The sequence below is a fragment of the Larus michahellis genome, chromosome 7 (genome assembly GCF_964199755.1).
Source record: "Larus michahellis chromosome 7, bLarMic1.1, whole genome shotgun sequence".
NCBI lineage: Eukaryota > Metazoa > Chordata > Aves > Charadriiformes > Laridae > Larus > Larus michahellis.
The window spans coordinates 24,220,342-24,333,910 of NC_133902.1; the positions used below are offsets into that span (position 1 = coordinate 24,220,342).

The 113,569-nt window shown below is 41.0% G+C and overlaps 2 protein-coding genes across 4 annotated transcripts; one reads left to right on the plus strand and one right to left on the minus strand.

Moving 5' to 3' along the window:
- Positions 1–15,220: 15,220 nt before the first annotated feature.
- GLS (glutaminase) lies at positions 15,221–83,688 on the plus strand. 2 transcript variants are annotated; one of them, XM_074596215.1, is made up of 18 exons: positions 15,221–15,619; positions 23,890–23,986; positions 24,487–24,608; positions 30,683–30,812; positions 31,552–31,631; positions 33,597–33,760; positions 40,469–40,527; positions 48,190–48,222; positions 48,493–48,551; positions 49,854–49,920; positions 50,482–50,532; positions 52,991–53,167; positions 54,294–54,425; positions 56,193–56,285; positions 78,539–78,600; positions 79,651–79,727; positions 79,943–80,006; positions 80,364–83,688. In XM_074596215.1, exons 1-18 carry the CDS (start codon positions 15,282–15,284, stop codon positions 80,518–80,520), a joined length of 1,962 nt encoding a protein of 653 aa, XP_074452316.1. In that variant the 5' UTR covers positions 15,221–15,281; the 3' UTR covers positions 80,521–83,688. The 2 variants fall into 2 exon arrangements, with proteins under 2 accessions (XP_074452316.1, XP_074452317.1); XM_074596216.1 differs by lacking the exons at positions 78,539–78,600; positions 79,651–79,727; positions 79,943–80,006; positions 80,364–83,688 and adding an exon at positions 57,110–60,382.
- A 692-nt stretch (positions 83,689–84,380) lies between these two features.
- On the minus strand, positions 84,381–112,491 carry STAT1 (signal transducer and activator of transcription 1). Of its 2 annotated transcripts, none has more exons than XM_074596211.1 (24): positions 112,396–112,491; positions 109,553–109,681; positions 108,763–108,907; positions 107,340–107,438; positions 105,334–105,429; positions 104,534–104,612; positions 103,294–103,385; positions 102,512–102,663; positions 102,082–102,240; positions 100,240–100,332; positions 99,735–99,794; positions 98,479–98,508; positions 98,299–98,392; positions 97,340–97,381; positions 96,792–96,875; positions 96,171–96,269; positions 95,544–95,679; positions 93,723–93,778; positions 92,547–92,641; positions 90,182–90,321; positions 88,697–88,882; positions 88,008–88,083; positions 87,467–87,569; positions 84,381–86,489 (listed from the first exon to the last, which is right to left on the minus strand). In XM_074596211.1, exons 2-24 carry the CDS (start codon positions 109,678–109,680, stop codon positions 86,466–86,468), a joined length of 2,268 nt encoding a protein of 755 aa, XP_074452312.1. In that variant the 5' UTR covers position 109,681; positions 112,396–112,491; the 3' UTR covers positions 84,381–86,465. The 2 variants fall into 2 exon arrangements, with proteins under 2 accessions (XP_074452312.1, XP_074452314.1); XM_074596213.1 differs by lacking the exon at positions 112,396–112,491 and adding an exon at positions 111,671–111,770.
- Positions 112,492–113,569: the final 1,078 nt, after the last annotated feature.

Here is a 113,569-nt window from a genome sequence, read left to right on the forward strand (position 1 = left end):
TCTTATCTCCATCAGTACTTAGTACAGAATCACAGAATGACAGGGGTTGGAAGGGACCTCTGGAGATCATCTAGTCCAACCCCCTGCCAGAGCAGGGTCACCTAGAGCAGGTGGCACAGGAACGCGTCCAGGAGGGTTTTGAATATCTCCAGAGACGGAGACTCCACCACCTCTCTGGGCAGCCTGTGCCAGTGCTCTGCCACCCTCAAAGTAAAGAAGTTCCTCCTCATGTTTAGGTGGAACTTCCTATGCTCCAGTTTGTGCCCATTACCTCTTGTCCTGTCCCCGGGCACCACTGAAAAGAGCCTGGCCCCAACAGCACCAGTACGGTGTCCTTTCTCCCAGTGGGACTGCTTCACTATGTGCCAGAATTTGACCTCCCACATGGGAGCAAACCACACTGGAACCTGTCAGATCTAGAAACACGATGAGGTACCTGTCCCTCAGGAACGTTAAGCCTGTACACTTCCATCTCAGGCTGCAGTTAATAATTGATGTTCCTCAGATGTAAGCTACATGCTTCTGAGAAAATAAAAACAAACATACATTCCTGCCGCGAATGTCCCCGTGTCTGAATGTGAACTGCTAATGAGTAACTTTAGCACATAGTTTGGGAAACAGCGTATAAGCTCTTTTGTATGAGGCTTGCTTAAAACCCTCAGTTTTGCTGCTTGAAAGTTCTTGCTTCAGGGCAATCCCAAGCACAAATACAGGCTGGGTGGAGAATGGATTTGAGAGCAGCTCTGAGGAGAAGAACTTGGGGATGTTGGTTGAGAAGCTCAACATGAGTCGGCAATGCGCACTCTCAGCCCAGAAGGCCAACCTGGGCTGCATCAAAAGAAGTGTGGCCAGCCCGTTGAGGGAGGTGATTCTCCCCCTCTACTCTGCTCTTGTGAGACCCCACCTGGAGTACTGCATCCAGCTCTGGGGCCCCCAACATAAGAAGGCCACAGACCTGTTGGAGCGAGTCCAGAGGAGGGCCACAAATATGATCAGGGGGCTGGAGCACCTCTGCTATAAAGACAGGCTGAAAGAGTTGGGGTTGTTCAGCCTGGAGAAGAGAATGGTCTGGGAAGATCTTATAGCAGCCTTTCAGTACTTAAAGGGGGGCAACAGGAAAGATGGGGAGGGACTCTTGATCAGGGAGTGTAGCGACAGGATGAAGGGTAACAGTTTTAAACTGAAAGAGGGGAGATTTAGATTAGATATTAGGGAGAAATTCTTTACTGTGAGGGTGGTGAGACACTGGAACAGGTTGCCCAGGGAAGTTGTCGATGCCCCATCCCTGGAAGTGTTCAAGGCCAGGCTGGATGAGGCTTTGAGCAGCCTGGTCTCGTGGGAGGTGTCCCTGCCCATGGCAGGGGGGTTGGAACTAGATGGTCTTCAAGGTCCCTTCCAGCTCAAGCCATTCTATGATTCTAAATATTACAGCGGTGAGAAGAGTATTCTTGAGCATCTTTTTTCTAACCTGTGATTTTGTGTGTGCTCTTCCTAGCCACTCTTCTTCACCTGGTGTCTTTTCCTAAATGCATAATGTAGCTTTTTGGAGTGCACATAGTCATACAGATGTCTTGTTCTAGGTGTACAGTATGACTTGGCTTTGACTCATGGGCTTGTCTGGGCTGATTTTCCACTCAAATTGTGCTCTTCCAAACAGCAGTGACTGCTGGGGTGATGGTGGCAATCGCTTGTGCTGTCATCTGAAGCATCATGGCTGTGTGGGCTGGGATCTGCTACCTGCATTGCTGGCGAAAAACAGACGATGTGCCTCTGGCATCCACCAGAAATACTAAATGTCTCAGGCTGTGAGCTCCTCGATGTGGTGGTCTCTAAATGCTTGGAAAGCACTTAGCAGGTAGCACTGCTGCTGCTTGCAGCACTAACCTGATAGTGAGGATGGTCAAAAGTAGCTGCTGAGGTCTTGCTGGTACCACTGGTCCCGCAACAGGCCTCAAAACTGACCAGAGTCAGCGCAGCACGTCCTGGGCACTACATCCAGTAACCTCATGGCTGAGCATCTCTCTTGGCTCAGCACAGCCTTCGTAGGCACGTGTGACCTCTGCAATGGCACGGGACAGCCTTGGCATTTTGCAGCACTTTATCGAGCATTATGGGATGATGGTTTTTAGCTAAAGTTGAAACGTATGATGTATCTTCTTTCACTGCAGAAGATAAATCCCAGCTATTCTTGAGCTGGTGGTCATCAGAACCTGATGCTGTGGAAAACCAACACTTTACCCTGGCACAAAAAAAATGTAAGACTATCACTTGCTCTGCTCTTCATGAAAAAATTGTTTTTTGAGCACTCACCTTAAACGTCTGTCTGTATGGTCAACAGACTGCTCAACCACCGTGGCTATTCCTTTTTGCATCTAGAAGGATGTACTGTGCATGATCTGTGTCACTGTATTCTCATTATAGCTACCTGCCTATTAACATAATCTTTTAATTGTCATTACATTGATAAATTACATGCTGGGTGCTGTTGCACAGTCCAGCGAAGCAGTTTTCCTTTCAGACGTGGCATCTGTTCCTCCAGGTTAACTGGCAGTGCCTGTCTGGAAGGGATGGAGTCACGCCTGGCAAGCTGGGGGGACTCCTATCTCACCTCACTTCTGCTTCTTTCATCTGTCAGTTCCATGACCTTGTTCTTGAAACAGCATGTCTTCCCTCTGGTGTATGCATTTTTTTCATGTTTAAGTTTAGTCAAAATCCAGGGGGCTCAGGCCTGACTTTAGTCTAAGGACTATAATTTTCACATGTACTCGCATGGTTTCTTTTTTGTTGTTTTCTTCTTCCCTTGCTCATGAACCTCCTCTGCTCCATCTCCTGCCAGAAGATTTACTGCATCCGAGCTTACTGCCTGCCTTTCGCTGGGAGTAATGTACCCCATCACTTCTATGCGCGTCTTCAGCGCCCGCTTTCCCAGCTGACTCCAGCCAGCTGCTGCAGGCTGTGCCTTTAGCTCCTCTACCTGCCAGCCTGAGCGAAATGGTGGTTTTGCAGAAGAATGGTGGCTTTGACCAGGCACCCATCTGATGGAGTGATGCTCGGCAATATCCTAGCGCTGTCAGGGTGCCAGTCATGTCTCCAGTGCTTTGACTGCCTGGTTGGGGAATAGATTCAGAGGGTGTAATGGTGCAGGCCGTGAATGAAAGCTGCATTACCTAATGGGCCTGACTCCACAGTGCTGTGTAGACCATGCATCTGTCCTAGTGTTTTGTGAGTGTCTGTTGTTTAAGTCTGGCTAAGATCTGTACACGTTCTGCTATTTAAGCAGGGACTTCAGAGAATATAGGTCAGCTAGTTTACCTGGGCTGTAAACCTTTATTTTTGGTGTAGCTAGGTGTATTTTGGCTGTGTTGATACATACTTCTCCATCTAGACAACTTTGCAAGTAACGTTTGTGGTATAAATCTTGTCTGGAGATGACAACTAACAAGATGGTCAAGTTGCCGTATGTATGTCTTCTGGTGGCTTCACTGTCTTGTATGTTCTGTAGGGCAACATTGACTCTGGGCAGCAAGAAAGGAGAAGGAACCTCCTTTGATGCTGCCAAACCACATGAGTTATGCCGGACACAGGCAGTATCAGGGGATGACTCACAGGATGATATGTCAGCTATGTGACCTTCTGAGCTGGGGCTCAGAGCCAGTTGGAGAGCATGGCCGAGCTTGCTCAAGACAACTCGTGCTTTCATTGTTATTGTCGTGCAGCCTTTTCAATGCCGTGGCTGATGTCGCCTGCATGTCCCAAAGCAGCTGATGAGGCTACTTGACCCCTGTTAGTCCTCTCAGTAGGGCTTGAGTATTGAAATAAACACGTGGCGGGGGACACGTTCACCTCCAGATGAACAAAAAAGGATCTCTTTCACTTGCCCTGTGTGAGAGCTGTTGGGATGATTTAGCATATCCAAAAATGCAAGTGGTTAGTAACGCCACCCATATTATTGCAAATGCTTTCCAGACACAAGACGTTGCATTTGTGTTGCTACAGCTATAGTAGCGTAGCCTCTTTTATCGTGCATCTTTACCGGGGCAGGGAAACCTTGCTTTGTGCAGTTGCAGCATTATCAGATTGCTGAAAGCCCCCACTTCATTTATTTTCAGCTCCTCGGAAGTGCTGACGGCCGTTGGCCAGGCTGCTGAAGATGGCTGTGAGGTGAGAGAGATCGCAGCACTCTTCTCTGGCAGCGGCGAGGAAGGATGTTTTTGTGGTGAGGAGGAGCCAGGCACAGGTATGTGGACTCTGGCTGTGCTCACCTGAGAAAGCAGAGGGGAAGCCTCGCATGGGTCTGTTTTAATCCTTGGGGTTTAGAGTCAAATAGCTGCATGGATTTGCAGCGAGCATGTCGGTCCTGTATGCAGGAAGGCTGCCCAGAAGCATGGAAAAGTGCCAGTAACTCTTATTTCAAGCTCTGCGATAGGTCATGTCCGTGGTGTAACTGACTGAGCCACGCTCCCACTCGCTGGCGTATCCTCCCTGCGTCCAGCCGAGCTCCGCCGTGGGCATCCAGGAAATCCTTTCCACTGAGTCAGGGAAAGGACCCTGTTGTGTAACACGGAGTTTGCACCCTATTGTGGCTTCCACACGGGATTAGGACAGCATCTGCGCTTTCCCTGAACTAATGTTCAAGTATGCTAGCAGCCAGCCTTCCTGGGGTGTCCCCTGAAAACTGTAAAATGAATTAAAGGGACACTGAAGCCCCGCTTTGCAGGGACGAGCAAGAGCTGCCGGACTTGCCAGGGAGAGCCAGCGGGCTCCAGCTTACAGCTGCTTCCAATCACTTCCATTTCCTGGATAATAGTGTTCATTTCCTTCCAGATTTTACTTGCCTGGGAACACAGTAACATCTGCTCCTCCAGGTTTCATGAAAGATGAACTTCCGTATGGCAGAAAGGGCTTTATCTTTTTGCTTTGTCTTTTTCTCAGAACAGCTGCTTTAAGCGAGGTTTAGACCTGAAAGACAATTATAAAAATTATAAGCTTGCCTCTGTGTTTGGCTATTTGCTAAACAATTTCTCCTCCTGCTTGCTCGCAACGCCAGCCCCAGCTCTGGAAGGCCGTTTTTCCCCGATGTTTGGGGCCGCACGCAGGGCACCGACGGGCTGTGTCTCCCGAGCGCTGCCTCATGTCGCACAAAAGCTGAACAGATTGGCGGTGCCGCTAAAATGTGCCTGTGTTGTAGCCAATTCTACTGGGGATGCATAAAACGCTACGGAAGTAAACCTTTCCCATGCAAAGATACGTTCAGTCAGCTGCACTAATGTGAGTAAAAACTGAAAAGGTTCACAACAGTGAGAGTAAACAGATTATTTGTTTAGTGAAAAATACCTCTTTAAATGCTCACTCTTTTGTGTAAGCTTGCACTTAGAGAATTCAGAATTTATTTTTTTTAGTAGAATATGACATAGTTCATCTCTATAGGATCACTTATGGAACATAGATCACAGGTTTTTTGCATAAAACTAAAAGTAATTAGCTTTGTTAAAAATGCTATGTACCTCATGGTTACCAGTAACATCATTCCTCATCGCTTGTCTCTTCTCTTCACTCTATTGTTATATGGTAAAAAAGTAAGTAACTCTTTAGGGAGGAAGAGTCAAGTAGTTAAGAACAGTTTTATTCTCGTGCAGCCCAATTCTAAGATTTCAACCCATAGCTCTCCTACTGTCTTCAGCGGAAGCCTAGCATCTCCTACAGCCTCTTGAAGGCGGCATTTATGCAAAGGACCTGTCTTTCTGGGCATCACACGGTCTTTTAACAGACCTTTGCACACATGCAAGCCACGACGCGGTGGACTGACTGTTTCCTAGAACATCCCTTTCCGCTCGAGACAGTGCGCCCCGACGTCCCTCTGCCTCGAGATAATGTGTAACAGGCTGCCAGACTGTTTGGAAATAATCTTCTCCATCCATTTGCAGCTCTGATCTGAAAGCCTCTGAGAGTTGAAGGTTAAGCAGTTCGAGTTCCAGCCGGAATAAGCAGCCTGACTTTATATGTGAACTCTGAAACACGCATTCAAAGGTTGCACCTGTAACTTCCAGGGCACAGCTGCCTATTACCCATGTCCTTGAACTGAGAAGACCAGTAGGTAACGGAGGTGCAGAGAAACTAGCTTTGTCCTGCTACGGACGAGCCGAAGCCAGTCTGCTCTCCTGCTGCTCTTTTTGGAGCACTAAATTCCCAGCGTTGAGTTTCAGCAGTACTCGGCAGGCTCACGACCGTCTGTCTGGGTGACAGCCATCCGGTGACTACGCTGCTTCTACCCTTCATCTCATGCGTGCAATGCTCTTCCAATTTTTAAGATGTAAGTCCAGCCTCCCAATAACTGTCACCTAAACATTAGAACTTTACAGGGGACAGAAATAAGCAGGCAAGAAAGCACAGGTGTAGCACTATTAAAAGGTGCTCATTCTTTTTCTCTTCCCTGCAATGTTTCAAAGACGGCATTGGAACCATTTGTGTGCAATCTATTCAGGGATGCAAAAAAAATGCTAGCAATCTTTTTTTAGAACTACTACGTGGGAAGAGCACTGTTCCTCATGGTTTTTCCAAACAATCGCTTAAGCTGCTGGTAATCCTGAGCAGAGCTGAATGCCATTCAGCTGGGCTGCACCGGGCATACAGAACTGGGCCAGATCCTTGGGAAACGATCAGCAGCGTTCCACCACACACATCCCTCAGCTTTCCCTAAAGTACAGGGTCATTGTACAGAGCTGGTGGATGTATCAGTTCATTAACTTATGAAGTCAATGGTTCTCGATATACAAATTACTATTGAGATGCAAATTAACCTTTTGCCTGTTAGCTGTTAAAATAAAGGGTATAATCTCTATGTTCAGGATGTTTGTAAAAGATTATTACTCACTAGCATGTGGATTTTGATTGATTCTTTCCAGTTCTAGTAATCATTAACAACTACTGGTAGTTTAAGAATTACTTTTTATTTCAAAGGGTAGACTTTATTTGGCTTTACACCAAGGTAGATTAAGTAAGCCACACTGAGCAGTTATTACCTTTCTCTTCAATCATACTGCTGCATAAAGAGGCAATACATTCTACTGCTTGTGCGTTTTCAACTCTGCATTTCACCTTTAGTATTAATAAAATATGTTGACATATCAAACAATGTAACTAATAGGTAAAGCAAAACAAGAATGAGTCACTATTTAAACTATTTTTTTTAGATCATGCTTTGTCCATTAAAGTATATCAATCGAAAGACAAAGAGATACAACTTAGAAGGCAGATAACCAGACGAAAAACTTACAGAAATGTAGAAGGTGAGATAAACTGAATAAATAAAAGAACAGCATCAGAATACACATGATGAAAGTCCAAGAAATAAAACAGATGTAGCTTCTTGATTAAACACAATGGATAGGAAGACACGTGCCTGATCTTCAGTTTGTAATTCTGCTGTAGATACGATGCAGTAAGTCAAAGCTGAGGAGGAAACAGAAAGGTGGCTGGCTGATGTTTTCTTAACCATCGATATGTAAATAACTACATGTGTCTGTTCTGCATGCGTTCTGGCCCAAAATACTCGACATGAGTTCATTTTTCATTTTTTCTATTTAAGTCCTTTTAGCACAAAATATCCTCCCTACCGCAGCTTGGTTCTGGTCTTGTTGCTCAGAGCCAATCCTCAGGTGTCTAATGGGAGTTTAGTCTAATGCAGCACATATAGCAAAGAGCCTGAAGACAAAAAAATAATAATCATATCAAATGGACTACTGGTAGGGTCTATTAGATTTGTTCTCAAATTAGGCCCATGATGTCCTGAGTGATTGCTGTAGGGTATTAGAAGGTTACTTTGTGTGCAATAATGTGACAGAATAAGGGATTTTCTAGTAATTCCAGAATTGCTTGTATTTCCTCCTAAAATCAATATAACCATATCATCCAGACAGACAACTGGTTTGGCTTCATGCTCTGTTATAAGGATATCTAATTGTCTGAAGTCCTGTTTGTTGACCAAGCAACCAGGAGAAATTTTATCTAAATATTCAAAATATCCAGGCCACTTGGTCATCGTTTAAAAATTGCCTGTGACAGGAAGACTGTGAAGTCTGTTGTCCAACAACATCCCTTTCCTGTGGTACAAGGCCAAGCATACAGAGAGAAACAAAATTATCAGAATTTCTTGGCCACCGCTCTTCCTTTGAGCCACCCTATGGCAGGTGTAAATCAAGCTCCTCGAGACCTGTTTCACAGATTTATTATGTGAGACTCCTCTTTCTCAGAAAGGAGAATTATCACTCATCGATTTTTAACCCAGGTTGTTTTGCTCACGCATTTTACAGCGTGACCCAATTCAATAATTGTCTCAGAACAACTGAGGCGGTGACAAGCCACGGCATGTGCGTGGGAATGGGTGACTTTGCCCCCAGATGTAATGTTAGAAACATTCCAAATTTCAACAGCACAAGCCAGTCAGTCAAGGCAGAAGCCCACATAATTTGGTCTAATACTGCTATGGAAACTATGCTGCAGGCTAAAAATACTATTTAAAAAGTAGAGATTCTGTTCTTCTGTGTTTTTTCTGTCAACTCCTTGCTTCAGTGAGAGGGTTTCAATCCCTGCCTGAAAAGATGGACCATTACGGAGCAGTTAAAGATGGTGTGAAGGTGTTCTGTGATGGCAGTTAACACTAAAAAACACAAATTTTGTGCTTTCACAAGTGTTTCAAATGCACTAAAAATACCTTACAAGAATGTTGAATGTTTGTCTTCTTGGAAGTTAGGATGAACATACACACATTTAAGCACTAAACTAGTTATTAGCAAAAAATACCTGCTTAATCCAGGCTAATTTACAACCTGGATTGCTCCATTCTCTTAAATCTTTCAATTCGGTTTTGTGAATCTTGAGTCCCCACTGGCCTACTGTGGTGGAACTGTTCAAAAGTCCTTGTCTAAATATTAAATACCCTTGGAGTGTGATGGTACAGTGTGTGCTACTGGAAGCGCTGCTGGTAACGTGTCCGCAGTCAGCAGCAACACGTCAGCTCGCCCACTGGTACCAAGAGTTTCTGCGTTGCTATGCTTCCTTGCCTCCTTCCTTTCACCTCCTTAAGAAGGTTAGGTGTTTATAAAGAGAGAATTACATGGCGGGGGGGGAGAGATATCTTCCTTCAAGGTTACATTCTTCAAGAATTAAAAAACATTGGATGTTTTCTCATTAGTCTTTATGGGACTGGTTGTTTTTAAGTCAACAGAAGACTTAAACAGTCTTGCAACTTGCAAGGAGACTCGCAGCTCCTGGTGGTTGCAAAGGAAGGCTGAGCCCTAAATTGCCTGAAGTGTCCATTCCTCTCCCCTCAGTGGGGCAACAGAAATGAGAAGGTGCCAAAAATATCAGGGCAGAAAGAAACATGTGGGTTTTGCTGATGAGTTTGCCATTTCAGAAGTGCTGGGGTTTTGTTGGTGCTAGCATTGTTCTCTGCACTCACGGTGGTTTTTATGTGCTGCAGAGGAGCCGTCTGGAGGTTGGAAACTTTTAAACTATTTGGATTACCACTTATGATGAGACAGTTTCCATTACAGACTGATTGCTTGTTTTGCTTGCTTGCTTTTAACTTGTTTTGTTTTGTTTTCCTCCAGGATGAGTAGCCCTGCTCCTAAGCCTGGGTGTCCTTGTAGGCTTAAGCTTCTACATGGCTACAAGTAATTTTAACCTCAATTTGTGAAAGGGCAAAACAAGCTGCGTGAGAGAGGGTTTTTCTACATGAGAATGTGAAATGGGATGCACTTGTGGTTTTGCCTGAAAGACTGCATCTCTCCAAGTGCCTTTTTGTAAAGTGCTAGAATTCAGAGCTGAAAGCAACCAACTCGGGACAAGGTGTGGCTACAGCGCACCATCACCTCCATCGCTTCAGGGATGGGGTGGCACGTACAGATGTTACTGGTCAGCCAGCGACCGCCCGGCACTGCACAGCTTCGTATGTGCCAAGCCAGCTTGTGGTCAGCCTAAGTGCTCTGACCTTTGCTTAAAGGCAGGCGGCAATTTTACATGTCTGTTCTCAAAAGCGTCTAGGTGTGAGTTTATGGACCCACCCGAGCAGCCTGTTCTGCTCCTGGGGTCTCTCCTGCAGGCTCAGTGCAGACATCTGGGATACAATGGAGCAGCCAGGTGATATTGTCCCTTGTTTCTATTTGCTGCTAGCACAAGGTTACCAAGGCTAATATTTGAGGATCAGGAACGCAAAGAGAAGATCCAAGTTTGCATCCACTTCCTGGGCTGCTGTGGTATGAAGACCTGGACTGCAGTTCGGCAGGTGTCATCAGAATTAAGCACTGAATATGATCGTGTGTGGAACACATGGGTTTTGTAACGCAATGATTTAAGTATGTTGTAGCACAAATAATATGCAGTGTGCTGGATGCAGCAGGGGATATTTCTCTGGTAGGTCAGCTGTTGGCTTTTGGAGGTGAACGTTCTGATGAGGAAAGGATTTTGCATCTGAAGAGTGCTGTAACTGATAACGTGCAGGAGGAACAATGGTTCTGTCTCGCTGGCGAAGATGACAGGAAATGGGTTAACAAATAATGAGAAAAAATTGTGCCAGACTTTGCCGACCATCCTCAATTAAGCTACTTCTATTATTTGCTTGCTCTTGTGTATATTTGTCATGTACAGTAGAAAACACAATATATTGTCTCTTAATCACGCTAGGAGTCTCTCAGGCCCTTGTGTCTCTTCATGTCAGTCTCGGCAAATCCTCCAAATATTTTTGTTGCTTTCTTTTGAATGAATTCCTCGCTGCCCCTGTTTGCCTGGAATGAGAGTGACGAGAAACGAGCTATGGGCTCATTGATGCACTACATGGGGGAGATGACTTTGAATTTTTGCTATTGCTTGTCACTTGAAGTCACTCCCTCAACTATTGCCTTCCAGGTAAATTATTCCTCTGAATATTTTCCTCCTTGTTGGATTTCTAAGCTATTACGCCTAAACATTTTAAATTTAATTTTCTTACATTAAATCCTAACTTTATCTACTCCTTATGCTTCTATGCTCAGAGGAAGCTGTTCCGTATCCTCTGTACAATCCAACAGGGAACATTTCTTGTGACTGAGCACCTTTCATTTGAATGTGTATCAAAATGTCACCCAAATGTGCAGCAAGTTAGCCTCACAAAAGAGAAAAATATTAATTTTAGGAACTGCTGTTAGAATCGGTAGGAGTACTGGAGTGTCTGGTCCTCAGTTCTCTTTTAGAAAGCATTACCCAGCAACACATGAAATGAAGCCAACATAACCATTTAAAATAGCAAAGTAAACAGTTCATGTCGTAGTCAAGATAATCCTTCATTTCTGCTGCTTATCTGAGATCTGCCCTGCCGATCTGATGGGAGGATTTAACCTTCCTGAAAGCTGGTATCAGTGCATGTGCTTGAACTGGGAAGACCTCTTTCCACCTGCTTTTCAGAGCCCTTTCTCCTAGAAGATTAACGCCGCTATGCCCCTTTTAGAAAGAAAACCCGCTGAAATACGGATTATTTTTAGAGGCATATACTGGGAATATTTTGCTACAGTACAGCTTAAGGGAAATACTTGAAAAATAACGCCTATTTTAAAAACTTGCTTTTTTTTCCTTTTCTTTACAGAAAAACCCTGTTGTCTTAAATTCGCATCATTTTTGTCTTACAAAAGTACGCGTATAGCTGCGGAAATTAAAAAGAGAACCATTGGTTTATGGTTACCGCCGGTTATGTAACCAACTCAAAATAAGAGCCATAGGGAATTTCAATTTCAAATTTCTTTGCACTATGTTGGAAACCATTTTTTTTGTAATTTTCTGTTTCTCTTGGGATACTGTGTGAAGCACAGAATGGCAGAGCAGATGGCCTGTCTTCTATTGCCAGAGAGACGAGTAATAGCGCTCTGTTCAAGAGGCAAGGCTAAAGGGGGTTTCTTTGAGATGTGGGAAAGCCCAGTCCAACACCTGCATCAAAGAAAAAATCAGAGTCGGTTTAACACTTTTCACAAGCAAATGGATGTATTTCTGATGTTATCTTTACTCCATTTTTTATGGCTTATTTTAAAAGTAAAAAAAAAAAAAAATCCATCTTTTAATTAAGATTCTCTAGTATACCTGCACCTTTGGGAGAGGAAAGAATCACTGGGTGAAACTTCTTAGGCTTAGTCATAGTAGGAGTGAGGAATGATGTCCTGAACTATGTAGCAAAAGTTCTCAGAATAGGGAATGAGTCACTGTTGCCCTTGAACTTTGTGAATCTGAAACTATATTTATCATTTTGCATTGTTCCCAAGCTGTGTATTTGTAGTTCCACACACAGAGCAACTTGCCTTTTCTGCCCTGAGGAGCTAAAACACACACAAGGGAAATTCCAGGGAGAGAAACTGAGGATTAATTTCTTGAAGTGAGTGTTAAGAATATTTGTGTTGGGAGATTACAGGGTGATGCTAAAAGGTTAAACAAAGGAATAAGGCAATAGCATACAAAGTAAAAAAAAAAAAAAAAAAAAAAAAAGAAAAAAAAGGAAATGAGTAACATTAAAGAGTTCACGTAGGGTCAAGAATGTGAGAATGTGTAACATGGGGTACCGTCATGAGATGCAAGTATTTTTGTTAATGTAGTATTTTTTCTTTTCCTTCCCACAACCTTATTTGCAACACTCAGAACAGAAACCAGAGCACTAAAAGGAAAGACGTGGCTCGTTAAATTTTGCATTCTTCTTCTCCCCCCCCACTACAGTGTAAGAGGTGAATTAGACAAGTTTTTGAACCAGGTCAGTTGCTAAACAGCTGGCTTGTGAAAGAGTGCAGCTGTCACGCCGAAAATATCACCTCGGCACTAAAAATCAGTGGGGAATCTTGTAAGTGCCTGCAGAGCTGTGTGTTCAATTAGTGACCAAACGCACACGCTGGGAGCGTGCTTGCTCTCCGGCACACAGCAGCAGCCCCTGTAGAGAGAATGGAAGAGGTGTTCGAGAGACCTCTATCTTTAGAGCATTTTACATAATGGAATTTAAAAAATGAGAAATATTATTATTGGGTGGCAGGATAAAAGAGGCAGTTATTGGCTTGCCAAAAAGACTTAGCAAATGGAAATCCAGAAGCAGTTCCAGGGTAATGTAATAAGTATGTGAGAACTGTAGGTACTTTGCATTTTTGTATGTGATGTAACTGTAGGCCAGGATTACACGTCCCACACTGATATTTCAAGTTTCCTTGTTCAGTGAGAAGGAAAACCACTGGTGCGCTGAGACTCATTTTATAGGCATAGGTTATCAGCTATCTTTAAATCTGCTTCCAAAAACTCTCATGGCTGTTTTGACAATTTATTCGCAGAAGAAACTCCTGTGGGCATTTGCGCTCCGGTGTAAATATAAGCAAAGGCTATTCTCAATGCCTATTCATAGTGATTATCTCAAACTCGGAGTGCATGGAAAACAGGTAACAAAAACCCCTCTGTGTTTTACGTGGCTGGTTAAGAGCAATTTACTAAGCCTAGGCGGCTGAAACTTTCGATCTGGGGGGGGGGGTGGAAAATAAAATACCAGTATCTTCAGAGTTAAACATTTCCAATAAAGTGTGCAGGAGGATCATTTTAACTTAGAACTAACCTTCTCCACCCCCACCTCCCCCCAAACACAATAAACATACCAAAAGAAATAAACCTCAATGGACGGGGAAATCGTTCACAAGGAAATTTAGCAGTAATAGACTCGGAACTACAGAAGTATTTACGTTTTTGCTCAGAAAATTATGATTCCTGAAGTGAGAGAAAGCCTGTGGCAATTTAAACACTGGTTTCCATGTTGGCATTACTGATGAAGTAGGATGACAAGAGATCTCCTCTTCTACTGTTACCCATAATGGATACAATTGACTAATACAGATTTGTACTCATCTAGGACAAATTTAGCAATTGGTTATGCGAGCGAAGAGTTTCACCAAGTAACTGCAAAATCCGTGACTTCCAAGATGCTCTATACTGGCAAGTGGCACGTTGGGATGCCATGACAGAAGCTGAAGTATACGTCAGGAGTGACATTTATCCCTTGTGCTGCAGCCCTATATTTTTTTTCTGCTACTCTTCCCACTTCGGCTTTTGGCATTGCATTACTATGTGTCGGTGGCTCCCAAACTGAGAGCTGGAGGTGAGCAGTAGCAAAATTTTCACGCTGATGAAGTGTTTGACGGCGTGAACACGAAGAACGGCCGCACCCAATTCATCTAGACGTCCAGGTGTTTTACTTCTTACCTGTTTGTTGTTTCTTGTGGGTTTTTTTTGTAAAGTTGTACACTTTGGCCTCCACAGGGAGTGCTGGCACTGAGCTATGCAATTGAACTTTTCTTGCAAGTGCGTGGAAATCCATCAGCGGACCCGGGCAATAACAGAAATGTTCGCCCAAAGCCTCTGGGCTCCGCTCTTCCCGCTCAGGCTGTTTCCAACACCCCGTTGCTCCCCTAGCCCGTCCCCGCAGCGCCCGACGGGCAGGACGGGGCCGGCTGCCGCCGCAGGCCGTGCCGCCCGGACGGCTCCGCGGCGGGAGCATTCCGCTCCCGCCCCCACCTATATAAACGTAAAAATAAAAAATCGCCCGTATCCATGGCAACCCAAACCTGACACCGACGGAGCCCAGCCCCTTTCCTTACAGGCCGCCGGGGAGGGAAGCGCCGCCGGGGGCGGTTTCACGGGGCCCGCGGGGACCCCCGGGCGCTCCCGGCGCCGCCCTGCAGGTGCCGGCCTCGCCCCGCGCCCCTTCCCCGCCGCCGGGCCACGGCCCGGGCCCACCCGCGTGGGGGCGGAGGTTACTCAGACTTTCCCTCCCCTCAGGACCCGGGGCCGACAGAAAATGGAGGCGCGGGAAGGGCGGGGTGACTGCGGGTGCGGACGGCGGCCCCGGCCCGCTACGCGCCGCCGCCGCCCGGCCGCTCCCCTCAGCGCGCCGCCGCCCGGCCCTGCGGCCCATCCGCCGGCGGGGGGCGCTGCTCGGCGCCGCTCGGCCCCGCTCCGCCCGGGGGCCACGGCCTGTACCGGCCCCCACGTCCTTATCTGCCCCCGCCGCCCGCGGGCCTCCCCCCGCTCCGCTGCGCCCAGACCCCAGCGGCCCGCGGGCGGCTGGTCCCGCGGCGGGGGCGTGGCCCGGCCGGGAGCGGCGTCCCCCCTGGCCAATGAGCGCGCCGCCTGCCTGACAGTTAGGCAGCCGCCGCCAATGGGGGCGGGCGGGGGCGGGCGCGGCGGGGTGCGATCGGCGCGGCAGGCCGGCGGCCGGGGCAGTCGGCGGAGGGAAGTGGCGCAGCATGATGCGGCTGTGGCGCTCGGCGCTGCTGCGGGAGCTGCTGCTGCTCGGCCCGCCGGGAGCGGCCGGCGGCGGCGGGCCGGCTCCCGGCGCCGGCCCCAGGCGCCTCCCGCCGCCGCTGGCCGCCTTTGGCGTGAGCCCGCCCGCCTCCCGCTGCGGCCCGGGGCTGCCGCCGCCCTCGGCGCGGGGTCTGTGCACTCGCTCGGAGGGAGCCTTGGAGGAGCCGGGGAAGGGGGCGCAGGCGCCGCCGCCCACCCCCGGCGAGCCCCCCGCCGACAGCGGCCACAATAACCACGGCGGTGGCAAGGAGCTGGCCGGAGGCGGCGGCGGGGGGGAGAAGTGAGTGCGAGGGGGGCGGCGGGGCGTGCCGGGGCGCGGGCGGCGGGGCCGGGCCGGGCGGCGGGGGATGCGGAGGCGCCATGTGAGCGCCGCCTTCCCCTCGCACGCGTGGTGCCTGCGGAAGGGGGCCGGGCCAGGCCAGGCCAGGCCGGGCCGCCTTGGGTGGGGCGCGGGGGCCGCCGGGTTCTTTTCCCCGGCAGGTGTGAGGGCAGGGCGGCGGGGAGGGCGCCGCGAGGGGGCCCCGGTGGCGGGCTGGGGTCGATCAGGGCCGTGCCTGTGCGGTGCGGGCCCGGCTGCCGCCTGCCTCCGGGCGGGTGGTCGGGGCGCCCGGCCAGCGCCGCGGTGCGGGGCTGCGGGGTCCGGCGGGTCGTGAAGGGCGGGCTCGGAAGGGGGGGAAGGAAGGAGCCCCTCGGGGCTGCCCCGGCCGCTGCTAGGGGTCCCTCCCGCGTCAGGCTGGGGGTGCGGGGGGGGGTGTTTGTGCTTTGGCTCGGAGGAGGCAGCCTGCATCTGTGTGTCTTTTTCTAGCGCTGCTGCTTGCATAAAATATTTTCCAAGAGAAGTGGAAGCTGTGTCATCTTACATTAATTATTAAAGGCAGTGCACGGGGTGCGTAGTTCGGCCTTGGAAGTTTTGCAGCGCTTTCTTCTCCACGTCTACATCTAGTGCAGTCAGGGACAGATACTAACCGCCCACGAGTGATGTGTACACACGTTCATAGGTGCTGCACAACGTGGCCCTGTGCTGAGGCATCCTAATTTGTCCCTAAGTGGCAAAGGTACATGCAGGTAATAGAATGATAAGACTGTATGCGTTTATGAAGCTAATATTCCTGCACTTAGAACCTGAAATATTGTTAAAAAAATTGTTCAGGGACAGGCGTAGTAGATAGTAGCGGATACCCGGGATAGAGTATAATGATGAAGTAAATGGGCTGATGGTTCTTAGCACTCTCTTAGTCCTCAGCGTTTTGCAGATTTTGAAAAAGTCTTGTTCATTTCCCACCTCCCCGTCTGACAGTTCGCCCCTTGCTTGTTTGAACCTGCCGTTAAAGGAGAAGCTGCTGCCCAACACCTGGGTACAATTACTATCTCTGATAGCCTTTGACAAGAAGTTTGACAGCTTAACTGCAGGCCCTGTGAAGACCCATCTCCTTTCTGCGTGTTTGGAACATGCCACTTGGCTCTTCTGTAGGCAGCCCGTGTGTCATTTTTGCGCTGCTTGTGGGGTGGCATAATTAAAATCTAAAACCAAGCTGCTTTCCCAGGCTTTGGTGTGCTTATTACCTAGATGAAAAAAGCGAAAGACAGAGGAAATAAGGCCTTGTTTTGACACTGAGCAAAATCTTTCGTAGCCGAATGCTAAGAGGAAGTCTAGAAAAGATTCCACAAGGCCAGTTGGGAAGGCCTCAGCCCCTAGCTTTTTAATAGTTCTGCTTTTGAATTGTGGTTTTTGGTGTTTTGTTTTCTTTTTTTTTAGCATGAATTTGTAGTCCTTTGACATGGCAGCTATCTTCTTTTCCCCTTTCTCCCAACCAAATGTCTTGGCTGCTCAGCTTGGTTCCAGCTTTTTGTTCCAACAGGATATAGTCTTCTTTAAAGGCATCGTTTATTTCTGCTGTCAAATGCCTTAAAAATGCATGCATGTCAGGTTACTTAACCATATACAATATAATACACAATCACGTGTGTTATTATTATATTTATGCTATTGTTCAATGTGTATGAAGTCTCCTCTTTGAATTAGCTCTACGCGTAATGTTTTGAAACAAAATATTATTCAGCTGTGGCTCAAGTAGGTGTGGTTTATAAAGGTACTTCAGATTTCAATGAGAAATCCAGACAGTACCATTAAAAACTTGGGAAAAACCAGGATGCCAACTGTGAGGGGTTTTTTGAAGATGTTGAGAAGGTGATTTATTAAAGAGGTAATATTTTCTTAAACTGAGCTTTTGTAAGAGCTTCCTACAGCTAGCATCAGTTAGGGAAATCCTGTAATTTCTAATATGTCTGGTAAAGCTATGTAGTCACAAACCACTTAATACACTTTGAATCATTTTTGGCTTTTGACAAAAGGGTGCATTTGAAAGTCAGATGCCTGTTCTTTGAGCCTTACTGCAAAATGAACAAGGAACAATTTTATAAAACATACAGCATATAGTTATGAACAAGGAAAAAGCTGAAAACAATTTCTTTTCAGTTCAGGCTGTGCAGGAATTCCTGGTGGCACATTAGCCAGGCTGCTGGATACTTTCTTATTTTTCTTACTTCAGAATTATGAAAATCTTCCTTAAGCACTTGTAAATGATACATTACATGTGGAAATCTTTGCTATATTAAGACAGAGTGCAGGATTCATAGGAAAAGTGAACTTCTTCAAAAGACTGGTTTCTGGAATAAATTGGCAACTGGGCTAAGTCAGTGTAGTCTGTGTGTTCTGCCGATTCCTGCACTTTGCTGTCCATCAGTATATAACATTTGACTTGTGTTTGGCAGATGATTTGTGGACCCAACTGGGAAGACAATAGTTCTTTTCATGCTTTCTTTTTTTTGTTTGTTTTGGGGGATTATTTTTTTTCTATTCGGTTGTAAGGTCATCGTTCTAGGAGGCTGGAATAACCTACAGGGTCAAAAGACAGCACTAAGATTTTCTTGCTCATTTATTTTCTTAACATCCTCATCTGCAGAGAGCAGGAATTGCAAGTGAAAACCTCAAGTGTTTTGTGCAAAGACTGTACAGAAATTTAAACAATTTAATTCCTCGTAGAGGGAATAAATTATGAGGTCTGGTGGCTGATGAAATAACTAGTATTCCATTGCATAACCAGATCCCCTTGTGCATTTTTTTCCTAAACATCTTCCGCCACCTCCTTATCCCTGCTATCCAGCCTTCACTCTGTGTATCCACCTGAAACTTAATACATTTTGGAAAGGAAGAATATTTGAGCTTAAACTGAGAGTGGTTATAGACTGGTAATTTTGATTTATGAAGGCGGTGGATTAAGATGCAATCATATCTGTGTTCATGCTTAAATACTTAAAGCACAATAACCCAGTACAGTCCTAAATTATAAACTTGTATGGTATTTAATAGCGTTTACTTCTCTTTTTGATATAACTGTGCATCGTTCACTTTTACTTTCAATATAAGTGTACATTCTTGTTCTTACATCTTATGCTGGACAGTAGTAGGATCAAACATAGCTTATCTTAGTATAAGCTATTTCTAAATTACAAAGGCCTTGATTAAGGTGAGAGGAAGGAGCAACATGTGAGCAACCCTGATTTTTGAAGTCGAGCTAAATGGCATTACTGATGGATATTATATGGAATATAACAAAATGTTTAATTAAGGTATTTTATTAATTTTTTTTTCTTAAAATGACAAGGGAGTGGTAGTACTCCTTTTTAAGGACAGGGGTGAACTCTGGAGATACTTCTTAAAATTAATCTTGCTTTTGCACCTGGTCCAGATTCCAGAAGAATAACTGTATAGTAACCAGGCAGTGGTTTGTCTCACTGTTACTCCTGTTGGAGTGTGGATATAGTACTTGCAGCTACAGGTAACTGTTAGAAATGCCTTTTCCTTAGACCTTTCATAACTTCCTTCGAGGCTAAGGTTTTGAAGCAACAGTTCTTGTTTTTACCATAAATGCTTTGACATCTACCAAAACATGTCCGTCTTTGGTCTAAGTTTATAAATACGTAGTTTTGTCTGAATTTTGTAAGCTCTCATGTAAATGGTTATCCCCCACTGTTAATGGGATCAGCGTCTAAGCATGCAAGTGGACAGAAAGTGGTTATTTAGTGACTTGACAGGTGTTCGTGTCTTTTAGTTGGAGATCTGTTACCAGTAGTATGATGACAACTTCTTCAAGATGCCTGTTTTAGATAGAGTGGCTGCCAACTGTAGCCCTTGCAGCTTTCATAGAATCATAGTTTGGGTTGGAAGGGACCTTTACAGGTCATCTAGTCCAACTCCCCTGCAGTAAGCAGGGACATCTTCAACTAGATCAGGTTGCTCAGAGCCCCGTCCAGCCTGACCTTGAATGTTTCCAGGGATGGGGCGTCAACCACCTCTCTGGGCACCCTGTGCCAGTGTCTCACCACCCTCATAGTAAAGAATTTCTTCCTTATATCTACTCTAAATCTTCCCTCTTTTAGTTTAAAATCATTACCTGTTGTTGTATTGCAACAGGCCCTGCTGAAAAGTCTGTCCCCATCTTTCTTATAAGCACCCTTTAAGTACTGAAAGGCCTCAATAATGTCTCCCCGGAGCCTTCTTTTCTCCAGGCTGAACAACCCCAACTCTCTCAGCCTGTCCTCATAGGAGAGGTGCTCCAGCCCTCTGATCATCTTCGTGGCCCTCTGCTGGACCCGCTCCAACAGGTCCATGTCTTTCCTGTGCTGAGGACTCCAGAGCTGGATGCAGTACTCCAGGTGGGGTCTCACCAGAGCAGAGTAGAGGGGCAGAATCACCTCCCTCAACCTGCTGGCCACGCTTCTGTTGATGCAGCCCAGGATATAGTTGGCCTTCTGGGTTGCAAGTACACATTGCTGGCTCATGTCCAGCTTTTCATCCACCAGTACCCCCAAGTCCTTCTTGGCAGGGCTGCTCTCAATCCCTTCATCCCTCAGCCTGTATTGATACTGGGGTTGCCCCAACCCAGGTGCAGGACGCTGTACTTGGCCTTGTTGAACCTGATGTGATTACTTCTCGAGCTTGCCAGGTCCCTCTGGATGCATCCCGTCCCTCAGGCGTGTCAGCCACACTGCTCAGCTTGATGTCCTCTGCAAACTTGCTGAGGGTACACTTGGTCCCCCTGTCTATGTCATTGATGAAGATATTGAACGGTACTGGACCTAACACAGACCCCTGAGGGACCCCCTAGTGACAGTTGTGACCTTGTATTTTTATGACTGGTGTCTTATTGTTAATAATGAGTCTTTAACTATTATTAGCAGTATCGTATCTTTGTATCTTTTGTTCTATGAATCCTGTTTTACGTTTTGCCAGTTACATCTTGAAGTACAAAGTAGGAGTGTTTCATTGTATTTGAAATTTAATCTTTTACATTGTAGAAATCATAATTCCGCTTTTGTTAAAATGGAAGCCTGTGTGGAATCTGGTATAAGCATTGTGCTGATGCAAAAGGAAGAGCTGAAGGAAGGAACGTTAAGGACTACAAAGTCCTTGTGCTTGCAACTCCTGTATTCTGTTTATATTTAAAGAGCGGTGTGGAGCATTCACCAGTATTCTAGCCCACAGATGAGAGTACCACTGGAGAAGTCTAGTTGTGTAGTAGTCTGGTGCTTAATTTTAATTTCTTTTTTTTTTTTAAAGAAGGGAAATAAGTATCAAAGTCATTATTCTTGAAATGGAATAAACTGGAATTACCACTTTAAATCAGCTGTGGAAACTGCAAGTTCCCTGACTTGAAAAACAGCTCTTTACACCGTGTGCTGAACAGCACTATCTTGCTAAGTGTGCTCCCAGTGCCAAAACATAGCTTTTAGGTTAAGCAAACATTAGTTACTTACATCACTGACCTGATAAACTGCAGAGCAAGCCTTTTCACCTCTATTTAGCTGATAAACTTTATCAAAAGATGGACTATTTGACAAAAAGCAATTTTCTGTAAATATATTGAATGCCATCCTCTTTGCTTTGGCAGTCAGTGCAGATCCATTGTTAAATTAGGCTGACTGACCCAATATTGAACAGCAGCAGATGTGAAAGATATGGAAACTATGTCAAGAGAGAATTTATGCTGTGAAAGGTGCACATCTCTTTAATAGATTAAAATCTTATGAAGAGGCAGATAAAAATCTTGGTCAAATGTCTGAGGGTTTGTTTTTTTTCTGCACCCTTCCAGATAGAAATTCCACATTTGGAACAGATGTAAAATTCTGAGTAATAGTTCAGAATCTTGTAATTAAATAGGTTATCAGTTAAAATTTCTCAATTTGTTTGCCGGCTTCTTTTGTCAAAGTGAGGTATGAAAGTTTCCTCAGTCAGACCTTCAGCAATCCAGTAACGAGCTTTGTAGCAGAGACATTCCTTAAAACTCGATGCTTTGCGGAGCTTAGTTACATGCTCTGCGTAAATGGGGAAAACGTAGGGGTGTAGACGGTGTAACTCAGCATAGCTTTAAAAAACAAAGTATGTAGCTGCAGAGTTAGGATGCAGATACAGGATGAAGCTTTCGTTGGTGTGTTAGTAATTCTGGTTCTGTTGGCTTGACTGGACATACTGTTCTCAAAAGATTGAAAGTGCAATGTGCTGTGTGGAAGACTTGAATTTTCTTTAGGAAAAAGGGTGTTCAGTAATTTGCTTGAGGTAGTTGGAAGTGTTTGTCTTGGTTGAATTGCCTGCTTGTCTGTGCATTAGTCATCCAGCATCATTTAAAAAAAAAAAAAAAATCCAGACTGGAAGACAAGGAAAGTTCTGTTGGCTTACAAAGCTGTCTTCTGTTCTCAGTATGTAAGTACAGTGTTTTAAATAAATTGGAAAATGAGAAGTGAGATTTTTACTGCTGGTTTTCACTGCTAGTTATGAGGAAAGGAGGGAGGTGAGTGCTATCTAAAGGTTGTCTTAAAGAGTATTTGGATATAATCAGATTTTTATTAAAAATAATCATAAATCTGACCTGTTGTTGGGCTAGAGTAAGCTAGTATTGGGAGAAGAGGGAGGATTAAATGTCAGCCTGTAAGATTGCGTTGGCCTACCTAGGGTCTGTCCTTAGTTGTAGTATTTTATTTTTGTAGTTATAACCCTGACTACCAATATTCAAAGAATAACTACTCTCGTGAAAAATTTCATGATTAGAACTTACACCTGCTTTTGGTACACATGTGCACGCATGCATAAAAATAGATAAATTGCTACTGAGTGTTCTACTTTTGGGCAATAACTTTTATATATTACAGTATAGAAACAAAGCATTGCTGATATTATTAGATCATAAGATTGAGCTTTAAAATTGATGGCTAAAATAACGTAAGACTGCATACTCTGCATTTTAGTTTATGTCTACGTTTACTAGAGAACTGTTTTGTTTTGTGCTTGTTTATTTTTGTCTCTCAAACATCAGAACATTGGCTTTGTCTAGAAACAAACCCAAGCACTTCAGGGGACCAAAAGAGTAGATTGGAAGCCCTTTGCTATCACTGCCTCTAGCAGTTTGGAAGTGTACATTCCAGCTGTATGCTATGATGCCGTACTTACAGGGAAGTAAGTTTTAGTAAAGAACTTGAGTAAAAAACTGAGTACAGGCCTGTGCTCCTGCCTGCTGCGGGGTCCCTTGGAATATCAAGGAAAGGCAAAACTCTGAGGTTAAACTTTTAGAGAACTTCCAAAGGCTTTGAGGGAAAGCTGTCAGTATTAGAGCTTTCTCCTTGGAATCTTGATGCTTCATCTTTCTTGATGCTTGATCTGGTAGGTTTCCTCCACGTTTCAGTTTGAGATGGAAGTTACAGAAAAACTTGGGCATACAGGAAGCATATCTCAGAGTAAAATAGCTAACACGTGGAACTCTTTGAGGGCCAGTGTGTTTACACTGATAAACATAGTGACCATTAAAGATGTATCTGTGCTGCATGTTAACTTCCTCTGCCAAGTACACACCATGAGAGTTACTGCTGCTGGTGCCGGAGGTGGTTCAGGTTACTGTACTGTGCTGCAGATGGCTTTGCTTGCTTTCCCTGTAACTGTTGAGGCTTCCATAAGCTTCTAGAAGGACAAGGGCTTTAGGACTCCTTCTAGGAGTTCCTAAAACCAGGACTAATTTGAAGAAAATAATGCACATTCATCATCTCTTTCCTTTTTCTCGCCTGTGGAGTCATTGGGTCAGTCTTCTCTTACAGCTTTATTATGAGTCATGTCGGTCTTTGAGTCTTATAAATACTTTAGTCTTTGTGCAAGCAACGTGCGTATCCTCTGTAACATTGAGGGAAATGTGATGAAGCTGCTCCAAAAGAATTCTAAATATAATCTTAGCAATAAATGTATGTCAGTAAAAACACGGCTATGTTGCAGTTAAGTGTTTGCTATTATGAAGTGTATGCGTGCTACTCTTAATAGTACAATTTTTTCCCTACTTAAAGCTGAAGTAAGCTTTGTGTTCATTGGTGAAAGCATTCTTTGAAATTAATGGTAGTAGTTACACTAGTAGTGAAAATATGTTTACTTGTGAGTAATGCAAAAATGTGTGTAAATAAAAATATGCACTAAACTAATCTGTGCATGTTTTGTTTGTTTTTTTTTTTTTTCAGTAAAGTGAAGCAAGGTCTCCTTCCGAGCTTAGAAGATCTGCTTTTCTATACTATTGCAGAAGGACAAGAAAAAATACCAGTTCATAAATTCATAACTGTAAGTTTACTGTTCCAGAGTGCTGTAGAAGGCTAACTACTATGAGGTTATTTCTAACATTCTAAATGCAAGAATACAAAGCAAAGAATTTCTGTTATACATGGCTAGCTGCAGCAAGGAATGTAATTATATTTGCCCCCCCCCGCCCCCCGCACTGTTTCTGTACTTAAGGGAATGAGTGTACTAGTATTGTTATTCACTTCTCTGCTGCGCAAAAGAGCATGCTTGAAAGCATCTGTGTCCATGGCAGGTAGTATTTGCACTTGTGTAAAGATGTAGTTGGACCACTGTGGATTTCAAATGATGTTAATTCTTTGACATCAGATGCAGTCAAAGTGGCAGAAGGAAATGGCAAAAGGATCAATAAGGTGTCAGAGTGTCTCTGTGTTGATAACACAGTGGTAGTTGTCTCTTATCTTGATAAATGAGACCGAGCAGTGGAGAACTTGATTGTAAAAGCGTATTTTTTCATTTTAGTAATTATTGTTTTATTGTATTAGGCACTCAAATCTACAGGATTACGCACATCTGATCCCCGATTGAAAGAGTGCATGGATATGTTAAGACTGACCCTTCAGACAACTTCAGATGGTGTTATGCTGGACAAAGACCTTTTTAAAAAGTAAGCTTTCTGTCAATGTATAATTCTCAATGAATGGTGTCTGTGTGTTACCGACTGCTGTCTTAGGAGGGACATAAGGTATATAAATCAAAGTGTAATTAGAAGGGGAGTCAAACACACGCTCCTACTGATGCTGTCTTCATATGAGTTTGTTCTCTGGTTTCACACAGCAGACAGATTGTGTGATCTCTGCAAGAGTTTATTGTATCAGTGTTGTTTGCGTGTATATCTGACCCCATACTGCAACTCTTGATCAGATGCCAAATAAATTAATCGATGCAGCATGGAGTATTTAGTATGAGTACATAAAACTTCTGTCTCGCTGCATCATCAGTTTTTAATCTGAAGTTCAGGATGCTGCTGCTTTGTAGTGAGATGTAGTGAGTATGTATGTAGTTAATTCTAAAAGTGAGTATATTAAAAAAATACAGTGAAGTTAAATTTCAAGATATGTAGAAATGAGAGCAGTTGGTACTGTAGATACTGCTTTGGTCTTTTTTGGAAAAGATTTATGTGCCATATTTCAATGATACTTTTTTTTTTTTTGTAAGAAAAGTCTGTGGTGAGTTAACTGAACAATATAAGCACTGTTCAGGTTGTCTTCAGTTCATTCCAAGCCCACTCCTTTGCTCCTCTACTTACAGTTTTTGTCTGCCAAAAGACTGTAAGTTTAGAGGCTCCTAAATCTTGAAATAAAATCTGTAGACTTATTTTTTTTCAGTGTATATTTTTATTCCATTTACAGGGTAAATGACATAATATCTAAAACTTGATTCTTTCATGAAGAGTATACTTTTATCAAAATTGGTTAATTTTTGTTGTTCTGTAGCATTTTTTGAATTTGTGAGCTAATGCTGTTTAGTTCTATTTCCTCTCAGTTACAATTTAAAATATGTAAGTATATAAAAAAGGTGTGTTTACATATTATATACATATAAGTATATAAAATATATAGTACGCAGTATATGCTTATACTATATTATATGTTTACATAGTTTATATAAACAGAAAGTGTATCTGATATATATTTTTAAATATATATAAACATTTTTGGAAGTACATTGAGAAAAAATGAATGTCTCTGTGTGTGACAAAATAACAAACCAGTCAACTCCTTAATCAAATGTGGGATACTTTTTAAAGATACAACATGGACTAACTTAATTTCTGTATTTAAGTTCAAGACCAGGTCTTCACTGGTTATTTGTCAGCACAGCTCTAAATTGTTAGAGTCAGAAACCTTCCTGGGAGTATGGTTGGATTGGAAAGGAAATGCTTTTGCTAGTATGCATTACGTTTATAGTAGAAGGCTTGTTTGTAATAGTGAACTATGAATTACATTTCTGGCAAGGGCTCTATATTTAAAAAAGGACAAGTGATTGCTAACTAGAGGGCTGAATATTATAATGCCCGTGATCCCCTGTTTAGAGGAGTGGTTGTTACTATGACAATTTGTGGAAAGCTTATGTGGTTGCTTCTTGTGTAGGAAGAGTTTTGACCATAAAGACTATGCAGAGGGTGGAGAGGTGAATCTCTTCTCACATAGTAGATTTTCATTCGCAGCAGCAGGTGTTAACCTTTTTTATAAATTAAAACTCCCCAAACTTCAGTTATCTGTTCCCCTAGGCATACTGCATTTGCTGTGTGGAGACTTGTACAAGGATTCCTGTATTTTTTTGTTCTCTTCCAGGTGTTTAAGGTGTGAAATGTAATAATGTGTCTACTCAGCTGTTACTTACCTTAGGACTTTGAAGCTTCAGTTCACTACACGTAAAAGTCAGTGGTGTAATTCTCCTGTTGAATTTGAATCCAAAGCTGATGGATAGAATAAAGCATCAAGGATAAGTGACATACAGTAGTGGTAGCATAAGCTTGACTAAATCAATTGAGTCCAGTAGAAATTACCTGTAAAATATTTTAGCTCGCTGCCTGTCTCTGTAATAGAACTTTAAGCACCTTTTTAGTTGTTCTAAACGTTAGACTCCAATTTGACTAAAATTGCTTTCCTTTGAAGATTTCTGGCTTAACAGTACTTTCCACTTAAATAAAAATGTGGAAAAAAGTCTCCCTGTTACAGGCAGAACAGTTTGGGTTTTTAATCTTTCATCTCCAGAGTTTCTTGAGGGCTTCACTGGTGCACGTATCAGAGAGAGCGCTTGACAAATTTCTTGAATTAGCTGTTCATGTTGCATCTGTAGAACATAACACGTGGTCTTTGTAGCATGAATGATACGTTGTGGAGAACAGCCTGCTTACTGAAAGCAGCGCAGCATGCGAGTTAGCTTGCTATGTGAATTTTTTTCTTTTTTTTGTACCCTAGCTGTGGTAATACTTAATAAAGTAGTAGTACTAGTACTATCCGACTGTTGGCAGATGAAACTTAGGCAACTTAACACATAGGAAGACTGTACGTGCTAATCTTCCTCATGAAGCGTGCACGTTTTGACCTATCCTACTTTATAGGTATGTTTCTATGACGTTGTAGCTAATTTGTAGGAAAATTCCTAATAATCTTTGTAAGAGATCCTCCTACTCGTCTTAGCTTTTCCTTCAACTCACAGCTCACTGCTAACAGAAAAAGTAGGAGACTTGCAAAAAGCTGTATGTCTTAACTAACAATATTTTGGTCAGTGGAGGGGAGGGTGAAGGAAAGGCATGAGGCAATCAGAATTGAGTGAGTTATGTTGAAAAATGGTGTAAATTTGAGTGAGATGATAGCGACTGACTAACAGTTACAGCTCTGAGGTTTAAATTCAGTTCTTTTTCAGAATAACTAACTTGGCTTTGTAGGCTTAGCCTTTGTCACAAGGTGCTGTCTGTCCAGCTTTATTGACCGGGAACTGTGGTGTTGGTAGCCAGATCTCCCTGACCTGCAGGTAGGAAGCAGCAATCTGGGGCTGTTGCGTTCTAGGCATAAACCTGACATTCTGATGCGGGACCTCAAACAAGGTTATCTGCTTCTGAGTGGCTCTGCTGCTCTCAGTTTTCTGTGTAGCAAATCCTGAGGGAAAACTTTCATTTTAGATATGCTCAACCCCGGTATTAATAAATGTTTTCATCCTATTTGCTTGAGCAATTAGAAAGCTTTTGACAGATGTAGAGGACTTCTGCTATGTTATAATGTTAATACCTCCTTTGTCAAAATAATGTCACTTTTGTCTTTCTAAAATGTCTGAATATATGGAACACTTCTACAAAGTTAGTCTTGCTAGTTGGAAATGGAGTTTTGCATTCCTTTCTGTAGTGTTTATACTGCAGCTTTTCAAACATGACAGAAAGGTGTCCATTCAGCTATATAGATGGCCTAACGGTTCTTCGGAGTTGGTGGGACTTCAGATGCTGTTTTTAGCAGATGTTTACTTTGTGTAGGGAAGCAATAATCAGCAAGCCCAGCCAGAACTTGGGGGAAAAAAAAAAAAGGAAAATGTAACAAGTTGTATGATAAAGGAAACAAAGTGATCCTGACTTTATGCTGGAGACCAAAGATTCAGTTTCCAAAAACAACCAGAAACTGTTACTTTCAGTGAAAGTTATTATAGATCTTAATCTTCCTAACCCAAATGTTTCAGGGAGGTTTTATAGTTTGAAAAGACGCGTTTTCAAATGGGGGAAGAAGTGCTTGGATTGGGATTTGGCAAGACAGAATTTTTATGGTGAGACTATAAAGTCTGGAGAAATGGAAGAATTTGAGGTGGGAGGTTTTTAGTGTATCTGTCCTGAACACCATTAGAGTATGTGGGGGTAAGGGCTACGTTGTTAGTAAAATTTGGCTGTAGAAAGATTTTTATTTATCAATATATTCACTTACTTAAATTCCTCCCTTACTTAAATTCCTCCTTCCTTTTCCTACTGCTCCGCTTCTCCTGAGCCTCAGAGCATTTGTCTCTGAAGGGTTACCTGGAACACAAACCAGTGGGGACGAATGCTGGTTGCAGAATATTAGAGGCTGTCAAGGCTCGTTTCCTCTGCTGACTGAAAATATTACTGCTCACTGAAGCTTATTGAGACCCTGTCCTCTTGTCAATGCAGTAGTTGTTCCAAATACCTGTCTAGATTAATTGAACTCCCATACTTAATGCCTGTGAATTCATATGATTTGCCTGGGTTAAGGAGTACTGGGGTAAATACTCGGACACCGAGCTTGGCAGAAGTCTGGGAACAATAACTTCTTGCAGAAATAAGTAATGTCCTTAGCCAGCACAGCTATTTCTGCAGTGAGTTTCAATCTTGAGCTTAAAATGCTTGAATTATTGAATCCTAGACTTGGTGTGAATTGGTAAGCATATAAATGCCCTTCCTGTTTCAGAAATGTAATATTATATCAGAGGACTGTATTTCAGTGCATACTGCCTCCTTGTTGTTTTCCACACTTTGTTTTCTTGAGTTGCTCTAATAGGTTTAGGTGAACTTTTTTTTTTTTTCTTACAAGAGTTCTTCATGCTATCCAGGTGATTCAGGCAATGTAGAAGTGCATCCGAAGGTTAAGCCTAGTGCCTACGTGCATTGTTTTTCCTTCAGCATGTGTCACTGCCGTGAACTGTTGCTACTTTTGAAAAGGGGTTGTTGCACCTGGAGTAGATAACTGTAATTGGAGGCTGCAGGGAACAGAAATGGACAGGATTTCTCTGCAAGATATGTAAAAAAAGGAGTGGATAAGCATGACAAATTACAACAGAACCAACTCAATTGCTATTTTAACAGACGATCAAAGCAGCTTATTACAGAGTGACTCTTAAGATACCGGTTTGTACAACGGAAACTTCTCCGCTGTTTCTCTTTCACTTGTGGAGGGTAGTGCATTCCAGCATTTGAAATGCTTGTCAGCTAAATGTGGGATAAAGTTTCCTAAGTACAAAGGAGTTCAAACTGAAGCTTTAAAAAAAGAGAGGGGGGTTCAAAGGGAAGATAATTCTGTCTGTTCACTGGTCTTCATGCAACTTAATTTTGAACTGATAATGACTTTTAATAATAGGATTATTGGAAGTATCTATTCCAACTGAAAGTATTTCCCTAAAAAAATTACAAGTCTTAATTGGAAGGGTATGTGCTTGTTTGTAATATGGGCGTAGATGTTAACTTTCCATTTGTCTGAATTAACAGCTCGTTTCTGCATAGTATGAGGGTGTTAAGGAAATCGTTTGTTTGGTGTTAAACCTCCCTTTCTCTTCCTTGCACTGGGATAGGGCTGTTAATACCCTTTATCAGGTTGTATTTCAGCTGACCTGATAATGGCTCCCGATTTCCACCCCAGCTCCTGCTCACCCCCCACCCACTGGCACACTACTTTTAGCAGTGTGTCTCAGCTTGTGTTTTGATCCTTCCCTCCTTCTGTTTCTCCTAGATAAGTCCTTTCCTTTTTACCTCATCAGTTTCCTAAATGTAGCAGATGGGCTGATGTTCAGAGGGTGTGGGTGATAATGCATTGTGGGTTAAAAAGCAGCGAAGATTCCTTAACTGGTGATAGTTTGAAGCAAGACACTTCCAGTACTGGTCACTGTTAACTTTTGTTTAGTTTAGAAGATGTTGCTGAGTACTTCCTCAGGGATATGCTCTTGTTAGAGTGGAAACTCACACCAGTTTGGTCTGTTGGCAGTCGTCTTGTTCAGTTTGTGGTGAAACCAGTTGGAAAGAGAGAAGCCAACCCTGAGCCTCAGAAGTCCAATCTAACTCTGGAATTATCACTCTTTGGACAAGGGTTGGGTTAGACGGCTGTCACGTGTCCTAATCCTAGGAACTGGGTGGCTTAGATCCCTTTTGCAAGTGTAGATGCTACTTGAAGGCAAGTTGACAGTACCTTGCAGTACAAGCTTACAGTTGAAACTTCAAAAAAGGGCCTTAAATAAAAAGGCATGAAAGCAAACGCAATGGAACAATTTTAAATATTTTTTTTAAATTATTTATAACTTATGGATTGGAAAATTGAAAAGTCTTTCCAATAAAGTTCTGTTCATATAGGCATATAACTCCAAGGGACTGATGTTGCTTATTTAAATAGCATGTAATTGCTGTTTAGGTAGGCTTTTTGACAGCACTTTGTCAAAATACTAACAATTTTTTTTTTTAACTCTTTGCAGGTGTGTACAAAGTAATATTGTGTTGCTTACTCAAGCTTTCAGGAGGAAGTTTGTCATTCCAGATTTTATGTCGTTTACTTCACATATCGATGAGTTATATGAAAGTGCTAAAAAACAATCTGGAGGAAAGGTAACCTGTTTGTAAATTCTGCTTCAAACTTATGTAGATTTGTTGATATTACCCAAATATATTTGTTAAGTAGAGAGATCTTTTCTTAATGTTTATAGCAAAATGTAAAACTGATAACTTGATAAATAGTTTTGGAAGTTCAGTTATGTCTGCAACTTGTAAACTGTCTTAGAAATAAAGCTCCTTGCCTCTAATGATCTTTTACTATTTTGAGGTGTAGAGAAAATATCATTATTCTTCATTTTACATAAACTGTAAAACTGCTATATAACTTGTCAGACTAAACTTAGTCTAAAAAAAGTAATTATGCGAGACTACACAACTGTCTGGGTTGTGTGACAGAAATAGTTGTCAACGCCATGCCTGTGTTCGTAATTAAAGTTTATTCTAGTGCTTATTTTCAGTAAATTAATTGAAAAACCCCAAACTTTGTTACAAGCTAAAACTTTGTATGATTTGAAAATGCTAAACATGCCGTAATACAGAACAGAGATTCTTCTTAGAATGTGCTGAAGTTTGTACTTTCATTGGGGAAAAAAAAAAATTTATTCTATAATGATCTAATGAATATAATAATTTGTAATGACGTTTTAGATATACTAGGTGATTATTAGTGGAATAATTCAGTTGTGACTTGTGTATTGTTTCTGTTGGCACTTATTTTAATTAAAATATGTTAACATATAGTTAAATATTTTGGATGCTGTAATGTCTCTGGTTTTATTTCACATTGTGATAGGTTGCTGACTATATTCCACAACTGGCCAAGTTCAGCCCTGATTTGTGGGGTGTCTCACTTTGCACAGTGGATGGACAGAGGTATAGTCTAACTTCTAGATTTTGCTGTTTCAATTATTTAAACTATCTGACGTATTGCAAGGAGCAGAGAGTTGGATGTGATGATCCTTATGGGTCCCTTCCAACTTGAGGTATTCTGTGATACGCAGCACTTCATGATACCTCATGGTTTAATAAAGAAAAAGCTTTATTGGAGTCTTTTAAGAAGTGAAATCCACTTGGTCATCTGTCTTAACATTATTTCAACTTCTCTGTTTAAGCTTAATTATTTTGCTATTATTATAAAATATTTTTACATAGTATTTGTAAATACTGTGTGTTTAAAGCTAGATTATATTGTGCTTACGATCCAAGCACAGTAATGAAGCTGTAGGTAATTTCAGTGATTACCAAAGGACAAGGTAGAGACAATGCTTATGTAATATAAATCCGTGGCAGTTGAAGGGCTTTACTAGTAGTACCCATGCCGTGAGCTACATTGGGTTTTTTTCTGTATGTCATGTTGTACTTAAAAATTAGTTCCTTTTCTACATGTTAGTATTCTTATTGTAGCATTATTATAGGGTTGTTACACGTCATTGAAAAAATTCATATCCATATTCTTTAAAAAGAAAATGAAGATGTGGACTGGACAGAACTTATCATGATTTTGCTTTTCAGGTTTATTAAATTTTCTCCTATAAGGGTCTGTATAGGTCTTAGATACGTCTTGAGTGATTTTATTTTTATTGAATAGCGACTCAGTGTAGCAGAGACAGTTAGGAGCCCAAAAGTAAAGGAGTATCTCGCACTGTCTAGCTGAGAAGCAAGGTGAACTATTGGGTGCCCACCTTTGGGTCTAAACAGTGTGAGATATTCATCAGCTTGCGTGTTTCTGCTGTCTTGCGGTTTGGTATAGTCATACTGCATATTCCAAGTACCATAATTTTTAGGTAACTGGTGTGTCCCAAGCAAATCGGGAATTCTTGAGAGAGCATCAGACTTGCTTATGGTGACTGTGGACTGGGGATCATTTTAGTGTGATCTGTTATGATCTCTGTTTGTTTCTTATTGTCCACATGCCCTGTAATTTCTAGAAGAAGAGCTGTACAAGTGAGTTGAAGTATTTTTCAGCTCCCTGCTTAAGTGTCTGAATTATAGTTTATTTATAGTAAAAGAGCTTTGAAAGTAAAAATGTTGTCCTCTTTGAATATTTGAAATTAACATTTTGCTTTTTTTTGGATATTATAACACGTACTAATGAAAATTTTGATAATGCTCATTTTTGTAATGCTCAATGTTGTGTACTGTTAGTTTTTTGTAATGCCAAAATGGTTTCGTGAGTTTCTGTGAAACCTTCTCGCATTTTCTGCAAAAAAAAAGCAGCAAATACACTTCTGAATTTGCCATCAGACAAGCGGTTGCTCGGAGCCTTTTGCTCTAGATGTGGCATATGCTGCTTGTATGAGTCATTCCGAGATGCAGTCTGACTTAGATGTTGAAAGTAAACCTTCCAAAAGATAGCATTTAATAATTGTAATAAAATACCTATGCCATTATCAAAGGGGATGTAAATACAGATATTTAATTATTGCCCTCGAATTCTAAAACTGAGTTGTATCTCATCTTTGTTAGTATAGACATAAATATGTATAGTGGCTATATTCAGGTCATGCCCTTTTGAGTATGTGGTTTGCAATTGAGTAGGGTAAGTGCAATAGTAAGAGCTCTGAGGTGATTTTTTTTTTTTTTTTTTTGCTCTGGTACAAACCCATTTTTGAACTTGCTTTTATTTTGTTACATCTGCAGTAATCACCAGCAAGTGACTTTGTTATGCTTAGCTTATGGAGGCTATTGTTAAAACCTTTACATCTTTTTGTCCTGTTTTTCAATATGAGACTCAGTAATAATCTGCTTTTCTTTTTTTGGGCGTTTTTGTTAACAGTCTCTACTCGCCACAGCTGGTGAACGGGAAACTTTAAACATCTTCATCTGTGTTTTTCTCAGGCATTCTGTTGGCGATACCAAAGTTCCATTTTGTCTTCAGTCCTGTGTAAAGCCTTTGAAATACGCTATTGCTGTTAATGATCTTGGCACAGAGTACGTGCACAGATATGTTGGTAAAGAGCCTAGTGGATTAAGATTCAACAAATTGTTCCTGAATGAAGATGGTAAGAGACATATATAATACTTAATAATGCAAATACTCAATTTTAGAAAATTATAAAAAATATATATTATATATTTATGTATATTAATTTTTTATATATATATTTCTATTATATAGAAAATTAGTCTTTCCATTTTACTGTATCCTCTTAAGTTTTACTGTTAGACAATGTCCCAAAATATTTTGCCATCAGCAAGGTAGGCTTATCCTTTATCACCCGCTTCTGCCTAATTTAGAGTGCTAGTAAAAGATGCTTTACAACTTCTGTTCTATTTGCTAGTATCCAGCTGTAGAAAAAAAAAAAATAATTTTGACAATGCTGGTATTTGAAATGTATATTTATTTAGTTGAGTCGGTAGCAAGTGTTCGTTCATTGTGCCCTCTGTAAAATGATGGTGAAAGAATCAAAGATGTTAAATTGATTTTAAGGAACATATATATCACTTCCCTTCTCAGCCCTCTGAGAAGCAGGTGCTGGAGCCAAAGGCGAGTGCTGGCTAGTTTCCAGAAGGCGAAACTGAACACATCTTCCCACGCATTATTCTAAACTGAATTTGGCTACTCATTCAAAACAATGTTTTTATTTTGTTTTATTTTTTCCTGGGGCAGGAGTGCTTTAGCAAGAATTTCTTGTACAGTACTTACCTAGATTATTTCTTTTTCGTATTATATTAATTCTCAAGCATGAAAATGTTATTTTTAAAAACATGATGGCAAAAATCTGAGAAGGATGACTCATGTAGCCTTAGAGGAAATAGTGGATGCTATCTCTGAAACACAAATGTTTCTTCTAGCAGATCCTTCTCAGTAAGAGAACAGACAATGTTTCTGTTGCCATGGTATTGCAATTAATATTTAATTAACAGCATAAGGCTTAGATGATATTTGTCAAGGACTGTGTTGAATTTATATAGAAATGATATATACTTATATTTAGTACGTACCTTAAAAATCATCTTTCCAAATTCACAAATAAAATGGATCTTGACAATAGATGTTGTCTTTTGTATTATGTTAGTAGGTGGTAATGAAATGCTAACGTGTGAATGTATCTCCAAGAGGGAATTAAGCATTTTGTCAAGCTTTGCTGTCTTGTTTTTGTATTCCTAGTTTTTTCCAATACTATGTTGTACGGTGTGAAGAAGACTGTCTTTCGTGTCCTAAGAAAGCTTTCATATAAAAAAGTTTTGATGGTGCTGAAAACTGCCCATTTTTTCCTTTGGATTAGTATGTTGTTGGTTCTTTTAATTTTTAATTAAAAGACCAACAGTATAGTAGGCGTTTTCTTTTTATTGCTACTTTTAAAATTAAACCATGAGACAAGATGAATTGTTAGGCTGTGGGCTTTTATAATCTTACTGTTAGACTTTAAGATGTTTATAAGACTGTTATGCAATAGGAGAATTGGCATTATTGAAAGTTTGACCAGTGTGCATGAAAATAATAGACAGGAGGAATTTACATGATAGAAATTTTAATTTTTAAGCTTGTGCGGCTGACATAACTGACATGAGGAAAACGTGTTAGAACTAACCCAAACAGCCTCTTAAATGAAGGACTAAAACAGAAGGTAGAAGCCTAATAAGTAGGAACACTTCAGTTATAGGGAAAGAAAGGGAAATTGAATTTCTGTTAGAGAAGAAAGGGAGAAGGGGTTACACTTTACTTGTAGGTTTAAATTGTTGTACGAAGTTTGGGTGTGCAGAGTATTTGGCAGTTTGAGCATACATAACTACCTTCAAGGTCAGATTTGAAAATTAATGTATATAATATAGATATTTAATCTATTTGCTTTCTGATTATTCCGATGTAGTTGAATTTCGTGCATGTAATCAGGATTTTATGAAGTGATATGCAGGTATTTGAAAACTGGCTAGACATGCTTCCGAAAGTCTTTTTTGTAGTGACTTACATTAAAGAATTCTGAAACACCGTTCTTTCACTTCTTTGTTTACTAGTATTGAGATTCAAGCTGGAAAGAATGGGGAATATTACAAGACAATTTTAAATCATAGCTAAAAATGCCGATTCATAACAAAAAAGAATCATGTATGTTTTCAGTAAAATCCATGTTGTGCAATAGAAATTTGGAAAATTCTACAGCCTTGTGAATATTCAATTTTAAAACTTTGTTATCAAAGGGAACATATGGCCCATCAAACAATTCAGATTTCTGGAGGAGACTAAAGCAATTCCCATGTTAATTAAAAGCAGATTATTCTAGTTGATTGGAGTAGATCAGGAATTGTACATAGTAAAATGTGTCTGAAATAGGCATCATCAGGAATAATTTTTATGGTCATCGAGCAGTTTGCAGATTTTTTCATACTTGTTGAGTTCATGGTGCAACATGTCTGACAATACCTGTATATATGTACAGTTAGTATTTCTTATCCATACATGGGACCTTCTCTTGATGACAGCTATTTGTAGAATTAGTCCAGTAATACAGTTGTTTGTAAACTCAGTCCAGCAATAAATGTTGCATTGTATCTGAATTGAGGGATTGCCAGGAAATTGTTTATTCTGCTGAAGGATTTTGTTAGCTGAAGATGGAATTCTTTAAGTTTTTTGTATTGGACAAACACATTTTGATGTAATTTCAGAAAAAACTTGTCACGGTGAACTGTTCTGTGTATTAAAATGTGTGTATTGTGTATGTGTGGCAACCTCTGCTTTCTGTGTTTAAAGACTGCAAGGCAATCGTACAAGAAAGGTCTAAGGCCAATGATGGACTAAAAAGGTCAGAACTGGCAGAGGAAAATCACTGTAACTTGAGCTTATTAGGGGAAGGGTCTAGTTTGCATGTGGCATGATAGCGTGGCAGGTTGCTGGAGCAATAGTGCTAATTGTCAAGCAGTTTTTTTCTGCATGTGTTAAAAAAAATACATGTTTTTCACCATTCAAAACTGATCTCCAGTGGAGAGATTTTTAGGTAAATAAATAAATTATATTTTCTTTTATTTTGAATTTAGATATGCCTATTAAATATATTGCAGTTCTCTATGTAAAAGGCTGTTCTAGACAAGTATCTCCTTCCCACAGGAAAAACAGCACTGTATCAGAGAGGAATATACTTACTGTTCAGAGGCTGTTAGGTGGGTTGTCTATGCAAGAGGCAAATCGTTTAATCAGGGCACCCCTGTTAAAGTCGAAGGGTTATTGTGACTTGTGCTTTTTGTTAAGGATAAACACATGAACTTACTCTGAAGTATGAGATGACACAGCAATATACCAGACTTGCAGAGAAGCTGTGTATAAGATTTTTTTTTTGTTTTATTTTTTCTTTTTTTGTTGCAGGCCGAGCAGGTCGTTGTCTTTATTATTTGATTATATTTAGAGAGAGTGTGTGTGTGTTTTTAGTGGTGTGTGTCAGTTAGCTTTGCAGAGTTTGATACCTCTTTCTAAAGATTAATAGATGAGTTTGTTTACCTCTTTGGCAAACTGTTGTAATTACAGTATCAATCTTCATTCCTTGTCATCGCACAAGGCATCTTGGCCCTTAAAAAGCCCCAGTATATCTTAAGTCAATGGAGAGGTTCTTTGTTGTAGAATAGAATAGTTCAGTTGGAAGGGACTTAAAACAATCATGTAGTCCAACTGCTTGACCGCTTCAGGACTAACTGAAAGTTAAAGCATATTATTAAGTGCATTGTCCAAATGCCTCTTGAACGTGGACAGGCTTGGGGCATCAGCCACCTCTCAAGAAGCCTGTAGCTATTGTGGCAAGATGAACAGGTTATCTGCCAATTACAGATACCTATTTATGGGAAGCATTTGGATAGCATTATCAGGTGCTATCCAGATAATAGCGAAAATTGCTTTCCTGGGACCCGGATGCCCTACCAGGGTTTATTCTGCTTAGAAGAGGGAGCAGTGAGTTAATGGAAGGTGTTCTGCTCAGCTCTGTGATGGGCTGGTGTTAGGTAGCAGTAGGAAAGACCCTCAAAGAAGAGCTTTTGTTAAGTGTATGGTCAGCCGGACTGCTGTATGTCCCCTTAGCCGTTAAGGCTCTGACAGTGATTGTTCCTTGTTGGCTCGTCAAGGGGGGAACAAAACACAGCTTCATTTCAAAAGCACATATTCAGGAAAATCTGTGTCTCCTTTCATCAGAAGGTTCTTCCCATTCTTCATATGAGGTCAGCACATGGTGGTGTGTTGGTTGTAAAGTGGGCAGAACTGGTACATGTAGTTTGAGATGTTAGGCAGTGAGAGAGGAATTTTCAGAGTAGAGGAAAAAGTAACCAAGAATACCTTGTGACATTGAAAGTAAGTGGTGACATCCTCAAGGAAATGAGATGTGTTAGAATTTTTGAGGGTGCATTCTGTTGTGTGGACTTACCACATTGATAAGCTTTTGAGTTGCTGAATGCTAAATAACCATTACACATCCTTTTTATTCAAATGCGTGATGTGGGCATTGGAAATTAGTTTTTTGCTTTATACTCTGTGGCAGATCGAAACCATAGAGATGTGCGGAAGAATCAAGAGCAAAAAATCTATCCAAATACTTTTTAGAATGGGGTTGTATACAATTAAGCTGTTAACTTGTTTATGGACTGGAATGATATCTGATGTTAATGAGAGGAAGCTGGAAAAAAGAGAAGTGTAGCTAGAGCAAGAAATGAGGGTGATAGCGTGTTCTCATCATGCATGAGGCCAGCGTTGTGTTGGACTGTGTGTCTGGAGTTAGGATCCCCAGTTCAAGGAGAACACTGAAAAAGTGGAAAGGGCTCCAGTGGAGGGTTGCCAAGGTGCTGTGTCGTCCAGGGCATATAACTCCCAAGGAGCAGCTGGAAGTCTCCCCTGGGAGCCACTTAAAACCCTTAAAGAGCAATTGCAAAGATGACAATTTGTGTAGCTCTTCTTGGTAGTGGCAGATGATATAACAAGGGCCAGTAGCCCCACACTGTGCCTTGGGAGGTGCAGGTTGAATGTTAGGGTAAACTTGTCATCTAGGAGGAACGGGGTGTCTAGAGAGGTAGAGGGTTTGCTATGTTTGAAGGTTTTCAAGACTCGCCAAGATAAAGGCATGGCTGACCTGATGTAACCTTGGCAATAGCCTTGCTTCGAGTGGGAGAGGGAGAAGATGACCTCCAGATGTCCCTTCTGAGCAGCAGTCTGTGATGCTGTGAATGGTCATTTGAATTGTGTTCTTGTTTTTGGTCCCTAACGAGAGACAGAGTTAGGAAGTTATAGAAATGCTACGTTTTTGCTACTTAGAATCGGGATTTAATCAAAAGTTAAATATATTTGGCCCAGGTTACTTGCAAGGAGAACAGGACCTTCAATGGAGGTGGATCTTAAGTACAATCAGATTAAATGAGAACAATTCATGAGTGTTGCAGAGAGATAAGGAATGGCACTAACAACTTTAAAAATAGTATGTAGACACTAAGTTTGTATTTTGGGGGAGCTTTACTTCTTTAGACAGAAGGTATTGCTCTTACCTTTTCACTAACAGAATAACTTGACTCTTATTTTTTTAAGTTCCTCTTAATATTGATTTTCTGAAAAATACTAAAAGGAATTTGAGATTATTAATTTTTGGAGATTATCTGATAGTCATAGATGGCTAAGTGCCATTGACCATGACGGTGTGATTTTCATGGGAAAATGTGTGTGTGTGTGTGTGTATGTACCGTGAATATCAGACTAATCTCCAAAAAGCAATCATCTCAAGTTCCTTTTAGTGTGCGTGTGTGTATTATGTATAAAAATAGTGAACACTTTGTGTGTTTTTTTTAAATTAATACTTTTTCTGAATTTGGAGATAAACAATGTAACAGCAAATAAAAAGAATTCAAACCTGTCACAATATCAATGTATTGAGAATTGCTTGAGGTTTTCAGACATCAGAACCCTCAAAAATCAATATCCTAGTTAGAAGCCACAGCATAACTGTTAGTTTAAAAAAAAAAAAAAGTAACTGTAGGAGGTAAATGTTAATGAATGAAAACTTGTATTTGGGAAACGAAGACAGCTGATAAGGAAAGCTTTTTTGGAAAAAGAAGAAAGGGGCAGGGGGTGGGGGGGGAAGTGATTCATTCACGTGAGCAGCCAAGAATGACTGGGAATGCAAAACCACTCTTAATATGGTGATTAGTGATAAAAAGAAAAACTTGTGTAGCAGGTATATGCAAGTCAGTTATAAAGTTAGATAAATTCCAGCGAGGATAAGTAAATTGTTATTTGTATTTTGGCAGCTGCCAATAGAAACTTCTGATTTTTAAAAAGAATGAGGATACTGTATTTATGTACAGCAATGAGGACATTCAAGAACTTGAATTCTCTTATTTTAAAGGACTTGTTGGAACACTTTTAAAATCACTGAAATTTGGTAACTTAGAGGAAAAATTGGAAAGTCCCTTTGGGTTGTTCCACTTGCAAATGGTGCATTGATCAGATCTTGGAACACTGGAGAGGACTGAAACTTTTCAGGAAAAGAAATGATGGCAAACTGATTAATTTACTGGACTGTTAAGTAGCATTAGGCTGAGTTGTTCTAAGCTGTAAAATACTTTGCTCAGAAATTACAAAAAATTGTGTATAATGTTGGATTACAGTATTTTTAATTTAGGATTATATTCCATAATCATAGCTTTAAATCATACATTAACATTTATCATTTCTCACTTAAACACTTGACTAGTTTTGTTTGACAAATGTGTCTTGGGGTATATTTGTAATTGAAAACTTTATTTCACAGACAGGCCTCATAACCCAATGGTGAATGCTGGAGCAATTGTGATCACGTCTTTAATCAAGGTAAAAAGTTAATTTTTAGTTTCTCTCAGAGTATTTTAATGAAATGTAGAAAAAGTGTCTTATTTGGATTATGAACAGTTTTCATCCTGTGTGTGCAGTACCTGATGGTAGTTTACTTATTAGTAGGTAGACAAGCTCTGATGTTTTGGAAATAGTAACACTTCCAAACAAATGCAATATTAGACTAGCAATTTTTAAAAAGTAACAGTGCAGCTGAAAGACTGTCTTTTTCATTAGTGTTTTTACTTTTATTTTCTTTCCTTCTTTAACTGCCCAACACTTGATATTGTCTTGTGAGAGCTGCCTCATACTTCTTAAATGCTAAGAGTATGTGCTCAGGAACGTACCGTATAACACTCAGAAATATGTTTCTGAATGTCTAATGCTCTTATGTAGCATAAAGTTACAAGAGTATTTCTTGCTGTGCAGAAGAAATGAAGATACTGTAATTTGTACAGGAGCAATGGGACTGTATTCACACACCAGTCTTAATACTGAATTTGTCCACTATTAATGAATGGTACAACTAAACTATGTTTAACTTCTATGTTATGTAGTTTCTGTTAGAGTGTTAAATGTGCCTTCTTGAATTTGGAAACAGTTACCTGTATTTTGCTGAGTAAACCATAGCTGAATAATGACTTTATAATCTTTAGTCTGTGATCTTGCAACTTTTGGAAAGCTGTATTTTATTTTTGGTTAGAATGGCTATCTATATCTCGAAATTATAAATGGCGTAAATTCCATGTAACACTAATGTTTGCCAGGTACTTCACTTGTATTTTCTGCCTTTTTTTGGTAGCCACTGATAAAAACAACTTTTTTTTTTTTTTAAGGGTACCTGCTTAGAATTGTGGGGAACATGTCAGTCCCCTGGAGTTTTGAAGTAGAAAACTTAATGCTGTTACTTCAGAGGTCTAAAAATCTTGTTTACAGCTTTTGAATTGATTACGGTTCAAAGTCCATTAGCTATAGTGTGTTTCCTACCTCCTATTTCCAAATTGTTGATTTTAAAATTACTAGATCATGATTTTCTGTTATTTTATATTTAAAGAAGGTGTAAGAACTCCTGCTTAAAGACATTTATCTTTAATAGCTGTAGGTGAAAGAAAATGGCCTTAAGTATGACAGGTAAATTTATTCACATTTAATATTTTTTTTTAAAGGTTGACTGAGCATTGAAATTCACTTGGATAATAGTGAATTTTAAAATCTGACTTAACACATTTGTCTGAACTGTCAAAATGTTAGTCCTACTACAACATGCCCTACTGGTCATAAGGCAAAACACAAGCATGTGCCTCTTGCAGAAGGCACGTAGTTCTTGATAAATGGTGTACTTCTAAATAGATAACATGGATTTGTTTACTGCATGCAACTGTGATATTTGTTAGAAGTTTGGGGGATTGTTTTTGCTGGGTGGTTTTTTTTATTTTTTTTTTTTGCTGTAATGTTCTTAATGAAAAAGTATTGCATTACACTGACGTTTTTGCATGTGGTAGCTGCACGTCTAATGGACGCGTATCATACTTATCACACTCCATTATTTATTTTCAGTGTGATTAAAATGTAGATTATTTTATGTACTGCTTCCACTAAGATACCATTTATCATTTGAATAACTAACCATACTAAACATATTCTGAAGAAAATTACATAGAGGGTCACAAGTAAAAAGTTACTTAGCAGTTGTATTTTTTGTGAAACAACTTCTTTACAATCTGGAATTTAACAATATTCCTACTAACTGTTCAGTGACTTAAGTAATTCACACTTATATTTGGTCTAATCTATGACTTAGTTTCTCTGGAAAACATGACTTCATTAACCCATGTTTTGCCCTCAGTTCCTCTGTGTTCATTCTGTTTATTTAAGGTCTTACTTGCATATCTTGAAGACTGTGTATGGCTGCTGGAGTCCAAGACAATTAAGGGATTATTGAACATGGTTGAAGTCACCATGTATGACAGATTTATCTAATGATAACATGTTCATAGCTATGGAGAGACTGTTGCTGTATTTCAGTGTTAAGAATGCTTTTACCTCCTTTTATGTTCATTATTTTATCTCTTTCTGAGAAATTGATATACAAGTCTTTCAAAACGTACATAAATTGTACTGAATTTAGTAGTTATTAGAATATGTGATCTTGCACACGACTGCACTTAGATTCTGACAGAAGTTATGATTACTTGTGGATAAGAGATGACGCTTGGAGTAATCTTTTTGTCAGAATATGTAATATGTTAACATTTTAGGGGAAAAAAAAGAGTTCTTAGCATCACATACGTAGTCCTGACTTCCTGAAGAATTTGCTATACACACCTTGGAACAGAGCGTAGACCTAAACTGTAATGTTATGTTTAGTCCTTGCTATTCATAATAATAATAAAGCATAAGTGCATGTGAAGTTGTACGTTTGTCTGGCTTAGTTAGGCATGACTTACCATCCTTTTACCAGCTTAAATGATTTTCCTACTGTCGTGTGCTTGGAACTACGATGTATTTACATTTTGGTGCCTTAACTCACAGCTCTGTTCTAACTGTGCTTGCATTACACTCCACAGACTGTTCCAGCAATTTAAAGCATGCATCTACAATAAAAATGCTTTAGCAAAAGGACATCCTGGGGGCCAGTTCTAATGAAATAAAATTTAACTTTTGAAGAGGGAGCTTTTCCCTTGTTTGTAATTGTACAGCCATTTGCCTTTATTACTAGTTATATAAATTGCATAGTTATAACAATTTTCAAATAGTCGTTATCAAAAGAAAATTGTGGCAATTTCAGGAGCTTGTGGAAAAGTGATATTAGACAAAATGGTAAATTCTTCTATGTCTCCAAGGAAATACAGGTGCTTGAAAGAAGATTCAGTTCCTGTACAGTTTTAGTACAGGCTTGGTTCTCTGCAACCCCGCAGCTTTCCGTACATCATATTGACTGGGAAAAGTTTCTGTTGCCTGTAGTATGGATAAATTTCAATGCCTTGATCTGTTGTTTTGCCTTAAACTCAATTCTCAAAGCATGTCAACTCCAGGAATATCAGTGGTTGTGTTAGCAATTGCCCACTTCCATGTATCTTTCTTGCCTGGGGAGGGGAGTGCGTTAGAGGTGCAAATGAGATGAAGAGGAAGGGTCCAGAGTGAAATACGTAGAAGGCAGCAGATGGCTGTGGCAGGAATTGCCAGAGGACAAGGGTTTACTCTTAAATCATTTTTATTGTATGCCTCAGGATTGCATCTGTAGATAAAAGCTTTCCTAGTGTAACAGCAAAGGTCTGGGCAAATACAGTGTGTATAAATCCTGTAAGTGCTGACAGCCACGTGCACGATCTTACACAAACAGTGAGGATAGACTTGAACACCCAGTGGAGGGAGTTATTCCGTGCTAATGAATTAAGGTGGGAAGCATTTAGACGTGGTGGGGGGGCATAGCAATATTCCTAGTCCTTGCAAAGGAGTTGGTGTATGGGAAGATGAAAATGCTGATCTTGTTGACCCTGAAAAGACCTGATTCAATGAAAGCTTTTCTCTGTTGTACAAAACATAAAAACGCATACCCGATATACTTCAGAGCTTTCTAAATATTCTGATAAGGCATAAAATAAATGAGGCGGAGAGTGGTGGGAAAACCTGTCCAGCTGTGCCAAGGGTCTGTTTGCTGTCAGGATGCAGTTAATTAGGAAACTTATATAGTTACGGTCTAATACTTGAGGGGTGGGAAAATGCATGGTTTATTGGGTTTATTTGACAATATAGTTACGATAAATATTACAGGTTTAGCTTAATTGCTGTATGCTGCCCACTCCAGTTATCCTTCCTGTTAGACTGATGTGTAAATGTACATATGTACCACTTTAAAACATGTGTTGACGTTGTGATCTGCTCTGCCAGATACTTGTCTTTATTTTGGTGATGCTTCCCCTCTTCCCGGATTTATTCATTTTCCTGTAGTAACTAATGTAGTAGAATGTGTGTTCACGTCATTCAGCACTTGCTTTTTGTTATAACTCAAATATATTGGATGTTATTTGCATAGATTATGTAGTAGTGGTAGATGAAATGACATGTATTCAGTGGTAACGTGCAAATATTTCATAGCTGAAGGACACAAAAGTAATTCTTACATTACTTGAAATAGTAATAGTATTGGTCTTAGTAGGTCAAATACTGTCTGTGACAGTGTGCTCTCAAGTATTTCAGAGCTGAAAATGGCACGCTAAGCACTCAAGACACCAGTTCTCACAGAACAGGCCAAGATTAACAAATAAAATTTTTAAAGTGTGTAAGTACAGAAAACTAAAGACATTAACAGTTAATGTAAAATGCACAAATGTAAAAAATTTTTTTTGCACTCTGACGTAGTGTTATGATTTCTTTTTTCTGGATGTTTTCATCACGGTATAGTGTTAGGTTATAAATTTGGCTTAAAAAAAAAATCCAGAAATTGTTTTTAAACAATCTTGTATTGTTAGAAGATTATAAACTTCTCATGATCCAGATGTTTGTATTGGCTTGGCTTAGATTCAAAATTGAAAAATTATTTTAACAAGAGACACATGGTAAGAGCTTATGTGGTCCTATTGTATAAACACTGATGGTTGATCAATGAAAAGTGGCTAATATTAACTACTTTTCTTATAAATATTGTCTAACTTTGTTGTTGCAAGCTCTGGTAAGTATCCATGGGTCTCTTCTTTCCTATGTACATGTAGGCATGCAACCTATGCAACCGCTTGTATTTTTTCTAGTAGAAATACAAATAATAAAAGTACCTTGTTTAAAAAAAAAAAAATCACCAAAACCTGACACACTCAAAAAGTTCAAATTTATGATTGACAGCCGTAGTGTCCATTGTGGTTTTAAGTGTTGAACAAAATTGTATTGAGTGGTCTGCTGCAAGTTTGAATCTTCTGCAAGTTTGAATTTTCTGCTTATCAAACTGCTTCAACCTTAACATTTTCAATTTCATTTTGTATTCATTTAGAAGTATTTTTTCATATGTATATACACACAAGCATGTATACAGTAAGTGTGTATATGAACATATATTCCAGTAAATGTACTGAGTGTTTGTGGATTTAGTGCATGGAACATTTCTTTTGATGTCCTAGACAGATGAATTGCATTTGAACTTAACTACAAGTGCTTTTTAAGAAATAATGTTGCAGTGCCCCCAAACTCCTAAGCTTATACAATCAAGCTAAAAATAAGAAGCACTTGTGCAAGAACAGAAGTTTTGTTGTCTCTTCTATTTGTTTAAATTATTACGGAAAAGTTGCTCAGTGTTCTTAATGTTAGGATTTTATATTTGCAATTGGGTTTTAATCACAGAATGTGTGTTGCCTCTGTGTCTCTTCAGCTTTTTAGGAGGAGCGGCAGCATACCTCTGTCAGCTGCTGAAAGAGGGAAACTAATATGTCGGGTTTTTTAGTCATCATCTTGTGTATGGAAGCAAAGTTTTCTGTTTTACTTACGTGTTATGTTAAATCCATACTGAGGTCTTGGTCATATGATTACTTAGGCAAATATTTTAGGTATATGAGCGCTCTAATTTCAGTAACGATGTTTTTGTGTTGTGATATAAAGTACCTCTACAAGTCTGTGGAACATCAAGGACTAAAAATGCATCGTCTGAGTTAGTATATGCAAGATTTCCTTCCTGAAATATGAGATTAGATGTAAATTTTAAAAAGAAACCTTTTTTATAACAAGTTGATATGGAAAATTTTGCATTGAGTCTTTTTCCCATCAATTTTATATGCTGCTGGTAAAGCCAGGTTTTTGTTGAAGGGCTAGGAATTTTTTTCAACTGGGCAAAAAAAAAAAAAGTATTATGTATTTACATTTTTGCGGAAAGCATGATCCCTTTCTCCCTCTTTCTTTTTTTAACAAAAGAACTTGTTTCGATTTATTATACATGTCTAACCATACAATTATCAATGCAGCATCCCATAACTAATGCTGACCCACTTTCCCAGAAAAAGATGTTCATTGTGCATTTGAAAGGTTGAAAAGGTTTTTGTGGTTTAAATGTTGTTACATATTTTACAGCATTAGGATCTATGGAATATTTTGACAACTGCAACAGTTCAATGAAGTTGGTAATTTCTTCTTTTAATTATTTTTCATTGAACAGATTTGGAGTTAAATTTTTAAGACTTGTGTTCTGGTATATTATACAGGAACATTTTGATGAAATGTATCATGACTTTTTTTTTATCTTATTGCAAATTAGCTAGAGATTATTGCCTGTAAGAGTAAGGTTATTAGCCTTTAAGCATAACGTAACCACTGGCTCATAATTTTGACAAAGCAGTGTGGTGTTCCTTTCAGCTAGTGATCGTACGTGTATGACGGCGCATCCTCTTGTAGATGAGCTGATGCATGGGCTTCAAAGAGTATCTGCAACACCCTAATCCACCTACAGAGTGGGAAATGAGACTGGCTTTACACGTTTCATTAAGTAAAATACTGGTCGATCTAAAGCTTCAGTTTTTTTCCACTTCCTTCCCCATTCCCATGCTAAACACAGTGCAGGTAGTGTCTTGAATTGTTCGAGATATGTTAAACAGAGTTTTGTTGTCTAAATGGAGTATCTTTAATACTAAAATTATTTATAAAATCATCTTCTCCAGATGCATTGTTTCCACTTGAGTATGCGATGCCATTGTTTTTTAAACTTCCTCAAAAAATTCTACTTGGCTACTTCAAAAAAAAATTAAAAACTCCCTCCAGTATACCATGCACTATTTTTTTTTTTTTTTCACTCCTGCCCCTTTTTCAATGCCTTGCTATAGGAATTTGTGGAAGGTCGCCTGTCAGAGACCTGTAAAGAATTAATACATCTTTAACTGGAAGCTACTAAATTTGAGAATGTTCATAAATGGGGGAAGCCCCAAATTAACACCCCTCCTCCTCCCCAAAACAACAAACCAGCCAACCCTAAGAATTAAGTTTCACTAGCATCCTTATTAAGTTGGATTTAGATTTTTTTTTTCCTTACGTTGTTAGCACAATGATGTACTCTGTGATGTGAAATTCTGTTTTTCTAACTGTTTAATTTTAATAGGTAGGATATTAATCAGATATTAATCAAATCAGATATTTTTGATTAAGCGCAATTATTTTCATAGTAAGGGGTAACACTTTATTTTAAGTCTTCAATCTAAATTCTTAGTATGGGCGCTAGCCATGGAAATATTTTTAACTTCAGTAGCCTGAACTTTCCTATGCTCAGCTCTGTCGGTAATATAAGAATGCCTTTGGGTTACTAATCTGTAAAAAAGTTAGTGTTTTCATTATAATTACCCTGATTGTAGTTACTTTTGTATTTTTTTGCTTTAACTATACATTTACTTATGCTAAACACGTAAAGTTGAATAGAGAGCACTTAAAATAAAGCATACCTTTTTCAGTTTAAATTCATTTTCAACATACAGGTGTTTGATAAGACTCTTATAGGATTACTTAATTTAAATGATAATTAAAGATTTACTTACCTAACACGTTAATTTTTTCATTAATATACAAAATGATTGTAGTACCTTATTCTTAATTAGCCTCATAACTTAGTTATATGCATTAAAAAGCCTAATACTGTTAAGTGAACTAACGTCTTTCTTATGTTAACAATTTTTGTAAATTATTTTTTTTTTCTTGCAGCAAGGAGCAAATAACGCAGAAAAATTTGACTACGTAAGTTAATGTTACAACATTCCTTTTTTAACTAAATTCAGTGGTGAAAGTCTCAAGATAGTGAGGGAATTGCAAGTGAAACTTTAGTAATTTCAAATGTTTTGTCTTTTTATCTGTACTTGGTTGTTTAAACATTTAGTGATTTGGATTGCATTTGTAAAATTGTGTTACAAGATTTAGGGTAAGGCTGGATTGAAAGTTCATCAGGTATAACTTTAATGTCTGAAAATGTTAGCATGCTTTTCCCCCCTTCCTCTCTGTCTCTAACAGGTGATGCAATTCATGAATAAAATGGCTGGTAATGAGTATGTTGGATTCAGTAACGCTACGTAAGTAGTTTTTATTTATTTACTGAAGTTAGACGGAAACTGATAGTTGGCAGTTGCCACCTGATAGTTGGCATGTTGAGCTTATGGCAAAGTTCAGTTACTTACATTGAAACCATCATTTCATCCCTAATATTAGAGGCTGTCTTTGGCTTAAAATTTACCAGAACCAAAGCTGTGCACGTCTCTGACATCAGTGTGGCTATATCTCACCTAAAAGTGTTGGTTACCTCTTTGAAACTTCATTATTCTGTCTTAGTGCTCTGGTGGGGCTTTAGCAGTGAGAGCTGTAAGTGCAACTTATCTTTCTGGCATTCATATTAAAAATTAAACTCTGCATGTTGATGGCTGCATATCGAATGTTTAGAAAGCATACTTTATACAATTGGGACTCTTTATGCTTTTTTATTTTGCATATTTAATTTTTTTTTCTAAAACAATTTCCCAAATCTTGAGAGCTCTTTGAGGCAGCACTGGGAAAATCACAAAGATTCCATATAGCAGGGTTGCTTCCAGGTTGGCACGCACGTGCAGAGGAGAGAAATGAGATAACTTGTGTTTCTCCTGAGCTTTGGTAATGTAAAAGCATTTACCATGGAAGGAAACAGACAGATGAGAATTACCTACCCTTGTGTACATACAGATTCCTCCATTAGGCTTCATCCTGAACTTAATCATCATGACAAACAGTGCAGCCATCAGTCTGGTCGCTCTTTGACCTGCAGCTTGATCATCAGATTCCTCCCTAGTTTGGTGGGTGTTGGCAGTGAATGACCCTTTTGCTACAGCTCCTTGGGGGATGTTTCGTTCCGCTATGGCCTCTTCAGAAACTCTTCTTCCACTTGACACTGGAATAGGCTGCCCAGGGAGGTGGTGGAGTCACCATCCCTGAATGTGTTTAAGAGTCGTTTAGGTGTGGTATTAGGGGATATGGTGTAGGGGAGAACTTTGTAGAGTGGGGTTGGTGGTTAGACTCAATGATCCCAAGGGTCTTTTCCAACCTAAATGATTCTATGATTCTAAGAGTAGGATCTTATGCTGCTTTGCCTGATCTCCAAGTCAGCTTCTGTATGTGTAGGCAACAAGTACTGTGTGTATTTGGGTGTCAAAGCTAATTCACTCCAGCTGGGTGTGCTGGGGTGAGCTCCTATGGACTTCTGTCCTATTGGTAGAATGTGCTTAGAAGTAATGTATCCTTTACATGCAGTTCTATTGAATTACATTATGCAACTCAGAAGTTCAGCGGTTTTTTGAAAGTTTGACGTGTTGTCTTGTCTCACTTTTATTTTTTTTTATTATTTTAAGGTTCCAGTCTGAAAGAGAGAGTGGAGATAGAAACTTTGCAATCGGCTATTACTTGAAAGAAAAAAAGGTTGATCTCTCTTTTTATTGTATTTCGAAGACTGTGTGATGGTGTTTTTTTCATAGTCTGTGAAGATTTTTAATTTATTTCATGTACAGTATGGCTTAAATTGTTCTAATACTGTATATGTTTACATACTGTTACTCAAAAAGCTGTCATTTAAAGTGTGATACTTATGTCATTCTAATAGAACACCTGTAATCTCTTTTCTGTATCGTAGCCATGATAAGGTGTTTTATTTGTTGTAAAACACATAATCTGTCCTGTACAGATGACTTTATAAAAATCCTAGATGCATTTTGCAGTTTACTGATTTAAAGATGTTGAAAGCCGTACTGAAAAGTATTTGAATACCTTGCTTATTGACCTTAGTGCGCTGTTATTGTTAAATGCCACATGACTTAATATTTCTACTTGTTACATGTAAATAAATAGTTTTAAATCTGCCTGATGCTAAATATGCTGACGAGAATATAGCTTAATTTATGTCTCTCTAAAAATGATCTTTAAAAAAAAAAAAATCGTAATTTTACGTAAAGACTCTTTTTTTTTTTTTTTTTTTTTCCTCAGTGCTTTCCTGAAGGCACGGATATGGTTGCTATACTAGACTTCTATTTCCAGGTAACTGACTTGAAAATTGAGACTCATTATAGACTTAGAATTACTATTATAAGCAGTAGAAGCTGATCTGATCATAGATATGAAGGCTTTAATGGCTTATAGTTAAACTTGTCAGCTTCTGTTAAATTCTGTTTGGAAATGAATGATGTACGTTTGATGTATCCAGACTTGCTATTGTTAGGTGATGTGTCTTAGGTGTCTTTATTGCTAATGCAAATTAGCAATAGTCTTTAAAACACTAGTACTTAGAGCCTTAAAATGTCTTGTATTACTTCAGTGAGTTTGACAAAATATTTTTGCTTCTTTGGGTTGCTGCTCTTTATTGTACTGTGAAGTGCTTTAAATTCAGTGTGTGACTAAAATAGTATATGCATGCTCTATTGTAAGCTCAAGGGTAGTGCTATAAATGAAATAATATGAATATCTCCTCCTTTTTGTTTAATTCAATGCTTATGAGTAAAACAAAGAATCTAGTCATATATATTCTCCCCTCCCCCATTTTTTTTTTTCTTTTTTGTTTTCAGCAAGTTCCTTGCAACTGTCACAAAATGAGAACTTGGCAAGCGTGAGGTATTTCCTCAGTAAGGGCTTCCTAATGTTAAAACACTCACAACTCGTTCAGCTCTGCTGCATGTAGTTCTCAAGAGGCAGTTCAAGTTGAGTTACTCGATTCAGTCCATCTGGGATGGTTTAAAAAGAAATCCAGAGTTTAGTTCTCAAAATGAATCTGGTTTTGATTCGTGAGACTTGCTTTTACTTATGCAAATCATAAACAAGATTTTTTTTAAATGCAAATTTTGTCTGAATTTTTGTATTGGGATTCGCCTACTCTAATTTTTAAACTCAATGACTGTTTATGAAGCAAGGTGTATGTGACTAGCCTTAGCTGACCTCTTGTTGAGTTGAAACTAGGTAGAAGTTAATAGCCTACTCTGAACTTCTGTTATTACAGAACAAAACTGATAATATATTTGAATTTACTTTTTAAACATGCTTTTTAAATGTTTCCTATCCCACTGCCTCAAGTCCTGATACGCTTCTGACTGCGAAGCTATTCATAAGTTAAGAAATGACAAGCCTGACTTTTCTGATGTATTTTAATTTGGCCCCGTTTTCATGCATTTTGATCTCTAATTTCATGACTGCTTGTCGTTCTCCCCCCCCAATCCCCCTTGCAAAATCCCCTTTTCACTCCATACTCAGCAAAAGGGGAGCTCATACCCGAGCGGCAGTTCTGTTTTCTTTTCCTCTCACTGTACAACCCTTACTTCCCAACGCTCGGCTCAGATTCTACTCAGAAGGCTAGTTAGTTCTTTTCTTTGGGTTTTCTCTAATGCTCCGTCCTCCTTTGTGTAACCGGGAACTTCCTGAACAGGACTAAACTTATTTTCCTATTGTCTCTGTAAAGTGAGGATGGATTATTCTCCTTTTAGAGAACTGAGGTACAAAATGCAGGTGCTTAAACTGAGAACCTAGAAACACTTTTTTCAAAGTAGGTGGTCTTATGTAATACTTCATATGTTTAAAACACAGTTGCCATTTTAGATGCGTCTCTGACAATCTCTTGATTTGCAACTCCAGTTGATTGGACTAGGATGTATTGAGTTTGGCACCCGGAAAATAAGAATTCCAGGTAGTAACTGCTCATGCAAACTTGGCTTAGGTAACTTCATGAAGTATCATGTAATGACTGTTTGGCAAAAAGCAAGAATACAAGCACTAGTCTGTTTACTTTTCAGAGTAGCATTTCAGGTTGAAACCAGCTTATCTTTTGGTTTCTGCAGAAATGAGGCAGCATCAGGTGATGGCATCACATCACATTTCCTGATGTGTCACCAAAGTATGTATAGTCTGTACTGAAGCAGGGATCCTGGGAGAAACTATCGTGTGGTCGTATCATTAATATATCAAAAAGCATATACGAGAGAAGGGTGAAATAAGGCTGCATCAGCAGGAAGTGCTGGCATTAAGACTTGCATGTGCTAGAGTTTGCAGCTTTAAAATGTGCTTTGAGTAGATACGTGTGGTCTTCTAAAGCTTAAAAAATCCCCACACAAAACATACTCAAATTGGAAAAAAAAACAAAAACAAACCCAAAACAGTCATTCTGTGGCTTTGCCATTTGAGCAGATGCAAAATACTGAGATTGGTTTCCAGACCTCTTCCTCTCAAAGGAACATAAGGGGGGTGGGGGGAGGAATCAAGTGAAGACACTGACCCACGTAAAATACTATCCCAAACTATTCAGAGGGCTTACAAACACTGTTGCTGGGATTTTTATAGTAGGAAGATTGAGACCATATTAGTTGATGCTACTAGCATCACCTGTAACAAATGTTATGCTACAAGTTATTTTATGAAATGTTATTTCTATAGAGACAGATTGTTGATCCTGCTGTAGTTGGCTCTATTGTGCTAGAAGTATCTGTTCTTATAATCTCAATTTCTTTCTCATAAGCTTTGCTCGATAGAAGTAACATGTGAGTCAGCAAGTGTGATGGCAGCAACTCTGGCTAATGGTGGCTTTTGCCCGATCACTGGTGAGAGAGTACTGAGTCCTGAAGCAGTCCGGAATACCTTGAGTTTAATGCATTCCTGTGGCATGTATGACTTCTCAGGGCAGTTTGCCTTCCATGTAAGTAGTTTTCAGATATTTATTAGAGCTGACCAGGCAGATTAATCTGTGCTGTTGTTTTCCATGTTCCAGGGCTGGCTTGCTTCTGGGATAGGGGAGGGGGTGTAACCCAAATTGTTTAGAAATTGAAAATCTCACCTAGAATTCATGGCACGACTAGGAGACCTTCCCTTACAGCACTTACTGTTCTCTGCCACTTCCCGCTTGAGAATCCTTTTCATGTTGAAACATGAATACTGTCCTTCAAGAGAGGCTGTTCATGAGAAAAACAGGTTACAGATGTAACTGGAGACAGCATAACTGAAGAAATCCTGTTATATATGGGAGTAAAGGATGGCAGAACGCCTTTGCAGACAGTTGCTTTTTCATCATTGGCTCAGGCTGTTTCATGAGTTGTTCTCATGTGCTGTAAAAGTGGCTGTCACACGCAGCATACGTACCGTGCTTCTATTTTCCCACAGTTACGTTTCTTATATGTAAGTATTTCAAGACATACTGCATCTTTTTTGTCTTCAGCATTTTGTTTTGAGCGTTTTTAGTTTTTCCTTATTGCATACGTGTAAAACTGATTGTGATACTTTGCGTGACCTAAAAGATACTGCTTACTGAGCTATGGGGATATGTGACGTGTTAATTCCTATTGGAAAAAAGGAATACCTCTATCCAGATTGTAAATAAGTAGGTTATTGTTTGGCTTTATGGGCAGACTATTCTGTTTTCTTGGTTTTTTGTTTTTTACCTTTTCCTGTAAGGTGGTTTTAATGTGTACAGCTTTGTACTACGCCCTTGTTGCAAACTGTTCATGACAGATACAGTTGTGTACTACTGCTTACTCATACTTGCTTTTTTATAATAGATTTGTATTATCTTTTTCACTCTATTACTGACTCTCTGTGTTGCTGAGAGCAAATAAGTTGACAATCGCATACCTCGGATTGCCACAAACTGTGATTCTGGTTATTGTCTATCTAAAAAGAGATAAGTAATAATGCTTTCACAGCTTAAAGTACTTTCCAAAGCTACATTTTATAAAAGCTGCATAATAATCTTAAGTAAAATGCTAGCGCATCGTGTTACAATAGTGAATAATATTTGCAGAGGACATAATTCTCTGATTATTTTATAGGTTGGTCTTCCTGCAAAATCTGGAGTTGCTGGTGGGATTCTTCTGGTTGTTCCTAATGTCATGGGCTTGATGTGCTGGTCACCTCCTTTGGACAAGATGGGCAACAGTGTTAAAGGAATTCACTTTTGTCATGTAAGCAGCACTGCCTTTAGTGTCTTGTCTTGTTTTTTTTTTTCTTTTTTCTTTTCTTTTTCTTTTGCAGTTGATGTTTACTAAGCTTCAGTTAGTATAGCTGAGATCTAACTGAATTAAATAGTGATTAATTGCTCTTCCATACATAGCAAGATTCATCTGATCCAAGGGTGAATGGCCAATAAGGGATGTTTGCATTTTAGTAATAATTAACACTGTAATTCAGTGAGGATTTAGAAAACACAATGCCAAAAACACTGGAGAAATTTATCATGGAAAAGCTTTGAAAAGGAACACTTCATGAAGTAACAAAGGAGCTGGTCTTTCTGTATGCTGCATTAGAAGCTGTAGAGCTTTATTTATAGACTACTTGTTCTTCTCCAGTCATAAAGGAAACAATTTTCAAAACACTGGAAATGCAATTCTTTTTTCATTACAATAAAAGAAAAAAAGATTCCATGAAATATCCTGATATTTTTTTTTTAAACAGATTTTTGTGAATAATCTGACATAAAAAGGTCTTCATATGTCAGACCCTGTTGTTGGGGCAAGCTCTTCCTAGCTTTGTCTGTCTTGCTTCTGAAAGGGCTGTGGGCAGTCTGTTGATAGCAGCATTAGAAGCAGGAGAGATTGTGTAGAGTACATTGTAATGATTAATAAAGATGCTTTGTGGGAGAGGAGAATGTTTAAAAAAAAAAAAAAAGGTAATTAGAAATGGGGGGAAAGAAAGAGTCTCAAAAAGGAGAATAGCAGGCTATCTAGAGCCCCATTGGAAATGTAAGATTATTGTTAATGCATTGGAAGTTGAAGGCATAACCAGGCTTTTTCTTGTTGGGTTTTTTGTTTGTGTTTTTGTTTTGTTGGTCGTGGGGTTTTTTGTGTGTGGTGGTTTTTGTTTTTTTTGAAGTAGTGATAACAGTTAAGCTGTAGCGATACTAGTTTGGATGAACTTCAGTTCCTGGGGTGAAGACTTGTATGACTAGTCTTCACTTAGCTTATTGATAACAGCGTGGGTTTTACAGTGTGCAAGGGCTTAGTTCATGTGGATGAGCAGCAGTTAAAACTTCTCATACTTCTATTTATCTAACATCCGTACAGCTGTAAAGTAAGAGTACTAAGAAGCTACTAATTGTAGTTTAGGTGTTTTAAGATATTTCATATGAAATAGTCTTGTACTTGATAATTTAAATAAAACCATAGAACAGTAGGTAGGTGAAGGATTTACTGCATTTATTCTGTGTTGTAATGAGACCTAAAAACTGGTAGATCATCATGGCATGCAAGTAATATGAAGTAATAGTCACTTTTAAAAATACAATGGCATAGCAAAGTTCTGTAACTATAACATTTCATATTGTAATTCAAAGTGAATTAAAATAAATTATGTCACACCTTTTCTTGTTTTATTCTTTTGATTGAATTTAAAAGTTTTTATTTACTAGACCGGCCCAGACTATTCTTTCTGTTCCTGAAGTGTTTAATAGAGCTGGAGTAGAAATACATTACAAGAGATATTTTGCAAATTGCTACCTGTTTTGTACTACTTTAAAAAGGAGTTTAAAGATATTATTAGAACTTAATCACATCATTGTGTTATGTTCCAAAGGCCTTACCGACATTGGCACTAAATTATTAAGTATGCTTCTCTGATGACTGGCTTAAGTTACTAGGGTACGATGTAAAACATAAGCGGTAGTATTATTACAGTCTCATACGCATTTGACTCTCATATACAAATAATAATGCGTGTTCTCTAAATATTTGCAGGATCTGGTTTCTTTGTGCAATTTCCATAACTACGATAATTTGAGACACTTTGCAAAAAAGCTTGATCCTCGCAGAGAAGGTGGTGATCAGCGGGTAAGTTAATATGTGTGTTTAGTGAGTATTGCTTGTAGTCATCAAGTTCTTCTCTAAACGCAAAACTGCTCAATGACATGTATTGCATCAAAGCTTTCAAATAAACTTGTTAGCTTACGTTATTAGTGGACACTTACCTGGGTGGATCACACTATCACAGGGTTTTGTATAGTCGAATTTCATATTGTAGCTCCATTTCATGCAGTTCATCTCCCTTGCTAGAGTAAATATATGGTATTTGATGAAAGTTGCAAGGAGTTTTACTGTTCTGGTTGCCTTTAATAAAGATTTGACCAGCTGGTGGGCTCAGCCTCTCTGTTCTGTGCTACAATGCATGAGACGTACGTTGAGCATTTTTTCACAGTGCTATCTCTGAGACCACACGACTTGCTGCGAGTTGCCCAGGCAGTGAATTCAGGTATTATATTGCTGTAGACAGGTGCCTGTTACTAAGGAAGCGGTATAAGCAATCTCTGGGAATGAACTGAATCCACTCCAGCTACATGTACGCAAGATAAAAGTCTGAGGGTGCTTGAGATAAGCAAAACCTCTTTGCTTTTATTAAGATTAATGTTTTAACTAAGGCATGAAGATTTCAATAGGAGAAGATACAGTAAAATGATTTTTAAAGTGCTTCTATTTGCATGTATACATCTGAAAAATACCCAATTTGGAATTTGAATTTTTTATAACTGGAAAAGCCAAAATAACAGTTTATGTGAGGAAGTGAAAAACTTGAGTATGTTAGGATTGACTGCAAGTATAGGTATTTTTTTTTTTCTTCAAATACACTAATAAATAATGTATGTTGCTTGAACAACTAGCATTCCTTTGGACCAATGGACTATGAGAATCTCCAGCAAGAACTTGCTTTAAAAGAAACAGTATGGAAAAAAGTGTCACCTGAATCAAACGAGGACATCTCCAGAACCGTAGTGTATAGAATGGAAGGTCGGGGAGAGCAAAACTAAATGAATGGGTTCTAGCTTCATTAAATTCTTCATTTTACAAACCCTCAAGCATCTCTAGATTTAACTTTGATTTGAATATTGTTTGCCTGGTGTTTCATTTATATATACATTTTGTGTAAATTCTGTATGCTATACCAAAAAGACTGTCACAAAGTTCAAGGGGGAGGGGAAAGCAAACAACAACACCCCAAGCTGTTAACTGACTTTTATAGTTACTTAAAACACGTTTACTTCAAAAAAAGAAAAAGGTAAATCTGAATGTTTTCAAAGATATACCACTTCTGTGTATATCTGTTTGTTTTTGTTTTATCTGAGAATTTTAAGTAAATTAACTTGAGAGCTAAGCAAGAACTTAGATGTGTCGTCTGATCAGGGTCAGCATGTAAAGACAGAAGAATTTTAACTAAAATATGAAGTAAAATGGTGTGAGCAAAATACGGCAAATTCATCAATTTCTAAATAATTCTGTACTAGGTGGAGATAGGTTCTGAGTCATGTTATTACTGTATCCTCTCTTTTTTTTTTAATATAAGCTTTCAAATTGCTTCAAACAGAAATGGATCCTTTGGATATGCCATGCTAGTGAAGATTAGATATATTTTTTTTCATCAGGCCTTTAATAATTATTAATGCTAACATTTAAATAAAAAGACCAAAAATGGCTGGGGAGGAGAGGGAGAAGGAGGGGGACGGGGGAGGCGGGGGGAGAACCTGCCTTGTCTGCAAGTTAACTAATTCAGCAGACAGATTTCTTGCCAAACTATTTGGAGTGTCTTGCTAGCTGCTCGTAGTGCCAGCTGGTAGTTATGACTCAGAAGTCTGCCTTACTAATCATGCTGGCCCTCCACCCTCCAGAGGAATCTGAGCAATCTTGAGTTTAGAGAGGGAACCAACCAAGTAGGAAGCAGAAAATACATTCAGGGTAAAGGAGGTAGGTAGATACTGTTAAAACCATTTACAATTAACTTATTTTTCAACGGCTAATGTGTGTGCGTGTTAATATATAAGACCAGAGGTTTCATTTACTTACACATTTTTTGAATTTTTTTTAAAAAGTTGTCATTAATTGCTACTTATTTTGAAATGATAGTGAGATCGCACCTCTGTCAGCTTGCTAAGAAACAGGATTTGCATTCTTCTGCAGGCAACCGCATGTGTTCATCTGCATAATTTGATAATTTTGAGTGTCTTGAGTAGAGTGCATCTTGAAGTGGTTTATGTAAGCTTCCAATAGGCTCAGTGGGCAATGCTGGGCAGAGGGCAGGCTTGTTAAATTCTCAATACTTGCAGATTAGATTCTTAATGATGCTAAAAATCTTAGAAAATTATTCTATTTTTATAAAGTTTTTGCCTTTAAAAGCGTGTAGATAAATTTGATATATCCCACCCCTGGTACACATCATGCAGAGACATGTTTATAAAACTGTTGAAAACTTGTCCAAGTAATGATAAATGGTAATAGCTGGGTGAGTATTTTAAGAGACAATGACAGATAATTCCTTAGTAACGCCCCTACCCCTTCTCCCTGCCCCCTCCCCCAATCCCTCTCCTCTTAGTTTATCTCAAACTCCAAAATGCATTCGTACGTGAGTTTCGCATGAGCGGAGAGTTAGGTTTTTTCCTGCCCCTTTGTGTCCCATCTGGATGTTTGTTAGTTAAGGAAGATGCATAAAGCAAAGCTGATGTTCTCTGAGTAAGCAAGCTGTTCTTAATTACTCTGTTTAGGTATTGTTAGTTTTGCATAAACATTTGAAATAAGCTCTGACTAAACCGTGAATAATCTTCATCTCGCAGTGTATTGTAAAAGGATGGGCTTCCTGTCTTTGAAGCCTAGGATTAAAATGTTTAAGCAAAACAATACAGAACATCAGTTTTCAGTGAATTTGAAGTCCGACTGGGATGAAGAGGTAAATCTGTGGTGCAGATGGCAGTAATGAGTGTCAGTCATAAATTGCTGAATAATGGCAGTTTTATAATCTTATCACTGATGATAAGGTTAGGTTTGTCAGTGCCTACCTTTGAAAGTAAAGTAAAATAAATAAAGGCAAAATCTTGAATTATAAAACCATCTCACCCGTTTGAGGATTTTACAGTAAACTAGTAGTTACAGAGACATAACAAGTTTTCAAATCCTGCAAAACTACATGTCTTTACGTGAAATACCCTCGATTGCAAGAGGGGACATAATGTGCCTATGCTGCTAATGAAAAGTACTTACAGTGATGCCATGTTGTTGATTTAATTAAAAAAGGAAAATATATGATGCAGGATTTGCTTGATCTAATTCTACACACATTTTCTGATTTTTTTTTTTTAGTACCATTTGAAGCTAATTCTAAAAACGTGGTTGACGATGGAAAATTGTTCCATCTGTGTTTCAGCTAGAAAATAAAAAGCTTTATGGTGCTTATGTTTGTCAATTACATACAAAACTTACGGTAGAGGCAAGTCCTGCATGGGAAAATGTAAAATTAAGGAAAGTACTAGATCGTTAATACGCCTGATAAGAATATTTAGGGTACAGCTTACACAGTCCTTACTTTAGATAGATATATTACAGTTCTGTAATATATGCTTTTGAAGCCTGTCTCAGAATTTAAGCCAGCCTCTAGTTAGGAGGGGCCAGGAGGAGGTTCCTTTGGAAAAATTATTTTGTAACTCGCCTACGCTCAACATTTTCTTGTTCTGGCCTGCCGTGCCTGCCGATGGCTCTTGCTGAGGGCAGGGTACCCAGGCGGCGGGGACCATAGATCTGCCAGGAGGACTCACCCTTGCCTGCGTTGTGTTCGGTGAGCGGGTCTGAACGAACGCGTGGATAGAGGCTAGGCATTGGATGTTTCAAGTCTGCAACGGTTTTAGTGTTCACCTGTGCTACAGTAATAGCAATTCTTGATATTCAAGCATTTTAGCTGTTTGTTTGTTTTTCTTTGTCAGCATCATTAACATTTCATTAGAAATGTAAATGCTTTTTTAAATTTTATTTTAGCATTTGTGTTGTACTTTTTGGCTCAGTTGTTAAGTTACCTGTCTCGTGTTCCATTTCTCATTTGCATTGTATGTTATTTATGTATCTTGATTTCCAGCATGCTTATTTTTGTATTGTTTAATAAATTTATTTTAAGCTGATTTTTATTGTATTTTTTTTCTCTCAATGGAGAACAGATTTGTTTCAAATATATTTTTGAGACTAAAGTGAGATAGTGAGCACTCAGTTCTAAAAAAGATAAATTTCTGAAACAGTAGGTGGAATGAGCAGATTCAGTTAAACCAGTCTTTGAAAGCCTTCCTAAGATTTCTTAAACATTTTGTACAATGATCTAATTATTTTTCTCTTTGAACTGTTATCTTAGAAAGTTGAAAGCAAAAATCAAAGTAGCAAAACTTTCTCACAGTGACTTTTCTAATAAAAAATGTCATGGCGCAGTAGGTTATTAACGTCACTGTGTACTTGTGTGGTTTTGAAGATACTAATTCAGTCACTTGGGAAATATGTGGTTAATGCTAGCAGTGCCAGGGTAGTAACTGTTGGTCCTGAGCATTATGAAGTGGAAAATACAGCTTGTAATAAATTTTGCCCAGCAAGGAAGGCGGTCCAAACCCCACATCTGTGTATTAGCAGCAGTGGGGTCTGAACAACAGTTAGTTGAATCTGGGTTCCTGGCAAAGCACTTGCCCTTTGTCACAGGCTTACTTTTTTCCCCCCTGAAAATTTATTTGAGATACTAAATAGTAGATGTATTTGTAATGTGATGATTCTGAGACAAGACTTTGTCACTAGAGACATACCCATACAGCGGATGGCTGTAATTATGCATTTAGCTTTTCTGTAGGTTGATTTATAAACTGCAGTTACTTGTACTATGTTTTTAAAATTATCTGTATGTTCATTATGCGTATCACGTATCAAAAGAATTTATTCTCTAAAAGCCATAAAGATGAGGAAAGGTAGAAGAGGAGTAGATACAAAGAGAGAACCATGGGCGATTTACTGTAGCATTACTTTGGCTCTTTTATTTTGGTTTTCATTTTGCATTTATGTCAGAAGACCAGTGGGGGTGGGTAGATGAACGAAAAGGCAATGGAGTCAGAAGCGGGTCGGGGGGAGGCGGGGGGCGGGGGATAGAGTATGGTGTTTTTTCATTGTTCTTATTTCTCTTGGTCTTGATTCATACATGTCATTGATGCACAGTAGTTAGCTATGAGCAAAGTAGTTAATTAGAAGCTTCATGATTTATATATAATGTTTTAGTATCCTGAACACTGTTTGTAGAGTTTTACTGTTTCTTGGTTTTTTGTGTTGTTTTTTTTTTTTCTTCCTTAAGCTTTGTTTCAATACTTCTGTAGTTTTCTGGTGGGAGTACAGAAGCAGTTATTCCAGTGAAAGAAGAATAGACTTTTTTCAGCTGAGTTCTTACTGGGATGACTAAATGCACCTAATAATTTATCTTCAATGCAGAGTCTCTTCCAGGACTTTGAATGTCTCAAAGTCTATAGTAGTTGCAGGGGTGGCAAGAGGCTTTAAATCAGGTAGAAATCTAACTAAAGCTCAATTATTTTTTTTTTATTGTGTTAGTACCTTGTCTGTTGTTCTTGTCCTGTCTAGAAAACGCATGACTTAAGTAGTGTGGGTAATGACATGCTTGTAAAGGATGGGTCGTGCACCATCCCATTTTCCTTTAGGAATTTATGTCCTGGTGTGTTGAATGGTTTGTTGCAGTCTAAATAATTAAACTACCTACTTTGAATCAAGTATGTCTTCTAACTTAGCATTTGTTCCTTCTAGAGAATATTGTGTGCAAAATAGAAATGCTCTGTTTCCTTTTGGTTTTCATGCAAGTAGAAGTTAATTTTATTACTGGCGTCTACCGCTGCTTTATGCAGGCGTTTGATACCACTTGAACACTGAGCTTTTACAAGTTTTTGCAAGGCTTAAGAGTGGCACAGCTCTGCACATAGTGCAGTTACTTCTGAAAATGCACATGCATTTCTTCTGCGTGTAGCTGGCCTTACAAAATGGTTACATCTGAAGCTGCAGTTTAACGAAATAAAGCCCTACGGTAGAGTTTAGGCTGGCAGAAGCGTGGTGGCGGCAAGGTATTTCTTTTGCACCAGTTTAAATAGTTTAATTTAGGTGAGGAAGCTGAGGTGGACGCATGACCTATAGTAAGGGTGTTAGAGTTAACTGGACCCTGCAAATTTTTAAAAAGCGAAAGACAGGCACGTTTACATATTGGGATAACCTTAGAGTCTTTGGCACCTCAGCACTAAGGCTGATGAGGAAACAGGATTAAAGGAAGGACAAGGGGAAAAGGAAAGAATTTTAGAACGCTTTTCTGCATTCAGTAATGTTCCAGCCAGCCATACTTTCATGTATTTCATTTATGCAGCGGGCATGCGGGGGAGCATATCTGTTCTAAGGTAATGTTTCCAGTTTTACCTGCTGCTCTGCTCTGATTTTGATCTAGCTGGCACATAGCCGGTGCCTTCTGAAGTGTTGTCCGCATACCTTCCTGATACCAGTTATGTTTGCAAAAGGCAAAAGCTGTCTTCTGCATATCTTTTCTCCCGATTTCCTCTGACACTTTTACCTGATCAGTTACAGCAGATCATCTCTGGTTAAATAGCAGTATTTTGTGAATTATGGACAGTTCGTAAGGCTTTTCCAGTTAGAGATCAGTGTACATTAATTATTATTTTGTCGGACTTGGAATAAGGCCTGACTTCCCCCACACACACACTCACACCCCACCCCCCGTATTTGCACTTCTGTTAATTTGTTTGGCATCATGATTTTTCAGTGAAGTTGCTTGAATTTGATTCTTATTTTTACATTGTTGAGTATTCTGGAAACTTGAAGTAATTGTTTTGATAATACAGCCAACAAATATATGTTACTGTCTTTGGAAGGTTCTTCAATAGCTAAGTGCTATTGTTAAGTAGGCTTTTCATTTGAGTTGCCAAGCAGCTGGTATACAGGATTTGTTATTCCAGAATTGTTGTGCACACTGTAAATTGGGAATTTATCTTCGTACTGTATCTTAAATGATGTCAACTTTGCATAGCTGGGTGAGATCATCATAACCCATTTGTATGAAGTGCAGGAGATTCTAGTGACTGTGAGCAACCTAAGACTGAAACCATAAGGTCCCAGAGCTTGGAAGGGATCTCTGGAGATCATCTAGTCCAACCTCCCGCCCAAAGCAGGATCTAACATCAGTTAGACCATCAAAGCAGGATCTAACATCAGTTAGACCATCAAAGCAGGATCTAACATCAGTTAGACCATGTTGCTTGGGTACTTTGCTGGTCAAGTGTTGAAAAATTCCAGGAATGTGGGTACTGTAACCTCACTGGGTAACCTGTCCCAGTGCTTTACCACTTCATCATGAAGAATTTTTTCCTAACTTTCAGTGGAAATTTTCCCTCTCTGCAGCTTGTGATGGCGACTCCTGTCTTATCACTGTACATGATGACCTTTCCATCATGGGGAAATTTGTTGGCCTTCAGGAGTTCTAGAAGTGGTGTAGTCATCAAATGGCTTTCGATCAGCAGTAACGTTTTCATCTCCTGCTGCATTTTCTTGCTGGATTCTAGTGAATTTTTAAAATTGTATCGCTGAAAATAACTTATGGATTTTAAAACTCTGCATTCCCTTTATTTTTCTATTAAGGCTAACAGGCTAAATGCAAATGTGGACGTATGTTATTTGCCGAGGGACAGCGTGTTACTACTAGGACCCCTTGTGATCAGAGCAGTTGTTATCAAAACAATGAACTGAGAACACAAGTGGAGTGATAGGAAGAGATAATATTGCTTGCTTCCTGTTGATGTCATTCACTAGTCCAGCTTTTTCCTTGAGGCAGGCAACTTTATTGTTTGTTCAGGAATTACTCATTCAATACCAATTTTTTTTGGAGTGGTAGATCTGGTTTTGGTTATATCTGTAGCTTTGGCTTTCTGCATGGTAAGTGCATTTCACACTTCATTTAGAGGACTTGTCTTTTAAACTTCTCCAACCCGTAATTGTTTCAAGACAACTAATTAAAATGTAATCCTGGGCAGAGAATAAACTGTTCTGATCAAATGTGTCTTAAAAAAAGACAATAAAACCCACCCGTGCCATTGCAGAAAAGGATTAAGAATTATGGTTGAGGAAATGGAGAAGCAGTCATAGGAGAAGAGGCTAAAATGGCTGAGGACATTTTGCCCCATATATCAAAGGCTGATGGGGAATAATATGACTGTTCCCAGGGTTTGGAGATAAAACCACGGAGGCAGAAGATCTGTTTAAGCTAATAAATATTTCTGATGGAAGAAAAGCGAGTACTGAATAAATAGTCTAAAAATTAGAAGAAGGTTTCTAGAAACTTGTTCCTAATAGTTTAGAAACAATGATTCCAACAAGAGTAGAGTGCAAATTTCTGGTCAGGTTCCATCTGTTCTGCTTTCAGCCTGTAGGGTGTAGTCTGTCTTTTGCTTGTAAAGTTTCGCTAAGTATTTTTTGAGAACACACTCCTTTATTTTGGATGGGGCTTTGAGCAACCTGGTCTAGCAGAAGGTGTCCCTGCCCATGGCTGGGGGGTTGGAGCTAGATGATCTTTAAGGTCCCTTCCAACTCTAACCATTCTATGATTTTGGGAATAATTCTTGCACTGAGTCCTGTAGTTAAGAGTAGGCTGTTGTCCATACATTGCGAAGTACCTACAACCCAGGAAGCGGGAGCATTACTCGGTTGTGTGGATATCAGTCATCAATAGGTCCTTGAAAGGGCAGACATTCTTTTGTCCTGTCTGCTTAATACAGCTAGCGTCACTAAAGCATCCATCAGCATTCCGCTTTATTCGTGTGACTATCGTTGATCCCAGTCCTTTGGTCCCAAATCTTGCAGTGTTAGTAATGTCTGTATCCACTACTTCAAAGGCTCTTGTTTTTTTTCCCCGACATCCAGGGTCAACTGGTCAGTGTTCATTCCCCTTGTTAAGATTTCTGTATACGTTCTGTATGCTTTTGTTGCAGAAGCGTTTGCAGGATTTAGTCTATGAAAGGACTGAGCAGGAATAGCAAAATCCATATTATGAGATGATGACGGCCCTAAGATTCCTGCAATAGTTTTCTGCAAGAACTACTATTTTACCATTTTCAAATTTCCAGTTGTAATTTCCTGGCCAAAAACATTATTTCATTGCTGCAAAGAATGATGAAAAGGAAGTTAAAGCCTTTGAGAGGGTCATTCATTTTTCTCCATGTAACTTTGATTTGAACATGGCAGCAAGATTGAAGTATTTCCATTCAAAATGCTGATGGTAAATGCATACCACCTAAAACTGAAAATTTGCCTAGTCTTCGTCTTCTAACTTGAAGGGTGAAAGTCTTTATGGCCCTTCATGCTGTAAGTGTTTCACTTAATCTAGTAAACTTTGTGTTGGAATAACTTGTCTACCTGCTATTCCTTTGTCATTCTGCTTGTGACAAAAAACACAGCAGTAACATTTTGTCGTCAGGACAGGAGCCAGGTTGGATTTTTCTATTACTCCCTCTTGTTAAGTCTCAGTTCTCTGGAATTGCCTGATTCATAGTTACTCTAATTTGGTTTTCCGTATTAGGCCTTCAAAAATTTCTGCTTGCTGTCATGATTTATGAGTTCATGAATGTCCATGAAAGGTTTATTTAAAGACCATGTCGGTATGTGGAATCAACCAACTTTAGGCCTTAACTCTAGTGAAAGATGATTTTTTTTTTACTTCACGTTTTTTGAGTTTTGTCTATGATATGCTTAATTCTGTTCTCTATGATATGCTTAGTTCTGTTCTCCAAAAGTAAAAAGTGTGATAATTCATTGATTCAGAAGATTTCAGAAGCAATCGGAAACAGCAGGTAGAACCAAGCGTGACCATGCTCATTGTAAGCTAGTTAAGGCAGTTTTGGTGCTCAAGTCTGTCTCTCCTTCCCAGTATTCCTACCTTTTGAAATCAACATAATCATCCCCAAAACAAAGGTCATGGGTATGAAACAAAGCATAAAACATCTGTAAGTAATTGTTAGTGAGTGGCACTTGAGACTAGCTACTCTTCTGCCAGACTCGTCAATTTGTCCAGGCATGCATATGCGTGGGGAGAGAAGCTCACTAGTCACTACATCATCATCCTCTAAGCCCTGGTGAAGCTCCAGCATTAGTTACTGAAGGCCTTCTGTTTTGAAAAATTTAGGATCATCTGTGAGTTGTTCAGGGATTTCTATTGACAGAAGAATATTGGCTGTGTCCATCCTACTACCTGTTCTTAATATTGAGTACTGTAGTTGTGTTTAAGGGAATCTTGCGGCCTCTTTGCAGGAATTGTCTTCCAACTAGAGAATTTTCTGTTCCTGGGTTCTTGTAATCTAATATTGATGGAGTTGATGGCGCTCAATCTTGAGCTGTGGCTTGTGTGTTCTTTTTTCTGTGTACCCCTTGAACCAGTTCATCGTTAATGGTGGTTTTATCTGCTTGAAGAGGAAAGAGGCAACCAGTCATGCACTGGTCCTCCCACAACTTTTCTCACTGTCACCTGAGCACCCCCTGCCCCTAACGATGGTACAGGAAAGGAGAAACTGCCCCATCTGGGCACCCTGGACATTCTTATGATACTACATACTCTTTTCTAGATAAAAATGAGTTTGAATGCCCAGGTTTGGGGGGAGAGGCTTGTATGCAGGGGTTCAACTAAAATTCTGTTTGTGTGACGCACTCTCCACCTCTGGAGCTCAAGTTCTGGAGTCAGTATTGGTGAACGATTGATTCTTCTGCTTCCATTGGGGGGAGGCGGTGGGGGGAGTGTGATGGCTGGCCAAGACAGCCTCGGCTCACCCCGTGGGGTTTATGCATCTCAGGAGTGGAATAGATGGGAATGGTCTTTCTGAAAGAATCTCAGTTACTGAAGGTAAGTAGGCGTTTCACTTAATCTAGTAAAGATGTTGTTTAATTATTTAACTCTTGATTCACTTTAAGTAGTCTTATCTGTAATTTGAACAGAATCGGTTTACTAATCCTTCAGAATTAATCAGTAGCAAGAACTGTAAATAATAAGTTACTGCAAATTCACAGTGTTTGTTGCCGTGAAATAAGGTTTGTGATTTCGTAGCTTGCCATCTTCAAGGACAGTTCAACCAGTGCCATTGTTACTGTCTTTCGGGCACTTGAGCAAAACCAAACATAGTATGAAGTAGACTATTACCTAAGGACTCACAAAGTATATTGGAAATATGTAGTATTCTAAATTTCATTTACAAGATGCTAACTCTCATTTATTATTTAAAAATCAGAAGAATGAAACTCAGTAATGTCTGAGCATGCAGTGGGCTGAATTAGTTGCACAACTGAGCTCAGTCCTATCTATGACTTTAGCTTTTTTGTTTTCCATATGCATAAAGGATTTTTTTTAACTCCTTGAAGAGCTTACATCTCCTGCCTGTTAGTATTTGAGATGAATTAACCTTTTCACAGGTAAAGAGATGTTTCTGTGAGGAATTCCAGCGAGACAGACTTTTTCCAGAATTGTGTGTCCACTTGATGATTGTCTTAAGAGCAAGAAGTTGGGATTGGAAGAGGCGAATTCTGGTTTAGTACGTCTCTTGTAGCTGCAAACGTGAATGGCAGAAATCCATTTGAAACTAGTAGATGAGGACGAGAGAGAGAGAGAAACCATCTCTTCTCAGCCTTCACCTCCAGGAAGGCTGCCCTTTCCCTTTGGCAACTCTAGCCTATAAGTTATCCAGTGGAGGAGGCTGACAGTTGTTCTCAGGGTGAAGGAAGGGGTTTATGATTCCCACCACCCCCACCCCAGTGTTGAGAAATCTTCAATGTATATATTTGGTTTAATTAGATGTTTCTTATATTCATCTACGTGCACGGCTTCTGTGGCAGTTACTAAGCTTGAGCTACCAGTGCAAGCTTGTTTGTAGGTTAGTGCTTCGGAGTCTGAATCGAACCTTGTCAAAACTCTTTGCTGGTTTCAGACTTCTAAAGGGACATTTGTAGGACTGTAGAATTGTTCTGTCAAATATCCACCTGCTAATTTAAACGTGTACGAAGTCAGCAGAAGAAATGACCAGCTTTATTCTAAAAAATCGGATTTGGATTTGAAGCAACTTAAAAAGTTGAATTACGAAAAGAGGACGTTTAAAAGCATGCTAGGATTTTGAGCAGCTTGATTATACAATTTAAAGAAATTAAAATCTCAGGATTGCGTAACTCTTCCTGCTGAATTTGATCTGTTTGTTAGCAGTCACGCCTGTCTCGTAACTCTTCCCACTTTCCTTCTGTCTGGGTCCGAAGTGCCGTCTGATGCTGAGGGGATGGCAGTAGCCACAGTGCTAGCCCTTGGGGGGGCTGCCCTTGCCATTCCCTGTCATACGCTGGCTTGTGGATTCCTAATTGAGCAGCAATTAATTTCTCATAGCGGATCCAGCTCCTCTTAGCAGCTGCGGACTGCTGCCATCCTAATCTGTAGTTACATCAATAATTTAAAGCTCAAAAAAAAAAACGTTTAAAGTGAAAAATTGTCCAGCATGTTTGTAGCATTTTTAATAAAGTACAGATTAATGAATAAGCAGTGAGAATACCTAAAATAACCCAGTCCTTGCGTTTCTGTGTAATCGGATGCGGTAAGGGTCTGTGTGTAGGTTACAGAGCACTGGAGCAGGTCTGGGCTGTGGTCATAAATGCGATTAACTCGTCAGCGTGACTGCAGGCGGGAAGGTGTTAGTACCGTATTGCCACCTGATACGGCCGAGGGCAGGCTGAGAAGCTCCTCTCTCAACCTGGGTAAGTAACTGGCTCACCTGAGGTTTTCGCAGCTATAGCAGAACAGTTGTTTTAAAGCTGCTTTGGATACGTGTACGTGCCAAATACAGCCTGTTGTGGGGCTGCAGTCTAGCTTTCGGTATACGCAGGAATTGTGTTTGAACATGGCTGCTGAAAACTGTAAGGCAGGTACTGAGGAATAAATAAGCGCTTTATGAGTCTGTTAGTTTTTGACCAACAGCACAAGCTACGCGAAATCACTGCCGTGCAAGCGGCATTTCAAGTTCATTCCACCGGGGAGGCTCCAAAAAATAAACTCCCCGGCAGCAGCTTTTGAAAGTCACTGTTGCAGCCTTGACTCCAAAAATAAACGCTGCACCCACAGCTCGTAAAACTAAAGGAGCTGGGTATCATCCTCCCTCCCGCGCCGTAACGAGGAGCTTGCACCATCTAGAGGAAAAGAAATGATAGTTGGTGTGTTAAAAACGGATTGGAGAAAAAAATTGACAAAATCTTACTTCCCGTGTTAGTTTCAAAACACGGAAGAGCAAATACTTGCAGATTCTAGAGTTATTTTTGCACTTTCTTCAAATTACCTGAGGAGACAAGGATCAGTAGTGCAGAAAATAGGCTGAAGAGGTGGGAGAGAGAGTCTTGAAGAAGAAATGAAAGTTTTATGGAACAGTTAGCCTTGCGTTTGCTTTTTCAAATACTTCTCTGGGTCTTCAGGGTGTGTGAGCGCATGCATTTATTTATTCACATATCCTCTAATCTTTTATAGTACAGTGGGAACAGCAACTTTCCCAAGGAGTTCTAACTTTCTGAACTTTTCGTGAGCCTTGTGTTCGCCTGAAGCTGGGGCAGAGGCCCTGCTGGAGGCAGCTGGCGTTGGGTTGCTGATGGGGAAGGTGTGGCCTGTTGATTGCTCATAGTTGAGCCAGAAGACTTATTTTTTTGCACGCTTCACTAAGTTATTTTGAGAAATTATGTTTTCTTATGTAACTGTTGGTTTTCCGTGTGAGGCGGGAGGGGTGGCACGCGTGTGCTTCTCCAGCTTCTCCAGCGCCGGCACCATGGGCATTGGAACACCCGTCTCGGTCCTTCAGGTACCGCTGGGGGTCACGGAGGCCTGTCTGTGCCAGACTGAAAACCAGCAGTTTTAAAAGCTGTGAGAAACTCCAGTGGGACGACGGAGAAATACTTCAGTGCTTTTGACACACCCCTATTGTTTCGGTTGGATATTTGTTTACAGTTCAGTATTAGTTTTTACTTTTCAAAGTAAATGTTTTACTAACCCTTAGGTAATAACTTTCACTTTTTATTTCAGGGGAAACAAAGCAGAAGCTCAGTTGCAAAGATACTGACTTTCAATCGACGTTGCTTTCCTTACAAAATACTGCTTAATTTCATATTGAGGAATGGTATTTTTAGGGAAACCTGTGGCTCTCTTTTGGACTTGAACAGTGATTTTTTTTTTCCACATGATCCTTGTCAGCAGGCCCTGGAGAGCAGATTCCAGTTCATGGCAAAATAGTTGTAAATATAAAAATAGCCAATTTTTTAAAATAGTCACTCCTGTCGAGTGTCAAAATGTACAGGCACGTGTGTTCCTCTCAGAGATTAGTCTCTGGTTTATTTTTGTCCTTTTAGGGACTGCTTGCATTCCAGGTTTAACTTTGGAGTTGAAGCTTCAAAATTAATTTTGAGCAGGTGTTTTCGGAATTTTAATTTGAAACCTTACATGCAGGGAGAAAGTCATCTATACGCTGTGCTTCAGCATAGCTGAAATACCAGTTTGGTGTGTAAAAACTGGGTGACCGAATCATTTAATTTGTGCTTTAGATTCCCTTTTCTCTGGTGGTTGTTTTTGTTGTGTTTGTGGGGGGGGGTTTTGTTGGGTTTGGTGTTGGTTGTTTTGTTTTGTTTTTCAGTAGGTCACCACTGCTGTTTCAGAATTTATATTGTCATCTTTTAGATTTCAGGAATTTTATTCCACTGATAAAATGAGCCGGCGAGCGGGAAGAATGGATTGCTTTCGCTAGGTACTCAGAGGACCCTCACCATGGGATCAGCTTTAGGAAAAGGGGCAGAATCGCGGTACTGTGAATCAAATTTATGTTGATTTTGGAGCTTTTATGACCTTGTGCAGTCCCTCTTATTAAGAGTTATGTAAACTCTTTGCTCCCGCATTACTTGTCCGTACGTGGCTGTTTGCAAAGGTCAGGAGAACAGGAAGACTTTATAGTAGTCGGTCTCTTCCCAGTATGAAATGTTAATCCCTGTTCACTAGACAAACACTCACCTTAGGCAGCTTAAAAATCTATTTTTTGCGTTTCGGTGTTAATCCAGCGCTGAGCTGGATTAGTGCTGCCGTGTGCTGTTAACAATGGGTACAGTGGCAGCCCACGGCCGGGGCATCTCTTGGCAAGCGGGACCTTTGCTGCCAAACAGGGGTGGCCTTCGGCGGGGTGAGGAGAGACCCCGCGGGAGAGAAATCACCCGCCACTTCGCGCTCTCGTCTTTTTCCTGGCCGTAACAGTGCGTTGCTGGGATCCGCGGTTTTGAAAGAACATCTGTCAGACTTTTTTTCGTATGAAATAGGGGAATTGTGCTGCGTCATCCCCGGCTGTTGGTGCAGGTGCCAAAGGAAGACAGCCAAGGTATCGTAAATGCAGATTAACTGTGCCGCAGCGTTAGGTGCTTTTAGTGGTGTGGAGAACTGTATCTCAGCGACACTTCCAGAGACGTCGCTCTCGTTGCTTTGGTGCGTTCTGCACTGGTAAAGAGCAGCAGAGCTTTAGTCCCGTTTCAGGGCATCTCTCCCACAGCTGGGAGCATTTTTCAGGAGACAAATGGGTGGTGGGGTGTCATGAACCAAGAGTCTCACTTATCTGGGACCCACTCTGAGATCTCAGTGCATCGGGAGCTGGCTCCGTATGCCAGCTGCTTGTCGTTAGGGACGTCCCGAGCTGCAAGAGGTGAAATTTGTACCCTGATTTACCTCCACGCCACTGCGCTATCTGGGGGAACGGTTAAAACTTTGTTCTTCAAGCCGGTTGGCCAGAAGGGCAGGGTTCCCAAAAGGAAACATCGCGTCCCATTTTAAGCACAAAAAATGAGACCTGAGAGAAGAGAGTGGTGTCTGTTTTTTCTCAACTAGCTCTGCTATGTCTTTTTTTTTTTTTTTTTTCTTCCCCCTGCTCCTTGTTGTATTTGAAAGTCTCCTGTCAGCACAGTGAGTCTGGTGCCTAGCAAAGTTCAGGTATAGCGAAGTTCTTGAGAAACAATATGCATTCAAACAACCTTTTTTCCCCAATATTTTGAATATCTTTTTTGAAGGCTAACCAGTGGCATTGTCCCTAAATATCATGTAAAGAGCACCAGAAAGATTAGGGGAGTTTGTTTGTTTATCCTTGTTTGTATTGCCTTTAGCAGCACCGTTTCAAACTCTTGTGCTTGACTGTATTCCTCAGCCACCTGGAGAAACAGTAGAGTTGGAAGTAATATTATTTTTTTTTTTAAACTGTAAATTCTGTGATATGTTCAAAGAAATTGGAGGGCAGTGCTCTCAGGAAGCAGGACACAGTAGGAAATGAAAATCCAGATTCAGTGACCTTTTTAGCTAAGAGCTTCTCATGGAATTAATCCAGCTCTGAGCTAAATTAATTTTTTTTTTTTCCTAAAGGATTTGTTTTCTTTGCGTGTGCAGCTGTTTGGCTTTTCTCTCCTGACCCAAGCGGAGCCCAGAGCAGAGGCTCTCCCTGCTGTGCCGGAGTCACCGCGGCGGTATTGGAGCAGGACGGGCAGGGACAGAGGATGGGGGGCTGGTCCAGCCAGCTGGTTGGGTTTGGTTCCTGCTTGAGGTTTGGTGGTTTTGTAATAACGCTGAAGCGTGTGAGGCGGTGGGCAGAAGGTGCCAGGTCGCTCAGGGAGACTGTAGCAGTTCAGTTCCATCTCTGGGCCTCGGTTTCCCGTCTTAGAGCCGGTAATGATAGCAGCTTGTGCTCTGCGAAGCGTTTGGAGAGATCTTCTGTTGATGGCATTAGAGCTAGGCAGCCATACACATGCTGTTCTTCTATGTTAAAAATAAATAATAAATAAATCCTCCAAACCGGCCTGTGTTAAGGGAAAAGTGGTTTTCGTCTCAGTCTTGTACAGAGATTTGCTATTAACCGTCATGAGACTAAGACTGTTTAAATAAGTCTTTTTGTGTGGGCTGGGTTTGGGTGTGCAGCTCAACTAGGAAAGACTATTCTGTTACACATACTCCGCCAAGGCTGTTCCCACGTACCAGTCAAGCCTTTCAGATCAATCAGATGGGTTGAAATTTCACTTGCAATAAGCATATTAATACTGAAGTTGAACTTATTTTTTCATTACATTTTTCAGGTTGGTACACTTGAGAAACTGGGGAAAAAAAAACCAAAACACCCCCAAAAAAACCCAACCAACCCCCAAACTGTAATGTCTTACCAAAGTACTTTGACAACGTGTGTTACAGAGAAACGGGGGGCAGCAGTGTACTTGCTGTGCGCTGGGCACGTGCTCTCTGACACACTGAGACAGCCCCCTTGTTTTTGCTGCTCCTCCTCCATTCGTGTGCAGTTGGCTTCACACCTGAATCCTGCCGCTTGAAGGATTGAAACTTCTAGCACGGCTAAAATAATTGCAATGTGAAGGCTTTGGACTAGGAGTCACTTTAACGCTTAGCTTTCCTTTGTGGCTTTCAATGCCGTATCTCACTCGGTTTGTGCTGTCAGGGTTTTGGGTTGGTGTTTTTTCCTTTTGGCCCCATGTGTTCATCCAAAATATCTACTGCAGCCACGTGACTTCCTGCTGCTCCGAACTCCGAGTGCTTCCTTCCTTTGACTTGACCTCTGTGCAGTTCTTCAGCACCAACAGTCTTGATTTTTCTTTCTTGTGCTGCTCCCGTTCTTACCCACAGACTGGCAGAACGGTTAGTTGGAAAGGACCTTTGGAGGTCATGGCCACCTCTAACGTGAAGCAGGACCCTCACCAGCACTAGACTGAGCCGGTTGTAACTTCATCCAGTTGAGCCCGAGATCTCTAACACCTAACTTGAAGGTGAAAATACAAGGTGTGCGGTCTGGGACTTCTGATCATTAATGTTGGGTGACAGAAATATTCCTAAAGGACCTTTCCTTGCTGGCTTCACCACCTGGATAATAAGGATTATATCCAGCACTCGGGAAAAGTGTTTGTGTACAAAGAGGGTTTCGTCATAGCTAAATGAGCAGTGCTCGGTATTTCTGGCGCAACGACAAGGGAGCTGTTAGGTTCGTCCGGCCCGGTGCATGCAGGTTTTATCTCCCATGTGACAAAAGGTGGAACAGTCTTCTCTCTGGGTTTGGTACTGCTGTATGGTAATGTTTGATCCAACTTTATAGTGAAGGCTCCATCCTTTCTCCTTTTATTAAATTCCCATAGTTAAAGAATCCTGTGCGGTAGAAAAAGGTAATTCATGGCTGTCGGATTGAAGGTAAACAGATGCTCTCTTCTCCTGCTCCTTGGAGTGAGAGGTGGGGGAGAGCATCTGTCATCTTGTCCTTGGCCAGCCTGGCCCAAACCACGACAAGGGGAGAATTATGTTCCTCAGTGCAGGTAACAGAAACACCAGTACTGAACGTGGCATATAGAAGATAATGAATCACTCGGTGAGGAACTCAGTGACAGTCTCTAAACACTTAAATTAGTTGCCTTGTCCCTTGTGCCCTACTTAGAGTGGATACAGCTCATCTGTCGTCTTCACTATTTTTTTTTTTTCTCACCTACACTTAAAAACCCCACATTTATGTTTGCCGCTTCCACTTCAGCGTTTCTTTGGCTCTAGATTTTCGCCGTGGGCCTGTTATTTCAGGCTGGTAAGCTGTGAGTTTGGGGGTAGAGAATTTTCACTTGAGTTTTTGAAGCCTTGATTGTGCTTGATTTTTTTTTTTTTTATTGTTGCAATGATAACCCCTTACATGATGGTTTAATATATATGCCACTTAAATTAACAGCCTCTTGAAAACTAAGGGATGTTCCACAGCGTGCTTGTGGGAACTGTATATTCTTACTTGGAATTCAAAAGGTATTTTCTGTTTGCAGATTTTTTGAATTTTATTCTCGAATGAACTTTTTATGTCCATCTTTGTTGTTTATGGCTGCCTTTTGAGCAATTTTATTTCGCACCTTACAAAATCTGTTCATTTTTTGGCCTGGACTTTGCTGCTGGTAGAGCAGGGTGAAGTCACAGTCGAGGTGTGTTCCGTTGACAGCAGATACAGCCTAGTTCATCTGTAGGATCATTAAAGCCTCACGGGAAACGGGGGCAGGTTGCAGCTAGAGGGGGTTGTTTCAGCTGTGATGGCTCCGCTCTTGTCCGCTTTTTTCCAGCTTGAGTTCATTCCTGACCAGTTTTGGGTAATTATTCTGCTAATGATTGTCCTGCTAAGCATGTTTTTCTCCTGCTTTGTGTATCCCATTACCTTTACTGTTACGTAGGCAGCAGTCGTATTTCCTCTCAAATTTCCTTCTTCTGAACTAAAGAAGCAGAGTTTATTTCTCTTCTGTCCGGACTTAAAGTTGTTTTTTTTTTTTTTTTTGTTTTGATCTGTCAAGAAGATCAGTTTTGTAATAATGCAACCTTGGATTTTATGTTATTTATACTAAGAAAGGAGCGGCTTTAACTTCTCCCAGATTGCTGAGAGACACGGCCTAAGATTATTGTGTTAGAAAGCCTCAGGAATCCCCAAATTACATTTTGTCACATCGTTATAGAAAATGAAAATGGCTTCTTAACAAAGTGCTCAGCTGAACCCAGAGAGATTCTTGGCCCTGGCTGCATTTGGAAAGTCATTTTTTGTGAGAGAGGAATGTGTGTTATTTTTATTTTATTATTTTAATACACATTTGCATTTCCCTGAAACATGAAGCAGCCCAGCCAAAGTGATGGGTTACCTCTGAAGTGGTTTTTATGAAAGACAGGATGTCCTTTGTTCGTCCTAGATGCCGAGCAGGGGAGGGTGCTCGGCACCTGCAGGACCTCAGCTGTGCGAGTGCCACCCGCCGGCTCTGCCCGCGGGGCACCAGCGGCGGAGCGATGCTCGTCTCTTCTCGCAGCAAGGAAAACTCCCGAATCACCTTGATGGAAATTCGGAGTTTATCAAACTAAATTCCCCTTTCATGCCTGTGTTTAAATACAGTCTGCAGCCCAGTATCTATAAAAGATGTGCATTCTTTTTAGGAGGCTTTGATATTTTGGTGTGACTGGGATGTTGTCTATTGAAAGCCCAGTGAGAGCACTCTGGGCTGTTGGCTGCCCTTAACTGGCCTTGGTGGGGCGAGTCTCTGCCTCCTCGACAGCTGCAGAAACCATGAGATGCAGCATCCCTGTGGGATGCTCCTTCTCGCGGTCCTGGCCCTGTGTGCGGGGCCGGGGGCTGCGAGGGGGTTGAGCCGGGCTGCGGGGTGTGGGGGGGAGAAAAAGGCTTTGGGGGTGGGTGGGCTCAGCCAAGGCTGGCTGGCTCTGTATCCAGAGCAAAGCCCGTACTGATGGGCTGTAGCATTCTTGGTCACTGGTGGTGGTTTTTTTGTTTTTTTTAGGGGGTTTTCCGTGGGTTGGTGTGTTGTGTTTTTTTTTTTTTTTTTTTTCCCCAGAAGCTTTAAACAAAAAAATCTTTGTGGGAGGAACAGAATGACTTCAGGTCTATCCTCTGTAGTGCTTGTGAGGAGGGCCTGGGAAATGATCACAGAATCACACAGAATGGTTCAGGTTGGAGGGGACCCTAAAGATCACCCAGTTCCACCCCCCTGCCCTGGGCAGGGACACCTCCCGCTAGACCAGGCTGCTCAAAGCCCCATCCAGCCTGGCCTTGGACACTTCCAGGGATGGGGCATCCACAGCTTCCCTGGGCAACCTGTTCCAGTGCCAAGTTTGGCACAGTTAAAGGTGGCTCAGGTGCTTTGGGCTCAGTGCCGGGTGCCCAGGGGCCCAGCTGTCGGTGCCGATGTGGTTTAGAAGCAGCCTGGGGGGTGAATGCTGAGCCTCCTGAGAGGGGATGGAGACCTGCAGGTCCTGCCGAGCAGGTCCCACGCCTGCTGTGCAAGGCTCCTCATGAGCCTCTTCGTGCAAGCTGAAGAGGAGCCGCAGGAGCTTGTGGATGCTGGAGTTAAGGAGTGTGGCTCCCTTTCCATCCAGGCTCTGTCTCCTTTTGCTTCAGCCGCTCTTTGCGTCAGCGCATATTTGAGGTGTAAAAAATAACAAGCAATTCCACTACTTTAGTTTATGAGACACGCAGATGTTGGCTCATCTGTGGCCCTGTGAAAATATGCCGGTGTTCTTGCAGAAATCTGTGGGAGACTTGCTTGTGGGCGGTGACTTTTTTTTTTTGTTTGTTTGTTGGTTTCTTCTCCTCCTCCTTGAGGAAGGTCAATGCGGCATCGGTTTTATCTCTGTTACTTGTCTGGTAGCAGCGGCAGAACTTTGTAGACTCAAAAACCCACGCGGCATTTAGAATGTTTGCTGGAAAATGCTGTGAAATGGTGCCTGGAAGCGGCCGTATCAGTTTGTGAAAGAAAGCTGAGGTGGGATGCTTAAAACCATCCATCTTGTCATTTTTGGCTCTTGTTAAAACTTTAAGAGTGGTTATAGTCAGGACGTGGTTAAAAATATGCGTGGGACGAAGTTGGTAGCCTCACAGTATGGTTTCTTACTCGTTAATGCAGCTGAGAAAAGCGCTACTTGCTGGAGACTTTACCAGTGTTGTTTGACCTAAAAAGATCCTACTTTTGTCTGCCTTGAAACCTTGCTTTTCTTCTAGTGTTCATTATGGGATAGAATTGCTTAAAATTGTTTATGTGAAGAAAGCCTCTGTATTAGATGTACGCAAGGAAAATCTTTGATACAAAGCAAAACCAGTACCGTTTCTTCTCTTCTGCCAACGTGGGTATCTCTTACTGTTATGAGTGTCCTTAATTAAAAAAAAAATAAAAAATCCATAAAAACGAAAATACCCAACAAAATCACACCCCCCCCCCCGCCCCAAACCCTCTTACTTTTCCAGAGTGAATTTGTCTTACGAGGTATTTATTGTTTCTGAATTGTGCAAAGTGATGCTGTCTTGTAATTCAATGCTCGGTATCACTGGGCAATCAAAGAGAGAAATATGGTTTGTGCATACAGCAAGGCTCCTTTTTTTTAATATATATATTTTTTTTTTTTACCACAGTAGAATAAAATGTGCATTTTATGACTCTCTGACTGTCTTTGTCTGTCTTTCCAAAGTTGAAGTCATACAAGTACTGGTAGCAAAGCAAGCTGGAATGAATTCTTCCAGTGTCTTAGACTGTACTGCAAAATGTGGCCAGGAAGGAGATAAAATTAACAGGTTCATAAGCACTGGACCCGCTGGCCCTGGCCACGCAGGGCTTTTCTGGGTTTTCCCTTTGTTTTCTTTTTGAGAAAAGAAGCTAAATAAACCAGCCTTCATCTCTCTCTGTAGGTGAAGTCTGTGATAAATCTGCTGTTTGCTGCCTACACGGGGGATGTGTCTGCGCTCCGAAGGTAAAAAAAAAAAAAAAAAAACAAAAAAAAAAAAAAAACAAAAAAAAAACAAAAAAAAAAAAAAAACCAACCCAGTGCGGGGTCGGGAATAGGAAAGCTGCTTGTGTGGTACCTGCTGTTGTTTGTTTATGAATATGCTCCGTGTCTGTGTTGGGGACATCTGAGCTGCACTGGAGACTGAATGTGTTGACCCCCCCAAAAAAAACCCAAACAAAAAAACCCCCCACACCTAACCATCAAAAAGGTACCCTCACGCTATCCTGAAATCCCATTGTTTTCCCTTTCTTTGCATTGTACTGAAATAAATGTCCTTAACCTATAGTGATGGTAGAAGATCCTCGCTGTACTCTAGCCCGCTTTATAATTCAGCTCTGAAACTGCCACAAAAAGTCAGGCTGGGAAGTGCACGCCGTTGTTGGAGAGGTTGGGAAATGTAGCTTTGCTTTCTAAGTCCGGAGTGGAATCCGGCAACACATATAGTAATAATAATAAGAGACTAAGCATATTGATGTGGCTAGAATATACCTGAATATAGTTAGTTGCCGGAAAAATGTGTATGGTTTGGCTCTGCTGTCCCGGAGCACCGTCGTGTGATGAAAGGACTCCCCCAGTATCGTGACGCTGTCGGGGATTTGCAGACTTGGGAGCCCTTCCTGGGTTTCCTCAGCTGGCATGGATTTACTTTGCCTTCTATGACTTAGCTTGTCCCTGTTAGATGTTTTTTTTTTTTTTTTTTTAAATGGGCAATGTTGACTGTTAGGAACCCTGCGAAGACATTTTTATTTTTCTTTATACCACCTAGAGATCAGAGAGGGAAAATTAAGCCCCTACCTTATTTTTCGAGCCCAAGCAGTAAGGGCCCCGTTCGTTATACCTGAAGGCACGATGTGCTCTTGATACGGTTTCTGTCCTCTTGCAGCAGATGTTTCATCGTTTTGACATCAGGGTATTTGTTCCGTGCTAGTTTTGTAACTTGTTCTAATTGTGTAAGACTTCTCTGTAACCATGGGGGGTTTTGTTTTTTGTTTTGTTTTTTCTTTTTATTTTTAGATTTGCTCTGTCAGGAATGGATATGGAACAGAGAGACTATGACTCCCGAACAGCCCTGCACGTAGCAGCGGCAGAAGGTAACGTCTCCTCCTAGGGGATTTGCTCTCCGTTAATGGAGTGTGGTCAGTTTTCCTTACAGTATCGTCACTCTCTATACGTGCATACCTGCTTTTCAAAAACTTGTGCATATATGCATAGAGATATATATATATATATATATATATATTATATATATATATATATATATATATATATAAAAAAATGTACACTCACTATCCTGCTTTTCTTATAGGACACGTGGACGTTGTGAAGTTTCTACTGGAAGCGTGCAAAGTGAATCCTTTCCCCAAAGACAGGTGAGTGGGTTTATTGCGGGTTTGGAGGAGAGATGCTGTAAGGGCATCTCTCAAGCCCCCGTGAGGAGAGGTTCTCTGTCAAATAAGATGCCCTGTTGAGCTGGTACGAGGAGGCAGAAGGAACAGGGTCCTCCCGGTTCTCTGTAGGTTCTGCAGAGCCAGCAGGAATAAGAAATGGCGAACCATTAAAACCGTTCCTGAAAAGGTTATGCTCAACTCGCGAAGTATTTTCACAGTTACTGAACTTGGTGTGGTCTGCGAGCTGAATTATCAGCAGTTTGTAAAGAACTACGTGTTTGGTGCTTTTGGCTCTGTACTTGCGCGCCGATCTTAGAAATGCTGTGCTGCTTCTTGCAGGTGGAATAACACTCCTATGGATGAAGCTTTACATTTTGGACACCATGATGTATTTAAAATCCTTCAAGAGTATCAGGTCCAATACACGCCATCAGAGGATTCCAACAACGGAAAGGAGAACCGAACGGTTCATAAAAATCTAGATGGCTTACTATAATCGTCTTCAGCTAGATCCTAAGAATCAAATCACTTACCTATTTAATTGTGGTATACATAAGTAATGAAGAGCGTGTGTGTTTCTATCTGATAGTGGTATATATTTTACAGAAGTCTCTGTTACTTCAGTGTTATATTACAGGAGTTTCTATACGCACAGGACAAATCCAATCTCTCTCGAAACAAAACCAACTAAGAATCTCCCTCCATAATGTGAGCAATATTACCTCATGCTGCATATAATTGATGTGTAAAAATACTTAGCTGTTGTTGGCTTTACCGTGCACTACTTAATTTATTTTTGTGTTCTACGTGAACTCTAGTCTGTGGTCAGGAATTTTTCTGCTGCGTTTTCGTTTCTATAGCCCTCTGTTTCCAGTATGGCCAGGATGAGCCAGAGTACTGTCAGGTGTGAGCGTCAGTGAGGTTTTTTTCAAAAGCTGAGGATGCTGATGTAGATTTAGGCTGGGTGTGTTACGTAAGGATCTGCACTTATCTTTGGGAAAAAAAAAAATAAAAATTCCACACAACCTCGTTTACATAATATAAATATCAAAAGAGTGACAGTTGTCAATGGTCTAGGCTTGTTCTTAGAGATAGTCTTGTCAGGGAATCTGTTTTAAGGTTTGTTTGACCAAATGGCATAGGGGAATGTGTCTTGTAACATCACGCAGCGTTTAGTGGGGGTTTTGTTGTCGTTTTGGAAGCGTTTCTTTCAGTTCCCTTTGTCTCGCCTCCCTCCTCTCTCTCCATGTTCAGCTGCTAAAGTGCTTCCCCGTCACTGGGGAAAGCGGGTGCTTCCACTCTGTGCAGTCGTGTTCCTTGCAGGGGTGTTTGCACTACAGCAAGCCTTGACGAGCTGCAAAACCCCCTTTCGGGCTCGCGTGTGGGGTTCTTGGCGGTTGCGCCAGGAACCAGCGAGGGGAACGGAAGCATGCGAAAGGCAAAGTACTAAACCAAATACTGCGTGTAAATCTGACTTCATATAGGCTTGTAATAAGGAACACGGATGGAGTGAAACAGCTTTAAGGAGCATAGAGCCAATCAAAGCATGAGCAGAGCAGGAGATAAGCCAGATTTTTGGGTATGTTCTCTTCTTGCACTACCATCAACCAGGGAGCAGGATACTGCATCGGTGGGGTTTTGCTGGTGTAGAACAGCAGTTCGGCATCAGGAGCACAAGTAGGCGATGCCTTTTGTGGTGAACGATGGCATTTATTGTCCTGCCACCAAAGCCAGCTCGGCACGTTCCCCATTGTGGGAGGCGTAGATGCAGATACTCATCGCTTGCAGAAGTACAATGTTACGACAGTTCCCTATCCCGTGGGCAATTGCTTCTGCCAATGTTGTGGCGTAGAACCTCGGAAGTGAGCAGTCACTTAAAGTTAAGAGTTAGATTTTCACAAACCACCACAGTCGTTGGACACAGGCAGGAATTTTCGCACAAGAATTTTAGGCGAGAATTGTTTAGCACGTGGAAAAAGAGATTGTGCTTGAGAATTGTGTGTGTGGCTGTTTTTATCCTCGCACGTAGTGTACAAGTCATTAGTAGATCTCAAAGTTCACATTTTCTGTTTAGGCACCAAAGTCCTACCAAAATAATGTCCAAATTCTTTCTAGAATGGCCCAAGCACTTTATAAAGATGATCTGAACCACATTATCCTCCTTTTGCAAATGGGTACACTCAGGCATAGAGAGAAGTAACTTCTCCGGAGTGACCCAGCAGGTCAGTACAGTTGAGAATAAATCCTCTCGAGTTCCTGTACAGTCTCTCGTCGATATGCCATACTGCCTCCCTGGCGGGAGGACAAACCACGTGGAAAAGTGCTTGATACTCATCACTTCACTGACGGTGAAATCTTGCAAGAGTCTGAAAGTCGAAAGCCCTGAAATCACCTTTCCAAGCTGGCTGGCATGGTTATCAAACACTTTTTCTCAAGAATCTTACTGTTCTTAAGCAGCATTTTTTTCCCATCCCCTTCTCTTTTTTTTTCTTTTTTTCTTTCTTTTTTCCTGAAGATCAGCTATTTTTCTGAAGGCTTTTAACTCATTCTTTTCACGTCCTGTGTCACAGCCACCTTAATTCTAATCAAGAGCTAACCAAAGTGGCCTCTGGCTCTTTATTGAGCCACGCTGGTCACTGAGTAGCCCAAGGCCTCTTCTCTGAACTAAATTCCAAGATATTTTCTCTGGTAACAGATCTGTCAACTTTAGCGTAGAGGAATATTTTCAGATGGATTCCAGTTTAGTATTCTGTATCTTAACGCTAATCTGACTTCTTCCATATTTTTTTCCCTATGGAAACATATCCTTTAGCTTCTCAGAAAAATACCTGATTTAGCTTAAGTGACACTTGCAGTGCTCAAACTGGCATTTTTAACAGATAAGTACGTTCTATAATCCATGTATCTACAAAAAACCCAAAGAAGGCATTTTAACTGAGTTAGCATTAAAGATCATGGCTGTACCTTAAATTTAAGGCTTTCCTGAAACTTACTGAGTGCTTTTAGCCAGTCTTAGCTTCAGTGCATTTTTGCTGGTTAGTTCTAGTATTTTCTCATTGTGAGAAGATGCATTATTTTGTAATGTCCAATTCAGCGATGCAGCTACTTAGACATGGCGTTATTTATAAATATAAATATATGCAGTACATTGGTTTGGCTGTTTATCATTCATGACACTGACATGTAGATTTTACCGTAAATGGCTTTTGGTTATCTTATCAAATGCTGACTTCCTTATGCTCCAAAGAGGATTTCCCCACACCTTTGTTTTTGTCATATATGTTTCTTCTGTATCACAACCTAAAATCATTAAGCTAACTTAATGCTTTGTACTCGGAAAGTGTGATAGTCTTAGCATTAATTAGCCTATCTTTGTGAACAAAATGTATTGTACCAGATTTTTTTTGCTTCAGAGCTGGACTATCGGTGACTATACTTACTGGCAGTGTACAATTCTGGTCGTTGTAAACTGACTGGGCTGATCTTGACTTTTAGATTCTGTATTGTGGGGAAGAGACAGTGATGAATGTATTTCTAGCAGTTTCCCATGAATGAATCTAAACTTGAGCTGTACTGGTTCTGAAAATGAAAGTTATTTATTTTAAGAAATAAAATCCAGATAGTGTTGCTTTTTACAGCATAATAAATGGAAATACTGAGATGATGATGGTGGTGGTTTTTATTGGTTATCTATGTAGCTGCTGTTGAAATAAGCCTTCAGGCTGTCTGGGAAAACTTTGGTCATTTCCACTGTGCAAAGCTTACAAGAAATCAGAATGAGTTTATCTGATCCAGCTTTGTTTTGTTGGTTGGTTGGTTTTAAAAATCCTGTACTTCTGCCCTTTCACTGGTTGCTTTCTATTAATGGTGGGATTCTTAAGTGGCTTGGCCACGTGCCCTCAACAGCTCTAGCTTTCCCTTGCCTACTCTTCACTCCCGCTATCCTTCATCTCACCAGCCGTTTCTTTCCTTTTATTATTCTCCTGGCTGTGTAGTTAATATAAAAGCCTGACAAATGTGAGACAAGGGCTCGTGTCACTTAATAGCCCCAGAGAAAAAGGGCGCAGCAGCGGGCCTGCTTGATAGCTCACAACGTTTAGCTATGGCTCAGTTATCCTACTGATCAACTCAAATTAGAAATTGAAGTTTGGTCGAGGAAAGAAAAAAAAAAAATCAGTGATGTGATATAAGCAATAATACAGAGTTCTTAGAAGGTGGCTGTTAGAATAATTTTTTGTAATGCAAGACTGAGCTGCAACAATGCAGTGAATTTAAAGCACCTACACTGCCTTAGGCTTCAGAGCTGTAATGGTTTAGTCGCACAAACAAGTTCAAAATGAGACACACAGTAAACTATTGGCAGACACATTGTCTTTATAATAGAAGTAGCAAAAACACAAGAGAAAAGACAAAAGCGTCAACTGACAGTTCATTCCATTTACTTAAAATGGCTAAAGAATATTCCATCAAGGAAAAAAAATGTTGCTTTTAGAACTACCGGCTGTGTAAAGGCAAAGCCCTGAATAAGGCCATTACTCTACATCTCCCAAGAAAACTTCACCCTGGTCAATAAACTGAAGTATAAAAGTAATGAAAACAAACTGCTGCATATAGAACATGAGTACAACCTGTAGCTCGAGAAAGAACTATCTCATTTTTTTGTATTACAATAAAGATACAGATTCAGCTACATATCAGATAAAAGCATGAATTCACCAATTGTGAGACTGTGTAGCACTTTTAACCTCAGTAACCTGGGGTACCTAAAAGAAGTCAGTTTAGCAATGCTTTCTATTTAAATACGGACATTGCGTGCTCTAGGTCCTTTAAATTTTCTTTCTTTCTGGCTTTTGCAGGGGGCACATCAGTCTTCCTGGGCACAGCACAATAAACGGAACCAGTCATTTATTTTCTAAGCAGCAGCTGCTCGATCTAGCATTTCTGAATGGCAGAGAAGTAGGTCCGCAATCCCTGTGAGCCACGCTGGCCCCTGCTGCCCTGCCAGGCGCTGGGCATGGGCAGCACTTGGTTGAGATGCCCTGGAGTCTCAGACTGGTTGAGGTCGGAGGGGACCTCTGGAGGTCATCTCGCCCACCCCCCTGCTCAAGCAGGGCCACCTAGAGATGGCTGCCCAGGTCCTGTACCTGAACATGCAGGATCCAGCGTGAGTGTTCTGCAGTCCCTTTGCTCGGCAGCATGCTAATTGGCAGTCTGGACTAACACATGCCCCTTGGACAAGAGACCAGCTGCTTAAGACGACCTTGACTCTTAACTGTGAGTTGTTAATTATCCTCGAACACATAGAGAAACAAATCTGTTCCTCCTCTGGCGGAAGCACAGCTTCATCCTTTAAGTACTAAAGACTGAATATCCTGCAGCCATTACTCAGTATAAATTCAACTTTTTCACTTTCCTGCGCCTTCTCCCTAATTGCAAAACTACTTCATCATCAAAGCCTGTAGGGTCTTCTAGCTATTCAAATCAACAGTTAAATAAATGCCCTGATTCCTAGTGCATGAGAAAATGAAGTTCCTTTCCACCTGTTATAACCTAAATGGGGCATGTATTATTGTAAAAGATATAAGTGACCAGATCCTCACCTTGGTAGATTAAGCACCGTGAGTAAAACCATACTCCAACTGTTTGGTACTCTTCAGGAGTAGGTTCTCATTTTGTCCAAAGAGTGTGCTGCTGGACAGCATGACCACAGTCTGTACAGGCTGTAGTCTCGATTGTACATGTTGAGTTCCAAGCTCAGCATGTGCCAATGGAACTTTAAGAGTGTCCTAAGAATTGCTCTTTATGAGAAAGGTTGTGCTAAACATCCCACACAAGAAGACCTTGCCTTAAGAAACAAGAAAAAATGAAACGCAGATACTACTTTCGGCTAAGTTCTCTCAGGATGCCATGCCCTTAGAAAAGATAAAACCAGGACACACTTCAGCACATGGATTCCATGCGGTATATACCTGCAGTGTTTCTCTTCTTTCTGTGATGCAGATGAAAATTCAAAGTTGTGAAAGTTCTTCAGAAGTAGTTAAGCAGAAGGTGCAAGCTTTCTGAACAGAACCTCTGCAAAAGAACTAGCTTTACTTTGAAGCTTTCCATGTACAGCCAACTGTTCTAAACATTAAATTTAACTAATTGCCTTAAAGAAAAAATGCGTGTTTCTCCCATCACTTTCGCTGAGGACCTCTCATTCCTATCCTCCGCTCTGGCACAATATCTCACTAACTGGAAATTCTTTAACAAAGAACTTCTAAATAAAAGAAGCACACGAGAGAAGGCTGCTCAGACTGCTGCTTATATTCCCGTTAGTTAAAAATTGCTACTGGACCTTCAGGTTGAGAAACCAAAGAACTGAAGTGGAGCGTGTCACCAAGCCACTGACTGCAGAGCAGGATGCATAAGCTAATCAGCTGTGCTAATGATGCCCAACCTTTAAGTTGAATATGCTGAACACATCTGCAACAAGAAAAGTACACGTCAATTAAACAAGCCAAGTAAAGCCCTAATGCTCTAGTCTTTGCTAACCGCACAGCACAAATGGGTCTTCCCCAAATAGCACCAGATTCACATTTTAGGATCAAACTACCCTGAGGAAAACAAAAAGCCATGCTTTAATTGGGATTTTTTTTTTTTTTTCCTGAAGTACACCCCAACAGGACAACACTGCTCAGTTAACAGGCAGTACCTCACAGCCATGGGCAGGGCAATGCTTCCAAGCTGCCTATCTGCTCCAGCTTCCCTCCCCACCCAGACCCCACAGGAAGGACTACAGCATTACTCCTTCCTGTCCTCCCCCTGCAAAATACACACTGGAAGCTTTGCTCTCCTTTTCTTCACCCCTAGCCCCACAAACCTCTCCTATGAGAGGAGCACCTCTGCTATGAGGACAGGCTGAGAGAGTTGGGGTTGTTCAGCCTGGAGAAGAGAAGGCTCCGGGGAGACCTTATAGCAGCCTTCCAGTACCCGAAGGGGGCCTACAGGAAGGATGGGGAGGGACTCTTTAGCAGGGAGTGTGGTGATTTAGATCAGATCTTGGGAATTCTTTACTGTGAGGGTGGTGAGACACTGGAATAGGTTGCCCAGAGAAGCTGTGGATGCCCCATCCCTGGAAGTGTTCAAGGCCAGGCTGGATGGGGCTTTGAGCAGCCTGGTCTAGCGGGAGGTGTCGCTGCCCATGGCAGAGGGGCTGGAACTAGATGATCTTTAAGGTCCCTTCCAAATCCAACCCATTCTATGATTCTAAACAAGAGGAAAGAACAAGTGATAGCAATCTGAGCCTAACTCTGGATTCCCAGCTTTTCCTACACGTTTGAAGAGATGTGTTCTGAAGCGTTAGCTTCTCTTATGTGTCTGATGTATGTTTGAAGGGGAGAAAAAGCAAAAAAAAAGTTCCATCTCAACCCTCTTGCAAAAGGCTGGTTTGTGATACATACCACAGTATCAATCTCTGCTGAGCCCACCATCCGAGACACCTCATCGAACTCTTCAGGAGACATGGGGAGCAGGTTTTCTGGAGACTGGAGCCTGGAAGGGTGGCTAATACAGGGAGAAGAGCGGAGACAAACCTTTACTAGAAGTGATGCACAGCTGGGCTACCATGTCTGGCTCTGAGTCCAGAAGGGCCACTAGGGAGGTCCCTTGTGGAGAAGACAGCCTGTGAAAAATGCACCATGCTTTGCAAAACCAGCATGGCTTTAAATGAAAACTGGGAAGACTAGTCAGTGAGCTACATTCTAACCACATTCCAACAAGTCTTCATGAACTTGCTTTTCAAGGAATTATTTGCTAGAACAACTACCTGCCAGTTTCTAGGGTTTTTACTTAAAATCGTGTTTCAAACACAGCACAGTATGACTGTGGTGTGATCATATCCTCAAGGAGAAAGAGGCTATGCGTTAAATATTGTGAAGACACATGAACTACAGCTGAAAAATTATCACTTCCTAGAAATCCAGCATTTCTGTGGAAACTTACACTTCAGATACAGAGATTAACTCAGTCTTGATGTAGCCGTTTCCCTTGGGGCCATCCAAATCCATAGGCTCTGGTGCTTGAAGGAGAGAAAAAAAAAAAAAAGCTTATTTTTTTAGCAGTTTACCTCACATTGGCATCTTTATTGTGTCAAAAATAAAGCCTGTGATCCAGAGAATACACAAGTCTCTCTCACACACATTTTACAGCACTACGGTTAATCCATTCCATTTTTTAGTCAAATTTTCTCTTTTGCCTTTCCCCTATAAAAAATGAGGAACAAAACTTCCCCTTAATTTTGATGTAGCTGTACCAACACACGCTGCCAGGCCCACACAACCAGGATCAGTCCTGTGAAATACCGTAATGTGAGTCCAGCTGTTGGTGGGAACCTACGTCTCTGAAATATCTCACAGGCAGACGTGAAACCTGAATTAGAGGGCCAGCAACAGTTATGTTTTCAGTTTTTGATCTGGCTACATCTCATGTTGTGCCTCTTTAAAAACAGACATTTTCTTAACCTACTAAAGCTCAGGTACCTGCTCTCAACTTTCAGCTGAGTTGGGTTAGGCTGCAAAGACGCTTAGTCCAACTGCTACCCTGTCTTTCCACGCCACAGAAATTATACAGTGCCCAAGTATCTCAAGAACAAACATCACACTTACGCTGTATGAGCCATTTAGAGCACTCACCCTCCTTAGGCCTGGAGTAGTATTTGCCAAAGGCATTGTCTTTGGGTATGTTTGGGTACAGAAACCTCAGGGGATTTTCAGGAATGTTTTCAGCTGCCATCACTTTGTAGTTGCGAATGATATCAGGGAAAGTAACAGCAGAGAGCTCCTTCTTGGTGTATGGTTCTACTGAATGGAACTGGGGCTCTGCAAATGAGAAGAGCAGCAACTTTTAAAGGTGCTTTCAAAGCTTTTTCTAGAACTGCCCAGAAAAGGTGCAGCTCCTTCCACAAATTCAGAGGTCCTGTGAGCTTACCTGAATGACACCTGCTGTGCTGCAGTTAAGCATTCAATGATCGTCAAAGGGAGCACAATTGCTTTGTGGGGCAGGAAGGCATATGGGGGGATAGCATATAGTGATAGTTCTTAATGTATTTTATACTGAGTGATCCATGGAAATGAACTGCAGTATTTCATTCACTAATTTAAGTTGTGCTACCTTTTCAACCTTCTTCCAAATGACGTCATTCAAACTATATTGCCTATTAGTAAGTTTGAGCCTAATAAAACCACTTGAGGCTCTTATGACTCATAAAGAGAGCCAGATACAGCCTCCCTGAATGCTCAAAATACCGTCACCCTTCTTTGCTCAATTTTTGGATGCCTTAGGTATGAAGGCAGCAAAGAGAAGCGAGTCATCCAAGTACATTTAGCAGTTTCTCTTCCAGCTGTTGTAGATCTTGGGCTCATCCAAGTGAAGTGTAAACAGCTGTAGCATCCTGCCAGGTGGGGCTGATTTAAGTAGTATGAGAAGGGAAGATCCCTGATTGGATATAGGGGAGATTATATCTTTTTTGCAGTTTTTAAGCCTGTAGGCTTTCTTGAATAGATAGTAGCTGAGCTAACTGAAGAACCACGCTCTTCATCTGTCTTTCATCTGGAAATGGGAGGAAGGAGAACTGCTAGAGAAATGAAGTAAGTGACCATGTGGTTTATCTGGGAAGAATGTGGGAAGGAACAAATGTGTTGGACTGTGAGTTAAAGAAAGCATTGCACAAGATGCAATAGGGGCAGAGAACAATAGTAGAGGTGGCTGAATGTGGCTGCAAGTGAACTTTTCCTGGGAGAGAAATCTCTGATGTGGAAGATGGTGTGGGTTTGGAGGGAGATGCAGATGTTTATGTACTAAAGGTGTCTTGCTAAGAGTGAACTTAAGGAGGCAGGGGAGACAGTCTAGTTTGTCCTCAACAAAATTCTAGGCCAGAAGCAGTACCTGGGAAGTGTTACTAGTTGTAGCTGAAACCTTGAATAATCTACTGTGTGGCTTATGAGCTAAGCCAATTAAGTCATGTGTCTGCTATTGCTTGTGGCCTGTTGCTTGTAAGGGTGAGGACTGCTAGCATGGTGTGTTGTATTGGTTCTCAGTGTGAAAAACAGCATAAAGACTTCTTGTTCTGATATAAGCTTCTATTTTGAAGATAAAGATGTTCTTTGTTACTGACTTACCATTTTGAGATCCTTCTACCCAAGTAAATGTGATTGCTCCTTCTCTGCTGCTTTCGCTGAACCTTAGTAAAAATGTTCCTGGGCTCTGGTCCTTCAATAAAGCACGTTCTTTCTCTTTACTGATGAAACCCATGATGCAGCTGTAACGTTGAAAAGAAGAAGTTGAGTTTACTCATAAACATAAAATCTAAGCTGCATTGGGCTATCTAGGGAAACTGAAAACCTCTTGTCACTTAAAAGAGCTGAAGTACTTGTAAAAGCCTTGTGGAAGGCTTTGTCCTGTGAGCAGCTGGAAAGCTAGCAGTAGGACTGACAGGCTGGAGCTGCCCTGTGGAAGCCACGAATCATCACAGCTTCTCTCAGCGCTCTTCCTTTTGCCTGGTGGCACATACAAACTTTTTCTGGAGCTCAGAATAAGAGATTGTCTTGTGCTGTTGAAGCTGGGCTGCAGAAGTAAAGTCATACGTGTGCAATATGGTCAGATGCCAGCTAGTGGTTTTAAGTTCAAAAGTATATTAAGGAACAGTTGCTCTCTTTGGCTGATGAAACCAAGTTTACCAGCTAGATGAGCTGTTAAGCTTGTGTGACTTCAACCCCCCAGATTCACTACGCTCAGTAAATGTCATTGTGTAGGCAAGGAGGCCAATGTGGTGATTATAATGGATTGGTCTGAACAGGCCCTGAGGAGGGAGTACTGAGGCACTGGGGCCTAACCCCAGTCAAACCCTAACTGCTTTTTTTTAAAAGGTCAGAATTTCTTTGTACTGCTTCTTATTCCTCAAAATACTCCATCAATAATGAAGTTTTGAGTGCTACTACTGTCCTTCTGTGCATTAAGTTGGGGTAAGTGCTTTTTGCACAACACCTACTAAATAATAATGATTTTGCTTAGAATTTCAGGTACTGTAAACTGCCCTGTTTTGTGGGGTGTGGGGTTTTTTGTTGTTTCTGTGGGTTTTTTTAAATGGCATCCTTCAGGTAACAAATGTGTTTGGTAGTAAATGCACTGTGTATAATGAAAGTCACTAGCCTTCCCACTCCTCCAGTATGAAGAAAGGCAAGTGTTCTTGAGGCTGTAATGCTTATTCTTTTGTATACAAGGGGAGTCTTTGTCCTAATGAATACTATAGATTTGTCTCTTTCACGCTCAAGTATCATTGCAGTTTTCAAGAGTTTTCCCTCCAGTTTTCCTTTTTGCCTTTCTAGAAAGCAAAGATCTGTGAGTACCCAACAAAGTCAGCTGAGAGAGGAAAAACTAAGAGTACTAAATCTCTGGTTTTGATTACATCCAGGATTTAACTCGCACCTCCTCTTTCTGTTAAACCCTATCCAGGGGATTGCTCTCATAACTGAGAGCAATGAGTAATGCTACTCAGGACTGTACACTATCAAAACCACATGCAAAAACAATCCCGTAGGCACGCAGCCACGCTGAGGCAGAACACCAAGTGGGGCAGAGCTGCAGCTCTGCTTCAGTAATGGTGGCAAAAGTTCCCACTGCACTGAAGTCCGGTTAGCTGAGAAATATGTAGGTTTTAGGCAGTGAAACAAGGCTTGTACTATAAAGGGCTTTGACAGAGCTCATCTGGAGTGAGGGGGTAATAATTTGAAGTCTGCTGCTAAATGTAGCAAGACAGCAATGCCGCTGGTGTAGGTCCTGCATCCTAGGCTGCACTATTGACAGGGTTTCGTAGCATGGCTAAACCTAAAATGCAGGATTGTGACCTTGGCTAAACCTGTTTCTGGCTGCAATTACTTCTGAAATTGGAAATACCAGAATAAAAAGTTTACTAAATCAGTACTAAAGGGGAATCAGAACCGGGTTTCCACCTAGCAGAGTCTTCCTACTTAATAACACTCTATTAAAAAACAGTAAAGACTACTTTCTGGACTCATAGTGCAGATACAGAAATTCAGAGTCTGGCTGCTGCCACCTATAGGATGCTCGCAATAACGTTTCCTTGTGCATAGGCTTTTTTTTTTTTTTTTAAGATGGATGACTACTTTATGACTTTGTTGTACTTCAGTCCTCCCTATCAAACACAAAAGAGGCTCTGTTCCAGGGAAAGAACCTACTTACGGTGGGAGAAGAGGCAAAAAAATAATAATCTAACGTTCACAGCTCAGCTCTGTGACTTAAATGGGACAGCTTGGTCATCTAACTTTTTGCTTTAAGCAGTTGCCTTGTTAGAGGCTTCCTCACTACTAGTATTCATTTGTCTCAGGTTCTTCTGGTTGCAACTTCCACTTTATTGGATCCAAAGTATCTGCACAAACAACCTCACAACCTGAAGATACAACTGCGAGCCTAAATGAGAGGTCTGAGGCAATGACGGCATCTTTGTTAACTTCACTCAGGTCTTACCCATCATTCCAGAGACACAGGAGGTGTTTCTTAATAAGCTCCAGGATTCCCTCAATCCACAGCCAAAAGGGGAAATTTTTATCGTTTATGTTTTCCTGAAATTCAAAATATGGAAAAGCAGCAGTGAGAGGGGGGAGAACAAGGATAATGAAATATGAGTTTTGTTAAGCAGAGAGGAAGCAAGCTCTCAATCCTGCCAGCATCTACTTGTTCTTGTATTTTTCTCCCCTCTTTATTCTTTTCCACCCTCCCTGTATTCTCTTATGAGTTTTTTTCCCTTTCTGTTTCTCTACTCCAGAAGGACAGAAACTGTTGGGAACAAAGCATGTACTGAATCTTAAAGCAAGAGGCAGTGTGAGAAAAATGCCTGCCTGAGCCTACAGGACCCACAAACATGTGATCCATCACCTCATGCAATGACATTGGTCTAAGAGCAGAGAAAAGGCTCTGGTTCCTGCCCGGGCACTGTCCTTATTGGAGCTCTTGGACGTCCAAAACAACCCATGTGGCTTTCAACCAGGCTGGCTAGGAGAACAGCTTAAGGACACTTTCTGTTCAGGCTCAGATTTCAATTCTTTGAGACACCCATATTAATGAACTTGAGTGCTTGTAGCTCACCAGAGCTTTGCTCTTCCTCTGGAGTATGCTCCTGACTGTTGTCACTTCCTGCTTATCTATACCACTTTGGGGTCTAAAGCCAAAGAAAATGTGTCTTTGCTGCAACCAGGCTTATGAAATCTCATGTGTCTTTCTGCCATCATGCTGACCCTCTTGGCTGCCCTGTGCTAATCCTCGCCCTAATCCAGTTGCCCATAGTCTGGGAAATGTCCTTCACTATGGCTCATCTTGCTGATTATTTTGACACTTTCTGTAATGGTTAGAATGGAGAACTATTCTATTAATAGCAACTGCATTAATAATAATGAAGACACTGTGTTTGAAAGATGCATTTTTCTATATAGCTCATGGCTCAAAGCAATCCCAAAATAATCTAGTCCTTGCTATTACAAGCTCTTTTTCAACCTCACCACCAAAACTCCCCACAACCACATAAGCTCTACAATAATTAGGGTATGCTACTGAAAAAGAAAGCACCCTGGAAAAAACCAAACAAACCCCACAACAAACCAAGAAAAAGCTCCCTCTTCCTTCTCAGTTCTTAAACTGTGTTCATACCTTGCAGAATCTTGTCCAAGGAATAAGGCCATCATGAGATCCTCCACTTGTTGGCCCTGAACAGAATAAATTGACTTCAGTCATGTTCCATAAGTTACTTAGTAAGGCTGAAAGGAAAGTACTTAGAGCAGCAAGTTCTGAGCGTTTATTTACAACTCTGAGCTGTTGGACTAAGAAAGAAAAGAGATGGAAGGCCACTGTATTTTCACGGCTAGTGCAGGGAGAGATTGCAAAGTTCCCCTCTGGAGAAGTTCACTGCACCAGAACGACCAAATGATTTAAACAGACCTTGTGTAATGGGAACCAACTCATTCTGACACTTTCTACGCTGTGCTACACCTAATGCTTGCCAGTTTCAAAATCCTTCCTGGAAGGAGACAGAAATCTTCATGTTTCTTTGCCACTGAAACTGCAACCTGTGAGCTTTTCCATAGGAGCTCAGCAGACCCTACAATATCTTTTTGAGATTAATCACCTGAGATTCTGGTGACTTGTAGGCCTTTGCCCCAGAAACTCTTGACTCCTAGGGTCTGCCCCAACCACAGACCCATCTCATTCCTGTTGCAATCATTTCCCCCTGCCTTGCTTTTATGTCAAGTGTTTCATAACCACATCCAAACCACAAAGAAAATACTATGCTGTGACTACGCCAGCTAGAGCTTTGCAGACCCCGACTGTATTCAGAGCCAAACTCTTTCCACTACAGATCATACTATGGATTTCAATACAGTTAGAAATATGCTGCTTTTTTCTCTCTCATCTAAAAACAAATTGGGTTAGGGAGCTTGTTTCTGATGCTGCTATCACATCACAAAAACAGCAGGCAAGTTGTATCCTGGCACCCTGTTAGATTCTGTGTCCCCTTGCACTAAGGAGTCCTGAATATATAGTGTTCAACTACCTGGATTTTTTTTTCAGTAGTGAAATACTTTTAGCTGCAGAGCTTGTTACCAGAGATGACAAAATGTCTAAAGCTCTGACATGAAGTTGACCATAGAAATATGTCAGCGGTCACTTTGTCTTCATGATGGTTAATTAAATAAATTACTCTCCTTGCAGAATTCTGAAAAGTAATCTATTAAACCGGAAAGCTTTTTGTTAGATCTTATGTCTTGGGGAAATTAGAGGAAGAGAATGAGAGACTGGAATGCTGTACTTGCCACTTAGACCCACTAGTGTCAAATCCCTTTAAATAAAATGCTTCCTGAAACTTAAGGTTAGTGGAATATACTGAATCAACAGTATTTTTACCTAGAGTCTACTATGCAGCGTCAAGTGCCCTGCCTATCAGGCAAACTGACAAGGTGTTTGGAAACAAAACTCATGGCTGATTAGGCCTTTTACTGAGGACTCTCATCTAGATTTTCAATTTGATACCCTTTAATAGTTTCATAGTGTTTGCACTTTGATATTGCAACTGTGTTTATGCACACAGAGTAAACCCCCACTGCAGCTGGGGGCATGCATGAAGTTAAAATTAATGCAGATGGACTTAAAACCAAAACAAAAATGCCAAGAAACAGCCACCTCAAAGATTGACTAAACAAGCGCATTACTTCAGTAGCTCTTCAAAAGGCAGAAATAGCCTGCACTGCCCTAATGCACAGAACTCCGAAGTTAGAAGTGCAGATTTTTTTGTGACTCGACCTTCACTTACAAACTCTGCCATACTGAAAACTGGAAAACACGTCATTGCTATAAAGTGATATTGTATGAGGGGGAAAAGGCATGAGAGGAAATGAAAACTTAAAATAGATTGCAGAAAAGATGTAGAATTAGCTTCAATTCAAAGAGTCCGCCTGTGATGGAAGCGGACCATACCAAGCAGCTTCTCTCCCAGCATGCTCAGCTGATCTGCATTGAGTCCTCTCTTTGTTACAGAAGAAAACTGCCAGCTCAGAACTTCAGAAAGTTTAGACCACTTCGCATAAGGTGGATTCAGAAAGAAGGACAAGTTCTAGAATGGAAGGGAAAAATACATTCTATGGTTATAAATGTTAATTTTGGAATGCCATTTGAATTTACAAAAGTGTATTGCCAAAACAAAATGCAGGTTTAAGAACGGACGTCAACTTGAGACTGGCTGCTATTCTGACAGGCACTCTTTATCAGGAGAAGCAATCTCTGGGACTCCGCTTTGGACATGTCTTCTCACAGTGGGCAGAATTACTAGATTACTCAAATACAGTGTATTTCAATTCTTGAATGCTTATTTGGCTTCTCACTGTGTATACTGAATATAATGTATACTGTCCTTATGTGGGTTTCAAACATTGTCCTGTTTAGGATAGGGAAGTAAGTCACTGTGTTTCTCTCTCTGCATCTCAAAGCCATTAAGAGTTACCTGCGTGGAAAGAGTGCAGCAGCCATTTCTATACAGACAATGCTTGAAAATTACGCATAGTGTTTCTGATAACAATTTATTTTTATTTTTTTTTTTGCAAATACCTTGGGATCAGTAGACAGCATGTTGAACCATAAGATAGAAGCCCATCCACTTGGAAGCTGGCTCACGTTTGAGATCACAACAATGGGAAGCGATGTGGTCTGAGAGGGACACAAAAGGAAACATGTCAGACCATCCTCTACTGCTGCTGCAGTCCTCCTCTCGAGTACCCACAGAACCACTTCCATCGTAATTCCCTGCTTGCGTGGTCTTAACTTTCTCACTCAAAGTTTGTATGTAGGGGATAAAATATCAGTATGAAGTACTAGAAAGGCTTTGATTTAGTGTCAGTTATGACAGCGCTGATAGAATGGTAGAATTAATACCATATTGCTTCTGAAGTAAAAAGAAACTGGTACCTAGAGCACTTAAAAACCAGGGCTGGTTATCAGACACTTTGCAAAGCACATCTACGCTTTATTTACCCAGAGATTTGATAGCATCCTCACTGTATGTGTCTATACAGAGATGTTGTAAAGTGCAATTCATGTATTTTGAAATAACTGAAAGTGCTTGATATCACAATAATTAAAAAAATATAATAATAATAAAAAGAAAGCTTAGATTGTCAGCATTGAGTGACGTACAGGAGTTCAAGTTCATCTGCTTCATCTAAGACATACCTCTAGGTCTATTACCAAGCCAGGCTGGCACAGCTGCGTCTCAAAACTCAGAGAGTGAAGTTCTTCTGTTACAATGAGAGGACCCTTTAAAAAAAAAACCAAAAAACAACAAACAAACCTTTCAGGGACTGAAAATTGCCTAGGGGGAAGGTAAGGGTATTTATCATGGGGAAAAATCTTTTCTGCACAAGGTCACTTGCTTTAGACCTCAGAAACAGTTTACAGGTGAAAGTCAAGTGGCAATACTAACTTCCTAAAACTGTCTGTTAGAATGGGTGCTCTCTAGGCACCTTGTTTTGGCTCCTACCTAGAAGCCACAGATAAATCTGTCCTTGCCAGAAAGTCCTGTTAAAGCTAGATGTCAGTGAGGGACACCATTCTGGCAGTAGTTGTCACTTGTAGACACCTCCTACACAGACCATTTCCTAGAAATGCTGAACTCCTCCCCTATTGATCTGTCTCCTGTGTGTTTCTTCACGGGGCTGAGTGGCCTGAACGTCCCTCTAGTATTACGTGAAAGCTTTACAAACAAGGTTAGTGCTGCTTACCTCATTTGTTCTGCTTCCTGCATTTTTCTGTTCTTTCAGTTGCTGCAAACAAACAAAAAAAACCAACAACTGTCACTCATTTACCTCAGCCACAAATGAAAGTGGTAGAGGATGGAAATGCTTGCATGCTCAAGTTGCTCAAGTGCATGCAAACTTGCTGCACTAGTGTCTGATTTTATTTGGTTCTAAGCTGTGGAAGCCAAAGGATTAAACTGCAGGTAACTACTACTCTTTTATAAACTAACCATCTGTGAAAACAGATATCGCACTGTTAGGATGCAATGCCTTTACGCAAGAGGCCTTATAAGAACCGAAGCAGTGTGAAATCAGGAAAGATTGGATGAAATAATCTAAGTTTATCTAAGTATCTCTCTGAATTGGACAATAAAGTCCAGACAGTGTCTGTTCTGGACAATGAAAGGAGAAAGGGAGGCTTCCATGTTCACTGGTTCAGGACTTGCGTTTTCCTTTCCTGTTGTAATGATGGAACCAATCTGATTTATCTCAATCTGCACAGCAAAAGTTGTTGTATAGTCTGCTGAAAGCACTGAATTTTTTTGTAGCTGCTGATTCCTAGACAACTTCTGTCTTCCAGACTCAAAGCTCTTTAAACTACTCCAAGTTTTCCTACCTATGGGTCTTCCTCTGAAAGGCCCAAACCAGTGTTTCTAGGCTGCTGCTTCCTCCTCCTGCAAAGAACTCATTGCAACATAAACTGTATGGCAGCAAATGCTCTTATTTGCATTTCTAGCCCTATTTCAGGGACATAAGCAATAGCATTTCAGTTGAAACAAGCCAAAGATTTCAAAAAGGGAAGAACAAAGAAAAAGGAAAATGACTGCAGTTCCTCTTATATAAACAACTACTTCAACAATAAAAGCAATCTGTCTCCTTCTTACCACACCCTCTACCCACACAATTAAATGGATGTGTCAATAAAAGAAAAAAAAATCCCCTACCAAGTGCCTGAATTCTGCTGCTAGACTTCCATTAGTAGATTCTTCCATGTTCATTACTTTTGTGTTTGTACCCAAAATATTAAATTTCCTGAACCTTCACAAAGATAGAGAGAAAAGAATTGAATCTCAAATTCATTGAAAGAACCCAACATTAATATAACAAATTGCGATGCCACATACCCTTTGACTGAATTCTTCTCACTTACATCTCTGTCAAAAAAAAAAAAGAAAGACAAAATAAAAATCTCTTAAAGATTCTGCCACAGACAGAGAAAATGTGTGTTTGTTTTACTAGCTGACTGAGAACTGGTAAAATGTTTCTGTGAAATTTTTTTGTGCAAAAGAGGAGGGAATTGGTTCAAGTAGCCAAAATAAATATTGTGCTACACAGGCTGTCTTTTACTGAGGCTTAAATTTTTCTATGGGGGCTCTATAATCAAGGTAAGTCCTTTCTTTTACTACATAGGCTTTAACTCTTGCTCTGAGGGGGGGAAAAAAAAAGCCATAGTACTGTCATTCTAAATCTGCATTCAAATCATACAACTTGTTAAATAAATTGCTGCATCACTTGAATCAGGATTTTACTGAGTTGCATTATTCTCAAAGCCTTGGCTCCCACATCTACGTAAGAATTTCTTTTCCTTTTCCCCATTCCATGCACGTTTCTGGACTCCAGAGCCGTTTCAAGAAAACAGATTGCCCCCTAAGGACTTGAATGGGAAGACAAAAACCCACCTGCTCTCTTAAAAGCACAGCCATCGTTGTTATTTTGGACAGCCTGTTATATTTCTTTCCCTGCCCTTAAAGTAAGTGCTACATTCATCTGAACTGCATTGCTTATAAAAAAAGATGAACTTGCTTAGAAAAGACTGGTAGCAGTCTGTTTAGATTGGTATACATTTTTCACTAATTGGGAACGTCATATGTTAGAAGTAGACCATTTATACCCCTAATTCAAAGACAGCTTTAGGATAGCTAGATTCCTCACTAGAGGCTTCCCCCCCGGCAAAACCCCCATATTTAAAAGACACAACTGAATCAGTGACTGGAAACAGTGGAGTTCAATTCTATGCTTTCATCTAGCGCTAGCCCAAGCGAAATACCCACAACAGAGAAGTGGTTTTGCAGTGCATGTGCTGCCCAAGTGCTGCTCCATGCCTAGACTGATTTGGCAACAGTGAGCTCTCGGGTGCACCCGAGTGGAGCTGGTGGCAAGAAGCTGAGGCAGTTTGTACTTTGTGACATGTCTCTAATGGCAGAGAGAGATTTAGAGCAAGGGCGCCATGGGTAAGAAAAAGGGAGGATGTACCTACTGCCGTGGAGAACCAGCCTGCTCCTGGCTCACTCAACGCTTAAATTACGACTGCCTTTTGGGTTTCTGAATATGGGGACTGCTTACCATTAATGTACACAGGGATGAGAAAAATGCAACGTACTTATCAAATAAAACTTTCACTTTCAAGTTGTAGTTCAATTCCTGCAACTTCACCAGCAATCTGGAAAGAGAAATATTTTTTTTTAAATGACTGCATTTGCAAAAGACAGGTTCTCTTCTATCACATTGCTTATCACAGATGTACTTAAGCTGCACAACTCAGGGCCATGTACAGGCTCCAAGCTTGCTCCATACAAGATAGCATTTAGAGAGGAAACTAGATGGGCAAATGAGATATTCTTTTGCATGACAAAGTGGTCTGTGTGTGTCTTCTACTGCTTGGTTGTATTTCTTACACACACTCAATACCCCTCACTTCTGGTAAAGGGTAAAAGCTGAAAGCAAGTTAAACTTTGCTAGAAGATACCCTCCTGCCACATGGCACTTCTCTCTTACTGACCTTAGCACTTGGGCTACAGTGTAAGATCTGCAATCCTCTCAGCTGTAGAAAGCCAACGACATGGAAGGCTTACCACAAAACAAGAAGGGGGAAGGGGAAAACATACCTCAGCTTTACAGTAAACTGTACTCCTGTCTTCAGGACTAATGGCCTCTGAGGATGTGTTGGCATGCAAGGCTGCCTCTCTACTACAAAGGAGCTATGGAAAGAACAGATTAAAGGCACTTTGATTTATCAATGTTGTCTTTAAGGAACAAGAAATTACACAAACAGTGAACTTTGAATGAATGGTGATTTACCAGTAGTACTATATACTTCATTCATTCAGTTTCAATCTACATGGAGGTCTGCGTGTTGGTTTCTTTCATTTGTATCAACAGGCTAAAAATATTGCCAGTATGAAGTGATTCCATAAGAGCTGGCTTTTTCTAAATACATTGATGGCTTGAGGAGGGAAAGTGCTACCTCAAACTTCCCTGAAATCCAACAGCACGTAAACACTGTGATGTAACTAGCATAATCCAAGTGAGGAGTGTTGCTTTGTTTGCCTTTCCAAAATTGTTACGGTTACATTGCTGTGAGACAGTGCTATGTAATAACACATGCCCAAGAGCTAGATAAGGTAGCTGGTGGTTTGATGAGGGCTAGTTAACCCCATGAAGCAAACTCCTGAGGCTAAACCGTTCTGATACGTGCCAAGCTGTTGCTGTCTCGGGCACCTTTTTTGTGTAGTACTGCTGCGTAGACATAAATCATAGAATGTGTTGCACTGGAAGGGACCTTTTTTAAAGGTGATCTAGTCCAACCCCCCTGCAGTAAGCAGGGACATCTTCAACTAGATCAGGTTCCTCAGAGCCTCATCAAGCCTGGCCTCAAATGTCTCCAGGGATGGGGCCTCCACCACCTCTCTGGGCACCCTGTGCCAGTGTCTCATCACCCTCATTGTAAAGAACTTCTTCCCAATGTCTAATCTAATTCTCCCCTGCTCTAGTTTAAAACCATTGCCCCTGGCCCTATTGCTACACGCCCTTGCAAACAGCCCCTCCCCAGCTTTCCTGTAGGTCCCCTTCAGGTACTGGGAGGCTGCTACAAGGTCTCCCCAGAGCCTTCTCTTCTCCAGGCTGAACAACCCTAGCTCTCTCAGCCTGTACAGAAATACTCTGAAGTATTTCTACTGTTACCAAGTCCTAGGCAGTATTCAGACTTTTCCTTCCACTGTACTCACAGGCAAGATAACTGAGAAGCAGCTTATAGGTAACTAAACAGCAGCTGCATTTCTGCAGCTCTTTCTCATTGCCTTCACTTCATTGAAAAGCAGCACCTGCGTTTTCCAACTGAAGATAATTGTCCAGAGCATCCGAATGGGACTCTGGAAACCTGGATTCTAGCCCCCATAACAGGGTGTTACCTACTGTATCTAAGCCTCTGCTCTTATCTGCTAGATTCAAGGCTTCTGCAGCATTAATTTTTATCTACTGTACATTTACAGAATGGGACTCCGATCTCTGTGGGGCAACCAGCTACAGTAACTTGCATCACAGAGATGGTACAGAGATAGGGCTAGCCTCCCTATACTAGAGACAAAGGGTTGGAAAATCTAGTGTATTTATTTTGGGCATAGCTTGGTGCAGATGTTTTTTTGCCTCCCTTTACTTGAATTTTGCAGGGCTGAAGCTTAAAGCAAGAAATGGACTAACAGACTAGTAGTTTGATTCTGTAATCAGTGCATATTGTAGCATAGCTCCTGCTAACTTAAACGATGACTGACCACAAACCCTTTCCATGGGCCTACCCAGATAGGGTAAATTTCAAAAACGATCATTTAGTTTAACGTTTATGACAAACTTAAGAAAACCTCAGAAAATGCAAAGTTAGTGTGCAGGAAATATTGGGGGAACATAAGGGAAGGTGCTCTCCATTCATGCAAAAGATCCTTCTTGTCTATTACCTCTGGATGAGTTGTTTGAAAAGGCTGTATGTTCGGTCCTGCAGAACTTGTTTATTCTTTGTGATGGGATCAGGGTCATAGGTAAACTTCTGTTCAAGTTCCTCAAGCTTTTTGAGCTGCTGACGAACTTGCTGCAGACTTTCAGCAACAACGGTGAACCTAAAATTACACAGTCTTATTACTTCTAGCATGTTTTTGTACTGCAATAATGCTGAGACACAAGCCAGGTGACTGTCCCTAAGGACTAGGCAGTGCACGGAGAATGCTTGTTGCTCACTGGAAATGTGCTGAGGTACTAAAATCAATGAAATGTAGTTATGCTGTGACAGAATGAAAACGTGCAATATAAATAGTATATTTCACAGATCTGGTGTTCCTTCATAACACACTTCAAGTTCCTACCCGATGCAGTCCTTGACTAGAGACTTACCAGTTCTGTAGCTGGTCAAGACAGGCGTTGGGTGGGCCACCAATGCATGCAGTCTGTTGCCTGTGTTTCCACTCCACCAGCTCCTCATTAATAAGAGCACTCTGCGTGTGCTCTGCGGTGTTCAGCAGCTGTACTATCTTGTTCACCACTTCCTATAGAGAATATTAAATTACCCTGTTTATTGAAAATACTTCATACAGGAAAACTAAGTATTGTTTTAGCTAACGCTATCTGTCTTGCAAAACTCTGCAAGGACCTCAAAGTAATAGTTCCTGTCAACAGAGGACGTCTTCTAAAAACATCTGCTTCTCTTTAGCTGTAGTACTTGGTAGACTAGGTGGAGAAACAAAGCACGTTCAGTATCGTTGAATTCTGAAGACCCAGTGTCTCACATCCATGTATGTCCTAAGTGTATATCTGGGATCACCCAGTGCTTGCCATAGATTTGAGCACTTCAATGAGAGTGAGCACATTTAACTCTAATATAGCTGCAAATTTTGTAATCAGTGTTTTCCTCAAGAACATGACTATTGACATGACACCTATTCTCTCTCATTCTTCTTTTAGCTTTACCTGACAGAGTTTGATAAAGGTTGCTAGAAAAGAAATAAAATTGCGTACAGAGATTCTAGATTTTCAGTCAGGATTGAAAGCACGAAATCTTAGTTCAACTGATAGTAGTAAAGTTTTCTTTTGTATAAGTTGTTATGTCAACCCAATGAAAATGAACATGTATCCAAAATGAAGTGCTGTTGCCTTCTGAAAGAAAACTGGAGTGCTACCTTTCTCTTAATGTCAAGTGATAAAAACATCTTCTTGAGATTCATCTGTTCTTTCTTTAATTCCTCCTGCGACACACCATTGGACTCGTGCTCTGTAAAATAAGGCCAAATTGTGAAGATGAGACTGAAGGAGTGCTGAAGTATGGGTGGGGGAAACACTCTGTGGAGGAGGGGACCTGCATGGCTAATGTCAAGTGAAGTATACCTTTAAAGCTTAAGGGAGGAAACATTTACTGCCTCCTAGATATTATTTTTTGATTCCTCCTCCCCGCTTCTAGAAAGGACAGAGTCTATGCTTAGAGCACTAATGGAAGGAAAAGCCACTATCCCAGTGAAATAATCGAGGTGTGAATTTGCTTGCTTTTTAGAGCAAGAACCTGATTTAAAATAATAATAGTGTGTAGTGATACACACTGAGCAATTTGTTCTCATGCTGACTTCAGACATGAATCATTCGTATTGCTTAACCTGGCAACATAAGTCAACTGTTATTTCAAAGGACAATGTTTACAGCCTCCTGAGGGTAGCCCAGGCTGACAGATCCTACAGAGTCACCCTAGCTACTACCTCTGCTGCCTACTGACCTGAGGGTAGAGGTTCCTGTCTGCCTCATAGAAGCACTACCTTCCCCCAAGTCCAAAGAGCAAGATCATGGCTCAGTTCTCCCCTTAGTATCTTCGGAATGTGTCCCTCTTCTGAGGGACAGTCAACTGACAAATTGTGTTGGAAACTGAAGCCTTTTCTAGAACAAAGCAGTCAAAAAGTGCGCCAGATCTATATAATGAAACCATTGCGGACTACAGCTGTATGTGCTTCCCTCAGTACACAAGGGCCTACAAAACTTGAAGCAGGAAGGCATTTGTGAAATCCAAGATGGCAAAGAGAAGCCTAACCTTCACTATTTAGGTGTATGGTTGAATGGTCACAAAGTCTATAGGGTTTGCTATTTCTAGTAGCAAAGGGATGTAAAGGACAAAGGAAAGCTGTGTTAACAAAGTGTCTCTCTTACTTGCAAGAACAGACAGATGCAGAGAACACATTTTCAGGAATTTAGGTTTCAGAGTAAAGCAGAACTAATGAAGGAGGGACGTTATCAACACAGAATTAGTAAAGGAGGGATATTACCAGTAAGTTTGGCTGCATATCACTGAATCATTACGTTTAGTTTCCTGACGTAACAAAGTAGAGTTTACTCCTACAAACTACATATGATAGGGTATACCCTTGATAAATTACTCACCTCTACTTTGCAAGGTTTTACATTTAAAGTCATATTCATCTTGCATATCCTCTAACGTCTTGATGTCTTGCTCCACGTCCTATAAAGCACACATGAAGGTGGCCACAATTATTCAATACTTTCATGTAATGTAAGACTACTTCTGATTAGGAACTGCCTGGTACCAGCCCATTACAAGTCCAGTTTTGTAGCAGTGCCTTTTCCTGCAACTTCCTAACAGGAAATATCCCTAAACTTAATCACCTTCGATTCACTCTCCCTCCCTCTTCTCAGCTAACTAAAATCTGTTAATTATAAAAGATGGAAAAAGTCCTCACTGTCTAGCCACGTAAGTTCAGAGTTCAGGAGAACCTAGGCTACCGTGGAAAAACTTGAAACAGCACACAGCATTTTAAACAAACTTTCACAGTCTTAGGTATTGCTTGGAGAAAAGTTTTCTGTTATGACAATATTTGTTAAGACAATAAACATCTATATGCTAAATGAAAATCCACCTTCTAGCTAACAACAAATTGGTCAGTACATGATTTCTTAGGAGTTTTTCCTCGGTTGCTAGTATTTCAGATGGGTAAAATGTTTTTGTTGCTAAAATTCAGGCACAAGACATTTGATCTTGCTAAACCAGTCAAATCCCAATCTGTATTATGGTGCTACTGACAAATAATTACTTTCTATTTTCAGACAATCACTTGAAAACCAAACCATTACCTTACTTTTGTCATTTTAGAAAGTCTTATGTACTGAAAGCTCTTTCAACATCTGTTAATCAACAAACACTACTTTAGTTATACTATACTTACTACAACACTGTTTTTTACAGCCTTAACTTTCGCATCAAGCTCCTTCTGTTTGTCCAGCATCCCAATCACAGTGTTCTGTATGCTCCCCACTTCCATCTGAGGGAAGCAAGCAAAACAAGAACAGAAGTCAAACCAGAGTGACCCACGACAGCAAATACATTTTTTCATTAATGTAAGTTAGTGGCTTTTGTTGACAATTGGCCTGATGAAGTGTGGCTTCTTCTGATAAATCATACTAAGGCTTTATAATATAAAATCAACTTCAGGGGAATCTGCAAGACACAAGGAAGGATTAAAAATGCCTGTTGTGTGGTGATGCTGCATTTTTTTTTCATCATACCAATATCAAGCTATGAACTTATTTCGTTTTCTCTGTGTACCAATTGATTCTGTTGTTTGCTTATCTTGAGCTATCTTCTAAATGTATTTCAAGAAAACAACAACTCTGAAGGCTGGATGACACCTACATCAAGTATTAGATTCATGCACACAGGATATGGGGAGAAATGGGTCAAGAGCAAGAAAAAGATAGGTCTGTGTGCAGTCAAATGGGGTAACCTGGTATGCAGTTTCTTTCCTACAGGGCATTCAAGCACTTCTTAGATTTCTGTACAGTTTCTTTGAAAGCCAACCTCAATATAATTCAGGAAGCTTATTGCATGACACCATTCAGGGAGAGTTGCAGTAATTTGAAAGACAGGCTTTGCATTCCATACATTAACAGTATGATTGGTGTAGAAACTTGCTGTTCCTCCCATGTGATGTGGGACAGTCAGGTATGCATCATTGCTCTGATTAGATGACCTTAGCTTAAGTTAAAGTGTTAAAGTATTTTGGTAAACTGCTAAAGGCTCACCATCATAGATTTGTCAGACTATTAAGGCAGTCTGGGCATACTCTAACATTTGGGATTCTCCTTTGGGTTTTATGATGCTTATAATTGTGCTTGCTCTGCTTTTTACCTGCTCAGCTTTGGGAAATGAGAACATTTACCAGAAAGCAGAGGTAGGGCACGGTGTTTTACCTAGTGCCAACAGTAAGTATAGGAAGACTCATTTCCCTTTTTGATGACTCAAATATATTGCACGCCAGAAAGGCAGTTGTGAGTGCTTTATGTCATGTGCCAGAACAGAAACTGAACAGCTGTGCTGCAGCTACAAGGGCTTTGTCAGAGTCATATTTTTAGAGAGGCTGTTTTGGACACAGTTGCATTAGGCCCCTTGTTGAAAGCCTATGCCTGAGCGCTCTTCCCTCTCTATCAATATGCATTGAAAAACTTGCCCTAAAGGGAAGTATTTAAGTATCAGAACTTCACATGCTTGGTCAGCCATCACTTTATTACTACATAAGTGGATTATATCTAGCTATACAGTTTGCATGTCTTTGCCACCTGCAGAACTTTTTTTATTGCAGAACAGTTCTCTTTGCAAAGGAAAAAACCAAAAGGATTAAAAGTCAGGGAACAGATGAGGAAGGAGAAGAATACAGCTTTACCTACGGTTCAGAGGAAAGAAATGGGCTTAATTTAAAAAAAAAAACAAACAAAAAAAACTGGGAAGGAGAATGATACATCGTTTTCCCAAAGACAGTCCAGAGAAGCACCAAGGCTCAGCTGCTTAATAGAGTAAATTCAGGAGTAAAATGCAGAAGAAAAAAGCTAAAATCTTGCCAGAGAAAGAAGGCAAGCACTTATTATTAAATCATAATAAAATCTGATGAGCATGTAGTGCTTCCGTATTACAGAAGCACTAAAAATACCTAACAGAGTAACTTTTACATCACTCAAGGAATAAAAACTACTTCCTGGCCATTTCCCTTCCAAATGCTTCTTACAGCATAAACAAGCCACACTGTCCATCTGGTACATATCGGTGTTCTCTCTTCTGTCTTTAAGAAACATATTGTTGGACAGAGAGGACAGCCTGTTTCCTATTTCAGTCTTCTTCCACTCACTCTGTCCCAGTAAAGGGTAGATACAACTGCAGTAGATATTGCAAGACTGTTACCTGACTTGACAGCTGGGCACTGTTCAGGATTTTCCTCTCTTCTTTCAGACAGTTGTAGATGATCATTGCCATGTGTATTGGGTCTTCTTGGAAGTTATCCTGGCATTAGAGACAGTCTATTGTCAGAATCCATACTCATAATTTCTTGTCCTTTGGTAAACCAATTTTAGTAAAAAGATTCGTGGGTGACTGCGTGTGAACCTCAGGGCACACACTGGTCATAGCATGCTTCAAGACTACAGGGAGCGTGACAGCTGCAACCAGCCCCAAGAATGAGTTTCTCTTTTAGCTCATTTAGTGTATGAAGTAATGGAACTCGGCACAAAACAACAGGAAAGGGTAAGGAACGTTACTGGGAGATGTGAGATACTACCCTACAGTCCTAGAGAGAACTCATCTTTCCTCAACAGCCACCCTCCCGCATCTTTGAAGTACAGTTGCTGGTTTTGAAGGGTGGTGGTTCTAGTTTGAGAGGTACAGGTCTTGCTCAATGATGTAAAGGAGATATGTTAGCTGCCATTTATGAACACACAGTCAAGGCTGGATAAAAATTCGACTTTATTGTTTTATTTCTATACTAAGTTATTGTTTAATATGTGTACTAAGTTGAAACATGCTCTGGATTGAGTACCACCCTGCTCCACCCAGGATGGTGCTGCCCTTGGGGTCACTGAGCTGTACCAGCCTTCTTGACTGATCCTTCATTGCTGATCTGTAGTTACTATTGGATGAGTACAACCTGGTCACGTTCTCCTCTCCTCAGAAAACACTGCCCTAATCACTAACTTGTGGTGAGGAGAAGCTAGGTGTGTGGGCGATAGGCTCTGGAGAAGGTGACTCTATGGAAGATCCTCCGGCATAGAGCCCTACAGGGAGGAGGGGAGGACCGACTAATGAAAGTAACTAAGTCCACTAGGCATATGTTCCAACTGCCGCTCGCTACTAATTGCTTTGGCCCTTTTCTTTGTCAGTACAATACAATGCACAGAAGTGCTGTCTAATGACAAGTTCTTTGCTATTAACTGTAGTTCTGCAGTTACAGGGGAAGGATTTCTTCCCCCTGTGTTTCTTCTGCATCAGAAGCTTAATAGAACACTGAGGAAACCAGCTGGGGAAGGGGTGGGGTAAGTGAAACTACATTCGAGTAAGCGCTCCAAATACATATAGTAAACACCTTACAAATGACAACTTTCCATTTTCTAGAGTTCTCAGAAACTGTAACTGTGCTGGTAATGAAACCGTAACTTTCTAACTGTGCCCAAGTAAAACAAAAAATGGAGCTGCATTTGAATTCTGACTTTTAAATTAGAATTCTCGCAAGTTCTGTGTGAAATCCCTTGTGGCAGGGTAGTTTGCTTAAAGGCATTCAATTGCCCTACTGAAGCGATTCAAGCAAATGTATAGGCGTATACCCCAGGCATACCTGAAGGTTACGTTTGCTTTTCCTTATGTTGTGTTGCAGCAAAAAGTTGTTTTCTATCAAGAATCTACTAAATTGATCATCGAGCTGTGACAGCAGATCATGGAATAACACCGTAGCAAAAGATACATTGTTGGCTGCATGTTCCCTAGAAAGATATAAGGCATGCTTGTGTTAAATAAACTTTCAATACAGCATTCAAGAAATGCATACAGGAGTACTTTACTTTTAACCCCCAACTCTGGTTGTAGTATATGCAAGCAGTAAGAATTACCTTCAAATATAAGCCAGTTTCATTCTCTCAACTTTGACTTTACTTTCCTTGATACAGAAACGTTGTAATCTCTGTATTATTCTTGCCACATTCTATACAACTTCATTTACTCATGCCATGCACATCAAGAAGCTAAACGCGAACCTGATGCATGGGCACATTGTACAACTCTCCTAAGAAGACACTCCATAGAAATCTTGACAAAAGTTAAAAGTTAAAAACAGTGAGAGACTGAGCTGCCAAGGTTAGCAGTAAATGATCGGTCTTAAAACAGCTGCTATTGTTATAGACCAACCCAGGGAAATATGAGATAGTACACTTGTTACTCTAGGTGTTAAGCCCCTCTAGAACGCCCTGAAGGGCACGAACATAGGCTATAGCACCCACACAGCTACTAAAGTGTCTTACCAGCAAAGGTTCACCTAGCAGCTTGCTTCCCCAGTAGTCTTCTGCTGCCTGTAACTGCAAGTATGAGAACATTGCTTATCACACAACCTGAAGGCCTATTTCTATGCTTACCAATCCTGGTTTTCCAGCCACTGTGCCAAGTACTGCCTGATTTCCATAGGAAAGCTGTCATCGTATAGCTGGTGAACTTGCTCCAAAAACTTGGAATCAAGTTGCTGTAGCTGATACCACTGAGTCATCCTGAGGAGGAAGAGGGGGGGCAGATAAATCAGTGTAAATATTTAAGCAGTATTTGGACTGAACTGGCAAAAAGTAACTCATTTAAAGTTTTCATGAACAATGGCAAAATTGGAGCAGTAGGAAAGAAAAGTGTTTCCAGCAAACAAAAACATTTTATTTTCAGCTGTAATAGTTTTAGAAAGCTACTCGTTAAAACTGAATACACCTTCCTCTGTGCTTGTTTTAATTCAAAAGAAAAATAAAAAAAAAATTACAAATTAAGATGGTGCACTATTTCATGAAAATAACTCAAAGTGAAATCACCCTTCTCTATGAAAATTTGCATTATTTTTTTTTTCCTTTGAACCCCTTTTCACAGCATTTAGAGTACTGGTAGTGTTACCGCTCTCTTGCTTAGTAGGGATACAGGAATTGAGGACCTGTGTGTTTGATACCTGTACTCTGCAGGATAGAGATCCTGCGTACGGAGTTTCACCTTTTGTTGGTGCAGATAATACTCCCCATCACCAACAGGTGGAAAATCAAAGAAACATCCAGGGCCCTGCTTCGGGTGCTCTGAAAATGGACTAGGTCTCAAGTTACTTTAAGTGGAGAAGTATTGGAGAGCTGTGTTTTCTACTATATGCTTTGGTGCCTGTGATCACATTTTTGGGCTAAATTAAATAATGTCTGCAGCAGACACAGGTTACTTAAAATGAACAAATATGAGTGAGAGAAGCCCTGCTGTACAATAATCTATGACAGAGTGGCTATATGTTCTGATATACGGTGTCTGGCTGCAGACCCATTATCATCTCATCAGTGGGCTGCAGGTTAGAGACTTGTAGTGGAAATGGCATGTAAAGATACATCTAAGGAACAATCTAGGCTGAGAACGTGGGTGGTGAGATTCAAGTCCACTTGCATTTACAGCTTTTAAAAAGGGTGATAGGACCTATCCAAGGAACCGGCCAGCATTGGGGTGAAGGACTATCTTATACACGCACACCTTTGTTTGTATGCCAGCTCCCTCAACTGCCAAGCAGCATACGCTATGCATAAGAAGTGAGCGTGAGTTAAAAATGCTATTATATTTAAAGTGAGGGACTTTGAGGATTTTGATGTGCATGGGATTCAGATTACAGGTAACACAGTATTTCAGTATGCTGTAGTGGCACCAAGGCAAACAGCTAAACGTGACACTGGTGAGGAAAGCTAGAATAATTTGTCTAAATGTAAGAAGTTGATCTATTTTTTTTTTTTTCCCCTGCCGCTTAAATGAAGATGTGCTCCAATCTTCCCCTGTCTTAGAGCAACCAGAATGGGGAAGGATTTGGGAGTGATGGCAGAGAGCCACCCCAAGAGCTGGTTACAGAGCAATGCAACAATGCAGCAAGCACAGTCTTTGGGGGTGCAAGCAGGGAAACAACCAAAAAGGTGGGAAGTCAGCACCTTCTTGTGGAGAAGGCATTAGAGAGACTGATACTGGGATACAGGGCTGAGCCTGCCATTGACAAACTGACAAGTGGGTGTGTGTGTGTAGGATGGAAAGCCCGTTTTGCTGTTCTGCCTTCCCTTGGGTAAGGGCAATAGGATCGCAGTCCAATATGCGTTTCTGGAGCAAAGGGGCCTTATTTGCAGCTGTGCGGGTCTGTGTGCCTCCGTAACACCCGTGCTGGGGGCTGTCTCCCACGGCCGAGCTCCCACTCCTTCCCCCCTGCACTCTAACTGTATTCAACCCCTCCGCTTCCTAACAGTTCCATTCTCCGTGCCATTCCCGCGTGATCGCCGCCCAAACACTCGGCGGCAGCTCGGGAGCAAAGGGCAGGGGACAGCCGTCCCTGCCGCCTGGGACCTCGCAAGCCTCCCTCTGCCACCGCGGCTCGGCGGGCCGGAGAGCCCTCCCCCGTGTTTCCCCTCCCACCCCAGGCCGGGCGGGCCGCCCTGCCAGCCCCAGCCCGCTTTCGCCGCGGCCACTAAAGCCCCCCCGCCCGCGCCGCCCGCACTTACGCGTGGGACAGTGCTGCACTCCGACTCCGCGCCGCGACCGCCGCCGGCACCGGGAAATACCCGCGGAGCTGTGGCGGTGGGGAGTGCGGGCGGGCCGCCGGGCCAATCAGAGCCCAGCTCCTCGCCGCCTCGGCCAATGGGCGCGCGGGGGCGCCGGGCTGCCCCGCCCATAGCCCTTTCCCGGCCGCGGCGGTTCCCGGTGCGGTGTTCTCCCCCCCCCCGCCCTCTGCCGGTGCCCGGGCCGCAGGGCTGGCAGGCAGAAGCCCCACACGTACAAGGTAGAGAGAGGTTCCACCTGTTCAGACAAGTCCGCCCGGCAGCGCGGCGGTGCTGACAGGAGCAGGCGAAGCAGAAGTAGGGTGAGCACCCGGGGACGGGCCTCCCGCTTCTGCCGGGAGCAGAGCAGTGCGAGAAGGCTGGAAACCTGCGAGGGGACGTGCGGCTGTCGGAGCTAAAAAGGAGCTAAAAGCTGTTTAAGCAGCAGCATGTGTGAGCAGGTGTAACAGGTGAAAGAGAAGGGTGTCCCCGCAGGAAGGGGAGGAGGTGACCCTGTCAGGAACGAAGACCGTTAGGAGGCGACTCCCCTTGCCCCAGCAGGAAAGGCGCTGAAGCGTCCAGCCCAGTGGACCTCCGGACGGCGAGCTAGCCAGCGCGGGGCTAGCCTCAGGCAGCCACAGCTTTAGGTACAGTGCCCCTGGGCGTCCGTTCCCCGCCCCTCACCTCACCTCACGGGGAAGGCGGTGGGAGCCTTTTCCAGTGCCCAGCCCCGCTGTGTCCCCGCCTGCGGCCGCCTCAGGGACCCGCCGCCCCTCCCGGCCCTAGTGCGCAGGCGCGGCGGGAGGGGGAGCCCTGAGGCAGGAACAGCCGCCCCACGTGACTTCGGGGAAAGGCGTCGGGGAACCAGAAAGGGCCGATTGAGGGGAAGGCGAAAGTGAAACCTGCGGCCGCCCGGCCTTCCTGCCCCCGCCCCGCCTGGCCTGCACCCGGGCTGGCCGCACGCACGGCCACCGCCGCAGGGTCCCCTCGCTGTCAGCCCGAGCGGTCGGCCGAAGCGAGGGGAGGCCCCTTCGGGGGGTGGCTGGCACCCGGCCCCTCTGGTATGGAGGCCTGGCCCGGCTCTCCCTGCCCAGGCAGTGGCGGCATGTTTTCCTCATGGTCGCGATTTATCGGGGTTTTAAAGCATTAGATGTTTAAAGTAGTTCTGAACTGTAAGCAATAGAAAGCGACCCACTTTTCACCGTATCATCAAGAAAATCTCCAGGTTTTCAACTCCTGTTGGTGGAATACTCAGCCGACGTAGGGACAGACAGGCTCTAAAAGGCAATAGCAGGGGCACAGAGGTTTGAAGGCAGCTGTTGTCTCACCCGTCCGCATTGCATACGTGGGAGAAGGGCATGTGAGTGTAATAAAGGGTTGTACAAACACAGTTGCCATTGTTAGTTTATGAATTCTAACCCAGATTTCCATCAAAGTTACAGAAACATTAAGAATGCTTACAAACTGCAGGCGGCTGCGTGTCTTAATCATTTCTGGCTTTTTATCAGTAGAGAATTTTCTTCCTGCTGAATATCTTTTGATAAAGTGGTTTTGTTTTCCTTCATGTCATCTTTCTTTCCACAGTCTTATTTGCTAGGACACGCGCAGTCTTGTTCTTGTCTCATGTATGAAGTGTCAACAAAGACCAGAAGAGTTAAAATCCAGGCTTTGGTGCAGTTCTCATGAATACTTGGATCTTTTTCAGTATCTTTTTTATCCCCCTCTCTCCTCAGATGGAGGAGCCAATTCTTAGTCCATAAAGAAACAAGTATATAGAAGGTCTGTTTGGTAAACTTTGTGGCATGAAATGCTACCGAGTAGTGGATATAAATGTGGCTATAAAGAAAAGCCGTAGTAGAAGGT

What these genes read in the sequence shown, in the direction of transcription:
- GLS (XM_074596215.1), top strand. Translation starts at nt 15,282, where the DNA reads ATGATGCGGCTGTGGCGCTCGGCGCTGCTGCGGGAGCTGCTGCTGCTC. An exon ending in TACTAGACTTCTATTTCCAG is followed by an intron (nt 50,533 to 52,990) that starts GTAACTGACTTG and finishes CTTTCTCATAAG; the next exon opens with CTTTGCTCGATAGAAGTAAC. An exon ending in AATCCTTTCCCCAAAGACAG is followed by an intron (nt 80,007 to 80,363) that starts GTGAGTGGGTTT and finishes TGCTTCTTGCAG; the next exon opens with GTGGAATAACACTCCTATGG.
- STAT1 (XM_074596211.1), bottom strand. Translation starts at nt 109,680, where the DNA reads ATGACTCAGTGGTATCAGCTACAGCAACTTGATTCCAAGTTTTTGGAG. An exon ending in CTGTGTCTCTGGAATGATGG is followed by an intron (nt 90,322 to 92,546) that starts GTAAGACCTGAG and finishes TCAACGTTACAG; the next exon opens with CTGCATCATGGGTTTCATCA. An exon ending in CTACTCCAGGCCTAAGGAGG is followed by an intron (nt 88,084 to 88,696) that starts GTGAGTGCTCTA and finishes CTCTCCTTCAAG; the next exon opens with CACCAGAGCCTATGGATTTG.